General features: G+C 41.8%; 2 protein-coding genes across 2 annotated transcripts; both read left to right on the top strand.

The window, feature by feature from the left end:
* The first annotated feature begins 30279 nt into the window (after positions 1 to 30279).
* Positions 30280 to 77106, top strand: LOC131976192 (glutamate receptor ionotropic, NMDA 2D). The gene is made up of 16 exons (XM_059339113.1): positions 30280 to 30572; positions 37212 to 37551; positions 37893 to 38099; positions 40097 to 40363; positions 44133 to 44461; positions 45587 to 45701; positions 56242 to 56447; positions 57677 to 57845; positions 60818 to 60971; positions 62880 to 63005; positions 64058 to 64287; positions 64642 to 64802; positions 67268 to 67337; positions 67439 to 67556; positions 72256 to 72491; positions 73891 to 77106. Exons 1-16 carry the CDS (start codon positions 30280 to 30282, stop codon positions 77104 to 77106), a joined length of 6237 nt encoding a protein of 2078 aa, XP_059195096.1.
* Positions 77107 to 77454: 348 nt separating this feature from the next.
* prkcg (protein kinase C, gamma) lies at positions 77455 to 115185 on the top strand. The gene is made up of 18 exons (XM_059338537.1): positions 77455 to 77542; positions 95859 to 95947; positions 96939 to 97185; positions 101801 to 101832; positions 101924 to 102006; positions 103272 to 103383; positions 105083 to 105211; positions 105322 to 105478; positions 105913 to 106114; positions 106619 to 106816; positions 108709 to 108882; positions 110038 to 110129; positions 110592 to 110654; positions 110822 to 110960; positions 112115 to 112195; positions 112388 to 112495; positions 113578 to 113718; positions 114538 to 115185. Exons 3-18 carry the CDS (start codon positions 96944 to 96946, stop codon positions 114697 to 114699), a joined length of 2115 nt encoding a protein of 704 aa, XP_059194520.1. The 5' UTR covers positions 77455 to 77542; positions 95859 to 95947; positions 96939 to 96943; the 3' UTR covers positions 114700 to 115185.
* The last annotated feature ends 2302 nt before the right edge of the window (positions 115186 to 117487 follow it).

Below are 117487 nucleotides of genomic sequence, written 5' to 3'. Positions count from 1 at the left end.
GGCAGCTTGAGTTAGCAGGAAGAGGTTGAGTGAGGTGATCGTTCATCTCGGTGCTGTGGGTGAATTTTCTTTTTTTCCCCTGAAGAATATGGTCTAGCTGCCTTTACATCTGGCTGAGATCGGAGCACAATCTGGCAGATAGCGTTCAGATAACAATGCACTTGTCATGCACACAAATAAACATGTCTTTTTCCTGTTCCGGGTAAGCTAGTCAGAAGATATCAGTGTAAACGCCTGGTGTAAATAAGGTCAAACGTTTCCTTTCAGTCTTGAACTGGGAATGCAGCAGTTCTTGTTTGGCACCTTAACCCCCCAAATTTCTGTGCTTCTTTCATTCAACATTTCGGACATAGAGTTTTGCTACAGATCTGATTAGACTTAGACAAATCTCTACAGACAAATACAGTCATGGAAAAAATGATTAGACCATCGTTGTTTTCTCCTTGCTTTCTTGTTCATTTAATGCCTGGTACAACTAAAGGTACATTTGTTTGGACAAATTGATAATTGATAATAATTTTGGTTATTATCAAGAACACCATGGGAAATGGCAAGATATCAGCTCTTAAATTAAACTCTTATGAGCTATATTTTGTTGCTTTCATCATTATATTTATCCAAACAAATGTGCCTTTAGTTGTACCAGGCATTAAAATGAAAAAGAAATTGAAGAAAACAATGGTCTAATATTTTTTTCCATGACTGTATGTGCATTTGAGTGCAGAATATTTAGGCACAAAACCAGATTTTTGTATGTTAAGTGTTCTGATTTACTTTTGTAGTCTGAGTTGTATTGAGCAATCACATGTGGTCCTTGGTGTGGACACATGTAGCCATGTCTCCAAGTCCCAACTGCTTGTTGAGTTTTAGCTGCGACGTTGTCAGCTGTGTGTCTTCCTGGCTGACTGAGCTGTAACCTTGGAAATTAGTGTTACTGTGTTCATAAGACGGTTGATATTACCCCCATGTCCTCATTGATTTAGTGTAGTGCATGTGTCATGTAACTGCTGCTACTCTAGCAAGTTGCATTTAGAGCTCTTTTTTTCCTGCTATTTTCATGATGGTTGAATGGTTGGAAACCATATGGTCATATGGTTGCTGAACACAATTTACAACAGAGAGCTGTGATATACCATACTGACAAACAGCTCACACAGACACACAACTGAAACTCAACTTGCTAGTGCTTAGGGTCTCAAATAAGCTACTCGAAAAGCACATTTTAAATAATGTTTTAAAAAGTTTAACTGATTGGTTAAACTGTGAATTATTAAAATCTCTACTTCCGAGATTGGTCTTTGAAAGAAACATTGCATTTTTAGTCTTAATGCTGACCATGTGGTGGAATTAAAAACAAAACAAAAACAAAACTATGAAAGCTGTGATGGTGAAACCATACTAAACTTTCCTCACCTTCATCTTTTCAATGACTAAAGTTCAGCTGCAGTACTTCCACCTGAGCAAAACATTTTGAAACTCTGAAGCTGCTGGTCAGAGCTGCCTGTCCTTATTCCGTGTCCTGCAGGACGGAGGAGCAGGCGGTGATGGAATTGGAGGGGACTTCATCACGGTGCTTACACCTATCACATCCCCTCACATCATCAAATGAAAAATGAATGGGTGCACTTAAAAAACTGGTGAGGCGTTCTTTGACCTCTGTGTTTCCTGCTCTGATTGTGTTCATACGCGTGCTCGTGTTCGATGGAAAGACAATGTGTGTGAGCGTGTGAACGCGTGGCCATGTGTCAGTGCTGTGATGGTGGTGAGCAGTACGGATCTGTATTAAGCTGGAAAAAAGGAAGAAGCAGATCATTAACTGGTGGGCAGCCTGCCATTGCTGCATTACTGGCTCTCCCATCTCAAGGTGTGGTCACAAGCCAAGGTGAAAGGTTCTGTGGTGTCCCCTCCGAGCGTGTGAATGATGGACCCCTCCCGCCCGGGCCTGGATTAGCGGTGGCTTGGTGGAGGGCACAGAGTTGATACGCTGCAGCTTTTTCATCTCACGGCAGGGTGAAAGGTAAGGCTTTGAGTAAGATTTAAGATGATGAATTCAGCAGTCTGTGCGGATAAGGTTTGACTGGTTTATGAGCTTCATGTTGTACAGTTATGAAGTGTGGTAAGTAGCAGCATCTCTCTGTGAGCGCGTCCGGATCCTCAGCCTCCCTCTCTTCCCTCCACTATCACGACAAGCCCGCTGGACGCCTCTGATCTCTGTTTTGGTCCAATCATCAAAAACCTGAAGTATTTAGGTCAGACTTTAGCCTAGCAAAGGGAGAGACAAGAGGAGAGAAAAATAACAGTGAGAGAAAAAGAAAGTACACATTCCATTATTGTCCTCTGTTCACGGAGTGTCTCAAAGCACAAACGCCGCCAGATGCAACTGTAGAGCAGACAAAAAGGAGGCTGGTTGTTGTGCTAACATCTCTGTGTGTTGTGATTTGTAATGTGTTGTGAGTGGGGGGTCTTTGTATGTATGTTTGTGTGGCTGTCTCCTCTGTGTTAAGATGTAAGCTTAGTCTTAATCTCCTTGTAGTGGAGTATCAGGGTTGTGCTAAGACATTGATTGGACCGGCTCCTTAATTGATACCACTGGAGGGCCGCCCGCCCGCCAGGGGGAATGTGCTTCTCATGTGTGTATGTGTGCGTTTTGGCGTGTTAGAAGTTAGAAGTGAATCCCCCGGTGACCTGGATGAAACAGAGCGCTCACTTATCCTTATCGAATCCCAATCTCGTGTTGTCAAGCTGCGCCCCGTTGGGAAACACATGCACACGCCAGTGAGGAAGATGAGGTCTTATCCGACATCGTTAGGGGCTCTAGAAAGCGTTCCAGGCCACGCCAATCAGTGCAGCACCCCAACATCATAACTTGGTGCAAGAAAAAAGTGCAACTGCCTTCATTAACTCCTCCACATACACACCACATGGCCACCACATGCACACCACATATTAACGCATGCCATTACACACACACATGTTTCTTGCTAGGGTAATCAACTCCTGAGACACTAATTATAAAAAAGGAATAATTCATTTGCAGCTTTTCTCCATATTCATGAGCTCAGCAATATAGACTGAATTTCATACATTGTTGTACGTATGTTCCCAGATGAATTATAGATGTTATTTGAAATTGTTCAATGTTCTTAAATGTCATCATTAATCTGAACAAGGAACAACAGGGCCGGCTCACAACCACTGAGGAGATGTGTTTTTGTCTCTGCAGAGTTAGTGTGAGCAAAGAAAAAGATAAAGGAGCCAGATCTATTCTATAGCTTGCATTATTCCTCTGTGTATTTGTGAGTTAGAGAGAGAGAGGAAGAGAGAGAGGAGGGTGAGGCAAGGAGAGAGAGAGAGAGTCCTTATGTGCATTGGAGGCAGCCAGAAGCCAGTGTGTATCTAAAGGCGTTCAGAGCAGGGATGATCAGAGGGTGTGAGCCCAACACATTCATCAGGGCTCTCCACAGGGACAGAAGTTGAGGCGCACCACAGAGACGAATAGAAATGCTGCGGACCAAAAAGAAATGAAATAATTTATTCCAGGAATGGAGTGTAGGGGATTTAGAGACAAGTATGTGTGGAAGGGGAAGGGCAGTGGAATGGATTAGGGCTGCGTTCAGTGTCTGCATGAGATAGAGGCTAGCACTGTGGCCCTGAACTTTTTCCTATTCCACACAGCACCACTGAAAGGAAATTCAATTGCCACTTTCCCTCACTCTCCGCCCTGTGTGTGAGAGGTGGGAGGAAAAGGGAAAGGGAGATAGACTCAGCGACTGAATGCAAAGTAAACGCACACATATAGTGCAGTATGCCAGGTGGAGGAATCGAAAGAAGGTTGAAATGGCATCTCCGGCTCTTTTGAAAACATGGCAGTGCTCTGTGGCTCCTTCACTCTTCTTTACTAAACCCCTTCCATATTTTCTGTCTCCATCCTATCTAACCAGCTCCACAACAAGCCGCCCAGATGTTTGTCTTTAAAGGGGACCTATTAGGATTTTCTACCGTATAAGGTCATCTGCTCCAGGCAATGCCTATCTAGCTGTCGATGCTTTGGCGAGTTTTACATTTTTATTTTATTTTTGCAAGGAAAAGACTGCCATGATGAATTTTAAGGTGAACATGTAGCCCTTTTTGACCAAGGCAGTTCAAGGGCCTGTTCGGAGCTGGTGCTGGTGTGGGTGCCTGAACCAGTTCTTCGCATTTTGCATTTCGACTGCCAAAGAACCAACTCTCAGCCAGGAAAACTTGTTCCAGAGTGCCATCAACTCTTTGCTGGTCTTGAACCACAAACCGCTTACATCAGGGTCTGGGGGCAGGATTATCGTGACCCACAAGATCAAGACAAGACCAATTTCCACCAGGTACACAACAGGCTAACATTAACATTTTACGCTCTGTCTTAACAACAACGTAATAGGTGTCCATGGCAATCAAGACGAGCACAAATGTTTTGTACAAGTCATGTTTGGATGCCACTGTAAGCTCACAAAGCCACGAGCCCCCTGGGCTATGACTTGCTAAGGAGGGTGGATGGGACTATGGCACAGTATGGCGCAGTGTTTACATTACATACTTTTCCACATGTTGTTACATACCATGAGAAACCTGTAATCTTGGTTGCTGATCTTATAATTTTTCTGAATTCCAGATGAAATAGTTTGATTGTGTAGTTTTGGTGAATAGAGGTTAATGGTTGATCGATATGGGTTTTTTTAAGAAGAAGAAGAAGATTACTTTATTAATCCCACAATGGGGAAATTCAACCTCTGCATTTAACCCATCCTTTTTTACACACAAGTGAACACACCATGCAAGGAGCAGTGGGCAGCACATTACTGCACCCGGGGAGCTGTGCAGGGGGTTAGGTGCCTTGCTCAAGGGCACTTCAGTCCTAGACCTGCCACTGGGATTCGAACCGGCGACTCTCCAGTTACAAGCCCGACTCCTAACCTCTAGGCCACGTGCCGATGCCGATACCGATTATTTTGACATCAGTCTTAGCAGATCCCCGATATGTGCTGCCGATTTTTTTGGGCCGATTCTTGAAGCAGATATTGCCTTTTCTCCCTCCATTTACATGATAAAAATGAAACAATGATAACAAATGTTACACAAGTCTCAATTAAAACAAAAAAAGAAACATATATTAACAACATTTCCGGTATCAGCAGCAGCTCACCAGAGAATGGCAGATGTTGCACCGAGCCTTGCCTGCTGTTGGCTCAGTGAAATGGGCTAATTGACCGCGAACGTACACACGTATCGGCCGATGCCGATACAATTAAAAAACGCAAATATCGGCTGTTATATATCGGCTGGCCGATATATCGGTCTACCTCTAATGGAGGTGCAGCAGTGTGAGAAAAATATATGTTTTTGAAGATTCAAGCATGTCCTTGTAGGAAACCAAAATATTCATTTTTGTAAGTATGAATCTAAAAATTTACATCATATGTCCCCTTTAATGCAAACACCACATTCAGGCTCAGAAAGTCATCCCAATAGCTTTAAGGCAAGCACTTTTCTCCAAAAGAAATAAAATTTGAGTGAGGTGACAAACGGCTGTTTTAATGCAGCACCGTGTGGAAGTCTCAGTATATTCCCTGCGGCTCGAGGTCTGTTTGTTTAACAACATCCACGCCAGATGGAGGAACTTGCCAGTCACAGTGAGAGGAAACAACAGAACTGGAAATCTTAAATAAAAGAAAATACACGACATGTAACCATGAACTGGGTTTATTTCAACAAGTTCAGCGGACCAGCCCTTACTGGATGCAGCGACCAAAGACAATTGTGACACTCGAAGCCGTCATTTGGCCTTTGGGAGCATGCCAGATTTCTTTGTATACAAGCAGTGTGACACCCCTCCTCCAGACACTACAAGTCTTCTCACAACCCTGCAATCTCTCGCTCCTTGTGGTCAACATCTTTCTGTCTTTTTCTTATGTCAGTGGGACCTGACCCGATAAACGTACTGCAGAATTGGCAGGAATCTAGCGACATAAAAATGATAAAGGATCTTTTCTCTGTCCTAATCAACCTCATTAACTGAACTCTGAATGGTTGTCAAATCAATTTGAATTGCTTCTGTACAACGTGTGTGTGTGTGTGCGTGTGTGTGTGTGGTTCAGTGATGGTATTGTTTTAATATTTTTTACATATCTTTACAATGGAACGTACAAATATACCTTAATATACGAGAAATATCCATGTATACAGTAACATTTGCATTATCATTTCAAAGCATTTACCTCCTGGGACACGGTGAAATGAAAATGTTTGGTTAAATTCCTGTTTCTCCTGCTTCCCCTCCTGCATTCGCTTTTCATTTACTCTGAAAACCATTTTCCATGCTTGGAAAAGTTTCCAGAAGGCAAATCACCAGCCGTTAACCGTCTAACCAAGCCAGAAAATCCACATTTCATTTTACCCTAAAAGTAAAAACAGCTCTTGTATGAACATGCACCTTTATCATTCTCACTGTTCGTGGTTCTATGCAGTGTCTCAGCAGCATTTGTTTAATTTATTGTGTCAGCTGTTTCAGCTGCAGGCTATCCATTTTTGTTTATCATATGTCTTATGAGTTGGATTTTTCAATAAACTACAAAGTGAAAACAAAGCTATTAAGCAGCCAACTTGCAAATTCCAGATGGCAGACCTTCTCAGTCGCACATGAATGCAGGGCAGAGAGCTCAGGAACAGAAGCAATAATGAAAATATTACTTCAGTAAAAGTATGAAAGTATTTATAGCAAATAATGCCCAAAAGTATGAAAACTCAAACTCAGTGCAGGAAATGAGAGTGAAAGATGGATTGTTATGTTGTAGTTGGTTAAGGTGGATCTAATAATTGCTGTAAATACTGTACAATATGATTATGCGTAACATTTCAAGATCATTTGTTTTTTATATGACATATATGGCAATATACAGCAAACAGAAATGGATACAAGCATCACATTCTCACTGAGCTTCATCAACAGGTGCCGATCTTATTAAGTGGTAAATTTAGAGCTGTTGAATAGGTCTAGCAACTATTTTGATAATCGGTTTAAGTTATTTTTAAGCAAAGCTTCCCATTGTTTGCATATTGTCCCAAACAATGGGACTCATGCAGGAAACGATTTGCGAAATTTCCTCCCATTTTTGTTTGTATCCACAATTTTCTCTAATTTTGTAATTCCCAACCGATTTTTCGATTCATCAATGTTTTCTTATTTTTGCTGTTATGTTATAAGGAATTTTTGCAAGTGTTGGAGAGCACTCTTACCCAAAATCTTGTTTTCACAGCCCACAAACTGCAGCTTATCAAGACTCATATTTACGTTAGCAACACCGTGGCCATAATTATTATGAATAAGTCAAAGGCAGAAGCGATGACATCCACCCAGGCACAAGTGGTTGAATCCTGTGTAAAAACTAAAGTAAACAATGTTATTTTAAGTAATGGAACTTAAATTCTGTGTGGCACATTTTTATGTCACTGACGTAACTTCTGGTATTTACTTTAGCTACTTAAACGATGTCATCCGGCATTTTCGTGCATTTATTCTACTTTTACACTTTTACACTACTTCTGCATTTAACCCATCCTTTTTTACACACAAGTGAACACACCATGCAAGGAGCAGTGGGCAGCACATAAGTGCGCCCGGGGAGCTGTGCAGGGGTTAGGTGCCTTGCTTAAGGGCCGATCCCTAACCTCTAGGCCACAGACTTACCTCAGTAAAGTTGTTTTGTTGCCGTTGCCGTCAGCGACCGTTAGATTTACAAAATGCAAACCCATGCAAATGGAAACACTGCTGTGGGTCCTATTTGAAGGTAACAATAAACAATGTAAGGTTTGGAGGACTTGTTGCTCTGGAAAATCATGTTAGCTCTGTTTAAGTTCATTTAACAACACAATTTCAATTGTTGAACTTCTTACAGTCTTTTTTGGTGGCATCTCTCCAGTTTGGCATGTGCTGGAGTATTTGCACACGGCAAAACATAACACCTGCCCTTATATAGTGTTAAAGTGGCATTACTCAGGCTAATAGACATTTATGAGGGGGTCTTCATCATTCAGCACACCTGGGTAAGAACACATCTGGTGCATCTGGAGTAGATTTTGTTGAGATGTTGCTGTATAAGGCCCATTCTCTGTTTCCAGCCTCTCTGCTCTCCCTGGTTCTGCATCACTGTAAACTGAATCTCTTTGGTTTGACATTTGAGGACATCACCTTGGGCTCTGGGAAATTGTCATGAGCATTATTCACCATCTTTGGAGATTTGGAGAAAGTAATCAACAGATTAATCATTAATGAAAATAATCCTTAGTTGCAGCACTGGCCAAATGAGTTTTTAACACTGTAACAGAAGCTTTCCCCACAGAAATTAAGTCCGTAACAAGATTCATCAACCACTGTTGTCATATTGCTTGTGCATCATTTATTTTTCAGTATTACAGCATCCGAAATTTAGATGAATGCAGTGGTGGAATGTAACTAAGAAGGCTATATTTACTCAAGTGTTGCCTTTAAGAACAAATTTGACGTTTTTGTACTTAGCTTAAGTATGTGACAGCTGTAGCTACTTTTATATATAACATTTTTTTAACAAAACATATGAAGAATTTTTAAAACGTGAAAAGTACCTAACAGTACAAAAAGTGCTGAAACAATTAATCAGTTGACATAAAAATGTATCTACAACTGCTAACTATGGCTGCTTTTGTAATTTTTCATACAACAGTTCATGATTCTTTAAGGCTCTCAAATGTGAGAATTTGCTATTATTTTAATAATTTATTTTATTTTCTGTAATGAACATTTACATACTTTTACTTAAGTAACATTTTAATGCACAACTTAACTTTTTACCCTTTAATGAAGTATTTTTGAAGTAAAGAATCTGAATACTTCTACCATTACTGGCAGTTTGCGGGATAATACTGCATTTATAAACAAAAAAACAATAAATATGCATTTACAAATCTAGATTTAAATTGTTTCTGCGCGTCTGTGTACACAATATATGTGTAATTGTGTATGTGTGTGTGAGAGAGGAAACCTTATTGTTTGATTGTTAGCTCAGAGCTAAACAGATGCGTAAATAGAGATAGGGGAGCCCAGTCACATCAGATTAGACCAAACAACAAAAATCAAACTGTCTGTCTCACTCACTCTCCCACACACAAACACACACACATGCTATCACAGACAGTAGGTAGGTGGAACTGAGAAAACAAACAAACAGACATCAGCAAAGCAATGTGCTTCAATAATACGTCCAACCTTTCATTAACCACAACAGAAAAACACGCTCCTGCACTGTAACTATCATGTAAATGTGCCCAGACATTGTGAGCTACAGAAGCATACCGACACACACTGTGGAGTAAATACAGTGATGACGCATACCATCACATGCCTCATAAACCCTAATGTTACCACTCCAATATCTCCATAGGCCCCGGGCAAAACAGAGGCCGCCATAGAGACAGGAAGGAAGAGAGCGAGAGGAGCACGCGGGCGAGCTGTGATGATGAATTGATTGATGAATGCAAATGAAGATGAATGCATGTGGCAAATACAGATAACAAGAGGAATATGAAGAGTACAGCGGCTGGTTCACCTTTTCCCCGTAGCAGAAAATATGAATAGCTGATGTGTATCTGCCCTATTAATACCACAGCAGCGACAGTGAACGCACCACTGAACCAGATATGGATCCCTTATCACAAATCGTATGGCTCAGAAACAGCGGCCACCAGTCTTTCTATACCATCTGGAGCCTAATGGCTGGTCCTGGCCGCATTGATCAGCCTAATCGCCCTACATCCTAACCTGTACCGCCATATGGACGCAGCCCTAAAAGTGACCATAGATCAGTGTGCATGTAGAGCAACTAGCAGCAGTTTATGTTCTTAATTGTTTGTGAGTTCAGCATCGTGTCATCACAACACATCCAGGGTGGAAAGTGGAGTGTGTAGTAACACAAGTGGCTTTTAATGTGTGTGTTTCTGCAACTGTTTTAATAATTGATAACCGTTTGAGTACGTTTTCAGGCAAAAATTCCAAACATTGTTCCATTGTAGCTTTGCACATCTTTTCTTTTTCTTACATCATTGTATCTTTGGGTTGGAAACTGTTGGTCGGACAACAGAGATTTCATCTGTAAGGAATTATACTGGACACTAAAGCTGCAACAATTAGTGGAAAGACAGAAAATGAATCTCTAATATTTAACTCAACATTTATGTTTTTGTCCAATGAAAGAACAAAAACTGCTCAGTGTTGACCAATTATTCCTAAACATTTAATCCAAATGGCTATAATTTAATGGTTTGATTCTGCAAACTGTCTTTTTAATTTAGAATTGTTTAATTTAATTAGAAAGATAATTAAAACTTTTAAAAAGTTTTACTTACAATTAAATCTGTTGCTGTTGCTCATGTTTTTTAATTATAATATTTTGCTTATGACAATCAAAATGTTTAGATTTATGTTTGGATATGATACAGTCCATTTACATTACCCCCAATTTCCAGTTAATCCTATAAACTTCCATAATTCCCATGTAAAGTTTCTGATTAGGAGTGTTTCCAAAATTCCCCAGCTTAACTTCCCATGGAATGTTTCTGGAAATTTATCGGAAATTTTACGGAAATTGTCCATCTCTTTGCAACCCTAGTTGCAGCCCTAATGGACACTTCTCACTATTTCCAAAATGAGTCAGTTAAATGAGAAAATAATAAGTGAATTAATGGATAGTCAGTGATATGCAATGTGAAGCCTACGTGTAATAACTGTGGGTGCATGTGTGCGTAACTTCTTTGAATTTCACCTGTAGAATCCCACTTTATAGCAAATTAAAGGGCCAATTCAGCAAATTACCCTCCCTAAAAAACACACTTTCTAGTTCACCTCTTCTGATATATAGCGAAACAGATTTGGGTATTATTTACTCAGCATTTGAGATATCCCTCTCTGAGATTTCTGCCTGGCTGTCACATGTTTTTACTGGAACTACTATCTACCGCGGAAATATGAGAACTATGACAACTGCTGACAGCCTTTTCAGTGGAGTGGATTATCTGGGAGTAATGAGGACACTGATATTGGAAAGAGATGTTGTTGTTGATTTCTTTTCTAAGTCTAATTTTTCAATACTGTGAGAACCACAAAAGAAATTCCATTCAGCTCTATTATAGCATGGAGGCGGAATGATTCTGTAGCTCAAAATCAGGGCAGATAGAACCAAAAGTATCTATACTGGCTGGAAATATGTTGTTTTTCACACACAAACACACACACACACACACACACACACACGCACACACGCTGTAGTGACCTATCTAGAGGCAAAGCCTAATGACGGCTGTGTTTGTGAGAGTGATGCAGGGATGGTTCCACAGGACAGATCTTTCAAAGCCTGGTAAAGGGGACATCTGCCCCTAGACATTGATCTTATAGTTCACACACGTACACACACACACACACACACACACACACACACACTTTATATACACAATACTGCAACTTGTGTATTGCTTGAAGTCAGTCTCATATTGATGATTGTTCAATTAGATTGAACTGAGCTGCGCGTCCATCATTTACCAAACCTTCAGGGGCAAAAGACACATTTCTATCAATACGGTGAGACCTTTGCTCTGCTTGTCCTGAAGCAGTTGTTATTTTTAAGCTCTGTCTCTCTTTGTGCTGCACGTGTGTGCATTTGTGTACATATAAATGTATTTCTCAGCCTGTTATTGCGAAAGAGACCCCATGATGAACAAAAAAATATATTTTTCCTTTTATCTCTAGTGCTTTTTATCAGTCTAGATTGTTTTGGTGTGAGTTGCCGAGTGTTTCAGATATCGGCCGTAGTGATGTCTGCTCTTGAATACAAAGGAACTTTAAGGCCCTCGGCTTGTGGTGCTCAAATGCCCCAAAAAATACATTTGAAAAATTCAACAGCAATGTTTCTTTCCAGAAGTCATGACCCGGTTACTCGAGATAATCCACAGACCTTGTTGGGAGCCATCTTATTAGGGAAATATAGTTCCCTCATCTTGAGTAACAGAGTCATGATTTGCTTGAAGAGACATTAGGTGTTTTTGGACGATCCTGGTCTCACAGGAATCTGTGAAATAGCCACGGATTCGCTTAACTCAAAATCCGTGGAATAGCCACAGAATCACTCAAATTTCCGTGAAACTGACACGGATTTCGCTACAATGCAAGTTAATGTCAGTGTCATATCCCGTGGCTATTCCATGGATATTTTTTCCTATTGGTTTGTTCCAAGTCACGTGACTCTGAAGGTCCCGGCGGTCAGAACAAAAACATGGGGGACAGTTTTCTCATTTTTAGTGAAAAAATCAATATTTTGACTTAGTTTCTGCATAAAAATGGATTTTGATCACATTTCTAGCGAAAAATATATGTTTTATTTTCTAAATATTCACTCAGTGAATGTACATAATCAAATGGTATGTTGGAATAGCCACGGGATACGACTGTCATTAACTTGAATTGTAGCAAAATCCGTGTCAGTTTCACAGAAATTTTAGTTATGTGGCTATTACATGGATTTTGAGTTCAGCAAATCCGTGGCTATTTCATGGATTCCTGTGAGACCAGGTTGTTTTGGACCAAACAGTTCTGGGGACTTAAAAACGCCTCTGAGAACTTTATACCTTCTAGGGTTCTGTTTCTGTTTGCATTCAGACAGACATTTTACTCTTTGACGAGTCAAAATCGAATTGAACCGATATCTGATCAGACGGATCAATGTTTGCTTTGACTTTTTTTTAATTGTTTCCTTGGCAAGCACTTGCAAAATAACACAGATCTGTACCACATTTTTCATAGCAGGATGAAAATCCGCTTCTTTCCCTGAGCTGTCAGAACTCTTAACACCCACACAGGATAAATTGATTAAAAAGTGCAATAAAACAGAAGTGCAATACAATTAATATCCACAAGACATACTATCTACCTCATCTATAATTTTGTAGCATTTTCAGTGGTCTTTGTTTATTTTTATATTTATTTATTACATCACACATCCTTGTTCTTGTTTTTGTCCTTGTTTTTGCTCTGTAATTTTAAATGTTTTACTCATGTTGTTTTGTGTTATGATTGTCTTAAATATGCAACTTATGCAGTGGCACTTTCAATTTTGTTGTATAGTTGCCTATATAATGACAATAAAGGCTATTTGAATTGGAATTTGATTTAATTTTCAGTATAAAAAATGGACAGGCAGAAGCACCTGCTCTGGTTCTAATGTCGGGTGAGAGGTAGTTTCCATAGTGTTGGACTCAGGAGAAACAGATCTGTGTGGGAGCATGAGACCCTCAGAAGGAGGAGAACTCAGGCAGTAACACCAGCTGGTCCAGGAGCTTCGCCTGGATGATGCTCTGTTCAAGGCTTATTTTAAGATGAATTTCACCCTTCAATACAATTGATTGAACAATTGGAATGAAAAACACATGACGTAAGACACTTTTTTAGACAGTTTTTTCTACTTTTTCTATGTTTTTTTTCCACTGCGCTCTTGCAAATTCGCTGCTTAAACAAGATCTGATTGGGGCCCAACAACTACCATTGTTCCTAGTTCTTGCAGTGCAGACATGATAAAAATGGAGGGTTCAAAGAACTATGAAAAAGTTAACCCGGTCCAAAAACGCATATCCGTGCTAGGTTCTCTGATTTATTACTCGATGACACGACAAGAAAAGTGTCATTTAGTTATTTTATTTTCAAGAGGAGGCAAACATCTCTACGCTTGTTATCTTCAGCACTCGAGAACTCACACCAATACAACGTAGACTGATAAATAGCACTACATGTAAGAGAAATATTGTGTTTTTTATTACATGGTGATCTGTCCCTTTAATAACCAGACGAGTCACCTGGTGCACACTGCTGGTGATCTGAGGTAAACTGCTGCACTGTTGATTAGTGCTGATCCCAGATTCCACACAGAGAGGAAAGGAAGGATGACTGAGGGGAAAGATAACAGCACATCCCAAATTTAATGTACTTTACACCATCTGCGTCCCCCAGAGATTCACCTTCGGATAAAAGGGAATTACAAACAAAATATAATCTAGCACAGCCTACTGTATCGCCTCGCTTCAACAAATGGTTCTAAAAAAGTTATTTAATTATAAATATTTCATTCCAGCTCTGACGCCAAGGAGTTGACTAACAGAGCTGCAGTGTTATGATGCTGCATGTTGCTCCACTCTCTGCAAGCTGCTCACACATGGTCACTGACATGCTACTGTAGTTTCTCACTCTCACGCACGCGCGCGCACACACACACGCACACTCACACAAACTGGCACGCACGCTGCAGCAGCTCTCCATGCAAAGACGCACCGGGCAGGGTGACACTCACATGTGGATCCACAGACGCTGGTGTGGCCCCTTCGTTTTGCTTGGAGAAGCAGAAAGAGGCGATAGGAGGCAGGAGAAAAAGGCAGGACGGCGAGGGAGGGATGCAGGGAGGAGATGGATGGATGGATGGAGGGAGGGAGGAAGGGAGGGAGGGAGGGGAAATGCGGAGGGACGCAGGGGAGGAGGAGGGGGGGCAATGAGAGGGCTGAGTGGTTCTAGTAAATATTTATATTGCAGTATGATACGCGGGAGAGTGAAAGAGAGAGAGGGAGAAAGGCAAAGAAGAGGGGAGATATAGAGCGTCCATCCCTTTATTAATTTTATTCCGGACCGCTAAGTTTAGCATTCAACACGTGTCGCCAGTGATGGAGAGAGGGAGGGAGGGGGGGAGGAAACGAGAGAGAGAGAGGGAGAGAGAGAGGTTGACGGTTGCTAGGTGACGGGGCGCATATACTGAATTTTAACAAAAGAACAGGGAAAGAGGGAGAGGGGAGAGAGAGAGTGTGTGAGAGAGAGAGAGAGGAGAGGAGAGAGGGAGGGAGAGAGGTAAAGAGAGAGATCGGAGAAATTGAATACATGTAGAACATATATATATTTAGATATATATATTTTCCCAGTGTGTGTGTGTGTCTGTGTGTGTGTGCGTGTGGTGGCGGCGGCGGTGGGGGGGGACACCCGCAAAACGGATACCTCAAAAAGGAAGGATGTGAAAAAGGATGGAGGGACGCAGGAAAAGAGGGGGGAAAGGCTGGTGAAAAACAGTAAGTACATTTATTTTTCAATGATATTTGCAGTGCGGAGGCATTTTTTCCCCTCTTCCTCCGCACGCACACAGACTCTGTAGATTAATTGCGGCTCGGGCAGTGAGAGGGTGCTCCGCGTCATTGAGACAGGAATAAGGGGGCTCGGGTGTCGGCATCTGTACGGCCGCTGGTGATGGAGAGATGGATGGCCGGGGATGGAGAGGTGGAAGCGGCCGGCGCACCGGGGCTTTGACCCCTCTGTCATTGCTGCGCCTGGAAACTCACAAGCCTCTTTAGCCTCTTAACGCATAGGTTCCTCACAGCAGCCGGCGTACATATTCCGACACACACTCACACATTACCGGCAGTTCAATTAATCATATAGACTTAAACCTTTAGGCTATGATTTTGTCTGCCAGGAATTTTCCATGCATTATTAATAAAGACAGAGTTTGGGTTCCGTTTAAGTCTTTAAACACCGGCGCTGGCTGCAGTTTCCCCCTCACTCTGCTGCGGATGTATTAATTGAGGTGATCATATCTGTTGATGCTCATTTTCTCAGGCTGCGTGGTCAGTGTTGGTGCGTGAGTGTGTGCGTCTGCTTCCTCGTCTTACACAGCCACCGCTAAGCCCGCAAGATTGCCGATCAGTTTTTCCTCTTGATCTATTTATAACCCGATACGCTGAATATTTGGGCGTATGGCAGCACACAGTTATCCCTCTGTTGCCACCGAGGAATCTTCCCCCCAACGGGCTGACTTGCCTCAAACACTCTCAGACAGCTGGAACAGGCGTTTTTTTGTTGCTCCAGCTGGGTGAAGGAGTGTGTGAGAGATTTCACTTTGTAGGTAGATTTCTAAATTTGCACCGCCTCTGGGTGCCCAAATAACTTTTGTTTTTGCCTTGCAGTACTTTGATTCAGGGGAGAAGTGAATAACAGGTGCAAACCACCACCGCTCCTCTTCTCTGTAAGAAAAAAAAATAAAGGCCTTGGACCAGAGAGGCCACCAATGGAGAAGATCATGCTGTTGACCTGTTAAATGGAAATGCACAGTGTTGCTTCTCTTGCAGATTTGCTGCAGTGATTGTGAGTGCAGGATCCAATTTATTGGCCTGCACTGTTGATGCATTTATCCAGATGGAAATTGGAATTAATGTGTTTATTTTTTCCCTTTCTGTGGGGTGTTTTGGTGTCTCTCAGCTGAATTCTCCAGCTGATATCCATTTCAATCAGCTCTTTCTCTTTCACCCACAGGTGACATGCACTGTTCAGTTTACCCCCCCCCCCCCCCCCCCCGTGAAATTTACACACAGCCGTACTGCAGCAGTGTGCTGCATGCACTGCTGCCCGTAAAGTGTTGCCTTCAGTGTCAGCAGAGCCCCCTTCTCTGCCGATCTGTCGTACAGTTGCCCAGAGAGATCTGTACTGTACCAGCTGTGAGTAGGGGTAGACGGGAGGGGAGGGGAAGGGAGAGGAGAGGTGATGAGAGAGACAGAAGGTGTGGAGGGAGAGAGAGATGAGAGAAGGTGTGAGGAACAAGAGGAGGAGGAGGTGGAGAGAAGGCATGAGGGGAGAGCCGGGTGAGAGATTGGAAAAAGCAGCAGAACGAAGGGGAGAGTAAGAGAGGGTTGGTTGGAATTGAATATCAGAGGGGGACATGGTTGGGAGGCACAGGAGAAGAGATAGAGTCAACATTTGTGTGCTTGTTTTCTCCAACCCCCTGCTCTTCATCAATTTCACCTCATTGATTCATTGACTTTTGCACAGAAAACCTTCAAGCTTAGCTCAACCCCCCCTCCCTCCTCGCTTGTCTCTCTTTTCTTCTGCCAATCCCCTTGTTTCTTCTTGCCTCAATCCTTTCCGTCTCTTCTCTCACCCCTCGCAACCTGTGACTTCCTCTGCACAGTTTCCTTTTTCCTTTTCCCCCTTCTCTTTCTCCCGCCTCCCCTTTCATCATTTGTTTGATGCAACATTAGTGGATAGTTTCCTCAATCCTGCCGCCCACCCAAACCCCTCTCCCACCCTCTCCACACGTTGCACTCAGTGTTCTTTTTAATACCACTAATTAAGGTAAAGCTCGTTAACATAGAACGTCAATTAGTGTTTAACGAGATCAGAGGCTGGTGTTTTGGAGCGATTACAGTTCTCCCCTCTCCCGGTGTTCCTCTCTGGACTCGACTCCGGGTTGTGCTGATGAACGTGTTGCTTCATCTCTGGCCTGCAGCGGTGGCGAGACACCACTTTTCTACATGTGGGGTGTCATATGACGCAGCGTGTTTTGATCAAATATTTCAATGTAATTTAGGTTTTTATAAAATTCTTGAAAGGGTTACTCACAGCAAGACAAAAATCACATTCATCAACTGCACATCTTAATTTCCCCCAACTAACATCTCTGACAAGTGCTCGTTAAATAAATTCATATCATTTCAGGAATGAAGGCCCTCCATTGAAATCAGCAGGGGACACAGTTTATCACATTGACTTTTCCCTAAAATTAAGCACTAAATTGCACATTATAGCCTTATTAAATGCATGAACTAGCTTTGTTTTTAAATGATGCAGGCTTTTAAACATTAATTAATAGTAAAAATTAATAAAGGCAGCAGTTGCACCCTGAAAGAATACTTAACCGCCAAAAATGATCATTTGTATATCAATTACTCACTGCGTGTTACCTTGCATTTCTCCCACGACTCCACGATGAACAGAGATTTCAAAAACGTAGAAAATTCTTCATGTTTCAAGTCTCTTTTATCCAGTTGTATGCTCAGTACTAGACATCAGGTTAAAACGCCTCTCCATAAACTGTTAAAAGTTTAGCTGTTATTAAATTCGACCCCCATTTACTTAAAGTCTTGTTAAATCCTGTCAATTTTTGGATTCTTCGTTTACCGTCGAGCCATGTGAAAAAAACATAGTTATCATGAAGAATTGAAAGTGTTATGGGGCGAGGGATTGATATACACATAATTATTTTAGGGATTAAGTATTCCTTCAAGCTTTTATCCATTAATACAATATAGTAGTAAATGTCAGTGTATTTTGCCTGTTTTGAGACTGAAGAAATAACAATTCTGTTCTCTAAAAGTGTCAGAAATCAGAAGGATAACTGTAGCTCAAGTGACAACGCAGGTAATGTTTGATTGCTGATGTGTGTCAAGTGATTGAGACCCTGTGAAGACATCTGGGGTCTATTTGTTGATTCGATGATTGCTCGATCAACAGAAAAATAATCGGCTATTATTTTTGATATTTGATTTAAAATATCAGACATTTTTCAAGCAAAAAAAATGACAAAATGACAAATATTCTCTGCAAGCTCCATCTCCAATGTGAGGATTTTGTCTGTTTTGTTTTTGCACTGTTGGCCAGACAAAACAAGACATTTGAACTCATCATCTTGGACTCTGGGAAGTCTTGACTATTTTGACATATCAGTGACTGAACGATGAATTATCAGACTTATCAATAATAAAAACATTTCAGCTGCAGCGAAGGGTTTAAATCACAAGTTTTATCATGAAACTATATTATTATTCTTATTTTTCTTTGGATCCGTGGTTCTCAACATTTTCTGTGTCAAGGACCTAAACTGATACACATTTTGGTCGCGGTTCCCCATCTGATAAGATTCTGCTCTCACAGGGATCTTCATCTGAAATGATTTTGGTTATTAGACATGATTAAGACCAGATTCTATAGGTTTAACTTAACAGATTAGGAGATAACGGTGGAGAAAGTGAAACCTATCATCAAATGAGTGACTTTTATGATCCTGACTTTGATACTTCTATCCTAAATTAATAGCGATAATAAAGAATTCCCCATGTTTCGAAGGACTCCGTGGTTGAAAACCACTGCTTTGGACTACCGTATGATATTATAAAGTCTGCCACGACATGACTTTGATTTGATATGAGATATCATAGATACATTTAACACAATCAGTCACATTTATATCAACAAAAAAAGCAACTGAAATATGATTTGACGGTTTACTACTGAGCTCCATCAGACATTTAAATGAAAAGCAATCTGTTCTTTTTAAATATAAACTATAAATGTAAATATTAGGGCGCATATAAAGGATGATGATTTATGTTTTGATATTTTCACCTTGCATCGATATTGGATTGTAGATCATTGAATCGCTCTCTAAACATACAGTAGATAGGTAAGCGTTAGTAGAGAAGACTCCCTAATTTACTTTATATGTCAAGTTGAAATCATGAGAAATTAAGAATGCAATGTTAGACTTAGCAATGATTTCACTGAATATCTCTGATGGATTATGATTTTAAAATTTATCTGCTAGTCAACATGAGCAAAAAAGTTTAATGGTAACATTAGTGAAGCAACAGCAAATCTCTGCCGAGAGTTCTGTCACAGCTGCCAAGCTATCAGTGACAACTCAAAGTACCTTCCACTAATTAGATCTTATAGTGACATTATGATGTATTTCACCATGACAAGTTGCAGGAAAAACAAAAATGATCTAGTTCCATGATGGGAAACTGGGCGTCATTTGTGAAGCTCGGTTCACCACCAGCTTCCAGAGAGTCGTTTGGATCTGAGAGAGAGAGAAGCTGCATTCACATACTGAGTAACCGTAGTAACTAATTGCTGCTTTGGATGTGATTAAAATGCAGTTTCTCACAATGAAGTTTGCTACTATGGATATAATCAATGTGAAAGCAACATTATTATGCTGTTGAAACTTACTTATAACTTTAATATTCTCACATCTGAGGGTTTTTTATGCAGTAAGGTGGCAGCTGCAGCGGTTCAGCAACCCTGAGGTGCCGCCCCCGGCCCAGTTACAGCCCGACTCTGGCCCGGGACTAGCAAAGACAGTCAAACACATACTGTAGATGGAATGACAGGAAGTCATTTAACAAACAGGTGGAGATGGAAGCAGACAGACAGATGGACAGGCTGGCAGGGAGACATATTCATAAACAAAATCACACAGACAGGTACGAGCACACACAGCAGTGAGGTAGAATTTAGCGTGCACTGCTTGCACACACTCACTATCAAACAGGTGCACACACGCACACACACAAACCTGAGCCAAAGCCCTGCGGCTTGTTTTGGGAATACAAGTCTGGAGGCAGCTAGCAGGCACACAGCTTCACATGGCTGCATGCAATACACAGTCACACACACACACACACACACACACACACACACACACACACACACTCGAAAAGTACATTCAGGCAGATACCCATGGGTATGCAGTCAGACACACACACGTAACAAGAGCATACCCAAAAATACACACACAATCAGTAGCATATTGCACACACACAAGTCGCAGTTTTGGATGAGAGAGGACCTTGGGACCTTGCCCATGGGACCCACACACTTACAGACACTGCACTGTATATATACATCTGAGTGCACACCACACACACACACACGACAGAGTGAAGGAGGATGAAGAGAACTAATGAAAGCGGATGGAGAGATGTGCAGGAATGTTTTGCGGCGTGCAGCGTTTTGCAGCAGTGTGGTGCGGTCCTTCATGATGATGGATGGGGCAGGAAATGACAGCATAAGTGGTTATTAAAAAGAGGAAATGGGAGCATTTATAAAAACTATGTTAGCCTGTGTCTGTGGCCCATGTCGCATGTCACCCTGGGCTGCTGTGTCATGCCTCCTGATCTGTGAGACTTCCCTGCGCTGCATGAGGGCCAGCTTTGTTAAAACCCTTTGTCATTCTCTTCTCAAAGAACCCAGGCGCTGGCATTTATAGCAGGCTTTGTACTGGAGTGACTGCGCCGGATTTACTAGGTGCAGGTACCAGGTGCAAAGTTGAACCCGTTTCATTGCCTTATCACTTCATATAAAAATAGCATTGCTCTATTTTCTTTCAAGTTTGAATATGGAATTCCTTCATAAACAGGTGCTGACTATACAGCCGTTACAAATGCAAATATGTGCGTTTGCACCTGAATGGAATTTGCACAGTGTGTTATCTACAGTACAGCAAGGAGGGGAAGACAAGGGAGGAAGAGGAAAACGTCAGAGCAGAGAAAGAAGAAAGCCTCTGATGAAGATAGTTTGATGTTCCTCGGCTTGTTTTAACTGGCTTCATTTGTGCGTTCTAAAACTGTCCGTGTGATTCAGGCAGTCTTGCTGGTCCTCTTCTGGTTTTTGACACTGAAAAGGACGAAATGTACAATATGCTTGAGATGCAGGTAGTCTGACTCAGGATCAGGATTCATTTGTTCTCAATTCAGCTTGTGATGTTTCATTATTCACATTTTCTTTTAACATTGAAGCCTTCTTTAGTCTATCTCTGAAAGGTGATTAGGAGTGAATGCTCTCTTTTCAATTATGTAAGAGCAATTTCATTCTAATTTTTTTTGAATGAGCCAATAAATGACCCCAACCTTGATCCGGAGCTGATCGGGCTCATCAACTTTATTGTTATGTGAACTGTTCGGTGCTAACTATGGCATATTCTCTGTCAAAGGCTGCAGCTTTGGGAAATAAGAGGCACTCGCTCACACATTTTGCAGCGAGCAGTGATGGGAAATAGCAAGGAGATCAATTGTTGGCACTGGATACTCTGTGTCATCTTTACCCAAATATTAAGACTGCAGAGTACAGTTCCCGTCACACAGTTGTCCATGGTTAGTGTCACCTCGTTAAGGTGCAAAATCGTGCATCTGCATGTTTGCATTCATGTTTCACACTTGAGGTTGACTCATCATATTGGCTGAGTGGTATGAATTGGAAAACATCTTGTTATATTGTGATTCAGGAGTGTTTTAAAGATGATTAGGCATGCCAGATAAACAAAATGAAGCCTACATTAGCTTTATTAACTGTGCTATCTATATTTAGTCCTTCATTAACAAGTAAACCGGAGATAAACAAACAGTGTACATTCTTATTTATTCTTAACATGCTGAATCTATTGTATGTTAACCAGAGTTGGGAGGGTTGCTTTTAAAATGTACTTATTCCATTAAATTACTCAAGTGAAGCACTGTAAATACCTAAGATTACTTTTGAATTATTGCAAAAGCTCCTTTGAGAGCTTATTTGTGACGGTGTCCTGGCTGAGCATCTCCTCAGCCATTGTCATGTGGCAAACCTGTTTATGGGAAATGTGTGCCTCATATGAATCATAAGCAAATAAAACAAAAACAAACTAGAACTAGACCTCAGTGAAAGCCATGCCCTATCTAGTCCTCCAAACCATATGACCACATACGTCATTTGTTCCTAACTCACATATGATGCATAGGAGCGGGAAACCTATATTCTATGTTTCTACAGTGTCATTTAGCAGATGCTTTTATCCAAAGTGATGTACATTTCAGTAGTTAATACAACACAAGCAAAGATAAAGTAAAGAAACAACACATTGGTTGAGTTGAGTCCTATTAGGACGTAAGTGCTTTCAGATAGTGGGTGAGGACAGTGTGAACAGTTTTTACATATAAAAATGTGTTTAATTATTAATTATTATCTGTGTGGATAATGTGTGAAGGTGTTACTTGATTCCTGTGGTCTATGTCTAGTACCATCAGGTTGAATGCACTTATTGTAAGTCGCTTTGGACAAAAGCGTCTGCTAAATGACATGTAATGTAATGTAATGTAATGTTCAGTAAATGTAATGGTCACTAGATTTAAACACTGTGAAACCACTGCAGTTTGTTTTTTATGTAACAACCTTATTTGAAGGTTTGGTTTAGAAAAACATGATTGAGAAAGTAAAATAAATGGACGGAACTACCAGAACTGAAGGAATACAGGGGCTATTCCTAGACATTTAAAGAGAAAGTTATGTATTAACACTGTACACATACACTGGGTCAGAGTCTTCTGTTTGCTTGACACATCCACCACATGGCCCACCCACTCAAAGTGGACCTTGTCGTTCTTTATACTGTAGATCAGCGATCATAAACTGGCAGACACACACGGCCTGCTGAAGCTTCCAGCCCGGCCCTCAGAATAATAGCCTTATTAATTAAGAAAACGTGAGGAGGAAATTAGTGCGTTCTGGTATTTAGCATATTTACAATGACGTTTCCATAAAAACAATTATTCACCACTCCTCAGTGAACTTCCTCCTTGGCGGAAGTCTGAGAGGATTTTCTAGTGAAGTATATAGTTATAATAGATGTCCCATGTTTTTTTAGGAGTCTGTTGACACTTATATAGAAAGAAAAAAAAAAATAAAAAAAAGCATGAATTGAGTAAGAAAGTGAAAATATCAAATGATGATAGGCTAACTCAGTGGTTTTCAAAGTGGGGGCCGCGGCCCCCTGGGGGGCCGCCAGGGGGCGCTAGGGGGACCTCAGAAAATTGGAGGGAAGATGAGAAAAAAAAAATATATATTTTTTATTTTTTTATTTTATTTTTTTAATAACCATTTGTCCTGAACCGTACAATTGAAACTGCCGTAATCGTCGGATTCTCAAGTTCAGCTGCAAATTCGGCATGACGACGTCATAATCTGTGTAGACAGTTGTTATCGAATTATTGAATGGTAAATAAAAGTAAGAAAATACATTCTAAAAGTTGATGTTTATTTGGATATTTTGTAGCATTGTCGGTGGGTTTGGGGGTCCCCGGCCAGAAGCTAATGCTATTTGGGGGGCCTTGGCAAGGAAAAGTTTGGGAACCCCTGGGCTAACTCACCATCAGTTCATTCTATTTTCTTTATTTCATTTAGTTGATGACCCCTGCTCTAGTCCCAGGCTTCTCCCTTTGCTCTACACTACACAGCATCACTTCTGCCCTTCTGACCTTCATAACTACTACAACCACTAGGGGGCACGACTAATCACAAATGTAAATTTGGATTGTATTAAGTTACTTTACAAACAGCCCTTGTGGTTGTATTTTGGGGGAAGATATTGATTCGTATCCATTGAAAAATTTAAAGCATTCTTCCTCGGCCTGCTACACCCTCCCTCCAAGTTTCATAAAGACAGGGCCAGTAGTTTTTTCTGTAATCCTGCTGACAAGCAGACAAACAAACAAACCAACAAAAAAAATCTAAAAAAAAAACAAAAACATTTAAATACAACAACTATCCTCAAAAACCACCAATTTAGTTCCAGTTGCTCATATTTTGTGTTTTAAATTGGTGATCCAGTTGAGTGTATGGTGATACTCCCAGTATTTGTTTAGATGTAACTGCCAGTGATGGTGACTATGCGGCCAGCCATTTTGGCACGTTTGCTTATTAGTTATCATAAAACATATTATCTTTGTACCGTTTTTATTGAATATATGTCAAAGGATTAGGAAACTTTGGCAAATGGGCACTCTTTTCGTCCCAGCGCTTTTGGAATCCTGGTTGCAGTTCTTTTCTCCAAGTAAAATATCATAGCTGTCAGAAATTTTTGATGTCTCATGGCATGAACAGTTTTTTCCTCCCGGCTGCTCGTAATTACGTTCAGTACAATCTGATGTGAAACAGTCATAAAGAGCTGTGGCCATCTCAGACTACTGAACATCGCTCTGATGAGCTACTGTTGCTTCATGTGTCAAGACTTGGAAACAAGAAAGACAGATATTTTATATTTGTTGCTGCGAAACAAACAGCACAGGATTAATGGGCTTCTAGCTTCGTCTGTGTGAAGACAACACAGCGGGGTTCTGACATTCCCTTCACTAACCTCTCATCACCTTTTACTCCTGAGAATCATCTGAGGCTGCGCATAAAAAACCCTTCACTGGTCTCAATCCTCAAATTCCTCTTCCTCTGCTGGGCTTCTCCCTGCATGGGAGTGCATTTCCTGAGCCAAACTGATCCACTAACGTTTATAGGATAGGCTGACAGGAGTGTTTCTAACACCTTTGCTTATGAGCGGGGGCAGAGCCAGATGTGCTGTGAACGCAGCTGATACCTGTACACAACATTGTGACATTGCAGCATTAGATTTTTAGACAGACAGAATCCGGCTCGATTTAAGCAACATGTGTCACCTGCTGCTGAAAGCTTATCGTTTCTCTACATTTAGTTAAATGTATGCATGTGTAAACGCGACACATTCCTCCATACGTCTGCACATGCCTGGTGTGACTGTACGTGTGTGTGTGCGTGTGTGCGTACCTGCCTGTGTGTGACCTTGTACAAAGGCGCGATAGTTATCAGTGAAGGTTTCCCACACCAGTTTAATCTGTTTATCCTCAGAATAAGATTGTGAATCATTACTATGCAGAGCTAGGTGCGTGTTTTTTTCTGCTGAGAGTCTCGAGCACCTTCCTAGTTGTAGTTGTTACAGAATGTTTCACCTTACAGGTCCTGAAGGGCTGCAGTGTCGGTTGCTTTTCATCTTGCTCTTTTAATTAGTGACTGATTTAGATCTGGCTAGGTGATCCCAGTGTCTGGCCAATCAATGAGGGAATTAATGGAAGCGCTGGTGCAGGCAAAGTAGAGCAACACAGTGGCGTTGCGACTACTGGCTCGAGATGGAATGAGAAAATAATCCATTTAACGTTATTGTTAAAAAACTGTGTATTTGCTCCGTGCCTTAACATGATTCCACTAAATTCTGAATATTCCCAGAGTTATTTCTACTGTCTCATCCCATCTGCTGGAAATCTTTCATCCAATTTGTTCCTGATTCCAGTCACATTGCTTGTTTTTAAAAAAAAAGAAAAACAACAATCAGCAGTGCATTTCATTCAAGAATGTACAGCACATTATGTAAATGCACAGCATGAATGCATGTTTATTCTTAGATGATTGTGCTGCGCTGATGGCGCTGTGATATTGAAGCTATTTCCCCCCCCCACGAACACAAAGCCCTCAGAGTTTCTAGATGTCTGTGAAAAGGTTGAGCGGTGAGAAATTATTCCTTTTAAAACAAACATAATAAGATAATCCCCCCAGGTCGTTTGCTGTAAGGACATCTTGACAGAGGATTGGGGAAAGAAAAGCAGCTACAGAAAACAATTTATATGTACATTAAATTCAGCAAATGATGTGGTTATAGTCAACCTGGGAGCAGAGGGGGCTGGCCAGGGAGCAGTGCTGCAGTCCTCTGATCCCAGCTGTATTAGATGTCAGGTGTTGAGGTGGAGAATTGAAATATCCCTGCTCCTTGGCTGGCCTTAGAGTAAGCACTTATATTATACAAGCATTGGCAGTGGGCATACAAACTATGTTCGTCTCCTTTATAAACCCATTTTTATCCATTCAAGTCAAGTTAGTATAGGCCAGTTAGGCTTATTGAAATAATAGCCTGCACTATGTTATGTGAATTCCTGATGCAAGATCCCCAGACACTGGCCTTTCCACATGAAAGCATATGACCTTAGTGATATTTATGTCTGAACACTCATGAGGGTAGTAAACCATTTGTAGCTGATGTTTTCTGAATGGATGTGTTTGTTTGTAGGTGTGTGTGTTTGTGTGTGTGTGTGTGTGTGTGTGTGTGTGTGTGTGTGTGGGTGCGTGCGTGTGTGTGTGTGTGTGTGTGTGTGTGTGTGTGTGAGGGCGAGAGAAGATAAAATACAGACAGTATTGAAATATTTCTGTGCATCATTCATACATAAATTGACGTTGTTTATGCAGACTGTATAACTGAAAATATAGTGTTTGTATGTGTGTGTGTGTGAGCTTGCAATGTCCTGAGGATTAAATGAATGACAGGGGGTGAAAGATAAAACACACACTCACACACACATGCACAAACACACGAACACAAACAAAGTGAATAATTCAAGATGCCAAGGCTGTATTACAAAGCAAAGTGAAACAACTGACAGGCCCTTATTTTTATCAGCTGATTTCTCTCTCAGGTTACATGAGTTCATTTTTCAGCATTACTGCAATTACTAGACATGTGAGGGGTTACATTAAAGCTAAATTAAACATATCTCCACTTAGGTAATTATATACCCAGAGCTGCGGCGTGAAAGAGAGATGAGATGTGGTAATGCTACATATTTCAGTAATAATCACCTTTATTGGACGTGATTTCCAGTCACAGCTTTTTTTCATGTCGGGTGTTTCAGAAACCACAGTGGTTAGGACTAAGACATTTTCCTTTTTGTTAAGAAATGAGGTCAGAGAATTGTTAGTGCTACGCTGTGGCAGCATCCAGGGTCAGCTTCATCTCATTTCCATCAATCCATAGAGGGAAGAGAAACAAGCAGTGTCCTCCCATTCAAGTAATGAAATTTATCCCCTGAATGTACGGAAGTGAAGTCCAATTAATTGACACTGTCTCTTGGCAGAAGTGTTTAATCCAAAACCCATGAAAAAAAATAATACTTGAATTAAAAGGCAAGATACTCTGAACTTTGGAGCGAGATTCGTTTTTTGTGCGACCACATGGAAATTAAAAGGGACTTGAAATGTCAGAATAAAAGCGCTGTTTTGCGGTGAAGAAACAAAGTTAGATGTCATGGTGGCTGTTTCATTTTGCTGCTGTAAAAGGTTAGAAAATAAGAAAAAGGGACAAATGGAGAATAACAGCGAGGAACAAGTGTCATGCAGAGCCAGTGGAGATTTCACTTTCACTCTCCTGTAACAGTTCTCTTTATATGAAATATTATTTTTTACACTTGCAGGGCAGAGAACATTTCATTTTGCACCTTTCTCAGCAGGGATACTCAACTTGTAAAATGACTGGGCACCACCGGCCAATTAATAAACAAGAACAATATTTATCCAAAAAATGAATGAACATTAAAGGGCCATAACTCACTTTTTCATTGAAATTCTTTATTTTCAAATTAACTGACTTACAGGCTTATTAACTAAATGAACTTGGCACAAGCCTTGACCCTCTACCTATGTGACATAAATCAAAAGAGTTATTCCATTTAATAGCTGCAATGATGCATGATATACTTTATATACTGGGCCAATAAATTATTGGCAGATAATGGAAAAGATATATTATTATGTATTATTCTGATAATGACAACTATACGAAGCCAAATTGCTTTCAGTGACTCAGAACAGTAGCAGTCCTCCAACCTTTTTCTCTTTCTTTATTAAACTACATGTCTTTTGTCATTGTGTTTTATCTGCAGACTAAGCAGCCATAGACTTTCAGTTCTATAAAAGCCTTTATTTTTATATTGAGTATTTAATACTCTTACATGTCTGATTTGACAGATGATGTCAAAGCATTTAATTTTAATTCCTGTGCGAAATGCGCCATAAAAGCCAGCAATGTTCTTTATTTTATTTGGTGTAAACAATATTGTCAGTTAGATTTGATTTGGTCCGAGCTATGGAATATTAAATCATCCGTCTTTGCTCGCCACATCTTAGCTTTTCTTACCCTCAGGTGTGAAATTGAAGGTTATCTCATAGTTATTGGTTATGAGAAGAAGGTTATTATTATTAACCGTTATCTAAAATCCATATTGTGCATTCCTGGCTGTAGCTGCATAAATGCCTTAGATTTGAAAGAGTTCATACATTAAACATATCTGGACCTTTTCCATCAGGCACTCACATGTTGGAATGATTGATAAACATAGCTATTAGAGACTGAATTTTTTCCCAGACCTCTGTCGTTTTTTGCACCTTATTTACCTTCAAAGTGCAAAAGAAATAACCAGTGTAAATCAATTTCTTTTCATAGTGAATCAGCAAACAGTCAGTGGGCCACCCAGCTCCCTAAGGGCCATAAATTGAGCCTCTCTGTTCTACAGTATTTATTGGCTGAGCATAATAATAGAAATAAGAGCGTTACAGCAATTTCAATCTTCTTCTTTGACCAAAAACACCTTCTGTTATCTGTGTGTGAGTGTTGCCTATTTGTCATGAATTTGTAAAGCACAATTTATTTTTCATATTCCCTATCAGCTAGCCTCTCAAATTTAACAGTTCCACATAAAAAATGGTGTCAAGTTTATGAAAGCGACCAGCTGTAATCTGGTTATCAGCCTGTGGCATGTGTAATTTACAAATATAATGTGTTTCCCTGTGAGGACCTGGTGTCACAAGGGTTTGATAGATGTCTCCGTCGTTGTGCCACTTGAATGGCTTATGATAGCCTCGGCTATCAAGTCCGAGCGGAGCGGCGGCAGCAGCAGAAGCAGAAGGCTTTACTACTGCTGTTTACAGCCATGCAGTAAAAACACACAGTACTGTACGCCCTGCTGCTGCACGCTGCGCTACTCGCCCATCACTCTGCTCACTATGCACAATGGGAACAAGAGGCGCTCGCCTGCCTGGTGGCTCTTCTACTCGACAGGGATCAAAGAGAGAGAAAGGGAGAGATATGAGAGAGAGGAAGTGAGGGAGGGGAGGAAGTAGAGAGTGAAAGAAGTACAGGACAAAGACGTGGGGTGGGAAATAATGGGGGAAAACAGGCGAGGAGGAGAGAGGAGAGGGGAGTTTGGTGAAAGTGAGCTGCTGCAGAGTGAGGTGACTGAATGAATGAATGAATGAATGAAAAGATGAATGAACAAGTGAAACAAATCAAGTGACCGAGTTAGACAGACTGAGTGAGGGAGTGTGTTCGTGTGTGTGTGTGTGTGTCAAGTGAGAGTGTGTGAGCGAGTGGATGAGTGGGTGAACAAGTGCAGCAGGACAGAGAGAGAGAGAGAAAGAGAGAGAGATTGGGGAAGGGAGAAAGAGAGGGAGAGAGGATATGTTCCGTCAGAGAGGACACACTCCAGTGACTGTGATTGAAGTATGGGCCAATTAACACGAGGAGCATTGAGCTCCAGCTGCACTCTTCTCTTCATTCCTCCGCTCCCCCACACTGCCACATTAACCCGCACGACACACACACAGACAGACATTGATACACTCACATATATGCACACTGTGGGCGCCACACTGTGCTGGCACTTTATCTTATCTTTTTACTATAGCACAGCTATGGACCCAAGGAAATTATAGAGGCTACATGCAGCAGTGTTCTTGAGCACACTGCGGTCTTAAATGTGGACGAATGGAGAAGAAAGAAAAGAAAAAAATGGAGTCTTCATCTTCAGGGGGAGGGTTTTTTTTATTCCAGGCACTTACAGTGACTCACAGAGACGCTGCAATTTCTTCTAATGGTGTACAGTAGGCTATATATTAGCCTGCATATATTTCAGATGTTTTGTGTTGGCTGTGGGAAGCTGCCTGGGCTGATTCAGTGCAGCCTGTGCCATAGGCAGCAGGGAGCAGGTCCATTACTCTGCATGACAGAATGGAATGAAGCAGCAGAGCCCCGACGTGGGGTAAACACAGCGCTGAACACTGCACTTCCACAACTCCACACTCCAGACTCCACAGACTCCTTCCCCCATTCACATTTCCCCAGCAGATCCGATGCAGCACAAGGTCTGGCGCGCTGCCTCCATTGGAGTTCAGTGGGAAAGGGGCTCAGAGAGGCGTGGATGCCAGACTTCTACCCGAGCGGCTTCTCGACTCCCTCCTCTCCCGCTACTCGCTCTTCCAGAGTCACCGCAGGCGCTCGCTGCAGCTATAGCACGTACCGTTAAGGGGAAAGGAGGGGATCTGATACTCCAAAACATTGCGATTGTTCTCCTAGCATCACACTGACACCAAAAATCAATTTTTCATTTTGTGTTTAGAGGCGATACAACTTTTTTTTTTTGTCTCTTTGGAGTTTGCAGGAATAATGTGCTTCACTGTAATCCTCTATAGAGGGATGTACCTTCAAAGTAGCTGATTTGCCTTCAGCTACACAAAACTGCAAACCTTATTTGACATTTTTTTAACCAGGGAAGAAGTTGTTGCACATATAGTCGACATTAATCCCTACGTGTAATCATGGTGAGCATATAATGCTTGTAAATGAAACGTATAAGTGGAGATATGATGAGATGTGTTTTGATTGTGGAGTACTGGCTCGCAATTTTGGAAGGGAAAGAGGAGACTGGCTTGGCTGTGAGAATGTTTTCCCTCTCATCTTCTTGATTAGCTGTCTCTGTCAGCCTGAGAATATTCCTGCTCTTAAGTACTCTGTAAATATTCCTGAAGGTGTTTTTAGTTTGCTTCTAACTGTCGCCGGCATGTACGCCAGCTTCAGTGGTGCTGTAAATGCCACTTTCTTTGTTTTAAAAAGACAAACTAAACAGGCTCAGCGGAAAAATAATTATACTGTAGATACAGTTAGCTGCTTATTACAGTGATTGACAAATTGAGAGAGCAGCATTGTACAATAGAAATACTTTGGTGTAAGTGCTGATATAATGATTTAGACAGCAAATGATGATTGAGGGGTGCACCGTGATGAATTCAAAGTTTTAAAGTCTGAAAAAAATCATCAAAGAAAGTCGTCTAAGAAATTTGAAAGGTTTTCGATTCTGTCTTTTTTTCTTTTGTAGTCGGTGCAGTCACATTTGAGCAATGAATACATTACAATATTTATCTTCATAATAAAATCCCAAATAATAATGTCGCAAATAGGAAAAATGAACACATTATTAATCCAAATAATACAATATCAGCGATGGTCAGATCCTGGCAATGCTCCTAATGAAGCACACACATTTAAAGGGCACATTATGTAGCTTTTCCTCATTTTCTGTCACATTTATAACGTTTTAATGTTCGCTCCAGGTATGTTACTGCAGAGTTTACATTACATACTGTTAGAGCCGGAGCTCTTAAAGCCTCCCACACTCTGCCCTGGTTCTAGAAGTTTTTTTTACAAAAGACTCAAAGCAACTGAATACAGTTTACTATTTATTAAAGAATAATAACCAAATGCAATGAGCAGTGCTAGACTCTGCTGTGTCCACGCCCGGATCACCAGTCAGAGTGCCAACAAGTTCCTCAATTCACAGTTATCTTCTGGGAGTGGGCCCCACCCCGACAACAGGTTGGACTTTTTCGTGATTGGTCAATTTAGGATGGTGGCGGCAGAAGCCAACCCATACGGGACACCTTGTGGTTAAGTCTTTTCAAAACTATGGTGTCATGCATGTATGTTTCTTTGTTCCCTTTTTTTGAGCCCGTTGTATGTTTCTTAATGAAATAGCTGCACTCTGATCTAGTTCTAACCGGTTTTCAGGAAAGGTTCAATAAGAGGGCACAATGAGGGCAGGATGTGCCCCCTTGACCTGCAGTTCAATACAGGAGCTAAACTTTAAATGTTCGTTGAGGACTCTTCTGCAAAGTCACTGAAGTTTTTTAAGAAATAATAGTTAGCTTAGCTAAATATCCCTATTCTTTATTACACTGCCACATTTATACTACATGTTATTGTCAGGAAATCATGTGATCTTGGATGCCAATGTTGTTAATTTCTTCCCAATTTTGGATCACATTCCAGCTGGATTAGAAGCTTTTATTGGTGATTTTTCATGGCAGAATGTGTTGCTATAGTTTAGCAGCGACTGTGTCCTACAACCTCTCCCCCTAACCCTACCACCCCCTCAGTGTAGTATGTCATAAAGCAAGAGAGAGAGCAAGCAGCAGAAAGTGATGTTGAATACGAGCAGAGCAGAGGAGAAGTTTAGCAGTGACTTGTCAGTCTGGCAGTAGACGTACAATTCAGGTTATAGTCTGTCACTTAATAATCGCTGCACTTTCTTATTTCCATTTCCCAACTTCTGGAAAAGTGAAAGAGGTTACCTGAGCAGGTTAGCAGCTGAGCAGGCTGACTGCACCATTGTGCCGTTCCGCTGCCAGCGTATCCCTTTCACAAGCTTTTTTTAATCCAGCCTTAAACTGCGGTGTCTTTTTGAAGACTTTGTAAAATAAATCCATAATAATAAATCCAATGCTGAATCTCTTATTTATCCATTTTTCCGTGTTGAAAAATGTATTTGTTGTTGTAAGCCGTCCATTAGCAATCCCATAATGCCTTGGGTTTAGTCTGTTGTCCAATCAGAGGCTGTGTTCCTGACTTGTTGACCTGTCGGGGACATGTCCTGACTGAACATGTGTGTGACAGCTCTGACTTTACATGCATTTTGCACTGGAATAACATGAAACTGGCCCTACAAAAAAAAAAGTTGTGTATTGCGATTATGTAATTATTATAACAGCCCTAATGGTGTCCAGATTGCAGTGACAGTGGTACACAGATGCTAGAGATCCATAAATGCTGGACAATAAGAGCAGACTGGGCTATTTTCAAGGGTGGCTTAAAGAGACAGGTTCTAAAATGGATCATTTCAGACTAAAGGTAAAAACAGCTGAAGCAGTCATGGGCCATATGAGAAAAATATGTGCTTTTCAAACATTAAAGCGTGTAAATATGTGCCATCAGAAACCTAAAATACACGTATCAAACTGAAAATGAGCATAAAAGATCCCCTTTAAGAAATTACTATTCATGCCTCAGTAACTAATTGATTCCTTACCTTGAATCCCATTCAGGGAAAAACACATCTATACTCTTTTAGACTAATTGATCCCAATTTAAACATTCCCAGGGATGTAGGCAGTCCCTTGCCAAATATATATGCAGTATACACTCGACTGAATTAGAAGCGGCTCTAAAGAGTGTCCAAAGAGGATCGCTTTTTAAAGCTAGAAGGGGGAGAAAATATACTAAAAATGTGAACATTTGCATTCTAACAAAAGATTCATTTATGGTAGCAAATCAAATGAAACCGTAATCTCTCGCTCCTTCCCTCTCCCACATTCCTTTCCTTTCTCTCTGTGCATGTGTGTGTGAGCCCCCTCACTGTACGCTTTTTATGATTCACTTTGCAGAATTTCCCAGATTGGAACATGTAATGAACTATATATTATGATATATTTAGGTGAGGATTTGATTAAAATTTGCTTTATTGTGGCGGGGAGGAGTTGGCAGTTGGGTAACAGGCGGCTCTGCGGGAAAAGTGGTTACTGTATATAAGAATACACTGTGTTCACACTTCCAACACTGTGATGGAATGGCACACGCTGGTTGAACAGTGCAACGTAAACACCTCATGAGAGTGAAATACAGTGACAGGCCCAACAGTTAATGGCTCAGAGCTCGGCACAGTACAACACGGCTCCACCAAATGATATGATGTGCCGTATTCCTGCAGCTTCATCTCTGGCTCTCATTTTCTCTCTCCTCATCTCTGTCCTTCCCATTCTTCCCTGCCACATCTTCCTCGCCTTAAAGAAAACAAAACAACAACAAAGGCCTGTTTTTCTCCCTCTCCCCTTCATTATTACATTCTCCCTTTCCCTCTCTCCTACTAACAGGTCTGTCTCTCCCTATCTCTCCACACCTCCATCTCTTTTTCTTACCCCAAACTATCCGCCTCCCTCATTCGCCCTCTCATTCCGTCTCATTCCGTCGCTCTCTCCTTCTTTCTCTGCAGCCCACCACCACCAGCACACACATACCCACAGCCCTGTCAGTCAAAACAGGAGGTTTGGCAGTGTATTTGTATAGGCCAAACACGTATACACATCCCAGTAATCAATATTTCTTTTCCTGCTACTCTCCTCACATATTTTACGCCACCTCCCACCATCCCGCCACACTTTGTCCTCCTTTTCTCCTTGTCTCCTCTTCATCCACCTGGCCTCCTTCCCTCAATCATTCAGTCAGTCCATCTAAAGTCATGTGCCCTGTATATAAAGTGTGTTCTGTTCATTTCACAGCTTTCTCCCTTTGGGCTGTGTATTGGCAAGAAGCTGTTGAAACGATAGAGGAGTTACACTTCAGTATTATCAGCCGATACTGGCCCATCACTGACATATTGGTATCTATCTGTATTGGTTTATATGTTTCATACTGGATATAAAATACCTTTTTTATACAACATAATGCAGAAAATGGTGGTTGGGCTGATTTAGAATTTGTGTAATATAGCCGTTTTTTAAAATTGTTTATTGTTTGTTAAATAATCAGTAATTGACTCATACTGAACATACAGAACATACAGAACATACAGAACATACATATTGTTATATATTCTTTATTTTCTGAGGGTTATGGTTTATGTATTGATTAATAATGGTAAATACAGTCCTGGAGAAAAATATTAGACCATTGTTTTCTTCAATTTCTTGTTCATTGTAATGCCTGGTACAACTAAAGGTACATTTGTTTGGACAAATATAATAATAACAACTAAAATAGCTCATAAGAGTTTAATTTAAGTGCTGATATCTAGACATTTTCCATGGTTTTCCTGCTCATGATTGTGGTTATTATCAAAAGAAAAACAAGGGTTGTCTAATATTTTTTTCCATGTCTGTATGTCGTTTTTAAGGTATCTTTTTCCCCCCAAGGAAACAGCCCTAACTACCTTTGCATAGTCATATGCCGTAGAATCAGCACCATCAGCCTGGTCTCAACTAAAAAATGCAATATATTGGCCACTATATCCATATTTAGTGATTTCCCCCCTCTAAAATCAGTATCAGTTTCCAAAATATTCTAAAATATATCAATATTTCAGCCATTTAAGGAAACTTTCATGGTATAAAGAACACATCACCATATGATCTATGATGGAGATCAGCAGTGGCATCTACATTTGCATTTATCAAAGCCCCCGTGACATCACACAACATCATATCACTGCTTTTTATTCAGTCTGTCTGCTGCCAATCTATTCATGCAAACTAGGGCTCAATATCATCATATTTTTGGCCAAATACCTTGATGTTATTACGTAGGTTGATTATTTGTGCATTCACAAAATACCTACACTATGAAATGTAATGTGGATATAATAACTAAGTGGGTAAAGGAAAATAATAGAGTACAGCTGTCTGCTGAGTTCAGAAAAGTACATCATTTTACTGTAATGCAGCTTTTAAAACCAGAAAAAAGACAACAGTTATGCTATTATGATTTCCAAAATCAAAGCAGTCTCACATAACAATGTAAGATTATTTTGTAAAACCATGTAAACTACTAATTAAAATGTGATGCAGTGTTTTTGAGGATCAATACAGTATCACAAAACACAATACGGTGATAATCAAGTGTATCGACATTTTCTTCCACCCCTGTACTCTCGTCTTTGGTTTCTTTCTCTCATACCTCCAGTTACTTTTTCCTCTCCAGCCGCTCTCTTCTTTTCTTTGCTGCTTTCTTTTTCTATCCAAAAGACTGATCAGGGTCAGGGAATCGGCAGACTGTGACAAAGAGGGGAGAGTCGGATGAAGACGGAGCGAAAAACATAGAGAGGAAGAGAGGGGGGAATGGAGGCACGGCGAGGGAGAGTGACTTTAGAGGGAATATTATGTCAGCAGGCCCCTGTTAATCAATGCAATTGTGTTTGGTACCTGAAGCCATGAAAATAGGGAGAAGAGATGGGGAATATGAAAAGACAGAGCACGAGAGGGAGCGGGGAGAAAGTGAGAAGGAAATGGAGAAAGGGAGGGAGGGCAGTTGGCACCAGAAGTAAATTGAAAATGATGTGCTGTGTTTTGCTGTGTGTGTGCGGCTCACATATTAACCCTGCTATCTCCCAGGTAGTCATTATCTTTCGGTTGTTTGTGCGAGTGTGTGCGTGCATGTTTGTGCGCACTGCATTAACCCTCATATCTCTCTATCATTAAGCTGCTCTACGGGCTACAGTGTAGCCATGCATTTATCTTGCGAGCGCGTGTGTATATTCAAACGCCTGCATGCATGTGTCTGCAGCTGTGTGAGGGCGAGTGTGTTTACAGTGATCTTAATTGTTGTTATCATTCATGCAGCACAATAACCACCTCCGCCCCCATCTTTGTCTCCGTCTGCTATTAACTCTCTCTCCTTCTCACCCTTCTTCCCTCTAACGGCCAGTTTCTATTTCTCCTCATATTGTTCCTTCTCAGCCTGCAGCCTAAATAGCACCCATTTCATCTTCTCTCTGTCTTGCTTTCCTTTCCTTCCCTCTATTGTTTTTTCTCCCCTCTCTGCATTCTGTATTCCTCGTCCAGCGTTTTCTCCAGCCAAAGCTAACTTTTATTACCCCATGATTGGATTCAGAATTCATTACTCTGTCTTGCCCGTATGCAATCTCTGATCAGTTTCTTTCTCTCTCTCTTCCTGCTTCTCACTCTCTCTGTCTGCACCTCCTTCTGTTCTCCCTCTCCTGATTTGCTGTCCTCTGTACTGGACATTACAGAAAACAAAAAGTCTAACTTCATCTCTTCTCCTGCTTTTTCTTCACCTTCTTCTTCTACTCTGTGCTGTCTCTCTTTCTTTCAGGCACCCTCTCTTAGTGCGATATATATCTGCCTCCCCCCCTCGGCAGGTTGCCATGGTCGCCATACCTACTCTCTCTCTCCTATTGGTCCTGGCAGAGTGGGCAGGTCTGGTGGACGCCTCCCCCCACCTCCTGCTCCGGCCCAGCCCGCGGGAGCGTGATGCAGGGGCCATGATGAACCTCAACATCGCCGTGATCCACGCCGGTGCTACGGTGCAGGCAGAGGCGGCGGTGGCGGGGCCCGGGGGAAGGGTGCTCTACCCCGGCTTCGGCCGGGTATACGGCTCCCTGGGGGAGAGCGTGATCACCCAGTGGGGCTCTGCTAACGTCATCTGGCTACAGGTTGGATACTGTCTCCTCTACCAACTGCTCATCCAGCCTTACTTGAAGGAAGGGAATAACAATGACCATCCATTATTCATACTCACTCCCATTATTTGAGCTGAATGAGCAGCACTCTGCTGTCGTTGTGTGGCCCCGCTGAATGAGCGGGCGCCTGGCTCTGCTCTTTGACCACAGCTTGTATTGTATAGTCAGACATGTCATGCTTACTACAGACGCTCTCCATATGAATAACACAAAGTCAAGACACACTGCCCCAGTTAGTCAACTCTGTTTGTCTCCCTGTTTTTCTCCCTCTATCTGTGTTCCTCTCTCCTCTCATTTCTTCTATCATCTCCCAGGTGAATGACAGTAGTCCTAAGACGGTGCTGTCCCAGCTGTGTGAGCTGCTGGCGGCGCGGCCCCTGCAGGGTCTGGTTTATGAAGAGGAGAGGCCCCCTCGTACGGCCTGGGGTCCTTTGGCCCCCATGCTGGAGTTTGTCTCTGCGCAAACAGGACTGCCCATAGTGGCTGTAGGAGGGGGAGCGGGGCTGGGGAGGATGCCACAGGTAGGAGGAGGGGGCTGGGATTGGGGTGGGAGAGTGAAGAGGAAGTGTTTGCAGCGTGAGTGTGAGAGTGTGTGTGTGTGTGTGTGTGTGCGTGTGTGTGTGTGTGTGTGTGTGAGTGTGAGTGTGTGTGTGTGTGTGTGTGTGTGTGTGTGTGTGTGTGACCCTGTCTCCTAAAATATTACGTTCCTATACAACAAAACCGCATTCTCAGTTACGTTTCAAGGGAAGCATATTTACTCCAGGATTACGGTCGCAGTTAAAAAGAATTGTTGTTATAATGTGAAATGGTTGCAGTTTGGTTAGATTTATGCAACAAAACTACTCATAAAAAAGCAAAACATGGTTTGGGTTGAAATGAGTATGTTTGTTGCATAAAAAGTCAATGTTGACTTTTGATTTCACAGCAGCTTCCTGGATGTCTGTGTGTGTTTGACTCATCCATCCACATTATACGCCCTAGATTACGAACAAATACGTTGTGCTCGAAAATATAATTGGCAATGCCGTTTGGTTGCATAAGAACATCATTTTTAGGAAGCCAGCCTGGTCTGTGTGTGACCCTGTCTCCTAAAAATGACTTACCTCTACAGCGAAGCTGCATTCTCAATTATATTTCAAGGGAAATTGATTCACTCCCGGATCACGGTTGCAGTTTTAATTGTGTTGTTAAAAGTGTGAAACGGTGGCAGTTTGGTTTAGGCAACAAAACCACTTGGTTATGTTTAGCAAAAGATCATGGTTTTGGTTGAACATCTCAAATCACGGACAAATACATTTCGCTAGAAAAATAATTGACAATGCAGTTTCTTTGCATGGGAACATAATTTTTAGGAGACCAGCCTGGCATCTATCCCTGATTGTGTGTGTGTGTGTGTCTGTCTGTGTGTGTCTGTGTGTGTCTGTGTGTGTGTGTGTGTGTGTGCGCGCGCGTGTGTGTGTGCGCGTGTGTGTGTGCGTGTGTGTGTGCGTGCGTGCGTGTGTGTGTGTGTGTGTGTGTGTGTGTGTGTGTGTGTGTGTGTGTGTGTGTGTGTGTGTGTGTGTGCGTCTGCGTGTGTGTATGTGCGTGTGTGTGTGCATGTGTGTTTGTGACACAGAGCGGGAGAGAATCTGGAATACAAGAGGGCAGATGTCCCAGACGTGTGATTGTGTAGCTCCACATGTGAGGACGGGCGAGTGGGACAATAAATAGGGTGTGTGCTGTATACTGAAGCAGTATGGATTGACAGCTCTATGAATGGAGTATAAAGGGAGAGCTGCTTATATTGCCATAACAACTTACAATGTCACAGAGTCGTGCATCCTCTCTGTGAAGAAAAGGTTTGGGCAAGTGTCGGTGGGACGGAGGGGAAGTTGAAGGTCAGGGTCGCTGATCTGCTGCAACTCTGCGGTGTTTGATCTGTAAATGGCACCAACTGGGGCTGTCGCTCTGCCTCTGATGTTCCTGGGAGGGAGGCAATGAGCAGACATGGGTGTGTGTATGAGTGAATAAGTGTGTGTGTGTGTATGCACCAGAGAAACTAATGTCACATGCGTTTCACCACCAAACGGGGGTAAAAAACGAAACAAAAAGCATTGCATTTGTGCTTACAAATAACTGTTTTAACCATTTACTCTTGAGGAATTAAATTGTAGCACTTTGATGAACTTCCTTTGAAGATGTACCCTCGCCTAGTCCTCATCCCCTCCCATCCCCTGAACAGACTTTTTAGAAACACTCCCTTCTGGACGTCATAGGAGAATTTGTGCAACAATCCTAGTTGTTTTAGCCCTGCGGCTGCATGAGTGCTGCTGCTCCATAAAAACTTCAAGCCCCGTGATGCCTCGATGTTGTGCATAAAGATGGAGCAGTCCAGAGAGTTGTAGTTCTTTGTAGTGAAAAAAGCTGTCTGTTACTGCCTCACTGTACTGTAGCTGCATTTGAGACACAGTTCAACTGCAGAGGATGTATTTTACAGAGATATTTTAAACCAAATGTGCTGCTCTCTTTCCCAAATCAGGAATCAGGTTCCATCTTTCTCCAGTTCAGCTCCTCTACTGCCCTCCAATTAGAGGTCATCTTTGAGGTGCTGGAGGAGTACGATTGGACGTCCTTTTCCGTGGTGTCCACGCGTCACCATGGCTACCAGGACTTCCTGTCTGTGGTGGAGGGCCTGACCGACGGCTCGTTCATCGGCTGGGAGAAGAAGAGTGTGGTGATCCTGAACGTGACTGACGACCCTGGGGGGGCACGCACGCGCAGGCTGCTGAAGGAGAACGAGGCGCAGGTGAGACAGGGGGGAGGGAGGGGGGAAAAGGGGGAGGAAAGGGGAGGAAGTGCTGCGAGTATCATTGGGGGCCCCCTTTCCGACAGGTGGCTTCCCAGCTTTTTCCTTCCTTCTTCGTCTCTCCCTCTGTCCCTCCACATCTCTCTCTCCCCTCTCTCCTCTATCCCTCTGTTCTTCTCTTCCCCTCCCATCTACCAGACATAAAGAGTTCAGCGGTACAACAGAAACCACGAGTCAGTCTGATTTGCTGGCTGGTTGTCGGGTGGCATTGTACGAAGAGTTATGTGCAAGAAGTTAACCACTTAACATACTCTTTTCCCCTTGTGTCTACTTAACCGTTTTTAAAGTTGGAAAATAACATCTTGTTCCAAACTGTCTGTCAGTGTCACATACAGTATATCCAGCTTGTTCCAGCTCACATTGATACTGTAAATGATGTTTACACCGAGTGAATTATTCATGGCTGCACGCTGCCATTAAATGGAAATATTCTGGATGTATTGTGCATTATTTTATACACATTTCCCCCCAAAATGTAGCTCGAAGTCTTAGTTGCTGGAAACTCTGAGATCTCCATTTACATTTAAAATAAAAGTCTGTGGAGTTCTTTTTAAAACTTCACCAAGATTCTGACATTGAGCAATGTTTTCTTATATGGGATTTCTTCTTAGATAAGAACACAATCTAAACACACTCAACAGCACACTTGAGTGATGACATTATTGTGCACAATAATAGGTTATGGTGTTTTCTTCTCTTCTGCAGTTGTACAATACATGATTTAAATTACAATTACATTTTTTTAATTAATTATCATGTTTTTTTAGACGTATTTTCAGAATGTTGTGGTGCTCCAACGTTTTTAGACTTTCGTTTTCACTTTCTTGACTTCTTTTCTCAACTTCTCTTTCACACCTTCCGCTTCTTTTTTTCTGCACATTACCTCTGCTTATTAGAATCAACAGGCTCCTTAAGAACACAGGTACAAATAATTCTGTTTTCAGAAAACATGCCATGATCTGGTCACTTTTCTTCTGACCTTTCTTAAGAACAAATTTAAGAACAAACTTAGGAGGAAATGAGTGGCTGCTGTTTGTTGAAAATGAGCATAGCGTTGTACCTCTGGAGGCTTTTTTAACTTAACATCACCTTATCTAATTCACAATTCATTTTTCAATTAATTTCTATCTAATCACTCTCTATGTTTATGTTTCTTTAATTGAATTACCCTCTCTCTCTCTGTATATCTATATGCAGTTGTTAACAGCCTGAATCTGTTCTTTGATATTTCTAAGGTGAAACAAAAACTCTCCATTTCAGATTCACATTGATTCATTAATGATCAGAATGACTCGTGGTTTTGGCTTGTACCTCTAGTGTGTTTCATTCTGCCTGCTCCTTCTCCTCCCCCTCTGCCTTGCTCCTTCTCCCTTTCTTCACCTTACTACTTTCAAACTTCCACTCAGAATTCCCTTGCTCCTCTTAACTTGTTTTTTTTTTTTTTTTACTCCACGCTTCTTATTTTTAACCCTATCATCATCCCTATAAACCTCCTCTTTGACCCAGTGATCCTCCTGTTCAATTTTTCACTCATCTCTGTGTTCTTACTCCGCTCCCTCCCTCCTCCTCCTCCCCCCTCTGCCTCCCCTCCTGCGTTTCTTTGCCTGGAGACAAGCTCACTCTCCTCTGCTGCCTTCCTGTTCACCTCCATCTCTGTATGGCTATCTTTCATTCCTTCAGTCCATCCCTCTTGCTGCATGTCTTCCCGGCCGCAGACTCTGCTCTCCGTTGGCTCGCTTTAGTCTGGGTCTCAATGTCATCGCTAATGTCCCAGCATGGCCACTGCAGCTCTGCGTGTGTGTGCGCGCGTGCGACTGTGTGTGTTTGTAAGTGTGTGTGCGTTTGTATTGGATTCCTTAGACTCCACTCTGCTAGTGTCACTGTTAATACAACATACTGCCTGCGGCGGGTTGCTATACGCAGTGCTTGCTTTTTAACCCTCTTTCTTTTTCACAACAAACCCCCTTCTTTTAGCTTTTTATTACTACTGCAGGGCTAATAAATGCTTGTGATTGCTTAGTGATGCTGTGTATGTTTGCATTACATGCTCTTTCTCTCTCTCTTTCTCTCTCTCTTGCTCTGCGCCACATATATGGTAATGTCCTCTACATTGTAGATGGCCTGATGCAGGTCTCCGGGTCGATCTCTACTCAAATCTCTCACTGTCTATCTTTTGTTCCATTCCTCTTCCAGCTTCTGCCTTGTCAGTATTTCTTCTGCTCTCTCTCTCTCTGTTGTATGTTCCTCTCTTTCTCCATTTCCCGTCTTTAGATATTGTGTGTGTCTGTTTATAACTCTGATTCTCTCCTTCCCTCCTTAATTCAGTCTCCCTCTCTGTCTGTCGCCCTCTGTCTCCCTCCTCTCCTCCTGCCTCTCCCCCCCTCTGTCACTCTCATTCCCTGCCTAATTCACTGGAGGTTTATTGGCATACAGGCAGGATTGTTTTGCCAAGCCATTACAGTTCAAAATTCAATGAAGGCGCAATTCTCAAAATGTGCTTTCAGTCTGTTTCCCTGACTCCCCCCACCCCCACTCCCCTTCTCCTCCATGAAAGAGTTGTCTTCTTCTTTTTTTGTCCTTCGATTCCCCTCTGTTTCTTCTCTTCACCATGTCATTTTTATGCAATTCTTTATTTAAAATGCTCTCACTCTTTCTTTCTTTCTTTTTAGGTATTTGTCAGCATTTAACCCCCACCTCCATCCTCCTCTTGTCGATCCATTCCTTCTCTATCCATTTCCCCTCTAACCCCTTTAAAACCCTCTGTGGTCCCCCCTCTCTCTCCTCCCTCACCCCTCCTTACCTCAGCACTTTCAGCAGAGCTCATCCACTGTCACTGCTCTGTCTTTTTATGTTGCCTTTCACTCGCTTTAATGTTTTCTTCTCTTTCTTCCCAGCCACACTCCATCCACCCCCCTCCTCTGTCTTTTGCAAATATCTCTTATCTCTCCAGGCCCTGATTTCACCAAAATATGACATCCTTTGCTTTTCTCCACCACCCCTCCTCCTCTTTCCCGTTCTCTGAGGAGTGACTTTTCTGTTTTCCCACCTCTGAATACTTCCCTCCATCCGCTCATTTTACCCCCCCACTGTCTCCTGTTGTCTCCAGGTCTTTTTTTTAACCCAGCTTTTAATAACATATGTCAGTGTTTAACCTCTTCCCCCTTGTTTTCCCTAAGGTGTGTTTGGTCTTTAACTGCCCCCCTCCTCAGTTGCTCCCCCGCCTCTGTCTCTCTGCTATTATAAATTCATTTTTACTCCTGTTTTCAAAACAGCCCAGCTCCCCCTCCCACTTTACCTTCATAACTGTTTCATCAGGCCCGAGCTCATTAAGCACTGACCCCTGTTGCCTCCTGCACCTCCTGCTTAGAGCGCATCATGTAGAGTTAACCCGTCTTCCCTCTTTCTGGTGCTTCTCTCCTCGATTCGTACGTCTTGACGCCCATGAACCGTGTCACATCAGCTTACAGCTATCTCTCCTCTTACCTCTCCCAGCACCCTTCTTTTTTCTTGATACAGCCTTTTCTCTCCAACCTTCTCCCCTTCCCCATTCAGGTGCACCTCTGCTCCGTCTCTATCTTTCTCCCCTTACTTCTCCCACCCTCTGTCTCTCTCCACGTCTCCCCTGTCCCCTCCTTATCTCACTAGCGTGTATGTGTGTGTGTGTCTCCCCTCGTCCCTGTTCCCTCCCTGCCTTCCTGCTGTCCTCCAGGTACGCTTGCTGTACTGCTCCCAGGAGGAGGCCGAGCTGGTTTTCAAAGCCGCCTGGGCCGCCGGTCAGGCCGGGGCCTCGCACATGTGGTTCGCCGTGGGGCCGGCTCTCTCAGGTCTGAGCATGGAGAGCCTGCCCCGGGCCCTGTTCGCCGTGCGGCCCCAGGGCTGGAGGGACGAACCTCGCCGGAGGATTGCTCGTGGTGTCTCTGTGCTGACTCATGGGGCATTCGCCATGCGCAAGGATTACGGGACCACGGGTGGGCCCAACTTTGTCACCAACTGCATGACGGACGCCAACCAGACCCAGAGACTGCGTGGCAGGATGAGGTGAGAGGGAGATACTGTAAGCTTTAAAGGGAGAGTGTGAGGAGGGAAGTACAAGGCAGTTGGCAGGCTCCAGATAAAATGAATGAAAAAGGAAATAGAGACGAAATCAGGTGTATTCTATAAACGAGTTGGTCTGGTGCCAGAATGAGCTGGAAGGTATGTGGGTGGAGCTGGTAGATACAGTGTCAGAGAGCAGGCACAGAGGGGATATCTGAATTTGGAGCTGGCTATCATCCATGCAAAATAGATGTTGTTGGTGCGTGTAGTTGTGAGTTGGCAAAATTACCCCAGCATCTGTAGCAAGCGGACCATGTCTCATGTATATTAATGAGCCGGCTTTAATATATTCCTCGTAGGCTGTGCAAACAGGCAGCAGCACACTCTAACAGGTAGCCCAAGTGCTTGTGGTTATCATATTGGTTCAGTTTTAACGCCACTCATTCTTCCTTTACACACATGATGTTATATAGAGAGTCACCTCTAAGTTGGGTCAGTGTGATGAGCCAAATATATCATTAATTAGTTTATTTACAGTCATTTTAGTAAATGAAGCACAGCACAAGCAGTGTGGCAATTAAAGGGAAATGATTAATGGACTCGTCCTTCTTTGCTTACAAACTATGACCAACAACAGAGGAGGAATATGTTTTCCTTTTTTATTTTTTTTGCAGTGCTACCTGCTGTTCACTGTCTGTAACTACAAGCTGCTCTTCCATATGAGGCTTTCTGTCATGTCACAAGAAAAAAAAGAAGAAGAAAAAAGCTTTCAGGTTTTGTGTTTTGAAGCCAGCAAGATGACATGAGGAGACAGTTAGAGCGTCTGTCCTGTGTGATTATCAGACAAACTATAGAGCTCGCAGCCGATGCAGAGAGCAGCAGTTGTTTGACTTCAAAGATCCTGACAATTCTGTGTGTCTGATCATTTGTCTGTAGATTTGATTAGCAGACAAGCCCTCGCTGTCACCACAGAGGTGCTGTGATTTAGTTTCAAATGGGGACAAGCTTACTGTTGCATCAAAACAGCCTTATGATTTCTATTTTTACAAACATCCAATACAATCATTTAATTTACTAATAATATGTGTTTTCTGTCATTTACTTACTTCTCCTTTCTTCTCCGTGCAGGTATTTCGGCAACATCACGCTTGGCGGTCGAGACTATTCCTTCAATACTGACGGTTACCTGGCCAACCCCTTCCTGGATGTCATTTCCTGGACACCTGGACGTGGATGGGAAGATGTAAGGACATGACATCACTTCTTTATGTCTAATCATGTGCTTCGTGTTGAATCAGGCATGAGAAACTGTAATTGTGTCAACTGCAAGGACAAAACAAAAGCACCTAGCAATTGAACCCAGAGCAGGTTTTGTTCTGATTGGTTCTTGAGTCTTAATCCCTCCACGTGAGCTCGGGGAGCAGTTCTCTGCAGCGTTGGCATCTGAAATAAGAATATAAACCTGACAGTGAGAACAGTCAGGTCGCTTGGGTTCATGTTCATGTAAAGTTCACTGTGGCTATCGGTGCCCGAGGCAGAGGAGAGAAGTTGGCTGCTGACCATTTGACCATGCTTTGTGGGCTCCTACTGTGCCTGTTTCTGCTGTCTCTCTTTTCCTGCTTAAAGCACTCTCACACAATACCACACACACACACACACACACACACACACACACACACACACACACACACACTCATTTATAGTGCACAAATGATGGAGAGAAATCTAATAACAGTTAACCATTTAAGTCACCTGATGGCAAACATTTTTTCCAGCTTGTAATATGTAAGAATGAGCTTTTTTGCTATTCTGTATATGACAATATACCGTATTTAAATACGGGTCATGTAAACAGCATATTCTGTCTGATTAAGGGCTTTTTCTGTAGCATATAGCATTTCAAATTAAGATGTGGGATCGGCCCACATTATTCAAGTTTTAGGAGCATTCTTTGGACATAAAAAAATTATCTCATAAGAAAAGCTGTTATATAGCCATTTTCCATGGTTTTCTTGGTAATGATTTTGGTTATTAACTAGGAAAACCATGGAAAATGGCTAGATATCTGCTCTTAAATTAAACTCTTATGAGCTATTTTTATTGTTATCATTATATTTGTCCAAACAAATGTACCTTTAGTTTTACCAGACATTAAAATGAACAAGAAATTGAAGAAAAAGGATGGTCTGATATTTTTTTCCATCTTTGTATATACAGTACAGTGTAATATGAATATCTGTCTGTACACCAGATCACTTGCCTGTTTACTGTCAGCTCTGTGCATTGTGATGGTTGTTGTACACAAACCAACAAGCCAACAGTTCGTATGGCATGCCCAAAAGAAAAGCCTTTTTTTCTGGTCCTTAGGAGAAACACCTGCTTTTAAACGTTATAAAAGACTTGAAAAGGTCGACATTGCAATACTAGTACATATTCAAAAACCTGTTGATGTCCAAGAGGGTGGTTTAAAAGAATGAAACATGGAGGCTGTGTTTGCATCGTCAAACAAGTCCAAAACTGTTGGAAAACTTTGTCACATAGAAGTTTGTACGGCCTCATGTAAATGTGAAATTAACTTTCATTAGCCATGTAAACAGTTAAGTTGGGATATTGTCTTTTTTGGAATAAGAGCAAAAGCTGAAATATCTTTTGCTTGTAAACGTAGTAATTGAAATTGAATATCTGGACTGTTGGTCTGACAAAACAAGCGTCACCATGTCCCCCGGGAAATTGTGATGGATCAGTTAATCAATAAAAAAAATCATCGCAAGATTAAAGGATAGCTTCATGTGTTGTCAAGTCGGTCTTGATGCAAAATGTGCATATCCATACAGTAAGTAGCTTTAAAGAAATATTGAGCAGGTTTACCCTTTGTTTTTTAAAATGTGTTTTTTGGTGATGTGATCATAAGTACACAGCCGACACACACCGAGGGTCACGCTGTGTGTCCTGCATCTCTAGCTCACTACTTGTGTTCAGACTTTGTTGGTGCTGATGTCACCTCTGTTAGAAGGTCAAAGGGCCCCACACACAGTTATTACAGCCACACTCTCACCAGCCACGCCAGTGGTGGTTTCAGCTGGAGATTTCACTGTGAGCAGAATGTAACACATCACCTTCCACGGGGCAGAACGACATTCGGACTACTTTTGCTCGACGTCTAGCCCATTTGTATTCAGGTCTCCTCTTGTCCCCCTTACTGAACTGTATGTCTATGTTCTTTTATGTGTTGTCATATCCCTTGCTGTAAAACCAATTGCCCTCTGGGAACAAAACAAAGTTGAAAGTTAAAGTCACGCCAAGCTTCATCCCAGTGATCATAAAATGGGCAAGATTAAGAGCGTTGGCCCACTGTCGCCAGAGCAACCATCACGTCCTTCATTGATGAAGCGTTTCCCTGTTATGTCCTTGTTGATCGGCCATCAAGGTTTATTAGTGTTGAAACTATAAAAGATATGTGGTCAAATGTGTGAGTGGTTGGAGTGATTGGATCAATATGTGACGAGGTGGTTGTTAACATGTGTAGAGATGTTCTTATACCATTTTACTTAGAGCCCGACCGGATTTTTGAGGTTGATTTTAGAGGGGGAAATTCAGCGATAACCAGTATGGTGGCAGATATTGTAATTTTTTCAGCAAGAATGAAAACAGACCATTTTTTATGTGGATTGAGCTCTGATTTGACACCACTCTGCAAAGGTACCCAGAGAGCTACTTTCTCATTAAACTTTATTGAACATTATTATACGAACAATGTATTCCATTGTCAGCTAATTATATAAACGATAACTGAGAAAATAATGAATAAATGGGAATAAAATATAATAAACATCACTACTGTTCAGTTTCAGTCAGTTGCTGACTGTAAAAAAAATGGATAACACTGTTCTAAATCATGTCAAGCAACATTTTCTGCATTATATATTGTGTAAAAAAAGTTTTCATAACAGCACATCAGACATATACAACGATACTAATAGGCCTTTAATAGGCCAATATCGGCCAATAATATCTGTCAACTGATATATCTGTTGGGCTTTAATTTTCCTATTACCAGTGCATTCGAAAAAAAGAAATAAAAAAGAAAGAATGCTATAGGTTGCTGCAGCTGAAATATATGATGGAAGTAGCTACAGGTGAGACATCTAGCTTTTTTCTCATCTCTGTTGAAAGTTACACGTTCACAATATCGGTGGGGCAGGGTGTAAAAAAAGACGTGTTGTTGTTCCTGGGTAGTGGAAACGAGCTGATAAATCATATGAAATCACGATATTAGAATTGTGCATTGCCTTGTATAGTGGCTGATACCCAATCCAGCATTTTAGGCTGTATCAGGGGCACAACTCTAGTATTTAAGATTCCCTTATAAGTCCTACAATGGGGAAATCCAACTTTGCATTTAACTAGGGCTGGGCGATATATCGATATAAAAAAATGTATCAATATATTTTTCAATGTGATATGGAATTAGACCATATAACATATATATCGATATTGTTCAAATTTTTTTCTTTCTTTATATATAAATGCTGCCCTTACTAGGGTTTGTCATATTTAGTTCTTTTGTAATGTTCATTATTGTTTTCTCATTGAAATATATTTATTCCAGAAAAAAGATTTGCCTTAATTGGATTTAATTTCATAGGCTATTTTTATTTAATATATTTTTTTATTTAAATGTGCACTTTATGGAGCTTTGATTTTAAAAAAAAAGAAAGGTACTCCTGTTGTTAGATACTTAGACAGTATTCATGTTTACTTAAATAAACAGTTTCAATAAAACTACTTGTGACATGTCATATTTGGCTTTGACTTTGACTGAACATTTGCTCCCACTTAGCGATAAAAAATATTGGGATGTATATCGTATATCGATATTCAGCCTAAATATATCAGGATATGACTTTTGGTCCATATTGCCCAGTCCTACATTTAACCCATCCTTTATACACACCCACCATGCCTACACACCATACATTCCATATGCTTTACATCCAAGTATTAACAGGGTCATTGGTTGCTGTTCTTCCCTCTTCTCATCACTGGTTTTGAAGCATTAACTTTCTGATGCAATTCCATGAAAAAAAAAATCACAGTTTTGTGCAAAACTGTTTTTTCTAAAGATAAGGTGAAAGTTATATGAGGCTTCAGCAGTCTAGGTTTTCTAAATTAAGAGGTTATCCTGTAAAGAAACAGTCTCTTTAGTATGAAATTCCCTTTTTGTGATTCCCTGGACAGTGTTGCTGAGATGCAGCAGAGGAAAAGTATCACAAAAAGGGAATGTTGTACAAAAAAACTGGAGAAAAAAACCCATTTGATATGACTAACTCAGACTGTAGGAGCTGTTTTCAAAGAAAGACTGTGGATTTTGTCACCCATCTCTTACATCATTGGAGTCGCAGTAGGAAGAGACACTCCACTGCTGCTATAGAGTGGGAGAATTCTTTAGTCTTTAAATGTACATATGAGAGTATTTAGACAGACTTAAAAAATATGAGCCTATTCTTTAATCAATAAAATAATCATTAGTTGCAGTCCTGCAGTCATACACAGCTCATACATCTCATCTTTAGTCATTTTGCTGAGAGCGATGTTCTGATGTTGCTCTGATCAATAGTTGCTGTTTTTTTATTCCTTGCTGCCTCCGTTTTTAGATCTTTTGCTGTAAAATGAAATGCAGATTTAAATCTTGCTGAAGATTTCTGTGTGTCATTACCATCTGGTTGTAGTCTCACCATTGTTTTGTGTGTTTGAATGTCTTGTCTACATAACTGCATGCGAAAGCACCAGTACCCCCGGTGTGTCATGCATATTCTATAAAGCTGTGGTTTGTTCAGAAATCCTTAATACGAAGCCTTGTCACCTGTTGGAGATGTTTTCCCTTTAATACGCCGGGATTTTACCCTTGTCAGTGTCAGAGGAGAGAGCGATGCTCATTTTCTCAACCACACACACACACACACACACACACACACACACACACACACACACACAAGCACCTCAACACCACACTGTACATGCATAAAGACACACAGTGCTCTCAGAACATACACTCTGCGACTGCACATAATCACAAACACTGCACTAATACAAATACTGATGCACCCACACAACCTTACATACACACACAAGCATAAATACACACATTGGTGGTTCTCAGCCTCCTGCTGGTTTTAACAGCCCACCAGAGTCCAGTCTCAGCGTGTCGTAACATGCTGACTCCTGCCATATCCCTCAAATCCCTTTCAATTAGAAGCTCCTGCGCTGGTCCTTCGACTCTGTGCAAACCCAGGGTACGAAGCCCGCCCACACACACACACACACACACACACACACATGCTTAGAACTTACACACAGACATCCACATGTGTGTGTGTGTGTGTGTGTGTGTGTGTGTGTGTGCACAAATGAGGGCACACACTGTATGCTTACACACATATGCTTACACCCTTCTTGCATAAACCCTATTGCACACACGCACACAATGAGGATAAGACGCCTGTATCTGCCTATTATGCACATCCACGCTGTTGGCTCTCCCTGAATATTTAATGTTCTCTTTACAATGACTGCACCATTACCTAGAGCCTGGGAGCACCCAGCTTAGCTTACTGAAACACTGCAGACGAGTACTGAAGGTTGTCCAGCATTAGCATGGCTTGTTTCAGCTGCAGATACTGCACACGGAGCGAGATGTTCCAGGATATTACCGTGATTTAATGAACATTTATTAACGCCACTCACGGCGGCTGAAGGATAAGTTTTACTTTCCCAGCGTTCAAAACTTTTCATCCAAAGCAATCCCTGTCTCCAGCAAATATTTCAGCAATTTGAGGAGTCTGAAGTGGTATTTTCCTGCTGTTCTATATGTGTGTGCATTTGTCTGATAGAGAGTAGTGTGTTCTCCTGTAAGCTCTATCTGTTTTCTGTCTGTGTTCCCCGAGTATGTTTTGATTGAATGTCTGTTGCAGAGCTGCGGTCGAAGTGCAGTCGAAATACTGTCATTGTTGCCCCCTCCTCCACTTCTCCCTGCCAGCGCTGGCATCACACAGACAGGCAGGCTGCACGGAGCTGCCAAACTTTACATTACTCTACTGGCCTGCTTAAGCACTCACTCACATTCTGCTGTGTGTGTTATGTTTGCGTGTGTTGACTGTATATCTTCATGCATTTCTGTACGTGTGTGCTTGAGTGTACAGTACGTATGCGCGCTTTCTTTATGTGTATGTCGCCTCGGTTATACTTGTCATGACACATTGACGAGACTTTTATCTGGTGACAGGATGTGTCAAGAGGAAGGTTCACAAAAAAACTAAAACAAAAGAGAGACTCTGCACTGAATCTTCATGGGTGTGGTTGTGCCTCGTGCTGCTTTCAAAAAATGCCAGAAACGAGAATCCAACATTTCCAGAGAGTGTAGAATCAATACAAGTAGAGGGGGAAACATTGGAAAAGCCAAAGGGATACCTGATAGACATTTCCAGGTCAACAGTGGACACAGAACAATGTGGTATTACAATATCATCCCCAAACTGATTTTAACAATCACAAAGAAATTGAATCTGTAGGAATAAGTTTAATGTAAGAATGCTTTCTGACCAGAGTAAAAAAAAAATCCTCAATCAAAGTTGGAAGTGGTACCAGCATAGAAGCTACTGCTATTGACAGGGGACAGCAACAGACACATAAAAAGGCCCTCCTAAAAGAAACATCTATCTATGTTTAGAATATTTTCACCGCCAATTGCCAACGGAGTCTGGCGGCCTTGAAGAGAGCATAAATTACTGCATAGTTTCCCCTGCTTAAACCTAAACAAGGCAGTCTGACGGAAAGGTAAAGCAGTGAAAATCTTTTTTAATATACACTTAAACTGACATTAATTAGCTTTTTAGGTGGCAAAAATATGTTTTGTTGCTTCCCCTATCCACAGCAATACAATAATTAGTTTACATGTTGATACTCCTGCCTGCTTCTTCAAACTGGGGACGTGCCAACCGCCATTTACTGTAGGTAAAATTTGAACTACCCCTTTAAGTTCAGTCCCTGGCTATTAAAAGGCCCAGAGGTTATAATTGTGGATGTCTGTTTACCACAGAAACACTTCCGTCACTGTAACTCTGTCAATAAGGTCCTTGGTCTATGGACATGAATCAGTGGGTGACTTGCTTTCATCCTACTCAAAGCCATTATATGTAATTATATAGCAATGTCTGACTTGACACTAAAGTAAATGACTGGTACAAACAAATCTGGATTACCACTGTAACCCCATCAATCAGTGTAGCCTTTGCACATGCACAAATGTTTCAGGTAATTGCTCCTCACCCACATAGCAATGAATATTTAGGGCCCGGTGTTCTAAAGAAAAGAGCGAGTGGGCACCCTCGCTTGTATAATACCTGTACAGTATAATTCAAACCATATCCTGCAATAAATAAAGCCTTTATGAAGCTTATTTTATTCAGTTTTATTGAGACCTGTCAGGGAGATGTTAATTCATCATATAGTCATTACGTGGTCATAGTTTGTGATAAAGTATTCCATAATTTGTTTTTACCATATGCGTCATGCAGCGGAGGACAGAATGAAGCGTGACAATGTTTACTGCAGTGTAAGACTGTATAATGTTGTGTAGGTGTTGGTGTTGTTGTGTCAACTCTCTCTGTGTGACTCAGGAAATGCATCAGATTTAGTATTGCTATCATTATAAAACAAAATAGGCCATTTAAAGCATAATTATTTTAAATTTAATTTAGAGCTGCTCGTTAATGGTAAAACGCTGCTCGAATTTTATAGCTTTCTTATGCTTTATTTTATAATTGGTATTATATACAGCGTTTCAGTATGCATACTAAGAGTCAGAGTAAATATTAAAGTAGGGATAGGTAATGATACCAACTGTCAAATAATTATCATTAAATCATAATAAAACAAACTCCACTAAATATTAGCATAATTATTTGTATTTTATTAAGCTGGTCTGGCATTTAATAACCAATCCATCTGTATCAGTGTATTGTATGTATGCAAAACACATTTGTTTAAGGACACTAGTCGCCCTTCAGTCATTATAACTCTGACTCCCATAAATGCACAATGAGTCTCAATACTGACCGTGCTTCAGTTTGGTTGAATATTTGGTATTTGATCTTCAGTTCAAATAATAGACATTTTAATCAATTTCTAATTTAAAAAGTACATTATTTCCCCAGCAATGAAGTTATGGGTTACATTATATATATAGTTACTCTGCCCAGCTTCAAAGCAATTACACATGTAGACAGAAAATGGCTGTGATTTAACAAGTAGCCTACTGTTAGCCAGCATATGGTTAGGAGGCGTTCACTGACCATCAACAGCTCTGGAAACTGCATACAGAAAAGTCTGATCCTCCGATAAGGCAGCAACGTTCATACAACCTCCAACTTTTTACAAAAACAGGTGATTTGTGACTTTTGGCTGAGAAGAAAACATGTATTCCAGTAATCACACATCTCCACTTTTCATAGAGGCTAACATTAACTGTGTCTGAGCCATAGACTGCATATAAATAATGGATGTAGTCACCGTGACAGCACCTATTGGTTTGTGGACGTTTAAAGCATCGAGTTCGGCATTACATTTGTCGGCATCTTTCTTTATATATGTCGCAATCTTGTTTTTGGAAACGGGGAGCAGACCATATTTGGACTGTGGAGAGCGACACTGACGACACTGACTACAGCCCTCTCTACACCTCAACCTGAGTGAGAGAAGTTGCAGCTAATACCTTGATCGTTTGCTTTTACTCTTCCTGTAAGTCGCTTTGGATAAAAGCGTCTGCTAAATGACTAAATGTAAATGTAAATGTAATTCATGTTAACATTAACTGGATTATTAAATGGGATGTTCATTTTGGCTAGGAGAAAAACTAAACAAAATATAAGTTACTTACCTCATAAAAATTAACAGTGACTCCTTGGAGTGTCTGTTAGTCCAACCAAACGCTGAACAAGACATTTTTAATGAACAAAACATTCAAATAAACTGTCATTAAGTGAAAATACAGTCTGAAAGGGTCAAAGTTATAAGACCAAACCAGTAAACGTCCTTTTCCCTTTAAAAAAAAATAAAATATTGACACATTGCCATGGATACGCATTGCTTTTCTTCTCTTCTGATGACGGCTCACCTTGTTAGTGACCTGTCAATCTAAAGTAGCCACGCCCCAAATCATACGATTCTTTATCTTCTATTTTCTTCTAAATGGGGCCATTATTTACACTATTAACATCATATTGTCTTGAAGAAGATTTTTCACTAGCGATTGAGACCATAGAGTTGTCCTAAAAAAAATAATTCGGTGGTAATAAATAAAGTGAGAAGTTGACACATTTTGCATTGAAATGGATGGACCCAAATGCTTTTGCAGCCGCTGCACCGCCCCCTGTTGGAATTTTTGGTAGAATGCAGCTGAAGGCACTACCTGGTTTGCCTCACTGCTCAGACCCAGAGGTTGCTGTCTGGTCTGAGCTCCATCTGTGACCTCAGCACTCCAAATGTTAGTCTATGGTTTGGTCACACAATGAAGATGTAACCAACTTCTTGAAAAATGGATACAAATTCAAGTTTCCAGTGTAAATGCTGTGAATAATCAACAGAGTAACATACGTCTTGAGGTCACAAATGGTCAAATGTTTCTGCCCCAAGCTAACACATTTTCAACCATTTTTGCTGCTGGATGAAAGGATACAAAATTAGTTTCAACACTTCCTTCAACTGCTCTTGTAACACAGCAAACAAGTCAGCTTCCAAAAATGTACAAACTATTGTTGGGCTGCCATATAACTGTAATCAGCTTTGTTTCTTTTGGATGTGAGATGGACACTTTTCCATCCCTCTTGTATACAAATAGCTCCGATGACGGGTTTCTTAGTCACTGTTTATCAAAGGCTGGAAGTAGAAGAACACTGTTTTCAAATATGGGACATGGATTGATTTCTGTCATGTATTTGGAAAACAACATAGTTTTCATAACGTGTCAGTCAGCATTGGGAAAAATCTTGGACACTTTTGATTTGATTTGATTGTATTCTTTCATAAACAACAACTGTGCAACACATCTATCCAAACATTCACAAAACAACAACAACAAAAGAAGAAAAAGTAAATCAAAAGACACAGATTCAGTCCTCAGAACTTGGACTAAAACTTTACCAAAAAAAATGAATAACATTGACAGGATAAAAACACTAAAGGTTAATATACAGATGCATCTCAATATATTAGAATATCATAGAAAAGTTTATTCATGTCAGTAATTGAATTAAAAAAGTGGAAATAACACATTATATAGCTCCATTACATACAGAATGAAAAATGTCATGTCTTAATTTATTTAATTTCTTCTAATTATAATGATTATGGCTTACATTTATTGAATACCTAAAATTCAGTGTCTCAAAAAATGTTACAAAAGACCAAAATATTTTAAAAAGTATGTTTAATATGGAAATGTTGGCTTCTGAAAAGTATGTCCATCTATATGCACTCAATACTTGGTCTTTTCCATGATATTCTAATGTATTAAGATGCACCTGTAACTTATTACCGTACAAATACTACATTTCAGATATAACTGGAGGTTGAAACATGAATAATTATAGCATTATTACATAATACACTTTTTTTTCAAAAATACTATCTTAACTTAGAAACAAAGGATGAGTCCATTCAAAGAAGATAAATACTGACCATGTTAGAAATGTGTGTGTGTCTAATATTCCTCTTGTCTGTTCCCCCAGGTAGGCTGGTGGGAAAACGGCGTGCTGAGGCTCCGGTACCCCGCCTGGTCCCGCTACGGGCCATTCCTTAAACCACCTGATGATGCCCAGCACCTGCGCGTTGTCACGCTGGAGGAAAGGCCATTTGTCATTGTGGAGCTGGCAGACGCCGCATCCGGGACCTGCATCCGTGACTCAGTGCCCTGCAGACGACCCCTTAATGCCAGGTCGGAAATCTCTGGATTTAACACTGATGTGTTTTTTTTTAATCGAGGATTTGATGTTATTGACTTCAGTATGATAATGTTGCACCCAAATCTCCAGTTTTTAAAATGGAAATAATAATCAGAGAAATACAACATAAAAAAAAGCATAGTAGCCTCTGTATTTTATTTACCAGTGTTATGAATGGAGTTCCTAAGCTCTTATGATGCCATCCAATTGAGGTGACATCAATCACCTATCAAAACTGTGGATTCTTCACTCCCCGACCATGATCAATAGCAGACTGCTCTCCAGAGGATCAGTGGAATGACTCAGGGGTCTGGAATCAGATACGACCACAGTGGAGCTTTATGGTTCATCAGCTGCTGAGGGAATGACAGCACCTATCCTCCACTGGTCGATCAAACCTGTCACCAAGTGCTGGGCTGCATATTCCTCCTCTGTGGCCATTTCCCTCTGTTTCCTTTCCTCTTCTCTTCTCTTCTCTTCTCTTCTCTTCTCTTCTCTTCTCTTCTCTTCTCTTCTCTTCTCTTCTCTTCTCTTCTCTTCTCTTCTCTTCTCTTCTCTTCTCTTCTCTTCTCTTCTCTTCTCTTCTCTCACTCAAAAAAAGCAAACTGGGTGTCTGTTACCTTATCCTTAGTCTAACATGTAACTATATATGATTATGTTTTGTGGTTGAACAATTTTAAAACATGTAGTTTAAGCATAAAATGCAACAATTTTAAATTTACTAGAATAATTTATGTTAAAACAACCGAATTTGCTTTGCATTACATTAGTATGTTACAATTACCCTTACAAATCTAGTTGGACTGACCCCTGGTAATAAGTAACAGTAACGCAAATACATCATGTTGACCCAACATATTTACATTTTGTTCACTCAACAAAATTGTTTCTCGCTAAATTTAAGCATTTTATTTAGGTGGAAATTATTTCCATAATTTTATTACGTTCTGGGAACAATTTTTTTTTTTTTCGTGCTTCTCTTCTCTTCTCTTCTCTTCTCTTCTCTTCTCTTCTCTTCTCTTCTCTTCTCTTCTCTTCTCTTCTCTTCTCTTCTCTTCTCTTCTCTTCTCTTCTCTTCTCTTCTCTTCTCTTCTCTTCTCTTCTCTTCTCTCCTCTCCTATCCTATCCTCTCCCCTCAGTTTGCAGTTTTTAAGGCCTTTTTTTTGACACTTTTATTCACACATTTATTCACTTATATTTCCTCTCTATGTCTCTCCCACAGTGCCATCCATGAAGGCGTGGCTCCCATGAAGCAGTGCTGCAAGGGCTTCTGCATCGACATCCTCAAGAGATTGGCCAAGATTGTCGGCTTCACCTACGACCTCTACTTAGTGACCAATGGGAAACATGGGAAGAAAATTGATGGGGTTTGGAACGGCATGATTGGAGAGGCAAGTCTTTGTTATGTGTGTGTGTGTGTGGTCGCCTGTGGTTCTGCCTGTCTGCCTTTGTGAGCAATGTGTTCTCGATGTCGGTCCCGTGTCACTTGTGTATATGTGAAAGTTGTGTGTGTGTATGTGTGTGTGTATTTGTGCCTCTGCATATTTGTGTTGTATTTTCAGTCAACAAGCCACACAGTAGCATTTCCCTGCCTGTGTTTCTGCGTCCTGGGTGACCAGTTAAACGCTATGTGTCACATCAATCGCTGTGAGAGTTATGGCCACTTAACCACTGCCAGCAATCAGACAGCTGTCATTTATTACACACACACACACACACACACACACACACACACACACACACACACACACACACACACACACACACACACTCACACACAAATGTGCAGACACAGACACTATAATAGAGAGCTAAAATGCACAGTTACACAAATTAGATGGACAAGCATGGTGGCTAACAAATGCTGTGAGCATGGCTGGGGAGTAATGAAATCAAAGTAATGGGATTTAACATACGAAATATGAGTAACTGCTTTCTGTTACAGCGGTGCTATTCTGAATACAGTTGCTGTCTTTATGAATGGATTACTTGAAGGAATTATTTTATTACCTCGGCCGAGGAGGTTGACTTTTCAGTTGGTTTGTTTGTCTGTTTGTCAGTGGGATTACAGAAAAAAAACTCCTGGCTTGGTTTTCGTGAAACTTGATGTGAGAGTTGGAAGAATCCTTGAATTTCGGGCAGATACAAACATTATTATTCACTTTCATTAACATTGCAAGATAGGACATGGCCTTGGCTGAGATCTGCAGTCTTCAAGTGCCTTTCAAGTTTTTAAAATGTTTTACTTGCTCAGTTATTTCCTTATTTGTGTCTATATCTGTTCAACCAACAAAATTAAGTGTGTTGTATTGGTATATGGATGAAGACAGGAAGTGGGTGTGGATTATACTGGAAATCACAGTTGAAGGGGCTATTTTTTAACCTAATATTCATTGATGATGCAATTTTTGTGCCTTCAAAGCATGAAATTAATCCTCCTCATCCTCACACAGAGATTTTTTCCCCCGAATGATGACAAGCAACTGCGGATAAAATACATATCTGTTCCCATCACATTATTTTTGCTTTCCCGAATTACATATTTATAATTAGGTACATGTCTAGCAAGCAGTGCACCTGCTGCATGAATAGTAGAGAAGACACACAGCAGGAATGTGTTTTTGGTATGGAAATATGAGCTCAGCGATATGATTTTTATGTAATTCTAAAGTAATACAAAGTATTCACAATACATGATTTGAGTAATCGAATGGAATATGTTACAAATACATTTCAATGCATGTATTCTAGAGATGGGAGAAAAAATGATACAGCATAGTATTGCGATATTTTGCATGGCAATGTTATATTGATTCATGGCCGCCAAGTATCAATATTTAGTGTTCTCACTTTTAGGAATATACTGGAGATACTGGTATCATATGAAACTAGAAGATCTGAGGAATATATAGGCACCATGCCGCAGGATATTATGTCAGGCAATTGACGAAATAATGCTGCAAAGTTCGGCTTTTTTTATGTTAAATAAAAAAAAATTCAGAGCAGTGCAGCTTAAAGTTGAGGAAAGTTTGATAAAATGCTGCAGTTGTCGTCCATACATGTTTGATATCAGTTCAGTTTGACTGAATACTTTGTTGGTCAGTCTGTGGGCTTGACTCTGATTGTGGAGAAATAAAAAGGCGTGGTGATTAATGAGGTCACGTGAAGTGAGATGAATAGACTGAGAATTTTCTTGACAAAACAATTCTTGATTGAATTTAATTTTGTGGACACAAAATGCAGTTAAACAGTTAAATCGCAATAAATTGTATCGCAATACTCACACACACACACACAAAATGCTTAAAATCGCAATAATATCATGACTCAAGTATCGGGATAAAATCATGGAGTCTTTGACTTTGATTCACACCTCTAATGTATTCAGTAATCTAGTGGAATACATTTTAAAAGAAACTCACCGAACACAGGCACTGAACACACACACACACACACACACACACACACACACCCTACTGTATGTTTATTTGCAGAGACACAAAGACACACACTTTGTCAGACACCCCCTGGCGAGTTCCGATTAGTCCTTGATATTTTCTCTGCAATAGTGACAGAGGTTCATGATCCCCCATCAAGAAAGACACAGAGATGCTGACAGAAAAAAAAAACAGTTACACACAAACAAACATGCTCACACACATACTGAGATCGATACGGGAGCTGCTGTTTCATTGAAGCGGCCCGCTGTTTCTATCTTTGTCCCAGAGGGAACTTGCCAAACGCCAGTTGTCACGGGTTCCGAAACAGCTCCACCGCACTCTCCTGCTCCATCATTTATAACTTGAGCCGGGGCCAGAGCTGTCTGTCGAATCTATTTTCACATGCAAAAGGCCAAGCGAATTTTGTTTTCTAAAACTAATGTCTGTCTTTTGATCAGATGTTCCAAAGCCTGCCATTCTTTGATCAGGTAATCCAGAGACTTGGCAAAGTTGAGGGGAGGGTGCTTTGCTTTCCGCTTCGCTTCATTTTTCTGCTGATTTGCTCTGAAGAGCGGATGTGCCATGTCTAATGTAGATTAACATTTCACTTGTACAATCAGCCGACACAGCGGTTTTCAGGTTTTCTAGATGGTGGCAGAGAGGAGAAGGGCCCTCGCTCATTTCGTATGCTAAAGAGATGCACAAGAGACACGTGTTCAGTATTTGTAACAGATTGAATCCTTGGCCTTTCTCATGCTGGCACATTTGAGGATGTACAAAGGGTCAGGGTGCAGAAATGTCACTATCTCACCTGGAAATAAACCTTTGTGAACTGTAAAAGATTGCCTTTGTCTGTCTGTAACCACCATAGGAATTACCCATAATTATATTCCTGTCCCACCGCCGCTCCGTGTCCCCTTTAGGTGGTTTACAAGCGAGCCGACATGGCCATCGGCTCACTGACTATCAATGAGGAGCGGTCAGAGGTCGTGGATTTCTCTGTCCCTTTTGTGGAGACGGGGATCAGTGTCATGGTCTCCCGAAGTAACGGAACTGTATCACCATCCGCTTTCTTAGGTAAGAGGCTGTGTGTGTTTATGTGCGGCATCTCGCTGATGTACAGAATCTAATCTAATCTTAAAGTGTTGAGTTTGCATAAAGAGCCTCAGTCTTTGGCTGCTGGTCTTTACATCTAGATTAGCCGTTACTTTTTCTCAGCTGCTCGTGTCTTCCCAACTTGTAGTTTCACTCTGTCAGCAGAGTCGAGGCTCCAGCGGGAGAACAGTTATTGGCCTATAGACTGCATTGAGATGATTGTTAAAAAAGAAACAGTGTTTATGGACTTCTGGAGAATATGTTTTCTCCAATGATTCCTATTTTCACTGCATAGATGGCTCAACTCTGTATATACAGTACATAATGTGCCAGGTTTATGAAACTTTCTTGTCCCCTCTCTATTGAAAATAATGATAAGAAGAATAATGCGGTTCAAAAGTGCATAACATGCCCTTATATTAGCTGATCAACTAATCACACAAATATATTTTTTTCTTATGTGTCAAAAAAACATCCTGAATAAGTAATGTGATGCTGCAGAGATGTCTGGGCTAACAAATTGTATTCTACAGACTTAAGAACATCTGTAGGTTCTAGGGCTGGGTATCAGTACTCAATACCTTTCAGGTATCGACCGAAACAAACCGTACCAAATAGTATCGAAACTGCGCCTGTCAAACAATACCTCCAATCGGGTTTTTTTTGTACCCACTACCCAAATCAAGAAAAAAATGACTGTTTCTATGGTTTTGCTTGCAGCCAATCACAGCAAGCGTTATTCAAGTAATGTGCCATTTGATTGGTTAAATATTGATTACAAATCTTTTGAATGGGGAGGAGTGGTGACATTTATTTAACTGATTGCTTTTTTTATACATATAAGTTGAAAAAAGTATCAAATTAAGTACTCAATTGGTATCGGTATCGTGTTAGGGGTACTGGTATCGGTACTGGTATCGAAATTTTTTAAACGATACCCAGCCCTAGTTGGTATAGATCTTCACAAAAAAGCCACACCATAATCATTTTTATTTATGTTTCAGTGAAAATGAGGATAATGATGGCAAAATGATCACTCGCTCCAAATGAAATGACATATTTTTGTGTGAAAACCCAGTAGCATCGCTATATTATTTTTTGTGTGAAAACCAAGTAGCATCGCTATGGGGTCTATTGAGAATTCGCCTGTGGGATTTTTGCATTGGATTTTGCATAATTGCAGAATATAAACTCTGTGACATGTTTCTGATGCTTAAATGTTTTGTTCAGCAGGATAATCTTCACAGACAAAAAACACTTTTATTACGTTGATGCAGCCAACAGAAGTAAAAAGCTAACATTATGCTATAGTGAACTACACCTCAGACTTGAACGTCGCTACTGTTATGCTTCAGGCGATCTCAGACAAGCTTACCAGCTGTTTTGACAAGCTAGTGAAACCATAGGCTAATAAATTGTTTATTGACATAATCTACAATCTACAAGAGTTTGCAGGAATGCTAAAAAAAAACACCTCTGGAGGCTGAAAGGCGGACGAGTGAGAGAGTTCCTGTCTGTGTCTTGCATGATGACGCTTAATGTTCCAGACAAACACTGTAGCCTCATTTAGCCACTTGTTAGCAACCGCCTTTTTATGGACACATAACACTTAAAAATTCACAAGTTGGGCTATTATCTAACTTATTTTATGTTGTACATCAAAACATCTCTTCAGCTTGTGTTAACCACAGAGGCATCTAACCAAAATCCAATTAAAAATCCTCATTGAGTTTGAGAGGTTAGACCCCAGGGCGTTAAAAATGCTAACTTACTTCCAGGTTTAAGAACTCATTCCTGTGGCGCCCTATTGCAATATCAGTCAAAATGATTACAATAAGATATATAATGTGAATCCTATCTTATGTGTTATTTAAATCTTTTCCTTCACAGAGCCCTACAGTCCAGCGGTGTGGGTGATGATGTTCGTCATGTGCCTGACCGTAGTGGCTGTGACCGTCTTCATTTTTGAGTTTTTCAGCCCTGTGGGCTACAACCGCAGCCTCCAGACCGGCAAGAGTGAGTGATGAATCTGAGCTGTCTGTCTTTTCCCCGGCTGATAGATGGATCTGCGTGCAGTCCTTCGCCGTTGCTGCATGGATCAAACAGACAAAGACTGAACAAACTCCTGGAATGTGGTTAAAAGATTTCAAAGTTAAAATGTAGTGCTAATCCTCAGTGGGATGTGGCTCTAAGCCTTTATGACCCTATTTAAAGAACATACAGTAAAGATCACAATATACTTGTAAAAGACCAAAGACTGATATTTTTTAGACCCATTTTTTTTAGCATTAAGATAAGATTAAGATATTCCCTAATTAGTCCCACAACAGGACTAATAAAGGATTCAGCCACCATAATGGACTTTTCTGTTGCTGTTGAATTAGTGTTCTTATGTGATTGGTCAGTTGTCACGTTCGGAAAGAGACGATTTTTATGTGCTGCCCTGAATCCTTAACTGTGAGTGTGGTGAAGAGGAAATTATACCTCCAGTATGTTGAACTGCATCCAAGTATTCTCGATATTGAAGCAGCCATTCATTATTCAGCAGCATAGTTTGTACCCCTGTGATATTCAGTATGCCTGATACCTCGGCCCAATACCCAACCCGACTCGCCTCTTTTACTGCATGATTGCTGTGCTCTACATAATTTTACCTCTCTGTCATCCTCCCGTATACTCCTCTCATTCACTCTCATCTCTCTCCTTCCTTCCTCCTCTGCTCCTGTCGTATAAAGGAAGGAGTGTTCGAGCCCTTTGAATGGTGATTTGCACCGTGTGGTTTAATCATTTGTAAGATCACGTACTTGCAGCTGAATAGAAAGCTCCCATCCTCGAAAAAACGTATAGTCACCGCCTTATGAGCTTCGGTGTCAAAAAGCCTGCGAGGTATTTTCATATACAGTAAACCCATTTTACAGATCATTCAGGGAAGTTTAATTTGAATCGGCTGCTTCATCTGCAGTCAGACGCTGCTGAATACACTATTGTGCTGTGTACTGGCTGGATTGCAGTGTATTAAAAAGTGAATGTTACAACCACTCATTAGGCTCTTCATCATTTTTTGCCAGAGGCTGGAGGATCTACTTTCACTATCGGAAAGTCTGTATGGCTTTTGTGGGCTATTGTCTTCAACAACTCCGTGCCGGTGGAGAACCCCAGAGGAACCACCAGCAAGATCATGGTGCTGATCTGGGCCTTCTTTGCTGTCATCTTTCTGGCCTCCTACACAGCTAACCTGGCCGCCTTCATGATCCAGGAGGAGTACATTGACACAGTGTCAGGCCTCTCGGACAAGAAGGTACCTCGTTGCTTGAATACTGATTAAGTAGGGAAAGCAGGAGGAGAATTAAAGTCTTAGAGTGAGCCAAATCCCATGCATTTGAATGTTAAATTGATTAAAGCACAGGAATTTAGAAATGAATAAAATCTCATTTAACATAACTCAATTACCACAGTTCCTGAATACTTAAAAGACAGTTCTAAATGCTACTTAAAGTCCAAGGACTGCTCTCTTTTCAAAGATTTGACTGTGCATGGAGTGTTGTAAGTTAGTCTGGAAAGTGGACAGAAATAGGTCAGACAGATTGGTGCACAGCCTGGTGTGTCTCATGCCCCTTCCGTCTCCCTCCCTCGCCTCCCTTTGCTCCGCTAGTTTCAGCATCCCGAGGAGCAGTACCCACCTCTGAAGTTTGGCACGGTGCCCAACGGGAGCACAGAAAAAAACATCCGCTCCAACTACCCAGACATGCACCAGTACATGGGCAAATACAACCAGAGAGGAGTGGAGGACGCCATCCTGAACCTCAAGACCGGGTCTGTCTGCTATAAAACAACAGCTTTTTCCATTTGCTCACATTAACATGCATCCTGCTGAATCTTTCTCCAGCTCCGTTTCCATTCAAGCATGCTTTGCAAATAATTGTTTATTAGATTAAGGAAGATGTTAAATTGTTCACGCTTTCCTCAGGCAAATTTAAAACTATATTGTTGTTTGCTTGAGACATAAAATCCATACACCCGTATTAGCTTACAAGACAACGAAGATGTTCACATGACAAATTACTGAGTACAGATTCATTAAGACATTTCAAAACATCCAATTTATATAACAGAATTGCCCCACTAGGAGGACACAATACATCTTGGCGCCCAAGATTTTTTTTCTTATGAATGTAACCAAATCAAAAAAATTGCCTTCCACCACCCTCGACAAATCAGGATTCTTTGACTGATTTTCAGATATTGGACTGTTTCAAATGACATCTGCTACTGAAATGTAAGATAGCGCATTAGGGGGGAAAAAGCCAGAGAGAGGGGTTATATTTTCAGATAAAACAGAGAATGTTCATGATTGAAGTCATAAATTGCTGATGAAAAAAACCTCACATTTAAGATTTAAGTGGTAAATTTACAAGAAAAAAAAATCGCTTCACAGTATAATCAAATTAGACTTTGCAAAGGGATTAGCCATTACAAAATCACCATATCACCATACTACCATAAGCATGCATTCTTTGAAAAGACGTTGGGCCTATACAGTAGAAAACAACATACTGATTTGGATCAGATTTTTGTGCATTAGGAACTGCAACACAATGGATTAATTTCTTTCCTCATAAATTTACTACTTTAATATCAGAGAATATGCTTCCTTTTTCCTTGTAAATTTACTACTTTAATCTTGGAAAACCTAAGTGTTTCTCTGAATGTTACCCCTCTTTTTCATTTTTATTTTTATTTTAATTTTACCTACCCTACTATGGCCCTAATACACTGTTGTAAAAATGTGCAATTTCTCCCTGAAAATCCCCATGTACTGCCATTCAGATAACATAAAATGTAGTACCACTAAATGATCAAAAGAAGAATTTTGGCTGTTTTATTCTGATGAAACATGGCGAACTTAGACTGATACAGACTCCTGATACTGATTGTATTGTACAATCTCACCACAAAGTCTATTCAGTCGCTGCTTTGGAGCAATTGAATCACACAATCTTTATCGAGTAGATGTCCATTCCTCTTAACACTTACAGGATTTCTTGTCTACAGTATATTTGCTTAAAAATTCATTCTTTACTTTGGAAACAGCAGCTGACAAATCCAATCTCACCACAAGGTCCATTCAACAAACCCTCCAGTATTTACTGTACTTCCACCAACCCCTGTCATGAAATACTTCCTGATATGTGTGCTTATTATATCATTTAGTTTTTGGTGGAGTCATACCTGCTGCCAGTCTTCCCTGTGGTTTTTTTTTTTCATCTGTTCTCACTTTCTCACTGGCAGGCTATCATATACAGCGGCATTCTTTTCAACTCCAACTAACATTTCACATCTTTTGTCACACTTCCTGCTTTCCTGCACAGTTTCTCTCACCTTTACTCTCTCTCTCTCTCTCTCTCTCTCTCTCTCTCTTTTTTTCCCCACCTTCACTGCTATCTCCACCCACACAGTGCAAGCAGCATTTCCCTCTTCAGTTTCTAGTAGAATCTCTATCACCCGTCATGTGTTGGATAATCCCAGTTTACTTTATCCTAAGCTTCTGTCATCATTCCTCCCTCCCCATTGCCTTGACACCACAATTATAACTCAGTGTTAACATGCACAAAAATGAGAAACTCTTGCTTTTCTCCTGCTGTCTTTTCTTTTCTCCCTTAATGCTTATCTTTCTCTTCCTCTCACGCCTCATCTGCCCTCTTATCTCACCATTTCTCTCTATTCTCCTTCTCTTTTTTGGTCCATTCTTTTCCCTCCCAGTGTGCTTTCTCGGTGTGTCTGTATTTAAACTTTATAATCCTCATCACTCTCTGGCTCTATCCCATGTCTTTTCCCCCTGAAGTGTGTAAATCTTTCCCCCCTCTCTCTCTCTCTCTTCCTGTCACTGCGCTCTTCGCACCATATAAATCCCCATCCTCCTCCTCCTCCTCCTCCCCTTCGCCTCCTTCTCCTCCACCACCTTCCCGCTCCCTCTTACTCACACATCTCTCCCTGATCTCTGCCTTATTTTATTCTCCTTGTGTTTTCACTCTTTCCGCCAAGCCTGCTTTACTATTCCACCCATCCTCCCTTTTTCCTTGTTGTGATTTAACTTTTCATGCCCTCTCTATCATTCTGTGCGCCAGTCTGCCGTATATTTTTGCACCCTAACTCTCTTCCCAGGTACATTGCAGCGATCCACCTTTATACCTCCTCCCCTGCCTCAGCCAGTCTCCCCATCCCTCTGCTCCCTCTCCCCCATTAAATGATGAATGAATTTTCCCTTGATCCCTTTACAGGAAACTGGATGCTTTTATTTATGATGCTGCAGTATTGAACTATATGGCCAGGAAGGACGAAGGTTGTAAGGTGAGGATTAGCCCACAAAGGCGTCTTTCATAATATACTAGATTCAACATACGTGGTGTCCTTCTTCCTTTTAAATATCTGCGCTTTGTCCTCTTTCCAAGGTGATGACCATAGGCTCGGGGAAGGTTTTTGCCACCACAGGCTACGGTATCGCCCTGCACAAAAACTCACGCTGGAAACGTCCTCTTGACCTGGCCCTGCTGCAGCTGGTGGGAGATGGTGAGAACTATGGGGAAGGGGAGGGGAGAGAGGAAAATAATTAGGACAATGGAGGGGCAAAGGGAAGGTTATGGGTAAAATGACAGCTCAGAGGAACGAGCGACAGAGTAGCAGTAGGGTGGGGGGTGGATGGAGGACACGGGGGGTAGATGAATGAGAGGATGTAGAGGAGTGGATAGGGGGTAGAGAGCGATGGCTGCAAGGTGTTTCGATTGTGAGGAGATAATGATGTGAAGGAGAGGCTTGATGGTCGTGGTTAAGAGGTTACTATGTCTTTTTATTGACTACAAGAGAGGAGTGCGAATGAAAGAGGAGGTGGGAGCAAGAGGAATGTTATTTGTTGAGGTTATTTTGTCGAGGTTTGCAGAAATGGCTCGAATCTGTCGATGAAAACACACATTGCCTGTCACAAAAATGACAATATCGACTTATCAAGTTTAGCAATAGTAATCGAGATCGTGTCAATATATTTTTGCAATATCGTTAGATCAGCACCTAGATTGTTTTTTGTTTTTTGTTTTTTTACGGTGCAGGATGAACAGAAAAACTTTGTTGAGACGTGTATTGCTATCATTTTTTATCAGTTTCACTGAGGGTGGGTCTCATGTTGCTCCTTATGCACATGCATCCAGAGGCATTAAATGATCTTAAAATGCTCTTATATCAATTATTTTTGGGACAGTACATATTGTCTTACAAAATGCAGTTACAATGACAGGCCTACATGCCCCTCACCTGTTTTCACTCCCCTAAATCTCGACTTTCACTCTCTCTCTCTCTCTCTTCTTCCTACTCGAGCTGGTAAAAAGGATTTATTTGTGTCAGCCAATGTTGTAAAAAAAGATCATCACAACTTGTGCTGTGACAGATTTACACTCATTACAGATTAGCTGATACTGACACAGAGAGTGAGGAAGTGTGAGGAAAAAATAACCAAAGAGAAACACCTGAAAATACCAGAACATGAGATGAGTGCACTGATGCAAAAACACAGATCAGATAATTGGATAATTGATAGCTATGGGAGCATTATTAGTATTCTGTTTGTCTGCTGCACACACTTGTGTCTCGGATTAATCCTTGAGAGGACGCTTCCTTGTTTTTGACAGAGAGAATCTGTTTTTAGCAATAGTTGTCAGTACACTAATGCTTGATTGTCATTTTACACAGTCCGCCACACGCATTTATTGTCTCAATCGGATGCTGCTTGTTTGGCTTTTCCTCATGCTTTAAATCAGCTTTGCTTATGGCGTGGCGGACAAAGCCCTTTAGCTGTTTCTGGCACGCGGACACTTTAGCTGCTTACACACTGATAATGCCAATTTGGTGCCAAGATCTATTAAATAAGACCGGCGTCTGGAGCTGAATAGCTGGACCTGGAAAAGGATGTGTGTGTGTGTGCATGCAAGAGAAACAGAGAGCCCAGACAGCCTTGACATGCTGTGTCTGTTGTTTCTTTTAATTCCTGCTGCATTCCCTTGTCCTTGCTTCTGTTCCGTGTAGCAAAAAGCCCTCAAAATCAGCTGGATGTATGTAGTTACAGGGTGGTGTTGAATGCTGAGGGTTCTAGTTGTAGGCAGGCATTATTGGAGTGGATTACTAAGGAAGAGGATTAGTTTGTTTGGATGTGGAGGGAGGGAGCAGGGGGGCTCACATTCAGCGTGCCCTCAAAGGCTGCATCTCAACAATCGAGCCCTGCGGCTCAAGGACTCGGCATCACACCTTTAGCCGGGAGAAATCATGTCACAGTGTTACATCATTATTGTAGCATGCCGTGTTGAGTCATATCATTTTACAACTGCATTAGAGGGGCACTAGAGAAGTCCACCAGTGCTTTGTCAACCCTGTGAGCGTATTGTTCTCCTTGTTGCTGCCTCCGGGGATTCATACCACGGCTTTAAGAGAACGTCCATTGATCTCACTACAACTTGTATGCTGATAAAGGCAAAACTGCTGAGTAGCAAGATTTTCCTTTTTCCCTCTTATCAGATCCACTTCTATTTTTTGCATCGCATCAGGATTTTGATTCCAAGAATATATTATTCAGTGAGTAGATATTAAAAAAAATGTGAGAAGCTGGGTTTGCAGCTCTTGGCTGGCAGGGTGTTTTATTTTTTCTTCTTCTTTCAGAAAATCTTGCAATAAACGCCAAGAGGTTTGTCATGTTGTGATAAAAGCACAGGGTCATGTTTAACTGCTCAACAGCCGTGGAGCTCAGCGTCTCTGGACATGTCTGGCATCAGGCCACATCTGGCAAAACGCACGCAGGCACTCACACATTTATATGTTCACACACACACACACACACACACACACACACACATGAAGACACAAAAATACAGTTCCCTTTATTAAATAATGTCTTTGTGCCGCATGCCAGCTCGGTGTTTGTAGTGTGCCAGCTCTACCTGACCTGACCTGCCAGAAACGACAGAGGTGGAGTGTGGATTTGACACACCTGTCAGATTTGGCAGGCCTGAGCTGGCTGCGACTGAGAGGTAGAGACAACTGCCATCACAAAGGCCTAAGGGAGGAAAGAAACCGGTGCAGTGAGAAAGAGAGCGGGATTGTGAAAAGAGGGAGACGAAGAAGCACAAGATGAATCACTGGAAGTCAAATGGCAGGAAAGCCAGGAGATGAGACTTAGAGCTTAGAGAAAGGATTCGACTGGGGCTTGTGAAGTGGAGGACAGACATGAGACTACCTGTTTATCTGTACCCTTCACTAAGACACTTGCTGTTTTCACATCAGGCTTCTGTTTGGACACACAGCTGCTACTGAAGGTCAATGACACCGATAAATCCTCTTCAATGGCGCTATGCTGCGCAGTTAAAACCAGACCTTTGTGTCGTGGTATGTTTGTGTGTATGAATGAATCTGAGACGGGAAGTTGTTACCTGAGTCTGCCAGTGGGCTGCAGTAGCACTGTGTCCATCTGTTGCTGTAGCTGGAGGCCACGGCTGATTGGCTAATGATGTTCTACAGGAGACACATTAGCCAGATCACACAGATGACTGAGTCGGCTTCATCTGAGCTACGCAAGCACGGCTAATGATGGCACAAATGGAAAGCCAGAGCTTGAGTTTTTGCGGAGCAGCGCAGTGTTGCGAGTGGATGCGTGACTTGTCAGCTTTTAAATGCTGCTTTAGCGCTTTGACTTAGAAATAGTTCAGAGGCTGTAATATGCAGTAAAAGGAACGTTCAGACCAGGTTATTGCAGTGCTGCTCATCCTGCCATTGCTATTAATGTAACAGAAAGCTCTCATTATGAGCCCTGTTGGAGAATACGCCTCTTTAATTCCATCCATGAATCATTCGCTGCATCTTCTGACTGTCCATCACTATGGTTACACCAGCAACCCCCGCAGCCAATCACAGGTTGAGCAGGGCAGCTCAGATTCATTAGGCCAGTGAGATCATAAATGAAAAGACAGAGGAGTGGGTAACGTGGTCTTGCCTGGTTCCTGGTAGGTTCACAGATGGGGATCTTGGATCCCCCAGAGCTTACCACCTTGATGGAGATTCTGACCATCCCTCTAGCACAATTAAATGATTATGATCTTCTCCCTCTGCCTCTGTCTCTGTCTCTGTCCCTTCCCATCTCTCTCTTCACATTTCTGCCTCTTTTTCTCTCCTCTCATCCTCTTCAATCTGAGGAGTGTTCCCGCTGTTCGTCATAATGACACAATCTCAGCCTCTCGTCCTCCATCTCTGCTTCCCTTGTTCCAGCTCCCTCTAACTCTCTCTGTGTCTCTGTCTGTCTCATTTCCCCTGATGCGTTCGTGGACAGAGAGAGAATGCTGCTCCCTCTCCCTCTCTCCCTCTCTCTTTGTAAAACAGTCTTCCCAACTCTCTCATTACCTTTCTCCCTCTCTGCCATGCTTGTGCAACCTATCCAGTCATCTCACTGTGGCTCCTGGTCTCCCCTTCTACTCCTCTCCTCATTTACTCTGGGTTACAATGTTGAGATTAGGTTGTCTGTGCCATTTTACTTCTCAGTGCTACTTCATTGTTTTGGACTCTCTCTCCCAGTCTCAGGCTCCTTCCTCTTTGTTACTTTGGACACAGTGCTGCTTTTTGTATACTGACCTCTGACCTTGAGAAGTCACCTTGGATAATGGGAACCAAGCAAGCAACAGCAAGCAATACTGTAGACCTGTACTTTAGTGCTTATTATTAGCCTTGCTGTCCCCCAGTGTGTTCCCTGTCACTTTCTATTGTCCTTTCTATCTATCTATCTATCTATCTATCTATCTATCTATCTATCTGTCTGTCTGTCTGTCTGTCTGTCTGTCTGTCTGTCTGTCTGTCTGTCTGTCTGTCTGTCTGTCTATCTATCTATCTATCTATCTATCTATCTATCTATCTATCTATCTATCTATCTATCTATCTATCTATCTATCTATCTATCTATCTATCTATCTATCTATCTATCTATCTATCTATCTATCTATGTCTGTCTGTCTGTCTGTCTCCTACCCAACATGATCCTTTCTCTAATCTCATAACCACTTTACGTCTTGTCCTGTTTTACTTTTTGTTTTTTGTGTGCATTTCAATCTTCCTCTTCTCCTCCCTCCACTTTCTGTTTTTCTTTCCTCCTCTACATTTACCTTTTAACCTCATCCATTTCCCTTTTTTTCCTGCTTCTCTCCCCCCTCCACACCCCCACCCACCCTCCCACCCGTCCCCTTTCCAGATGAGATTGAGATGCTGGAGCGCCTCTGGCTGTCGGGTATCTGCCATAATGACAAAATTGAGGTGATGAGCAGTAAACTGGATATTGACAACATGGCCGGGGTCTTCTACATGCTGCTGGTGGCCATGGGCCTCAGTCTGCTGGTGTTCGCTTGGGAACACTTGGTGTACTGGAAGCTGCGCCACTGCATGGCCACCAGCTCTGGCAAATTGGACTTTCTCCTGGCGATCAGCAGGGTAAGTGTTTCTGTGTGTGTGAGGTGTTTTTCTTCACAGCACACACAAAATTTCTGACTGTTTTGCAGGCATTCTGAAAACTGTTTTAGTGTCTCAAAATCTTAAATCCACATTTCCACTGATAATGTTAGAACTTTCACCCCTTTCAAACCCTTTTTTTGGTGACAAAAACATAATTTTTTACATCATTAGTATCATTTTCATTATGGTGTGATTTTTGCAGGGTTCTGGCCCAAATATAGATGTTTTCTGAATGTTGCAGAAGACCATATTTCAATTGAAATGGTATTTGACACACATTTCGCCCTCCAGCAATATAAAAATTTGAGTAGGTCATATTGCAATTTTGATGAAATTTCGATCAATTGTCCAGCCTTGAACTACGTTACGCTATAGCAGGACAACATGGCTGGAATCAAAATGCTGTGCATGTAACCGTTTGCACACACACATGTGCAGGAACATGTGTGTTCATGCCTGTGTGTGCCCTTATCTGTTACTGAGTGTGAGTGTTAGAAAGTGTGAGGTCGAGGGTCAATTCAATTCCACTCAGTCAATTCGGGAGATTAATTGAAATTCAATTCCGCTCACACCCTGGATATCCTGTTCCTTTGACAGTGACCTTGATAGAAACAGCCCACACCACATGCATGTGATTATCGTAGCTTCACTGATAATAAATTAGGCTTTTTCACCACTGTTGTTCTAATTTATGCATTAATGTATGCAGTTCCATTAACCAAACAATGCACAAGTGTACTATAAATAGGAATGGATGTTTATCTGAAAAATAACAATCTTGCATTTCTTTTGAAAACTGGAACTTGTTTGGATTGCTGCTTTATGATTTCCATCCTCATCTACTCCGCTCTTTGTCCGTTTCTCTATCTCTCATGTACATACAGTAATACAATTAAGGCTGAAGAATAAATCTGAATTTTTACCGAGGTTGCAATATGAACTAGTGGACTAGTAATATCTGAATTGCAGTAGGCACAACATTTGTTAAAGGAAAATGATGTGTCAAAATACCATTCTGAATGAAGCATTATGGTGCTGCAGAGACTTCCCGGTCTACTAATTGTATTCTACTGACTTAAGAACACATTTTTTTCTTTGCTACAGATGCAATGATTACTGCAAAAATGCAAAAAGATGCAAAAATGATAATTCTCTTCCATATCGTGAATCATCACAAAATGTACAACATGTACAAAATACAGTGTCTTTTGTACACTTCTGCAGTCTGCTGCATCCTTGTTTTTTTGCCAATATATTCCTACACCATTATCTGAAAAGCCACACTTAATTGATTTAAGTTTTCATTTAAGGAAATATTGTTTATTCTATTTCTGCTCTGCTGTTAAACTCTGACTCTGTGTTTTTCTCTTCCTCTCAGGGCATGTACAGCTGCTGTAGTTTTGAAGATGAAACTGCGCCAGGTGGAGCCAAGACTTTGCCAACTCATCACCACACGGCGATGGTTACAGTTCCATCTCAGCCGCATGTTGTCTCTACGTCTATGACCAACCCAGTCATTGCCATGGCGCAACAGCAGCAGCCACCGCAACAGCAACAACCACAGCCCGTCTATAAAACACCTCTACCGGGCTCTCCTCCCACCGTGGTGCATTCTGGGACAGCACTGGGTCCCTCCAACACCCCCATTGCTGGCGCACCCCTCCCTTGCTCCACCTTCCTGCCCCGGCCAGACCGCAGACTGGCTGTGGTGGATCGCTGGAGGCTGCCCAAAACTGCTACAGCCACTAACCCAATGGCTGTGAGGGGGGCCATCACTGACATGGGACCCTTTGCTCAGAAAGTCCCACCAAACTGGGCTTCAACTGCTGGAGGGGGTGGGGGACTTGATGGCTATAAGAGATACTATGGTCCCATTGACCCTGAGGGACTGGGGCCCTGCATGGAGCAGCAGGCAGGGTCCCAGACCCCCAAGACTATGCCCAGGGGCCACCCCCAGCCCCCTCCAACCAGTGTGGCCTTCTATTCAGAGAAGGGCATGGACCACGGGGTGGGGAAGAGGGTGGTGGGAGGTGGCAGCGGAGGTCAGGGAAAAGGTCAGGTGAAAGGAGCCGTTAAACCTCTGGGTACTCCCAGATTACTTCCTAAAAGTCAGGCCCCTCTGCCCCCTACACCCCCGCTGCCACACCCCTCTCCCCCTCTCCCCTCATCCTTCTGGAGGAAGCGTAGGCCTAAGAAGCCCAAAGAGCCAGGAGGGCCACTGTACGAGAACATTCTACCCCTGGGGCGGAGGGGAGGAGCACGAGAGGGAGTGAGGGAGGGAGGAGGGAGGAGGGCACGCCCGCTCTCTCCCCCGCTCTCACTTCCTGTGCCAGTACCCCTCAGCCCCTCTTACACCCCTCCTTCGCCCTCTGCATCTTTGCACTATACATCCTCCTCTTCTTCGTCAACCACCTCATCCACATCCACGTCTTCATCTGCCTCATCTTCTCGCTCCACCTCTCCCACCTACTCTTACAGCTCCTCCAGGAGCACACGGGACAGGACTGGAGGATTAGATGGAGAGGATGATGACGACGATGAGGAGCTGACGGAAGAGTCAAGCCTCCTCCTCGGCAGGGGGAGGGAGAGGGAACGCTCAATCATCCGGCCTCGTTCCCTCAGCCACGGGCGCCTGCCACCACCCATACCCCCCAGGAAACCACGCACATCCTGGGGTGACAGAGAAAGGGAACGGGAGAGAGAGAGAGGAGGAAGCCAACTGTCTCAGCTCCAAGAGTGGTGGGCAAGCTGGAGTGAGAGAGAGAGGAGTGGGCCGGGTGGAGATGCTGAAAGGCAAAAGAGGGAAAAGAAGAGAAGAAAAGAGAAGGAGAAAGAGAAGAAGAAGAAGAAAAAGAACAAAAAGAGGAAAAAGAGGGAAGAAAGGGAAAGAGAGCGAGAGAGGGAAAGGAAGCGGCGAAAGGTGAAAAAGAAGAAGAAAAAGGAGCTAAAGACAAAGAAAAGGAAGAAATCAATTGGGGGACGGCGCTCTGAGCCAGAAGAGGGAGATGTAGAGCCAGAGAGGGAAGGAGAGGCAGAAGGAGAGAGGGAAGGAGGAATACAAGACTACTCCTCCTTCTCTGCCCAGTATAGGAGCACTTTTGGGGAGAAGGGGAGGGATTCATGGGAAGGAGAGAGGGAGAGAGGTAGGAGAGAAGGAGATGAGGGCAATGACAGGGAACAGGAGGAAAGCAGTAGGAGCAGAGAGAGGCGTCCCAAATCTTCACGCTCTCATTCCAGACATCGTGTCCCCAATAAGCGCTACCCTAACCTTAACAAACTCCCCGCATCAGTCAAATTTTGGGTAAATGGCAGAGGAGATGATTCTAATACTCCTCCAACATCCCTCCACCCACTCCTTCCATCCTCCAAGCGGAGAAGAAGCGGAGGGATGGACAGAGACGACAGTGGGAGAGTTGGCGAGCGGCGTCCTTTGTTAATGCATTACGAAAAAGAGAAAGCACAGACGAGAGAAGGGCTCTCCTTCCCTGAGTGGGACTCTGAGGATGACGAGGACGATGATGAGGAAGAAGAAGAGGAGAGGGACAGAGTGAGGGAGCGGGTGGGGGAACGGGGAAGGAGAGCAGGAAGGGGGGCAGTGTCTGAGTCAGAGAGGGACAGAGTCAGAGCTGAGGACAGTTATTCAGACGAAGGCTCGTCAGGGGAGTTTGGTCGCTTTGAGAGATACTGGGAGGGAGGTGCAGGGGGGAGCAGCACTGGAATAGGAGGCATAGGCGGAGGAGGCTGGTTCTTTGGCACCTACCCCTCCAGAGAGAAAGGGGGTAGTGTCAACAGTCGGGATGATTCCTTACTAGGAACTCGGGCGGAGGGATGGATTGGTGCTGATTTCTGGGGTTCAGGGCCAGGAGTAGGTTGGGGCTCAGGGGGAGGGAGTGGAGGGCTCGGCTCACAGTGGCCGCCACCCCCCGCAGCCTTCCCTCCACCCAGGAGATACTGGTCTATGGACAAGATCCCTGTGAAGGGAGAGAAAAAGTGGAAGAGTGGAGGAGGGAAGAGCAAGGGGCGAGCTAGGGACAGAGGGGAAGATGCAGGACGGCCCACCATGTGTTCTTGTAGCCTTTACCCCCAACCCCATCCGTACCCGCACCCCCACAGCCGCTCGCACACCTCCCACTCCAAGAGAGGAGCCACGGCACTTTCCCATAGCCAGGAAGAGCTTCTCCCCCACTGCCACAGCTTCAGCGGGGGTTCTCGCCCCAAGCCTCTGCCCCCCAAACCGGACCCCAGTCAGGCCAAATCAGGCAGCCAATCTAACCTCAGCCTCAGCACACAGCCCACAGACCATCCACCTCAGCCCTCACCGTCGCCGCCCCAGCAGCCGTCCATGTCTCCCACCTCGCTCCCGATGCCCATCCCACCTCCGCCCTCCTCATCCTCCGTCTCTCCACCAGCAGGGGTTGGGATGGTGGGCCAGGGCCAGGCTCAGGCTTCGGCCAGTGCCAAACTCCAGTATCAGAGACTGCGCTCGGTGCCACAGCCACGGAGGTTCTACTCCCCCCACCTGCCACTCAAAGCCAAGAGCCTGTGCTCTCGGCGAGGGTCGGCCCACTTCTCCAGCCTGGAGAGCGAGGTATGACAGGGGGAGAGGAGAGAGGGAGACGTGGGAGCGAGCACCACAGCTATTGAGAACCGTGGTGCCGCGGCAGCCGGAGCCGGGGATGACACCAGAGAACTGGCTGCCTTGGTGACCATCGATAATCAATTAGCGGCCATCACTACGGGAACTAATATGGACAGTAGTTCTACTGCTAATACTACTCTGTGTGAGAGCAACGCCACCGCCACCCGCTCCATTGTACGCGTTCTTGTGAGGGCGACAGTGAGACGCCACACCAGGGTGAGCTACATCCGTTTGGATGGTTCCCATGATGACGAGAGTGAAGGCGAGACTGCGTCAGCGGGGACGGCAGCTCCTGAACTTCTCCTCCGCTCTGAATTGAGCTTTGTGATGTCATCTTCGGTTCTCCTCCCCTCCCCGAGTCACAACTATGGATAAGAGTAGTCTCCAACTTGTGAGTAATGATGTCATATTTGTACACACAAACACACACATGCACGAGCACACACACAGACACAAACACAGTTATATGCTCAAAACGTCTCCCTCCCTCTGGCTTTGAGAACACACCTCGGTGGGATGTGGAGAGACCCTCCCTCTCCCAAAAGATGCCAGTGTTTGGTCAATAGACTCTGGCTCCCTGTCCTCATTGGCTGTTGGCTTTTGAACTGGATTGGTGGACTTCTTCCTGGTGTCGGAGAGACTGCCCCTCTTCTTCCCTTTTGTAAATCAGTTGATATGAAAAGCAATGCAGTCAGCTCTCTCATGCACTCTGTCTGCCTGATCACGTTTCACTGGGCAGCGAGGACAGTGCTGTTTATTTGCCCTTTGACCTCCTTTGACACCATCAGACCCATCTAGCTCTACCCCAGGACCATCTACGTGATGTCATGTTTTACTAGAAACCCTTTTAACCAATCAGATTGAACAGGAACCACTTCTCCTCCTCCCTGTCGGAGCTTGTCATGTCACCTCTGGTCCAACCAGAGCTCGAACACAGTTGAGTATTTGAACAACAAACTGAACTTTAAAAAGAGAAATAACAATAAGAACAAAAAAGACATGTAGCAGATTTTCTTTTATGTCTGTCTTTTCTTTTCTTTCTTACTCAGACTTTTCTCCCCCATGCCCTCTTTTTTATTCTATCAATATATTTCTCTCACTGTGTTAGTGTTTTAATAAAGATGAGGCTGGATGTGGCTAGTGTTGGAAGTGGGAATGATTCAATAGCAGTGCCAAATTTCCACTCAACAGCTTTTAAGCAAGATTGGTTTCCAAGTAATTTGTTTTCACAGAGAAAGCCCCATCTTTTTCTTTTCCACATGTGAACAACGCATAATTCACCATCATGTAAGTGGATCAAGGGGATGATTGGTGCAATATCTGTAATTGGCACTAGATGGCTGCATAATATTCAAATAAGCTTTGGAGTCAATTGTGCAAGAGGCTTGTGGTAAGTTTAATAATTGTAGCTATATGATACAGAGCAAGTGGTGTGCAGCTATGAACTTTATTATTTTTATGAAAGTGGCCGGTCAGGATTTATTTAGAGGAAGCAAGAGGGGGTTGAAACCAAGTGCAGCACATTGTAAAAGCTCTCTTAGGACATTATTGTATTTCACTACTTACCTGTACCTTGGCAGAGTTTGTAGATGATGGATTATATGAAGCACAAGATTCATTGTATTTTTCAGTCATGCGTGCCACAGTTGTAACTGCACAATCTACAGGTAATATATTTTGCTGATGTGTGCAAAACTGTTCACTTGTTGTTAACTCATGTTGCTATTATGGACAATAAAAAAAATTCACTGTTACCAAGGTTTAAATAGCAAAGTAGCACAGATAATTGTGCTGAGTGAGGAGATGATCCATTTCCTTTCAGCAAATAAGACTGAACGACATACTGTGAATGTTTTAAGTTCCAATTTGAGGTGCATATATATACAATAGCTGAGACTTCACTGAATGCAGTCAGTAATAACTCCTGTAATCTAGATTATCAGATGACTGTTTGACTTTGAGCAATATTCCCACCTTCAATGTGACAGCGATGCAATGGCACATCTGTTTGCATCTGAGACATTGTAATTGTTTTTCCTCTCGATCATTTGTTTCAGCCAGAGTCAGACGTTCCACATCTCCACTGATTTTCTTACAGGTTTAATTCAATTTGGTCGGATGTGATTGTAATAAATGAGTTAAAGTCCACAGCACCTGGCTCTGGCTGACCAATATGAATATACGAAATGCTATGTGTTCAAGGGAGAGTAGTGAACTGTAGCATTGTACCTTCTGTGAGCTGTGCCAAAAGCCATCTACTGTGTAAACTGTGCCAATGTTGCCAACATTGCAATGCATACACTTTCATTTTCATAAGGTCAACATATCCACCTCATTTCTCACACTAAGACCAGCCACAGCCCAGCTCTTCTTCTATTGTAGTTGAATGTAGCTTTGACATGATGTAGCAAAAGAACACCTACTTTTAGACTTTGTAGCTTTTTGGATGCTGTTGATAATGGCTAGAAGAAGGGGGAGGGGGGAGGGGGGGGGTTGACCTGCTATGTGAGGGACTGTGCGTTGTGTTTGTGCATGTCGTCACAGATCGAAGGGTTAGTTGACCTTCTCAATTCCCCTTTTAACTCCTTTTGCCTTCAACGAGGGCAGACTGTACTTTTATCTGCACATGGATTGCTTTTTTCTAGGTCTGCGTGGGGCGTATTTTTTAAAACAATCTTTGTCTTTGTTTTTAGAGAAATGCTTTTTGCCGTTTACCATCTTTTTGGAAAGCCCCAGAATCATTGCATGTTTAGCTGAATGAAATCTCAAAGATTTATGGTGGGAGGGTTGTGTAGTTCAATTGTAGCAAATGCTTAGGACCCAGGGCAGCCATCTTTCAATGAGGTAGTAAGCTCGCTCTACTCTGCACCCCGACAGTGGAAACAACGGCAAGAGTTCGACTGCTTCCTGTGTAGTAGAACACGGTCATTTTCAACCAATCAACAGGGCTTAAACCTGGTATGTCATTGAGCATTATTGATTTCTATTGAGGCGCTAATACTTAAGTCTGTGACTGCATGAACAGAAGTGACTCTTAAAAACCCTCTGGCTTATTTTTGTTTTATTTTATTTTTATTTCATGCTGAGAAAAAAGAATATATTAAAATATACTATGTTTTTGAGAATGTACCATGTTATACTGTGATTTAACTGAGATATTTTATTGTATTCAATTATCATTTGAATTCTATCATTTATCTATAAAGAAATATATATGTACAAATAAATATATACATATATATACATACAGGTATATATATATATTAGTTAAGTTTGGTATATTTGGAGGAAGTGTTAGATGAAATAGTTTTAAATGTTTTAGCTTTGTAGCGATTCTAGACACTGAAATCATTTTTGAATTTCGATTCCTCCTATATGACTGTGAAGACATTAGTGCCTGTGACAAAAAAGACAAGTAAAAGTCTAAACTCTCTATTCATCTGTATCTACTATAGCTATCAGTCTGTCACTCCTCTCGTACTACCTAACATTACTCTTTGACACTCGCTGCTTTTACACATCAGTATGTTCCTCTCACACCGTCTGCTGTCTGTTTTGCTTTCTGCTGCTCTCCTCTACACTTCTTCTTCTTCCTCCTGGTTTTCATTAACAAGCGACGAACATTCTCCACCTCTCCTCGTTTAAACTTTTATCACATGGTGATCACATCTCTTTGTTAATTAACCCATCCATTGACCTTTTGCTTTTCTCCTTTTGATCGCTTTCTTTTTTTTAAATCAGCTCATCCCTCTGTCTGTCTCTCACTTAGCAAAAAACAGAGACCAGTAGATACTGTGTTCTTGCTCCTTTTGACTGATTGTTGATGATGATCAATTAATTGATTGATGAAATAATTAATGAACAATGTTACTATTACTGATGTGACTGAAGTGTGTATCTGACGACCATGCCACTGTAGCAAGTCTGGGCTGTACCACACCACCAGCGAGCAAATGAGGCCACAGTTGCTATGGTGTTGCCATGGCATTTTCATGGCGTTGCCATGGTGTCCTCTGCACCGCCACCACCTGGTGCCTGCTGGGTAATATAGCATAATGTCCTTCACTTTCCCCGAAGCACTGGTCAAAGATCTGCTATGCTGCCCTCTGCTCAGTGCTGACCTTAATCAGTAGGAGAGTGCTGAGGGGCAGCATGGTGGCGAAGAGTCTGCTGTCCATGCTGATCTAGACTGGACTGGTTGGGCTTGAAGTGGCAATGATAAAGTGTTGATATCATGTTGATCACCTAATCTTTAAATCATCAGTTTTTGCTGCCATGCATGCAATCCCCGAAACGCTTCATATCACCGATGGCCTCAAACCAGCCAGGACACAAGTGTGTTTCTGCGTCTTTACTCGTCTCTTTGTGTTCTGTTAGGAGCAGTGGTGGAAAAAATATTCAGATCCCTAACTTAAGAAATAGTACTAATACCACACTGTTAAAGTCCTGCATTCATAAAAGTACAAAGGTATCAGTGTCAAAATGTACTTAAGGTATCAAAAGTGAAATCACTCATTATGCAGAATGGCCCCACTCAGATTGTTGTATATAATCTTAATATATTGTTGTAGTATTCATTTTGATGCATTTATGTAAGAGGTGTTTCAATTTTCTCAAAGTAGGGCTCATTTTAACTACTTAATATACTGTTATGACTTTAAATTATGTTAAATCCCTAAAGATAATCTAAAGCTGTCAGCAAAATGTAGTGGAGTAAAATGTACAATATTTGTCTTAAAAGTATAAAGTGACATAAAATGGAAAATTGTACTTAAGTACAGTACTTGAGTAAATGTACTTAGTTACATTCCACCACTGATGCAATCCCAAAAACTTTCAACAAACCAGCCAGGATACAAATGTGTTTCAGCGTCTTTACTCGTCTGTTTGTATTCTGTTAGGAGCAGTGGTCGAAGAAGTATTCAGATCTCCTATTTAAATAAAAGTACTAATATCACACTGCAGAATGACTCCACTATAAGTAAAAGTCCTGCATTCAAAACTTACTTAAGTAAAAGTACAAAAGTATCAGCATCAAAATGTACTTAAAGTCTCAAAAGTAAAAGTCCTCATTATATAGAATAGACCCACTCAGATTGTTTATGTATTCTAAATATATTATTGTGTTATTATTTTTGATGCATTTATCCGAGCAGAATTTCAAGGTAGGGCTAATTTTAACAATTCAATATTCTGTTATGTGGTTAAATCATAAACATGCGTAATCATTTCAAATTGATCAAGTTTTTTATGTTAAATATCGACCTGAAAAGTAACTAAAGCTGTCATCTAAATGTAGTGGAGTAAAAAGTGCAAAATTTGACCCTAAAATGTAGTAAAAGTATATAGTTACAAATGTGGAAATACTCAAGTAAAGTGCAAGTACCTCATAATTGTTCTTAAGTACAGTACTTGAGTAAATGTACTTAGTTCCATTCCACCACTGGTTAAAAGTCTGCATATTGCATGTGCACTGATCATTTGTAAAAACCCACTGCAGCATGATTCTGTAGTACTCGCCTTCTGTTTTTCCTCCTGCTATTTCTGAAAAACACACACACACACACACACTTTGCTGTGCATGCATTTTTAACACACAATGCGCACATCACTCAGCCAATGATCCTCATCTTCCTCTAGCCCTCACTAAGCTGCAATCTAAAGCATCGCCTCAAGTAGTCCGATCATCCCACACAGGCGCACATGTGGCTTCACAAACACTTACACACAATGCATGTCACGCACACACTGTAGCCACTCTGATTTCTTGAGTCTTTTGTGTCAAATTTGGTTCACAGAATTGGTTACTGGAGGAAGTTAAATACATTAAGTATTCTGCCTGTTTTGAGCTTTCTGTCTGTTGCATTGGCCCTATAGTCCTGCACTCTGCTTTGCACTGTCCTGCCTGTTCTGATCCATCAATTCCCGTTTAGAGAAGTCGGGTTCAATTTGCTTTACTTTGCTGACCTGCTCCTCTTTTGATTTACCTTGTTGTCCTAATCGGCTTTGATTTATCAGATTTACTGTCTGGTCAACGTGTATGTCTTGAACAGTCCAGTCCAGCCTAGTGCAGTGTGCTCCAGGCTAGTCTAGTGCCTGAGTTTGTCAGAGATCCTGGTGCAGCCTCAAGCTCATTCCCTCTCTCTCTCTCTCTATTGGCCCGTTACCTGGGAAGCAATACGTGTGGTGCTCCAGCATTCAAACAGGGTCTTCATTGGCTGAATCGGCCATGAATTATATCAAGGAAACACAGGAGTGCTACACGTTGTACTCACCAGGTCTGGGGTCTGCATGTTGCACCATGAAAAGCTTGTGCTACCACAGTGACAGGGCACATATACCCACAGAAACCAGTGTGTGTGTGTTTTCAGCATTGTACAAGGCCCAGTTCTGCTCTAGTAACCTCGCCAACACTATAGGCCTACTTACGGGTTGCTAAGGCGGGTTGCTAGTAGGGTGATGTTGCTCCTAGCCCAGACTGGTCTGGTCTATGCCCTAATTTAAATGTGTTAGTTTATTTGACATTGTCTGTCTGGGGTGGGGCTGGAGGGTCAGTGCTGCACTTACTTCCTGAGAATTGCTTCATAAAATATGATTCTCTTTAATTAATGCCAGTGGTGCTGTGTTTCCTTCCAATTCTTTTGTCATGAATGCGATTATAAATAAGGGGCTTTGAGATTGTGTTTGTGCCGTGCGGGCATGTGTGTGTGTGTGTGTTTGTGTGTGTGCTTTCTGTTGTGACAGTATTTTCCATACAAGCTATTACCCAGTCAGAACTCCTTCAAAGTAAATTTATGGAGAGCTCAAAGAGTAGGCTTTTTTGGCATTCTGACAGGCAGTCCTCTGCCAAAGTGTGTGTGTGTGTGTGTGTGTGTGTGTGTGTGTGTGTGTGTGAGCGTGCCTGCTTGCATACATTTCTCGGAGGTTTCTCGCCTCTTGTCAGACTTTTGCTTTGATCTGGCCAGAGCTGACCTAACATAATCCACTTCTTTCGCCCTCAAAGAGAGCAACACACCTAACACTCTGCCTCAACTCTCAAGCTCAGCCAACAGCTAGTCAGGGCCGTCTGACCAACTCTACTTCCACGACAACAAACAGATGTGTTTCTGCTGATCAGAACAGAATTTTAAACAGACCTGACCCCGATGCAGCTTTCTGGGAATTCATCCATAGGCCTGTGTTGAATGATAGTTGCATTGATAGCTTTTATTTTTTTGTTTTCTTAGTTTTTTTCCAACCGTCATGAACAGAATTCATTATATCAGGAGTAGACGGGGTCAGAGTCAAATTGGCTGGCAAACACACAAAGATAAAGTGAAACTTTCATCATCTCTGCAGAAAATCTCTTATCTGGTTCTTAAAGCATAAATTTATTCCCAATTACGACTTGGTTCTTTAAAAAATGCTGCTCGACCAAGCATGACAAAACATCTAAACACTACCTGACACATGATATTCTGCAAGAGTGTTGATGGGGATATTAAATATGTTTTGTTCTGCTCCCCGTGCGCCTGCGATCTGCTAATTAGCCATGCTTTGTCAGTGTGATGGGCTAATGGCTAATTGCATTGTGAGGCCTCTGTGTGTACATGCAGTAATGACTTAACGCTCTAATAAGATTGAGTTACAGGCAGTTGGATCATGGTGTCCCCAAACACTGATCTGAGGTCAGTGTTATGCTTTTCTCTCTAATGGCTATGATGTGAGAGTGGAGGGGATAAACTGATCCTTGATCTCCCATGTGGGGTTTCCATCACTTGCATTGTGTTGTGTCATTTATCTTCGAGCTGAGATGCCATCAGAGATGTATTTGCTTTTAAGCATTTTCATGCATATAGAATACAGGAATACAGTTTTTATTTGATTAAGCATACATTATATTTAGTGAATGCTGCTCAAAATGCTTTTATCCTGAAGTTGTAAAATATGCATGTGGTCAGTTGATGAATATCTGCTCCCAACTCAGCCATCTATCCCTGTTCAACTCCCCACCTGCTCCATTCTTTCCCCCTCCATCTCCCTTCTCCTCCCTCCTGCCACTTCTTCATTTTCACACACATACACACGCACACACACACTCGTGAACGGTGTGTGTGGGAATGGAAGGAGTGTGCTGCGTCCCTGCTGAGGTGCAGCAGATTGATCCTGTACTGATCTGCCACCGGGTCTCTGGGGATTTGTAACGCATGTCTGTGGTGCAGGGCTTAACACTTTGTTTCACTCTCTTCCTGTCTTTGTCTCTCTCCAGCGACACTAGCGTCATCTCTTGCTATGCAGTGCAGTGGCCCTTATACGCTCCTGCACCTCTCACCCTCGTCTCTCTCTCTCTCGCTCTTTCTCTCTCTCAGTATTCTGCCAATAACAGGTTGCCTTCGTCTCTCTATTTTGATTTTCTTTCAATTCTATTTCCCCTGACTGACTCTGTCATTTCATTTATTCTCTGCTCTACTCTATCTCTAGTTATCCTCTACTTAAAGTCGTTCTGTCCTCCCTGTGGATTTCCCTTTCTACTACATTTTATTGATAATTCCTCTATTGTTTCCTTCACTGCTCCTTTTGCTCTTTCTTACATATGGTATATGTATGTTTTTTGAAATATAGCTACTGAATAACTAAACCTATATCAGTGTATATCTGCACACACTGTACTCACACACGTACAGTACATGTGGAAGGAGAGCGCTGTTTCCCTTTCATCATGTGTGCAGCGCCGCAGGGTTCTACAACCCATCGGCTTGATCTCTGAAGTAAAAAAATAAAACACCAGAGCACCCTTTCATCTCGTTCTTTTTCCCCCAGCTACACAGCCAATCTCTCGCTTCCACCATTTTCACATGAGCCACACTGGACCACGACGAGGGACAAATGAGCTAACTGACCAACAGCTAACACCGCAATGTTTGTCTGTGTGTTTCATGGGAAGAGATTATGAGCTTTGTATCTGTTGCATGTGTCATGTTTGTTTGCATGTTAGCATGTGTGCATGCTGTTTTAATCATTGCAGGCAGCAGCAGTTGTAACTGTCCGTGGCTGTTTGATTAGTTGTAATGGTAATGAACACAGAGTGTGTTTACACAATAATGCAAATAGTATTTTTGATGCAAATTCATCTCCTTAATTTGGTTCACCAGGATCTCTGTGAGCTATTAAGCACACTGAGGCAGCTCGTATTTCCTGTTCTTGTTCTGCACTGTGCTCGTGCTGAAATTGATCCATTGAGCCCCAGCAAAGGAGACATCAAATATTTTTTAAGTTTATCAAAAGAAATACAGACTACAGATGTAACTAAGATTAATTTTTATCATTATCAATCAATGAGCAGCTTATTTTGACCCTTATTTCAGCCCAGTCTCACTGTCAACTCTTCAGAAGCTCTTCAACGGCCCTCTGCGTGTGAAACCGACGCACAAGGCACCGTCTAGTGTGTGTATGAGACACTTGTAGAAATATTCTGGATAAATACAAGATGCTCAGAGTAACAGACTTAATACGAAGAGGGCAAAGGTTCCCTCAGAGTGGGCGGGAGTGGAGGTGGAATGGTTCAAATAAACATCAGATTTTGACCTAAGAGACCAGTGTGAAACCAAGAGTCAATGTTATTATTCAGAGTCAACCTGCGTAACTGCCTCCGATAGTTAAGTGTGGAAGTATTTTTTTGCAGCCCAACTATATACCTTAATCTTAGTCAAGTGGTTTTATTGTCTAAAGTTAACCATTTCCCTTTGAAATGCCTCTATGCATGTGACTAGTGGAAAGTGACGCACCCCCCCTGACACGTCCGAAACCGAAACGAAGGGGTGCCTCGTATGACGGTATCACACAGCAAGGGCTGTGACAAATTGTTGGTATCTGACGAGTTGGGATGACAAAGCATTATAAATGTACGATTAGTGTGAGGTGGCGGCCTCTAGTGTCTGTAGTAATTATGACAGGAGCAAAGGAAGTCAAGTGACGTCGTATAAACGGCAAAAAAATCCCATTTCCCATGTGAAACAAAGTCAGAAGTTACAAAAGTTACAGTAACCTATTAAGTAACATAGGTAACCCAAACCATGATCTTTTCCTAAACCTAACCAAGTAGTTGTGTTGACTAAAACCCACCAAACTGTGACAAACTGTTTCACAACGTTAACCTCATATTTAACTCTTAGACCATTACGTTCACATATGACGACGTGTTGATCTGCTAATTTGTGAAACGCTCCTGTTTTTCTGGGCTAACTGAACAATTAGTGGACAAACCAATAACTGTTGTGTGTATGTCATTTTGATGCTTTATGATTGGTTTACCCCTACTGTCAGCACACAATGCTACTTATTCTTTCCACTTTACATTCTAACAAGAGCAGATAGAGCAGCAACATGAACAGAAGCACGAGTTTGCTGTGGCCAGTATGTTTGAAGCCACATTACCGCCACATCTAGGACACAATAATTATTCATACTACACCCTTGTTTGCCTCTGTGTGTGTATGTGTGTGTGTGTGTGTGTGTGTGTGTGTTTGTGTGTAATGCCACCTACCCAAAGGGAATTCATCCTAGAAAACTGGGATGAAGATTAAGATATCCTCAGACTTTACCTTGTTCTCCCTTCGCCTCATTATCCAATCGCCCCTCTCACCCTGCGTCTCATGCCCTCCTGCTTTCATCCTTCCCCCTGAGCACATTTTGTTCACCGCCATCTCGTCCTCCCTGCAGCTGAAAGAAAGGTTTTGTAGCCCACAGCTGAGGCTTTGAGTTCTTGTTAGTATTTTGCACATACTGTGAATAGTAATAGGCTTTAGCTCACATGCCTGTTTTGCTCATGTTAGTAGATGATCTATTGGCTTGGCTGCGGTCCCAAAATCATTATACTCAAGGCCTCGACCTTAGAGGCAGGATCTGCCAAACTTTTATTTTTCTCTGTAAAAAAAATAACAAAGGTCAAACTAAATTCTCTTTCTACTTGACTAAACAGAAAATATACAAAATTGTGAAATATTGATATTGACCTTGCCCTTGTTTAAAGCAGCTATAATTAATATTTTTATATTAATAATGGATCACACAAAGAATGATCGGCCAACAGCCAGCTCTATGGAGCGTTTTAGTGTCTTTCAGCTAGTTTGGGTTTTACGACCTTCAGCTTTGATTCACTGACTCACCCTCTCTAAGAGTTTGTTTTCTGTCACAGCTGGCAGCTGTTTTCTGTGAAAAGGACTCACTGTACGCTACCTGCTCAGCACCAAACAACACAGAGACACATTTAGCAACTAGCTGGTGAACATAGCAGTGCATTTAGCAGTTAAACAGCCAGATATTTCCCCCAGGAGTCAGAGGAGACAAAAATAGAGATACATGTATCTATACAAGTCAATATTGGACTTAAATTCTACAGGTGGCTGGAAACACAACTCCAACTGAATAGTAATGTTCCTCCGTTACTGTTATTGACAACTATTTCTGTTCACAGCTCGTTTCTGGTACACACAATTGCCCAAAAAAACAGTTGTTGCAGGTTTAAAGTTTCCCCCAAAACCAACAAAAAACATTTCTGAATCATATTTTTTTGTGGCAGGTTATACAAGCAAACAGCAGACTTGACTTTTCCCTCCACACACTCTACAGTCTATAAACAAATACTGTTTGAAACGGTGGTGAGAGGTAGACAGCATACCAGAGCAACCTACTACAAGATGGTGGTACAAAATAAAACTGTAAAACATGCAATACATTTTTTACTCATGGGACATGAACATATTCCTGACACTAAACTGGTTTAATGTACAGAGAGATTCTCAGGCCTCAGACCACTCTCCAGACTCCTGTTCACACCTGGCAATAACATGCATGATTGGACAACTCTAACTCTAAGCAGGTGTGAATGCACCCATGATGCACTGGGGGTTTGTTGAGATCCCATTAAAGCACTTTTTGCATGCCAACGGCGTCGTATTAATGTGCAAAAATAAATAAAAACAACAACTGGTCTGTATTGTTAAGATTTCTTCTTTTTTAATTTCTTTCTTTTGTTGCTGTTTCTTGATTAATCAGTTAGTTGTTTGTTCTATAAAGGCTCATGAAATTCAGAAAATGTCTTGAAAATGTTTCCCAAAGGCTCCTCAAATGTCTTATTTTGATTTTTTTAGTTGACAACTGATCAGTTGGTTATGGAAGAGGATTAGGGCCAGGTAGGAGAAATAAATAAATGATTGTTAAGTTTGAGAAAAAAGTCAAAATGATGAGAAGAAAGTTGAAATACAATGCAGACAAAATGCATATCTATAATATAATACAATATATGTTTTTAAAAAAATCACAAATATAAAACACATAAAAGCAGGTTTTCCCCAAAACAATAATTATAGGGGCCTTCTACCAATAATATCTCATTTATGTGTAGGGGGATTTTAGTACTACTACACCCTTAAATATTGTAGTTATTTCTCATTTTATTATTATTTATTTATGAAAATCAGGTTGTAGTTTGCAGTCTACCAAACTGTTTGGATAGACACCGTCTCTGAAAACAATGTTACTCTGATGACTTATTTGACTCGGATCTGTGAATCTCGTCATTTCGACTTTTTTCCCGTGTTTTCGACTTTTTTCCCAAACCGCGTAATGAAGAAATAAATCCCCTCATTATTTTTTCCTACCTGGCCTAAATCCTCTTCCATAATTGGTTGATTCATTTTTACGCAGCTCTAATAAAAACAACATATTTGGCGCAAATTGAAAGAATGTAAATGTTTATTTACATATAAACGCTGCTGGAGGGCTCTACGTCTCAAACCAGACTCTTCTCCTCTGTAACGAACTTCCAAACTCCAATACAATATGCTGAATCCCTCTCAATTTTCAAAAAGAGTCTGAAGACCCAGCTCTTTATTGAACACCTACACACATTATCAACACACAGAACAAAAAATACATAAATAATTTACACCTCTGCACTCAATACTGAAAAGCACTTGCGTTCCAAAAACACTAGCGTGTCACTAACAGGACTCAACGTAGTCCATGCCACTTATTCTTGCTTATTCTTGTGTTGTTTCTTGACTTCATCCTAGCTTGTGTTGTATGATCTCTTAGACCCTGTTTCCATTTAGCAGTAACATTTGGTCTAACTGATCCGAACACAAGTGGACAGCTCTCAGTCTGTGTTCTCAGCTGGCAGTAGCTGCGTCTCCACATGCGTCTTCAGTGACCGCTTGTGATCTGATCCCACTTCCCTCTGTATATAAATTAACACGTACATCATTTCCGTTTGAGAAACACCAAATGCGTTGGTGTTTTTAACCGTCTATGGGCCGGCTGCAATACGAATCTTGCAGCTGACAGATCACGTCCTGAGTGTCCTGTACATATCCTATGCTCTGCTTTTTTTTTTTTTAAATAATGATAAATCGCTGTATGCATACATGCGCAAAAAAATATGTACAGTACTGTGCAAAAGCCTGTTTTGATAATGGACGCTTTTATTTTGAAAGGACGAAAAGAGACTTGATCCTGTCAATCGTAAAACTAACTCAAGGGAGATTATACTGTAAAGATAACGTCAAGGAGTTCAATGTCTTATGTTCTAGCCCCCAAAGAGGTATAAGGTTATTTTTCACGTAATCTTGCATATTTAAATGTGTTCTGTGTTTAAATAAGTTTTGGACAAAATTAAACCTTGTAATTCATTCATCATTAAAAAATACACAGATCGATCGGGCAGGGGGCGGCAGTTGAATAGACGATCCCTAATGTGGACAAGAATCACATACCCGTTCTCACGACTATCTGAATGTGGACACATGCGGTCTGAACCACCTCAGAATGTAGTTTTTGACATCCAATCTCAATGCGTCCTGACAGTGTTTTAACCTGTATTTAGATCTGTCCACTTGTGTTTGGATCACTCAGACCACATGTTACTTCTAAATGGAAACAGGGTGTCAAATGCACGTCATTTTGGATAAAAGTGTCTGCTAAATGAAATTGTAGATTAAAGATTGTAGAGTGGGAAAGTGAAACCTGAACAGTGGTCACTAATGCCATGTGTGAGCGGACACATTTGGAGCTGTCCACTTGTCATCAGATCACCCAAGACAGATGTTAATGCCAGGTCCTGAGTCACCCACAGACCACAAGCCATGATTTGATTTAATACACACATCTATCCTTTATTTATACGTGTGATTTTCTGTTTTATCAGTATTTGTTGTTGCAATGAGGGGCAGGTCAGCAGTAAAGTAAATATGGAGAGGAGGCTTATTTGCTTCCGTACTGAGAGTTTGTAGGCCATGTTGGTAAGCCCTTGTCGCCTGCCAAATGTCTCATCTGACTGGCGAGGAGGTTTGTTTCTCTCTTCCAAAAACACAGCGGACCACTCTTCATTAAAAAGGCAAATAGAAGCACACCCCAACAGAAAAGCAAAACAAGCAAACGGAGCCAATTGGTCCTGAAGAGACGGATTTAACAGGCAGATATGATTACCTCAGACGCCACTTCTCCCCTGATTCCACAAACAACAGTTAGGCAAGTCAATTTACCTTAATTTCATTGGAGGAGAAAGAAAGAAAGAAAGCCAGCCAGCCAGCAAGCAAGCCAGCCAGGTTGAAGCCGGTGCTTGATGCAAGTGAGCGCTCGTTAGACGATAATGGATGCGTGTAATTGGTGAAGTGCTGATTGCTCCTCCAAAAAAGATTCCATCGCAGGAGAATTTTCTGTTTCATTAAGCCATGGTCAGAAATAATAAGATAGCCATCTGTAGACTTAGAGAGAATAAAAGAGGGGGGCTGGGGTGTGTGCAAGGTGCTTTTGATCAGAAAACAGCTCCCAGTACTGTGATATTTAGTGATTATTATTAAGATGACTACAAGAGACAGATTGTGATTTGGGGGGAGGGCTCTTTTGATTTATCCTCATTTTTCTTTTTTTCTGCTGTCATCTATATATTCCATTTTATCTTCCCTTCTGTTTGTGTTTTATAGTTTTTTTCCCTCTGCTCTTCATCATGCAGGCCGTGTTTGTGTGTTTTTTATCCTGCTGTGTGTGTGTGTGTGTGTGTGTGTGTGTATGTCTTTTTAGTTTACAGCCTTAATGTATCATTGGCTGGCTGCACATCAGCTCTCTTTTATGGCCTGGGATCAAACACTGTAAAGCATGCTCCGATAGGCATGCAAACGCACACTGATACAGACACTTTAGAGCCACAAGTGCTTACTCATCACACAGCATGGAGGGGAAGCATTGTGAGCCGTTTATGTGCTTTGTTTTTCAATGCACTGATTACTGAGGAGTGCATGGTCTACAAGCTCATATTTCGGTGCCCCCCTTTCTCCCTCTCTCACTATGTGAGCACATCTTCCTCATTTATTTGTGACAACAGAACAAGAACATGACTCATCCGAGATAAGAGCGATGAAGAGGGGGAGTCTTATGGGCCAGAAAATGAAGACAGTAATGGTAGTTCTATAGAGAAAGGTCTGGTGACGGTTTGGAAAAGCCCCCTATCATTTCCAATCAGCTGCTGTTCTGCATGACTAATGCTGAGATGACATATATCATTGTCAGATAGACCATGTTCTCACATCTGTTTTTTTTTAAAACACATACAGTAATAATGACAGCGTCCAACACACACACACACACTCATGCACGCTAGCTCACTCTTATCTCGCTGGCTGACACCATTTTGCTCTCTAACAATCTTGCTAATTATAATTGTTAATTAATTCTCTGCCAGTGTCCTCATCAGGAGACTAATAACCTACATTTCCATTAATTAGACCTTCAACCCTTCGCTCTCTCTCTCAGTCTCTCCGTCCCACTCCAATCCACCCCTTCGTCCCCTGCCTGCCTGCATCCCTGCTCCCGCCTGCTGCTCTCTTCTCCCAAGATTGTCCTCGCACAACGTGCACACACAGAGTTTGATTAATGGTGTGTGTTTGTGTGTGTGTGTGTGTGTGTGTGTGTGTGTGTGTATGTGTGTGTGCATGTGTGCGTGTGCGTGTGTGTAATTGTATTACGCAAATTGTAGGAACAAACATTTGTTCACACATCTTCTTTATGGGGACTCAGCTTCTGTTTGGGGACAAAAAGCTGGTTCCCACAAGGGAAGTAATTGTGTTTTAGGGTAAAATCAGCCTGCTCTCAGTCCAAAGTCATCAGATGCCGATGCCTGGTCAGTGCCTCTTGTGTCACATGTGGATGCACAAGGAACCCTTTGGTTTCAATTTTGAAAGGAGGAGTGTCATTTTCCGTTCGTACAGTGCAAGTACAGTAACGTACAGTGAGGTTTAGGCATCAAAATGACTTGGTTCAAGGTAGAAAGAAAGATCTGGTTTGACATAACTTTCTGTACGTAACTACTGGACACAGTTATGCAGTAGACGTAGGTGATGAATGGAAGTTAATTAACAGGTTAACTTAAAATAGCAACATAACCTTTTGTGTTCACACGGGACACAAACAGGGATCACCTGGGTTGAAGTTAAGAGTTTGTTTTTCTATAAACTGCCACTCCAGCCTGCCCTTAAAGGACAGCCCAATCGGCAGGAAAAAATTGGCATTTTACGGTAACGGAAATGTTTTTGGGGAGTTTTTTGTCCGTTGACGAAGCATGCATGGTGTGACTAGGCAAAAAGTCTGCTGTAGGGTGGATGGTACAAACCACAACCTTTAACCTTGGAAACCGATGTTTGTGTTCCTGTTGGTGGTTTTGGTGTCTGACATTCACCAAAGTGTTTAAAACAACAATTGTAATATGTTTCCAATGTGTTGCCGTCATCATGTGTCACAATGAGAATTAAATTGCCAACATTTACTCTAGCAACTGTGCTGAAAAAAATTTCGCTCTTGGAATTATGTTACTTGCTTTAAGGGTCTAATAATGACGCAGAAGGGATTATGTTGGAGTTATTTGAAAGCTTGGTCATTTAATACAGACACTAAAGGTAGGCCTTGTCCATCTGTCTGTGCCACCACGGGGCACTGACCAAGTGTTGGTATCTGATGAGTTGGGAGTGAAAACAAGCTGATTAAAGCTATAGTTTGATATTTTGTGAAATACGCTCATTTACTCTTTTGCCAAGAGTTAGATGTAAAGATTGTCTGCACTATAAGATGAAGCCAGCAGCTGGTTAGCTTAGCGTAGCATCAAGACTAAAGAGAAAACTATCCTAGCTCCGTCCACAGGAGAAAAAAAAGGGGGGAAAAACTATCTCCCAGCACCCCTAAAGCTCACTAATTAACACGTTATAGTAGTCCAAGTCTCTGTTTGTTGCCTGGCAACTGGTCTCAGCCAAGAAATTGTCTGGCACATAACCTCCTGAAAAACAGCAAACTGTTGCTTTCACACTTTGATTTGTGTAAAGGATTAAAACAAACAAGACATAGCATGTTCATCTGTGAGCTTTAGAGGAGATGGTTGACGTTTTTTTTGTACCATTCAGACGGAGCCAGACGAGCTGTGTCCACCTGGTTTTAAGCTTTTATGCTAAGCTAACCAGCTAACCAGCTGCTGGCTCGAGCTGCACACATGAGCAACAGACGTTAGTGTGGCGCCAGATTTCTCATCTACAGTAAGTCTCTGCAAGAAAGCAAATCAGTGAGCCGCACAAAGTGTTGAACTAGTCCTTTTAGTCTTGGTTTGTGTTTCATTTACCAGCGTAAGTCATTACAAGTTTCTGTGTGTGTGTGTGTGTGTGTGTGTGTGTGCGCACGCCCTTGACAGTGTGTGGGCAATCAATGGACAAAAAGTCTCTCTCTCTCTCTCTCTCTCTCTCTCTCTCTCTCTCTCTCTCTCTCTCTCTCTCTCTCTCTCTCTCTCTCCTGGAAACTACTCTTCCCATCAGGCTTAGCTGACCTGGTTTCAGTGCACAGTGGAGCAGTGTTATCATGTCACCACTTGCTGTGATCTCAGAACAAATTTCGGATGTTGCAGAAAAGATTAACAGGGTTGTTTGTTCACAGGCCTGTTGATCCTCCAGTCGTCTGGATCAGCTGCGAGCGCCGTGACTTTTAACTGTTTGTTTCCTGTTTCTGCTCTGCTTAATTAGCCATTTCTTGGGCTCTCCACCTCTGAAGCTTTCTGCTCTTCTCTTCCAGATTGGAAACTCTCTCTCTCTCTCTACTTTTCCTTTCCTCCCTCCGTCTGGCACTAGAGGAAGTGAGAGACAGTTGGCAGTTGCTTGTCCGTACAGTATTGGTGGTGGCAAAATGGCAGCTTCTGTCTCATCCGTCCTCCTTCCTCTACCTCCCTCACCCTCTCCTGAGAGAAGTAACCCAGATTTCAAAATGAATCGCTGCCTGTTCCCCTCAATCTCTCTCTCTCTCTCTCTCTCTCTCTCTCTCTCTCTCTCTTTCTCTCTCTCTCTCTCTCTCTACCTCTTTCTCTCTTCCTCTCTCTCCCTTCCTCTCTCGTCCGCTTCTTAGTAAAAAACAGAATCAATCTTGGAAAGAGAATACCACCTCTCTATCTCGTCCTCCTCCTCACCCTGCCTCTGGGTTAACGGATATATACCACTTCACTCTTCTATCTTTGGTTCCTAGAAAGCTTCAATCTCTTGAAATGCTTGTTGCTTTTTGTTGTAATAGTTTTTAGTTTTTTTTTTTTAATATTGGCTGCTTCTTTTTGACTTGCCACAGCACTACTTCTCTTCGTCTTTTCTTCCCATCTTTCTCTTTTATGTGAGGTGACCAGCTACAGGTGTGACATCTTAGCCTTTCTTTTGAAGTGAGTCAAACGAGGAGAAGAAAGGAGGAGAGGAAGAGAAGAAAGCTGCCCTTTAGTCGAGGCTTTCCTCCAAAATCACCACAAATTCAGGTATTGTGTCCTTCTTATCTTTGCCGTGCTCACATTTTCAGAACGCATTACTCTTCTTGTCATTATTTTACTAATTTCTGGGCTGTTTTTTTCCTCCTTGTTCACCTTTTGATTGATTTGCTTTTGCTTCTCTGTTGAGACACGATCATTTCATCACTTTTTTTCTGGCATGTGTTTTTTTCTTCCGCTATAGGCTTATTTATTTATTCATTAAATCTCTGTTGGAGTTTCATTTATCATTTAGTAGCATCAACTCTTGCACCACAATCTCTTCCAGCCTAATATTTGCCGTTTTGCACTTTTTCCATTTCATCTCATTCCCTATAGACGTATTCATATGATCCCGGTCAGAACTTTACTTCTGAAATGGGACTAATTGCTAATAAGGGCAGGCAGGAAGTCGAGATAGGATGCAGGCTCTAATATTGGAGCAGGTGGTGGGGGTGTTGTTGACATGGCAACAGGAGGTAGAGTTGGGGGGGGGGGGGTCCATATCTGCCAGGGGGATGGAGATATTGGGGGTACAGCAGGAGGGAGCTGAAGGAATGGACAGGCAGTATGTGGGACACACAGAGAGTCGCGCTAATCGTTTAGCGTCTCGGAGTCTCTGAGGAGAGTTCTGTCTCCGTATGTGAATTAACCTCCCTGTCTCACTCATTACACCTCTCCTTTCTCCTCCACTCTCACTCTTGTTGCCTTTCCTCCATCTCCATCATTATCTTCTCCTGCACTTCCGGTCCTTTCTCGATCTTTCTCTCCATCACGTCACTCTCTCTCTGCTCCCTACATCCCATGTGCCATTAATACAACTCCTGCCGCTACCATGACCCATTACACTCTCCATCCCTCCTCCTCCCGCTCCTCCTCCCTGTCCTTGCTCCCTCCCCTCCTCCTCCATCTCACATGTTCAAGGTCTTTCGCCTTTACAACTCTATACCCGTCCTAACTGACACTCATCATCCCTCTCTCCTCTTTCCGCTCTATCCTCCAGGCATCATGTCGACCCCGGTCTCCCCTTCCCCCTCCCTCTCTCCGTTGACTCTGGCCTCCCCTGCATCGGCGACCTCCCCCGGTGTCTCCCCTCTGCCCTCTCCCCTCTCCCCTCCGCCCAGGGTGCCTGTCTTCCAGAGGAAGGGAGCGCTCAAACACAAGAGGATCGTTGAGGTGAAAGACCACCAGTTCACGGCCCGCTTCTTCAAACAGCCCACCTTCTGCAGCCACTGCACCGACTTCATCTGGTAACACACATATACACATATAATCACACACAGCTGCACATTTACACAGGAGCCAACCCAGCAGTTCATAAGCCGCCTCCTCAGGCATCCCACTACTCCATCTGACTCTGACTTCTTTGGCACGTTTTCTTTCTTACACCAAATCCAGCTGCCTGCTGGAGAAACAGCCTACACTGACCTGATGTGATCACATAACCTCACCTCCACACTGCAGCCCACACAATACACCAGTTAATTTAGGAACACATGTACACACCAGCAAGATTTCAATTAGGACACACAGGGTTCTTTTTTAAGGATATGAATACTTGCACAGTAACACTACATGCAAACATCCACAAACACACACAGGCAGCAGTGTGGGAGGTATTATTCAGACTTTAAACCGGCACTCTTAAGTATGTCATTTCCATAAAGTTGGGGAACTCAGAGAGATAAAAATAAATTATGAAAATTGACTGAAATAGTCTAACTTTATTCTGTCGTATGAAACAAGCTACAAAAATGCTGGATTTTTGTATTCCCACAATGCAACTACTTGTCCACTCTCATTAGGTCCTGCCATCCCGCCATTATTAGGCTTATTTTTCAGAATTTAGGAAGCAGTGTCAGAGCCTCACAACCGCTTTCTCTAGTACTTTTTTTTATTAAGAGTGAGCTGAACTATAAAGCGTAAAATTAGTGAAGTGAACCTTTTTGTGCGAATAACATAATCATAATAATAAAATATAATAAAAATGCTTCATCAGAAAGTTTTTGAAAGTCCTGTTTTAAAAATGTTCGGAAGTCCTGTGAAAGCCAGACAAACCAGGTCGACATTTAAGACTTGGCAACAAAGGCCGACTTATGTCAACTGTGTCTGGGTCAGAAAGTTGCAGGCTTGTCATTAGAAATTAGCCCCTGATCCACACCCACTCCAGCATTATAGACCTTTATATGGGCCCCTCCTGCCCTTGGGCAACCAACTAGCACGAATGCGTGGGAGGAAGTAACACTCCGTACCAGCAGGTGGCAGTAGTCTGTATTCGTCATTCAAAAAGTCAAAATCAAGACGGTTTATGACTGCAGATATACAAACCACTGTTATGATACACACATGAAACAAAGCAGCGTTTGCTCACCGTTTTCACACCACTTTCACTCATCACTTAGATAGTTTCTTTATAAAGCTACTTCGAATCAAAAGTATGTTTAATACATTGTTGCAAATGGCAGAAGCACGAGAGCTGAGATTAAGATAAAAAATGGAATTTCAAATGGTTTTGGTGGGTGGTGGTGCTAACTCGTCACTCTCTAGTAAAAGCTTTGTGTCTCCAAAGTTGGTGATTTTGTATTTTCAGATAAACTGTAGAATTTATTGCTCATTTGTGGGTTTAGAAAAACTCAAAAAATTGGATAATGATAAGATAAATCATGAAAAAATGGAAAACGAGAAAGATGGAAAAAGGGCTGTTATGCTTATTAAAAGATGATGTTTTGGAGATATGCAGTTTTTCACAGGACAGAGATGACAGGGGATTTTTTTTGTGGAAATCTTAAGTATTTTCCGCTGGATGAAGAGGACAAATATTCTGAAATTTAGTGAGGAGGCAGTGTAAAGCAGAAAAAAAGAAAGAGAAAAAGTCGAACAAAGTACTACTGTCTGTAAACTGTGCTAAAGTACAGTACTTGAGTAAATTTGACCTCTGACATGCAGGCAGGCGGGTATTCCTGTAAAAGATGTCCATACAAAAACCATGCAGAGAGCTTTTTCAGTGAAGCTATGTCAGTGTGTGTGAGTCATAGTGTGTGTGTGTGTGTGTGTGTGTGTGTGTGTGTGTGTGTGTGTGTGTGTGTGTGTGTGTGTGTGTGTGTGTGTGTGGACATATGGTGGTGGTGTATGTCGGATGCAGGGCGGTGCATGTGCCAGCAGCCTCTGGGTAGCTTTCAGGACATTTCTCCAACTGGCTACTGTCTTGGCCGCAGTGGCAGCACTTTTTTTTTTCCTTCACACAGGATGTCAGAGCAGCAGCTCTCAACCTGGCTGCCGAAGCCCCTGGGGGGGATTGGTAGATTAATTAAAGACTAAGAAAAGAGAGTTCTAATTTTGAAATGTAAATATCTGGTTTATTAAGTCAGGTTCCAAATGAGAATGGGTTGTACCTTGTGCGGCTCCTTTAATTATCAATTAAGTGAAATTGTCTAATAAGGAAAAAGACTCACTGCTGTCACGGTTCATTGAGCCCCATGCAGCAACAATCTCTTAAATTCTCTTATATTTTCTCTTAATTTTCTGTTAGGGGAAGTCAACTCCATATGCACCAAGCATTCTTAACAATCTGCTTTTACCCAGGTGTGCTGGAGGATAAATCTTACTTTATCTTAATTGTTTATTAGCATAAGTAATGCTGCTAAACACTATATACGAGCAGGTGTTGTGCTGTGTGCAAATACTCCAGCACAAGAACTAGAGAGATGCCACCAAACAAAATGCTATAAGTAGAAGAACATCAGCTGTAGGAAAATCAACATACTGTTAAATAATCTTATACAAAGAAAACATGTGATTTTCCAGATAATTTATACTGCTGATACAGGACAATTTAAATAAAACATACATCAATAAAACATACACCACAATGCTTAAACATGAAATATTCTTATTTCTAATTCTAATAATCTGTAATATGTAATTATCTCAATTGGATTATATGATATTCATGCATTTTGTTATGTTCCTCTAGTTAAATTCTTGTGTTTTGATGCATTGCACAAATAATTTGTGGACTGAAAACAAGAAAAAAAAAAGTCTCAGGTCTCTAGGAAAATACTGGTGAATCAATGTTAATTAACAAAATAAGAACAAATTGTGCATACGAAGAAAAAAATAGGAAGTTTGTGTGTAAATCTCTTCCTGCATGGGGCCCAGAGTGTGTTTGGCCTGCTGTTTTCAAAGGTTCTCAGTTAAAATCACTAAAAACACTTGCTAACTCTCTTAATAAGACCATACAATGGTGTATTTCAGACTGATCTGAGGACAGACCCAGCAGGCCTGTTTCACAGCAGACATTCTGACTCGTCATAGTGAGAAAAGCACAGCTGTTACAAACATTATTATGAACAATGGCTCTGTTCTATTCAGCAGGAACAATACCAGCCCCCTGAAACTGAAGCAGCTAAATGGAATTCAGCCATTGTTCATTTTTTTACTGTGTGAAAAAAATGTCTTCAGTGAAACAACATGCCAAAACTACAGAAATATTAGGGAATTTAGTATTGCCCTTATTTCCGTACAGTAAGAGAGAAATTATTCATTATTCTGGGAGAGAGATATAAGGTGCTAAATATGTCACTTCCTGCCACAATAAAAGAAAAAGCAGTAGGGTGTACCTGTACCGTACAGTATTCTGATTATCACCCACAGCTTCTTTTCTAATATAACTGCAATATATTATTTATTACATGTATCTATTTTATTACCCATGTTATTCGATTATATAATATTCCAAATCGCTTGATTTTTTTGGTAATTTCATTCATTGTATTTTTTAATTGTAATGTCCTTTGGCAACACATGTCAAATGTCATTGAATTATATGAAATTGACTTAAAAATTGAAAAAAAAAGCCTCTTGCAAATCTTATGTCCAGTTTTTTGTGCACCCCTCTGAAAGTGTAGTTAATTTTCTCTTTAATAAATTATTTGGCGTTTTTAATTAATACTGTAATAGTCCTGAATGTTTTTGAGAAATCAAATGAGTTTTATAGATTTTTTTTCTCTGTTTTTTTAGGGCAACTTTTTATTTAATCGAGTAGGGATTTTTTTTAAAGTATCATTACATTTAAAATGCAGTTAATTCTCTGTGATTTCTGGCCAACCAGCAGCACTGTGGAGTCTCTGTCAATCCATTTCTGGCTCTCTAATGCCCTCTGCTGGTCACACAGAGGAACTGGCGTCAGACTGCTGCAGACAGAGACTTCTGTTGAATGCTGATCAAGGATCAGATTACCCTCGGCAACCCCATCTTTAATTATTACGCAGCCAGATGGTGAACTGATTTTAGATCAGTGATTATGGTCAGTTTCCTATGAACCCCTGGGCCTCTCCAGTATGATTGTGAAGGAGCTCTCGGCGGTGTCTTGTTCGTCTGCCTTTCTAATCAAAACTTGATTCACAGCCACGCTGAGTGGACTCTTTAGTCAATCAATGGCTTTAATTATTCAATTAAAGCTCTAAGGAGACACTGGAAACTAGCCAACACCGCAGTTCTGGAAACGGGGGAATTGTGTTTGTGTGTGCGTGTGTGAGACAATGATTGACACCACTTGACCTGGTCAGCAGTGTGGCTTAGAGAGGGAAGACACTCGAGCTTCACACATAATGACTTTGTTTATCAAGTTGGTCGCCTCAAACACAGCTAGTGCTGTTTGTTTTTTTGATGAGTTTGTTCTCGACTTGTGCCCGCATGTCTGCTGGTCTATGTGGGAAGAAATAATGCAACAGCACTATCTCTGTCTTGGCAGCGTTATCTTTACTCCTCTGGCTGAGAAACTGTCTCAGAAGCAAAATATTTCACCTTAAAGAGAAGTAGAGAAGATTGTTTTTGTGTCTTAATCCATGTGCCTTTCTCACTCAGGGGCATCGGCAAACAGGGATTCCAATGTCAAGGTAAAGATAAACCCACCGTTATTGTCTTTTTCTGCAATATTTAATCTTCTCAGTTGGTTTTCTCAGTGTGACCGAGGATATTTTACTCTAGTTTGCAGTTTCGTGGTCCACAAAAGATGTCACGAGTTTGTGACCTTCACTTGTCCTGGCTCTGTGGCGGGCCCCAAACCAGATGTGAGCAGATTTCTTTCTTTTTTTACTCTCCTCTTTATTGCTTGTTTTTCCATTTTAGTCAAGATTTATGCCGTCATCATCATATTTAGCCATCAGCTCAGAGCCACCAACACGTATGAATGAGTCATCCGTCAATCCATGCATCCCTCGCATCGTGCAGCCTTGTCCCATCCGTGACGTCTGTACTCATGTCATGTCATCCTACAAGGCCTCGCAGATGCAGCGAGTCGGAGATGCAGAGTGGGGGAGATGCAGGTGGAGGGGCTGATAAGAAGGAGAATTAAAGGGGGAGAGAGAGCGACACGCTGCTCAGTCTTCCTCTCTGTGGCATTCTGAGGATTTTAGGGAGATTTGTCTTTCCTTCACGTTTTATTTTTTTCCCCCCCGTTTTTTTTTCTAGCAGCCAAATAAACTGCCTCAGAAATTAGGTCAAGGGGAACGTGTGTGTGTGTGTGTGTGTGAGAGAGAGAAAAAACAAATGAGAAAGGAACACACACAGGAGAAACAGGGTGACAGTGTTTTTAAATAGCAGCTCAGGGAAAACAGTTTGGGAGAAGGTGGTGTACGGCGAGTAGCTGTGGTGGTCTGATGAGCTGTAGAGAGATAAAAATGATTCATCCCTCTCTGCACAGTATATATACACACACACACTCACACACACTCACACTGAGCCTTGCCTAGATGCACTCTCATTTATATGTCCTCTCCCAGTGGAGAAATCTAATTGGCTTGTCCATGAATACCCCACTCAACATCTCTCCACTAATCATACTCGTGCATGTATGTGTGTAAATGTGTGTGTTCACAGTTTCTTCCATGGTCACGATGTGTGTGTGTGTGCGTGTGTGTGTGTGTGTGTCTGTGTCTGTATACAGTCATGGAAAGAATTATTAGACCACCGATTTCACACATTAATTTTAACTAAAGGTACATTTCTTTGGACAAATATAATGATAAGAACAACCATAGCGCATAAGAGTTTAATTTAAGAGCTGATATCTAGACATTTTCCATGGTTTTCTTGATAATGATTTTGGTTATTATCAAGAAAACCATGGAAAATTAACTTAAATTAAACTCTTATGAGCTATTTTTGTTGTTGTCATTATATTTGTCCAAACAAATGTACCTTTAGTTGTACCAGGCATTAAAATGAACAAGGAAATTAATAATTTTTTCCATGACTGTATATTTTCTGTGTGCGTGTGTGCGTGCGTGTGTGTGTGTGTGTGTTTTAAACGCAGATTCTCTCTGTTGTGTTCCAGGACCTGAAGACTCAGCACATATTTAAAATCCACACTTACTCCAGTCCCACCTTCTGCGACCACTGTGGCTCGCTGCTGTACGGCCTCATACACCAGGGCATGAAATGTGGCAGTGAGTTTCCCCACATAATATAACTGTGTGATAAATCTCTGTGAGTTCTTGTATTAATTGTGTTGTGGGGAGAAGAATCAGTTCACAAAAAGCACATTATTGGGACTCACCTCCTGGCTGGGGAAATAAATCTGCTCCTGACAAAATTATCTTCCAAAATTTAGAGCTGACTTTGTTAAGTTTATGCTTAGGGTATTTTGGGATATACGCTTATTCACTTTCTTGCAGAGAATTAAATAAAGAGATTGGCAACAAGCGTAGTCTCCAGACAATGACTATGCTTGGCGTAGAAATAGTCCAAAACATTTTCTCCTAAAACCACAAGAAGTCAGTTTTTGTACTCACTGATTAACACATTTTATGTCATTTGCTTAGAGTTAATAGCTGTAATTACCATTTGCTTATTTTCATACACATTTTGAAGCATCACATTAGAAAATCTGAATGGAAACTGCAAACACTTCCTCGATTGCACAAAAAAACAGTTTGAGGTGTTTTTTCGCTTCGTTGTAAAGAGTTGAAGCTCTAAACAGGATAGATTGGAAACACCTTTGCCTAATACATTCTGACATAATGAACATCAGCTGTTTCAGCTGTCTGCATTATCCCTGATCATTGCAATAATTTGTCTTCGTCTCCAGACAATAGAAGTCCAATACTACCCGACATTGCTCAGTCGAGTCAAATGCCTAAAGACTGATGTCCCTTTTTCTCTTGTTGATGGCTAAAGCGACTTGTATTGTTTGAAGTTCACAACTCTACATTTTCTACTATGTAAAATTTCAGCCCTGTTGGGCCAACTGCTGAAAACCATGCTGTATTCTGGTTCATTCGCTCCGAACCAGTTGATAGAAATGTGTCTTAATTCATGTTTCTCGATACAGAATATTATCGCGATATTTTGCGTGGCAATATCATGGCCACCAAGCATTGATATTTAGCATGCCGGCGGGCTATCAGTAGTTTCGCCGTTTTTGTTTTTTCCAGAGGCCGTATCGGGCTCAGTTTTAAAAATATACTGGAGATACTGGTATCATATGAAACTAAAAGGAATCTAAGGAATCTATCGGCTGTATGTGCGTCAGGATATCGTGTCGGGAATTTGTCGAAATAATGCTGCAAAGTTAGGCTTTTCTTATATTTCATTCAAAAAAATTCAGAGCAGTGAAGCTTAAAGTTGAGGAAAGTGCTGCAGTTCTTGTCATCCATACATGTTTGATTTCACTTAAGTTCTATTTGACTGAATACTTTGTTGCAGTTAAATCGCAACGTATTGTATCGCAATACTCACCGTATGGCAAAATGCTCAAAATCACAATAATATATCAGAATAAAATCGTATTGAGGGCCTCTGCTGATTCACAGCTCTAGTTAGGAGAGGGACAGACTGTGAGGATCAGGATAGGCGTTAGACATGCAGTGGTTATGGTGAAGGATTGGGTACATCTCCTGTGAATACATTTTTCCTGTTTCCCTTTTTCTGTAAGTCACTTTAAATAAAAGTGTCTGCTAAATAACTAAAGGTAAATGTAAATGCATAAAAAGGGATCAATGCAATATTCCCAAGTGACAAAAACAAGATGTGTTTGTTTACTTTTTTGTATTCATTTATATCATTTTAAACTTTCTGCTTGAACTAATCACTGTTTTAGCACCCGTGCATGTGCTCCTTCATACTTGTGTGTCTTTGTGCTGTGAGGTTGTGACATGAACGTCCATCGGCGGTGTGAGACCAGCGTTCCCAGTCTCTGTGGCCAGGACCACACAGAGAAGAGAGGGCGGATCCACCTGACCGTCAGAGGAGAGAAGGAGGACGTCTTCGTCACAGGTGAGAGGACCAGCTGCATCGTGGGAAGTGTTTGAAAACAAATAGTGGGATTACACAGGTAATGAAGGATTTCTCTCTCTGTGCTTTCTATTATTCTGCCTTCTCTTCAGTGCGGGAGGCTCGTAACCTGATGCCCATGGATCCGAACGGCCTGTCAGACCCTTATGTTAAACTGAAATTGATTCCAGACCCGAAGAGCCACAGCAAACAGAAGACCAAGACCATCCGCTCGACACTCAATCCCGTCTGGAATGAGAGTTTCACCTTGTGAGTCCTTGTGAACTTTAATCCGAGGATGAAAATGTGCACGGCTCTAGGACAGGATGTGCTTTAAGTAATAAAATGTTCCAGAAGTTGGAATTACTGAGACATTAAAGAGGACCCTGAAAGAAAAAGATGAGATGATAGAATAAAAGGTTGATGGTCCTTGAGTATACAAAGTTTTATGTACAGATTTCTAAGGACATTTCCTTATATCTTAATTCGACTGAATATCAGAAAAATGCAGAAATAAAGGTAGTAAAGAAAAGTATTAACACTGTGTTAATATTTCACTCTTTACTACCTTTATTTCTGCATTTTTCTGATATTCAGTCGAATTAAGATATAGGGAAATGTTCTTAGAAATCTGGAAAATGTCACAAAGGTGAAAAAAATCAATAATTTCCTTCAGTGTCTTTATGTTTTGTTTGTCTCTCCAGTTCAGTGCGAGGCCACCAGTGGGACAGGCGTCTCTCTGTGGAGGTGTGGGACTGGGACCGCACGTCTAGGAACGATTTCATGGGAGCGCTTTCATTCGGCGTGAGCGAGATCTTCAGGCGTCCGATCAGCGGCTGGTTCAAACTGCTGGCCCAGGATGAGGGAGAGTACTATAACATCCCCGTGCCAGACCCAGACCTGCAGGTAGGAAACTTATTGCTAGCTGAAAAAGCCATCAGTTGGTTCTCAAAAGCCACAGTAGAGATATTTATACCTGCATTCACCGGAGAGGAGCAGCCCTTTCTGTTTTAACCATGTTAATGACCATTTATCCTAAGGCCTTGGCATAGCCTTTATCAGTTTCTAATTACCTACATCTAATAAACAACAGCTGCTCACACTGGGTCATGATCTTGAACTGTCGCTCTCTATTCTATCTCAGAAAAAAAAAACCCAGAAGATTTATGCCTGGTGTTATAGCTAAATAATTACATAATAAATTATAAAGAGTCCCTGCTCCTCCCTGTTCCACTCTGTCTCCACCAGGGTGCAGGATTGTTCTGCCTGACTGTGATCCAAAAATAGGGGTAGGAAGGTTTGTTTGTCAGGTTTTGTGTGTGTGTGTGTGTGTGTGTGTGTGTGTGTGTGTATCTTTGCTGGACTGCATCCAACCATTCATCTCTCAAACCTCCTACTACGATTCTCTAGGAGCCTCAGCCAGACGGCACAATACCCTCTCTGCCTCAAGCACTACCTCCTTCTCTGTCTGAGCCGTTCCCTGTGGCCCTGTCCCCGACCCCTGTGCCGTCCTGCCCGCCGGTCCACTCCCTCAGCCCTGCCAAAGTCATAGTGGGAATCCACGACTTCAACTTCCTCATGGTGCTCGGCAAAGGCAGCTTTGGCAAGGTAAACACAGCAGCCACCGAGACCAAATGTCACCTCCTTTACATACAATCATTGCTTCTGATCCAGCGGCGGTAAGTGATATCAAAGAGGCCGCTCATGCTGAAAACAACAGATCATTTCTGGCTTTAAATAATTTGTTCTATTGATGGACTTGACCTTCAAGTGGCATTTCAAAGAGCAGCTCCCGGGCTGAAGAGAAAAATATCCCTTTCTTACTAACATGCACATTGTCTCTCCTACTACAGCCGAATGATTCATTTAACCCTTCCAGCTTCTTTTGTGCTGTCAGCAGTCGTGAGCTCAGGCTGGCTTCCTACATGCCACACAGTCCTCCTGGAGGTGTTCATTTCAAGGGAGCCTCTGCTCTTCATTTTCTCTTTAATTCCCCAGTAGATGAGGCATAATGAAGAGAGTGGAGTTTTGAGTCCTTCTTCCTCCTCTGAAATCCCCCTGTGCTGTTTCATAACTGTCAGAGGAGAGTCTACAGAGGACAGGAGAAATAGACTCGACTTACGTAAGATGTGAGAGAGAAAAAAGAGAAAAAAAACGACCCAAGAAAGGAGAGACAGACCCCGCGGCTGCTGAGTGAGGGAAAGTGAGAAGAGGGGAGGATTACTGGGCTGCAGAAAAGTGACAAAATGACCAAAAGGAAGTAGGATAACAAGAGCGGGAAAGAGGGAAAAGTACATGTGATTGTGTTAGTAGGATTTGTAATATTCTGAAGTGTGATGAGTCCCATTTTTATGTGAGTTAGTGTGAGACTACGGGGAAGAGCAGGAGACAAGATCACAGAGGACGGCAGGATTTCTCTCAGTGACTGGCACTTCATCAATAGCTCTTCACACACACACAGTGCACGCACACACACAGGCACCTCTGTGTATTCACATTGATTTGTGAAAAATGACACCATGTAATTTTCCCCTACCATTCGCCACTTATTTGAAAGTAAAATGAGATCCTTTATCCGCACTATCCAGCGCCCATTACAGCTCGGCACTGCAGGTTGGCTGGACAATTTTAAAGAGTGTTGTTGTCAGCACTTCTACCGCAGCGCTTGACCATATCTTTCCTTATGGACCACAGTAAGACCCGGGTCATGTGGCTCTCATTGAAGAAAATTATAGCATCATTAGCTTTCAGAGCAACCAGCTAGCAGCCAATTTCACAGGAGTGGGGAAATAGCCGCTGAATGTGTTTTTAATGTCTGATAAAAACACGAGACCCGCTTCGCTTTTTCATTATGACATTAACGTGTCTTTGAATCTTCGGGCAGAGAGAGGGTTTAATTAAACATTGCTTTAGTTATTTCACCATGGCGCGGGTGAATGTGAGAAGTACTGAACTTTCTTAAGCATCTGTCCATATAATGAGATAACTTTTTATTTATTGAACTATTTCACTTTTTTACCAGTACATGCATATTTTCAACATCACATATTTTATTCAAGTCCTGGCGTAGCATGACACTTAATTTCATGCATACATTTTGCAAATGTGCCTCAAAAGCACATAATTTTTATTAAAACAGCAGAACTAGTTTTCTCCTAACTAGAGCACCATGCCACTCATAACACAATGACCTAAAAAATGTTCAGTACTGGCAGCATTACAGTACATGCATAATTCTATCTAGAGCTTGAGTGAAAAATGCATTCAGGACTTTGATGCACAGACTGCTGTTCTGTTAACTGTGTGAGGAGTTTTGAAAAAGTGGATTTGGAATTTAAAAAATATTCTTTTAGCAGTCAGTGGGTGTAGTGTTGTCTATAAATAAACATTGTGTTTATTTATGGCCCTCAGCAGGTTAAAGATGTGCAGTAGCTGCTTTAAATTCTGGTGGTTCTTTTGTTGTAATAGTAACTTTTTTTCTCGTCTCCGTCTCCCTGCAGGTGCTGCTGGCGGAGGAGCGAGGCAGCGAGCGGCTGTTCGCAGTGAAAGTGTTGAAGAAAGACGTTCTCTTCCAGGACGAGGACACGGAGAGCGCCATGGTGGAGAGGAGGGTTCTGGCGCTTTCCTCTCGCCCTCACTTCCTCACATCACTCTACTGCGCCTTCCAGACTGAGGTGTGTGTCGCTCTGTGTGTAGAAAGGTGTACACGTGGTTGGATTAATGGGCACAGGCCCAGGGACCCAAAGTCTCAGGGGCCCCCGTGGCCTCCATCTACAAAATGTCACTCAAAGAGACATGAACCAACCAGGAAGAAACCAAGAATCACCACAAAGAATAAAAAACGACTACAAAGTGATCCAAAGCAGCGACAAAGAGACTTGCTTCCGCTATGAAACGGGGAAACAGCCTCAAAGAGGCACAAAAAGACTATAAATGGACCAAAACCCCTAAAAAAAAGATACATAACAGCTGCAAACATACATAAAGAGACTCACAACGACTAAGAAAAGGGCTGAAAACAACCACAATGAGACACAAGATGAGCAGAAAGAGACACTAATCAACTACAAAGAGACTTAAAATGAATACAAATATATTTAAAAGTACTAGAAAGAGATATAAAGCAACGACATAGACTCAAAATTACAATGAAGAGACTCACAACGACTAAGACACTCAGAATTACTATAAAGAGACTTAAAATCACTACAAAGAGATAAAAAGCAAACAACAAAGGGACACAAAGCAATGAAAAATATTCAAAATGACTATAAAGAGACTCAAAATTACTATAAAGACTCACAAAACAAGTAAAGAGAGACACAAAACGATGACAAAAGGGGGAAAACAAAACAACCACAGAGGAAATGTAACTCCAAAAAAAACAATTATAAATTGCCACAAAACAGCTGCATTGAGACACATAATTACCACAAAGAGACACTGAACTTCAATAACGTCTGTGTGTCTTGCCCCTGTGTATGAGAGGTGGTGGGGCCTGTTGCATGTCTGTTCCCAGGGGTCTGCTGTCTTATTATCTGCCCATGGGTATACGGGGTCCTAAATGAACCCCGTAACTTTCATTAAATTGTCCATAAACCTGCCTGACATTTTCGGCTGCGTAGTCCTCCCAGGAGTTCTTTCAGTAAAAGGCTGCCTGAGAATGTCGATTAATAAATTAAATAATTAGTTTGCTTTCTTTAACAAGGTCCTTGGTCCTGGAGGAGGTTTTAACAGATTGCTTTTTAATTTGCACAAAAGGTCATTATGTATAGAGAGTGCATATCTGCACTTGTGTGTGTTAATGCGTGTGTGTTTTGTTTCTGCAGGACCGTCTGTACTATGTGATGGAATACGTGAACGGAGGAGACCTGATGTTTCACATTCAGATAGTCGGCAAGTTCAAAGAGCCTCACGCAGCGTATGTAGTCAAAAAGCTCCTTTCTTTAATCACAGTTTTCATCTGCAGCGTCTCATTTCCTGCCTTTCTTTCATCCTCTGTTCCTTTACATACACACTCGCCTCTTAGCTTTGTTCATTACACCTGGTGACTCATAAAAAGTCATCAACTCAAGTACCAGCCCCTCTCCTTTTTCTCCCGACTTTCTCCTCCCACTAATCTCATCTTTTCATCTACATTTTCCCTCCTCCTGGCTGTTCTTCTAATCAATAATCTTTGATCAATCATCTAAAACTAATTTTTACCCTGTTGCTCGTTTCCAGCTCTCTTTCTTCATCTTCCTGCCTTTCATCTATTTGGTTTCTCTCCCTTTCATCACCCTCTTGAGCTCCCTTTTCTCTCTCCACGCTGAAAAACCGTTGCCAATTTTCTGAAAGATAAAGCAACCAGTAGTGAGTCCTCCCTGCTTGTTTCTCCCTCCAGGTTTTATGCAGCGGAGATAGCGGTCGGCCTCTTCTTCCTCCACAGCAAAGGCATCATCTACAGGTAGAGAAGTGGGCTGCTCATCTAACATGGCCTGGTTTGGGGCTGTCACTGCTCTGCAGTGCAGCACACCGACAGATTTATCATGTCTTTTGTAGCTAATGACTGTTATAAAGATGTTATCTATCAAAATGATTCATACCTGTGTGATCCGTCTCCTCCTTTCTCAGGGATCTGAAGCTGGATAATGTGCTGCTTGACAGCGAGGGCCACATAAAGATAGCTGACTTCGGGATGTGCAGGGAGGGCATGTATGAGGGCGACACCACGCGCACTTTCTGCGGCACTCCTGACTACATCGCCCCGGAGGTACATCGACCCCTGCTCTCGCTTCATGGTCCAGACTAACTCCTGGATTTCCTCATTTGCTCCGCAGATCCCTCATTTTCCCTCGTTTCACCCCTGCCTTCCCCTTTTCATTTGCATGACTTGTTTTTGCATCTCGCCGTCTCGCAGCGAGTTGCTTCGCTGCAGCTCCTCTCGTCTCCTCCGTCCTCTCTGACCTTGTCAGCATTTTTGAATAATTAACTTCACATGATTCTATTAGCACTGGTGTGTGCTGCGGGTACGTTGCACGGAATTGTCCTTCAGAGACCTTGTATTACCAGTTTTCCTTTCTCTTACCGCAATTTCCTTAAGATGATTAACTCCCCTGAGAGTAACAAACCACTGCAAACTAATCGTAAAAAGGATTTCACTGATAATGATGATGATGCAAATTTGAGCCTGAAAGCGGCGAAGGTGGTTTAGCTTGACGCCGTTTTGAAATGCTAAATATCATAACTGCATGCTGTTTATCTTACAAATTGTTTGAAAATATGTGCGTTTCTGTGTTAAGTAATCATAAACAAACACAATTCAGAGGCAGAGTGAAGCAGATATCCAGCTTGCCTGGTTTATGGACTTGTAGCAGACAGACAGAGAGAAAGAGAAGATGTGACTGTTGTGCACGTCTTTGATATTGTAAACCTTGCTATGGTACCCCTGGGTATTGACTCTCTTATGTAAACACCCATTGATTCTCCTGCATCTGCCATTTTGGAAGAGATACAATATATTTCCCCAGGGGCTGTGAATTGTTCCCTTGTGCTCCCCCTCCCTCCCGCACACACAAACACACACACACACACACACATACATGCTGGGGAAACAAACTAATGCACACACACACACACACACACACACACACACACACACACACACACGTGCAGACAAACACATCCACACAAATCCAAAGTCATGTGTTGATTATTTCTGAGCTCATTCATACATTTACCCGCCCTAATACCGTCCTCTCTCTCTGCTTTTCACTCCACTGTCTCTGATAGCTGCATATCTGAGCAGCCGACCGCTACAACTTCACTCTCCCTCACTCTCCCTGTCCTTTTTTTTTTTAACTTCTTTATCTCTGCAGGACCATTCTTCCCCTTTATCTCCTCTCCTGTTCTCTCCATCCTTTTCAGATTGTAGCATATCAGCCCTATGATAAAGCAGTGGACTGGTGGTCCTATGGAGTGCTGCTGTATGAAATGCTGGCAGGACAGGTAACACTCACTTTAATCCTAACAATAGAGCCGTGTGCACAGACACTTAAGCCTCCAGTGCTCGTCCTTTGTAATCACTTCAAAAGACTTTCAAGAGAACTTTAATTTCAATATATTTGCTTTCAATTTGCTCACGGGTCCTCGTGGTTACTCTCTCTTTCTTCTTCTTCTCTCGCTGTCTTTTCCTTCCAGCCACCATTTGACGGTATTGACGAGGAGGAGCTGTTTCAGTCCATCATGGAGCAGAGTGTCACATACCCGAAAAGCCTCTCTCGTGAAGCCGTCGCTATCTGCAAGGGAGTAAGGCGCCATTCTTCTTCCTCGTATGACTTGTAGCACACAGATTATTAAGAATTAAGATAAATGCACATGTGAATTTAATTAAGTGACTTCATATTACATTTCTAGAATACATTTAAATAACTACGGACGAGCTTAACCCTGCACACTGTTGATAGCTTAAAAGAATAGTTCTGCATATTAGGAAATACGCTGATACACACTCTTATGGAGCTACAGCCAGGGGCCATTAGCTTAGCTTAGCATAAAGACTGAAAGAACTAACTGGTTCTGTCCAGAGGTTAAAAAAAATCTTTCCACGAGCACTTATAAATCCCACTAATCTCACTTATATTTGTTTGTGTAAAGAAAATTTGTGGTTTTACAGATTACTGTGCAGTGACTTTTCAAAGTCTGTTTCCATGAAATACTCCTGCAGATAAACGCCCCCCTTAAAACCACAATTAGTCATCTGTCAGGTGTAAGCCTGGAGGGGGTCATGCATTTGATCAATAGTGTGCATGTGTGTGTGTATTTGTCTGTCTGTCCACAGCTAATCTTACTTACCACTGGACCCATCAGCCTATAAAATATTTTTTTCACATTTACAACTGTAACCTCAGGGGCCTCTTGTGGCAGCTTGATTTCCCAATTTCTGAAAAACACTTTTTCTGACTGCTCTGTATGACTGCTGACTCCTTACTCCTCTTGCCAGCCAATAGAGGTCGCAAGTGACAACAGCTGCTTCAGTTATGTAGCAAAAGCTGAACAGCTGATCCCCCTTTTTTTATGCTAAGCTAAGCTAACAGGCTGCTGGCTGTAGCTTTAAATTTCATACTACGAGAGTGGTATCGATCTTCTCATCGAACTCTCATTAAGAAAGTGCGAACACACAATCAATATAAATCCATATGTAGATCAGAAAAACAATTATGCAATACAACATTTTAAATTCATTTGGCTAATATTTAAAGCGTACCATGCACATTGTTGACTGATAAAAAGCAGAATTGTAATTATAATTCACCTGTATCCCAGGATAAACAGACTATTCTATCTTTTCAACTTTTCCCCTCCTTTTTCTTCCCTCTTTCTTCCCAAAGCTCCTGACAAAGCACCCGGCCAAGCGTCTGGGTGGAGGCCTGGATGCAGAGAGAGAAATCAGGGAGCATCCGTTCTTCCGCTGGATTGACTGGGACCGTCTGGAGAGACTGGAGATCCAGACACCCTTCAAACCCAGAACTGTCAGTTGAACAGATGGACTACAGACTCTACAGACTCTTCTGTCTTTCTTTCTCTCTGACTTTCTGTCTTTCTCTTTCTCTCTTTCTTTCATGTCACTTTCCTCCTCCTCTCTTCCTTCCTAATTCTCTCTGTCCCTCCGAGGACACTTTTAGGGAATTGAAGCTGTCACTTTCTTCCATCTGTCTGCTCTCTCTCAAACTCTCACGTTTTCTCTCATTTCCCTGCATGCTTCCTCCATCAGCTGTCCTCACTGTGTTGGCCATTTCATCTCCACTTCTCTCTGTTCATATGGCCCTATGTTCCCTTCCCTCTCCCCGTTCCCCTCTCTCTTCTCTCTCTTCCATCACTTCTGCTGGTTCCACTCGGGAACAGACAGTCCAGTCATAACAGACAGGACCCCTCTGACCTCGGGGCCCTGCCTACTCCTCCCATATGCAAATGTATGTCATCATTAGCCTGCCGCACGCCAGTTTGCTGCCCCGCTGGCCAATGGTGAGGTGTGTCTTGAGTGAGCCGAGCGTGCTCAGGGGTTAGAGGCCAGGCCCATTAGCCAAATGAGATTCATATCATCCAGCAGAATGGCTGTCAAGGAGCAGGAAAAGAGACGTGAGCAGCTTTCTTCCTACAGTAGGTGTGGTGGAGAGCTCCTTAGAGAGAAAACGAGGGTGTGGGTGAGAAAGAGAGAAACGTAGGTGGAGTCTTTTTATAATCTTCTCTCGCCTCTTCAGTGTCTTTTTTCAGGAGGTAAGATGGTGCTGTGTATAGTACAATCAGTATTAATCACAAATGTGTAATGCAAATCTCCTCTTCTTCATCAGGGTGGCAGAAAAGGAGAAAACTTCGACAAGTTCTTCACAGCAGCTCCGTCAGCGCTCACTCCCTCTGACCCGGATATATTAGCAGCCATCAACCAGGAGGACTTCCAGGACTTCACCTTCCAAAACCCAGACTTTGCCCCATCGCCACTCACCGCCGTTTGAAAACGGCTCCCGAACCTGCAACCGCCCCCTCCGAGTACCACCCTGTTAATCCCCTTAATAGTAGTTTTATAACAAAGAATTTGAACATGAGAAACTAGCAGCGAGTATTAAAGACACCTCTCATAACAGATTCTGACGTTTACATTAAAATGCCAAGACACCTTTATATTCATGCACTCTCTTTGATGTGTGTATTATATCTTGATAGTCACAGAATATGTTGCAGCAATGCAAACAATGCCAGTATTATACTGTAGACTTCCATCTTAGAGGTTTTTTGTGACACATCCCTTATAACTTGATATAAGAGTACTGTAGTATGACCCTGAGAGATGAATCTGTTTTGCATGCAAAATGTTTTTAGAATGAATCACTTCTAGTTTTCTAGAGTTTTAGATTATCAGAGGCAATAGACCTGTGTAACTAATTTATTTAAAACTTTTTCCATTTACTTTGATTAGAATCAACCTTGTGTTATGAAGAGCCGTATTTTACAAAAATCAGGTTTTTCTCATACAGCTATACAGGCCACATAGCAGGAATCACTTTTTCATACACATGAAAACAAACATTTCTTAGCAGAATATTACATTATACACGGCACAGTAATTCAGCATCAGAAGCACTATAATGTGTCTCACTCTGTTTGTGTGTGACACTTTGACTATGATGCAAACTGAGTGAGTTTTTTGTTTTTTGTATTAGTCTGGCACCCTGTGAAAGAGCTCGGTCAGGTTCCTCTGGCCTGGTCCGACCTCCCAGTTTAATGTCACACTGGTGACCTCAGGTGACCCTGCTGATGCTGAACCAACGCAGCAGGCACAATGTGACAGTTAGTGCAGGCTGTCCCCCAGCTCATGCCTGACTCTGTTATCACTGGGAGGAAGTCCTCACATCCCTGCCACAGTTTGGGCTGCATCATTTTTTATTCACAAGGTTTTTTTTCTCTATTATTCTCGCTGTGGGCCTATGCACACTGCAATATACCGTCCAGTGTCAGTGCTCTTTAATGACGCCTACAGCTGCACTGAAAAATGCATTTGCAGTCTTAGAAACTTTGCCTTCTAATAATGTTTTCAAGACACCTACAATGCAAGTGCTTTATTGTTTTTCTGGAGGATATCATAAAGCTTTTTGCTGTGTAATGACGTACTTGCAGCATTGATTAGGCATAATTAAAAGCGAGGCTCGCAGGAACTGTTCAATACATGGAAAAATAATAGCAGCACTGTCATTAAACACTATCTGAGCAAGGCAGGTGGCTGAAACACTTTAATATTCCCATTTCAGTGCTCTTATCTCACAAACCAGCTGAGCATTTCACACAGAAATCAGTTTTTCTTTAAGGCGTCTTTCTGATTTTTCTTCCGTTTACATTTTTTCTGTATGTCAGCACAATGATAATTATAGCCATCTGTCATCCAGAGCGGCAAAATCGAACAGATTTGTGTAAAAGGTCAGAGCGGTTGATCTGACCGTCTGAGCTCAGTTTGAGTTGAGGTCAAATGTCACAGCACACAATACGATAGACAATACGATCAATAATATATAATACAATAGATAACTTATGCTTTTATGTATCTGTTAGTTGAGTTAACTTCTGTTTTTATCTGCTGGAAAAAAGAACATTGAAATAAACGTACTGAAAAAATCATGAAACGAGAACAAGTGAAGTGTTTCATTCTGTGATTTGGTGCGAAGCTGCTGAGAAACAAACATGCACAGCCTCTCGCTTTGTCTCCTCCTCACGCCTCTCTGTCACGCTCACTCCCTCTGCCTCACTTTCACACATACTCACACTCAAAAGTGCAATCTCAGGCATGTGCGCACACATACACTGTTACACACACGCAGAAGATGCTGACCCCTCTATTTACTGTGATACTGTAGTTGTCGAAGCAGCAAAACCACCTCTCAGGCATCTCACTTTCACTCCCTCCTCCTTTTTCTGAAGTGGCCTCACACACTCCCACCTCCTCCACCCTTCAGCCCCTCCCTCCTCCTCCTCCTCCCCCCTCCAACCCCTCCAGCATCATGATGGGACTCATATCCCCATAGAGATCTGAGTTATAACAAGTTGACCTTCACATTAAAATCTCATCAACGTCCCATCTCCCTCTCTACCTCCTCTCTTCCTCTCTATCTGTCCTTCATCTCTCTTCTTCTCTGTTTGTCTTTTCTGCCAGTGCTGCACTGGAAAAACGTTTCAATGCAATGTTTTATGTCTTTTCTGTAAATGTTATTGTCTAAATGTGTTATTGTTGCTGTTATCTCTTTGACTAACTTGTCTTTTGATATGAGTATTGTGTCTTATCTTGTCCTTGCCTTTATCATGGCAATAATACAATCTATTATACATTCATAGTTTATCATTTCTAATTATTCTGTTCAAGCAGTGAGACTCCAGGAGGAATGTGACACTTTAATTTGACAAATTTCCTCAAGGAAATTATAATTTTCAAAACAATGCACCTGATATTCAAGATAAAGCACGGCCTGATGTTCTTTGTGTTGTTATCATTTTAAAAAATGTCAGAAATCATGTCAAGAAATGTGACCTTTATGTTTTGATGGGTTTCATATTGATTCCTGCGATGACAGATTTAATGTAGATATATAATTTGCAGTGGCAGATAAAGTTCTTTTATAGCCTGTGATGCATTTCAGACACACAATACAGCAGTGAGGAGTGAGGAATGGATCAATTCCACACTTAAATATGACATTTTAATGATAAGAATAAATAGAAAGAGAGGAATAAACATGTAATGGCACTTTTCCAGAAAGA

The sequence above is a fragment of the Centropristis striata genome, chromosome 8, assembly GCF_030273125.1.
Source record: "Centropristis striata isolate RG_2023a ecotype Rhode Island chromosome 8, C.striata_1.0, whole genome shotgun sequence".
Classification (NCBI taxonomy): Eukaryota; Metazoa; Chordata; class Actinopteri; order Perciformes; family Serranidae; genus Centropristis; species Centropristis striata.
This window is presented reverse-complemented; position numbering and strand designations above follow the sequence as displayed.

Bases quoted from the DNA above. Each gene is read 5' to 3' on its own strand.
- LOC131976192 (XM_059339113.1), top strand. From the start codon at position 30,280: ATGACAGAATGGAATGAAGCAGCAGAGCCCCGACGTGGGGTAAACACA. The intron at 38,100-40,096 runs GTAGGAGGAGGG...TTCCCAAATCAG, and splicing joins GGCTGGGGAGGATGCCACAG to GAATCAGGTTCCATCTTTCT. The intron at 64,288-64,641 runs GTACCTCGTTGC...TTGCTCCGCTAG, and splicing joins CAGGCCTCTCGGACAAGAAG to TTTCAGCATCCCGAGGAGCA.
- prkcg (XM_059338537.1), top strand. From the start codon at position 96,944: ATGTCGACCCCGGTCTCCCCTTCCCCCTCCCTCTCTCCGTTGACTCTG. The intron at 106,817-108,708 runs GTAAACACAGCA...GTCTCCCTGCAG, and splicing joins GCAAAGGCAGCTTTGGCAAG to GTGCTGCTGGCGGAGGAGCG. The intron at 112,196-112,387 runs GTAACACTCACT...TTTTCCTTCCAG, and splicing joins ATGAAATGCTGGCAGGACAG to CCACCATTTGACGGTATTGA.